We start from the raw sequence: 132,495 nt of genomic DNA on the forward strand, positions 1-132,495 counted from the left end.
CTTCAGTCTTATTTAGAAAAACCCTCCTGAGGTCATAAAGTCATTCTCCATCGGGGACTAATCTTCGTGCACTGTGGTAGTCATAATTGCTCTTGAACAAATAGGTCTCTGTCTTCCAGACCTGTCTTAGGAGTATGTGTCCTGATTTGCTTGTGGTAAGATTGTGGTATGATATTTGGTCTAGCCAAAGAGTCATTGGTGGAAGTGTAAAGTGTCACTTCTGAGACAGAGAATTTAATTGTGGACTGAGAGCCTTTGGGGCTCTCTTTTCATCTGTCATAATAACTAGCAATATTCCAAATAGTGGCTGCTCCATCAGCCTCAGTTCCCAAACATGGGCATCATGGAGCATTAGCTTCCAGTCAGCCCAAAATGGCTATGTAGTATGAGCAAGTATAAGCTTTTGTTGTTTCAAGACACTGAAATTTTGAAGTTTTTATTATTGAAGAATAACCCAACCCACCCTGACTAACTCAAAAAATAGTATTTGGGAAGGAAAAATGTTTGGCGTATTTGGTTGGGGGTTGAGTGATAGGAAAACTTTTGTCAAAGGCAAGAAGGATGAAAATTCATGCTGTGCAGTGATAAAACCATTATTATTCACGTCACTTGCAAAAACTTGGAAGGCAGATCATGTACTTAATGAATATATACCCTTAAGATAAGGAGATGGAAAACAAAACATGTAGCACAAGTTGGCTACTAGTAGCTGCATCTGGGTGAATTATTACAAGAAAAATAAATAAGCTCATAAAGACCTGGATGATTTATAGACAGGAAAAAAATTTCTCCAAAGAAAGAATCCAGAAATTTGAGGATTTGAAATGCTTGCAGGGGCTACTGGTTCCCAAACCAGTTGATAAAATATAAATTTTAAAAGATGTTTGAATGATAAAGGCCATTTCAAACTCGGTTCTTTGTAAGGATCAAATCTAGGGCACAGCCCTCACACTACCTATTAACACAGCTGAATGAAGTAAGCCATCTCAGAGCAAGACCAAAATAAGAACATGATGCTAAATATATTCTTTCAACTGGACAAGACGACTTGGGCAAGAGAGTAAAAACACGTGGTTGTCGTATCCAAGGTATGCTGTTACAGTTATCCGATGCTACATAGCAAACCATCCCAAATTTAGTGACATAAAGTAACACCTATTTCATTCTATTCGTGAATTTTGTAGGTAAGGAATTTGGACAAGGCGAGCAAGGATGACTTGACTCTATTCTGTGATGTGGGGCCTCATACGATATGACATGAACGGACTGGGGATAGAATCATGTAGAGACTAATCACTCACATATCTGGCATCTTGGTTGGGATGTCTGGAATTACCATCCAGAGCACCTACTATGTGAAGCTTCCTCATGTCGCAAGGACTTCCTCACAGTGTGGTAGCCTCTTACATGATGGCTTAGCACTCCAAGAGCGAATGTTCTAGAAAACAATGCAGAAGCTACATGGCTTTTTACAACCCAGACTCAGAAGTCACATAGCACTGATTTCTCTAGTTTTTTGTCAAAGTGGTCTCTAGTCTACCTGGATTCAAAGGGAAAAGAAGCCTCGACTCTCAATGAAATTAGTATCTGAGAACTTAGGGCCACATTTTAAGACCAACAGACCAACATATATGTCCACTGAAGTCTAAAGAAAGATAAAGAGCAGCATAGAAGTAAAAAGGTCAAGAAATGCAAGCCTCTTCCCCTTAAATATCAGTAATCCATTCTTGAAAATCAGAAATTGTGCAAATTGAGAACCTACTTCCTATTATGTAAATGAGGAAAATTATAATACATTAAAAGCCAGGACTCAATCCTCAACCCATTTCCTAAAAACGGAACTAAAATAAAGTAAAACATCTACATGTAAGTTTTCAACTACCACGTCAGGATATAAAATGCCTAAAACATCACTTCCCAATGATCGATTTAGAAGAATGTTGACAGTTTGTATGCACTTAGAAGCCACGTATCCTGTAGACTCTCAGCACTTTTTTAAAAACATCTGCATGTGCTTCTGCCATTTCACAACTGTGATCAGAGCATAATGCAAGACTTCACTTGCATCATTTTTTTTTAAAGTTCAATTGTATTTGAGGAATATAAATATAAATTTTTGCTTATGAACAGTGTCGAAAAATTGAAATTATATGTATATTTTAAGTGTGAATATTAAGAACCAAGATGTGTTTTATTAAAAAACAAGAGAGGACTTCAAAATTACTACAAACGAGTGCCTGCTGAAGGTCTCCATTCTTCCTTTTTGTAGTGATTATTCTGTTCCTCTTCTGTCACTGTGTACTGTCTATGTAGGATGGTTCCTAGCAAACTTTTATCAGAATCACCTAAGATTTAAGCATAGTTTTTCAGGCCCACCCGAAGCATTTCTGATTTATTAGATCTAGTATGGGGTGTGAGAATTTTCATTTCAAATATTTGACACTGTCATTCCATAATTTGAGTAATTCCACTATAGAGAATAGAAAACTTGCTTTTTTTAGTTCAGTGTTTTCCAGAAAAAGAGAAGCCATATTCCAAACCAATGTAGAAATTTCCATGCATGACCTCTGACGTCAAAACTCCCACACATCACAGAGTGGAGATCCTGGACGCCAAGCCAAATGCCATTATTAAATGGGACTTTCTGTTTTTCTGTCTTGGGAAGGGAATGATGTTATTTTGCATCAGGAGGCAAAATGGGCCAAATATTTTGTTCAACAAACATATCCAGCTCATCCCTCCAAGGCACATGGAAATATGTGCTCTGATCTTTTGTGGATGGGGCCCTGCTAGTTCTGCTAGGTTCTGATACTCAATTCCGATGTGTGCATGGGGCGGGGGTCGGGGGGGGGGGGGTTCCACCCGTACCACCAAGCAATGCTCAGGACACCAGCTGGGTGTCCTACAATTCAATTCAACACTATTATGGCAATACTTATTCAGAGATAGAATCAGATTCCACAGATATATGGCCCAGTCCCACAAGACTTCCTTCCAGTTCAGAGGTCAATCACAAACCCAGTTTGTTATCTGTGCTTGTGACCATCTGGCTAGCAGAGGTTCCTGCAAGCCCTTCCTTGTAATGTAGGGAGAAAGCAAGTGAATTAAAAATGTTAATCAAGCTACATTCAGAGACTGCAATATGCTGATCAGCTCTGCAGCCAGGCCAGGAGGACATCTGCAGAACAAAGGAAGATTTCTGCTGGGATTGCCAACAACCCACTTCCCTACATCTGTGAAAGGGGAAACAGGACAAAGGAGTTTTTAAGTGGCTCCCTACACAAATAAAATTGTTCATTCCCTATGACTAAAACCATGGGGGAACCTATGGATTAAAGGCTGGGAACTGCCAGCAGGCCTTTCACTCTATGCATTCTTACTTTTTCCTGCTACATACTCTTCTCCTTCCTCACTGTTTGTCCATATTGAAAGAAATGAGAACTAAAGATATATAAACTGAATTCCCTGAACACTCAGGGTTCTTCTCACTCTCTGCCTCTGAGGGGAGACCACACTCTGTCTGTGGAGTGCTACCCCTTTTCTAATTAACCTTCCTTTTGACTCTAACTTTGGCATTCTCTCTACACTCTCCACCAAAGGGCCCTTTTCTCTCAGTGCAAGGCTTGGTCTGCCCCCAGTCGGGGAAATTTGCCCTGTCCTGCAAATCAGGTTTGATTGATTGGCTAGAGCACTTGCAGAACTCAGGAAATTCATTTACTCACTAGATTATTGGTTTATTTCAAAAGATATTAAAGGATTCAAATATGCAGACAAATGAAGAGATCCACAGGGCTTGCCAAAAAAAGGAGCTTCTGTCCTAGCAGAGCGGGGAGCCTGGCATGGTGATACATGGAAACATTTTGGTTCCCCAACCTGAAAGCTCTCCAAACTCCCTCTTTTTTTGGATTTTTATAGAGACTTCATTAAGTAAGCATGATTGATTAAATCATTGAATGTTGGTGACTGTTTCAACTTCCAGCTCTTCTTCCCTTCCTGGAAATCAGGCAGGACTAAAAATTCCACCCCTTCTCCCATTCATGGTTGGCACCCCTGGTAACCAGCTCCCATCTGTGGTGCGATCAAATCTAAGACCCACGGAGTCAATTGAGATGAATCGTGAGCCTTTATTAGCCGGCTGGTGACTGACTGACTCCCTACCATGCAGGGTTAGAGGAGATCAGCCCCGAGCTTTTTACTTTTATTGCTTCAAGGCATTTTCAGAAACTGGGGACAAAAGACCAAATATTATAACAAAAGATGCTCCCATTGCTATTATTGCTCAGGAATTTCCAAAGAATTTGGGAGCTGTGAGCTAGGAACTGTGGACAAAGAACAAATACAGATGAGTAATATATATTTGGTCATCTGAATGACCAAATACATAGTTCTTATCAATCACAATAATACAAGGGCCATGTGACTAGTTCTGGCCAATGAAGAGTTAGTAGAAGTGATGACTGTGAATTTGGCATTGGAGTGTTTAATTGCCAATGCAAGATCCTGTTTCACTTCTTGGCACAGCAGCCAACTATGTCCTAACTGTAGTTGTTTTGTCAGCCTGGGTCATAGACTAAAGGTGAAGAGAGGAGAGAGTCCCAGCAGCACATGATGGGCACATATTGTGTTCATAAATTATAACTCTATTGTTCTAAGTTGCATACAGTATTCCAATCTTACTGATATATACATATATAGCCCAAAGTAAAAATTTATTTTTCAAATAACTGATGATCTCACCATCGGTTATTGAATAGCCTCTTTCAATAGCCATTCATTTAGTACTATTTTTAAGACAAAATATTTCATACTATGCATGTAAGTAATAGAACCTAAAACTTCTTTTCGATTAACAAAAGACTGGCTTTATAGTGGCTATATGTAACTTTATGCCAGAAATAAAAGTATTTCCAAAGGTGAGTGATAAAAAAAGATGGATAATAAATGCTAGAAAAATATGCTTTATGAAGTATACAGAAAGGTATACCAGGAACCTCCAGAGGGGAGTATTCTTTAAAAAAAAAATAGCCACACTTGGAACCCATGAACAAAAGTAAACTGACCAATAATGAAATGTCACTCTCTCTGATTTTAGAGATTAAGAATCAGAATTGAAATGACCTCAAACAGTGCAGTTTTGTTTAGACTCTAATCATTTACTAGGAGGAAAAGCTCTTGACGTTTAAAACAAGATGTAATTCTTCAGGTATATAAATTGACCCTATGCAGGAATGATAGCTCTATCTAAAAAGTGATGCTGAAAGGAAATTACTGCTCTTGGACGCACATCCTGGAATAGATTCTCATCCTACAAGCACCTTGTCTATCAGGTGAGACAGAGATTCATGTAGTGTTCCTACATGTGTTCAACTATTTGATACTCTTATAAATGTTATAGATGAGTATTAATACCATATTGCTTGTAAATCATTCCTGATTACTAACGGCTGAAAGTCACATATGCATGTACATGACAAATGAAAAACTGTTAGCATATTTGAAAACTGGAAAATTGTTGTGGCCAACACATTTTGGCAATTGCTAAAATAAGAGGATAACTTTGTGAGCAATGGGGACCACGCAAATTTATTAAAAGCAAATGAACTTGAGAAAAGTAACAGTTGGATGAATTTTCATCCCTCCTCTTTTATTTTGTTGATAGTGATAAAGTTGATAGAATTTTTTTAAAAGTTTTTTAAAAGATTATAAAGTGCTTTTTGATATTGATACTTCAATTCAATATAATATAGGCTTTATAAGCTATAATAATATAGTCTCTTTGTTTTTCGCTGTAAATATATTTGCTCAACAATATTATATTGATATGTATTATATACCATATACAATATTGTATATAATATGATGTTTTAATATTAAATATTATGATAAGCTCACTTATCAAAATTTATATGGATCTTAGGCTAAGGCAAAACTAGAAAACAGTAATTTCTTCATGGTGGTCACTTCTCTAGAAACATCAGGTCCAAGTGGGATGAGTGGGGATGGAAACAACAACAAGGCGCCCCCATTTTTTAGTAGTGCAAAACTAGAATGACTACCCTGATCTGTGTAGAGAATGCTTTGGCAATGTCCTCCACTGGTAATTCTAATATTAGTATATTAGAGAGTATTATTTTTAAAAGATAATATTCAATATAGGTATCACAGATCTTTTAAGTATTTGTTCCTTTCTTATTAAACGTTACATTGTCAAGTCATGGAAAACAGGAACGATGGTTAAATTTCATGTAGTACACTATGCTGCTCAACTGGTATGTGTTATATGTGTTTTAAAAACCCTATCTTTCACCTCTCATCTTCCACATGGCCCTCCCCTCTAAATACTCCTGCATGGAGCCTGACTAAGCTGGTGAGCCCACTCTGTGTCCTTCCCACCTTTTTTCTTCTTTAGGCTTGAGCTGCAGAAAGCTCCAACAGTCATCTTGGGACAATGAGGGGACACGAGGATGGAGACTAGAGATAAAGGTAGGAGGGCAGAAAGAAACAAGCCCGGGTCCCCAGGCCCATACAGCCATCATCCGACTCTACATCACCTGTTTCCCCTGCCTTCTTTTATATAACATAATGTGATCCTTTGTCTTATTTCAGGTCTTCACATTTGGGATGTCTTTTGCTAGCTTCCGAACACAGCTCCTCAATCATCCAGACCTCAGTTCATTGGAATGCCCAGGGAAAGAATGGTAATAAGGTAATAAGATATGTAACATATCATATATATATATATATATATGATATGTAGACATAATATTTTGTAAATATGCAAATATATGGAATTGAAGTTTATACAAGATTAACTGTGATTTATGGTTAATTGAAAAATAAATGTAACTTAATATAGTATCTCAGAACTAGACATTAGAAGTTACTGAAATGAGTCTCATTGAGCACAATCCCAGAAATACTCATTAAAATGTTGGTTCTTATTGCTTTGTTTTCTTTTCTACAAATTTATTGAGATGAGCATGAGTGCATGTATGTATATTTAGGTTCTGTGATTTTGACACTCAACATTAAAAGAAAATTATCAATTTGAAGAGTCTGTTTTAATTCTTATCAACTGAAACTTTCCCATGTAATCAAACACTATTGACAAGGGCAGGATAGAAACTATGAGAATGCTCACAGCGCTCAGCTGTCACTTCTGATGTCACGACAATAGAATGATAGATTCCTCTCCAGTTTCTTTACAAACTACTATTTTAAAGCCACGTGCCCCAAAACTGAAGGACCTCATTATTTCTTAGATAGGAAACACATAAAATATGTAATTAACCACTAAACCAGGTCACTTGGCTTTTTTAAAATCCCAGCTGAAGAAATGTTCTGTTCTGTATGAGTAGACACAAGACATTTACCGTGACCTTGTACCTCAGCGCCCCAGATGGACATTAACCTTTCACAGCTGAAGTAGGGTAGCTAATGTGATCCTGTCCTGGGTACTTGCCCTTTCTTTCTTAATGAACCCATCCAGCAGCTGTCAAGCTCAAAGAAAGACTCTCTGTCTATTGAATGAGACCTTTACTATCCTGGCTCTGTCCTCAGTAATAAATACAACAGAATGTTCCCAAGGTTCTGTAGGTTATTATAAATTTGCTTCTTAGCCATAGCCTCATTATAACCAGGAAAATAAAGGTTGCTTTTTACCTTCCATGTAGTGCCTGAGTGACGTCCACAGTCAGCTCACTACAGAAAATAAAAGCAGACAATTTTTTAGGTGTTCGGTTCTTCACATCTCTGTAAAGTCTTGGTGATGGGCAGCTCCTTGAGTAGAAAGACAAATCACGGTTTTTTCATGGCCGGCTTTTTTTCTAAGCTAGAATGTGAGATAATGTTATAATGGAACATTGTAGTTCTTTTGTTTCTAATACATGCTTTACTTACTATGGAATAACTCCTGAAAGTTAAAAACATGAGTGTTTAAGAATCTTTGTATTCCTTGCCTAAGAGAGGGAAAAATCACGCGCACACACACACACACACACACACAGATAGAAATATTCGAAAAGAATATGGTGAATTTGCAGCAGAATGACAAACTAAAAGAATCTATCTTAACATTCTCTACATCCTGTGGTTTTCAAAACTTGTCTCTTCTGAGCTCTGATGTTACTTTTAAAAACAGTGACAAATCTGTCTCTGATGTTTTCTCACAAGTCCTTAGCATACCTGTGTCTACTGTTTTCTCCTTTTAGTATCCACATTCATCTCTTCAGTTCAGTTAGGCAACACTGGGAACCAGGCCAACTCCATAATTCTCAGCCCTTTTATCTTAATAGGATTTTCCAGAAATCATGTGGATATGGATCATACAAATTATGCTGCCCATCAGCTCTCAGTAGCAGGAAAGTGTCTGCTAATGAGATTTTAGTATTGATAGACACCAACATTTTCCAGAAAGGAGATTGCATCATTTTCAATGTGCAGGAAACAATTTCTCAAAGGGTAACCAAGTTTAAAAAGTACAGGAAATCTACAATGATTGACTTAAAATTATGGTCATATGGGCATTTGTTTTAGGCCAATATTTCTCAGCAGAAATAAAAAAGTGTTTATTATTCTTCCAGTCTGGGGTTACTACCTACTGCTTCAAAAATCAACATTTGATAATATTAAATATTAAATAATTTCTGCCCATAGAGGACACGTAGGTTCTCAAAATGTTTACATACATATAAAATGAACAGTACTTGGCATTCAAGTTCAACATTTGCCTTCTTTTCATTTCCCGTGATTGGCACACATACAGAAAGGCAGCAGCTTCTAAAGTCACTTCCCAAAGTGGGTTCCATGGATCACTGATAGATATTCCTTTACAGAAATATATGCAGGAAAAATTACGTACTTCAGTGAAAACCTGTGACTGTTTAGTTGGCAACTTTCCAGGTTATTTGATTTTAGTCTCTCATCTTCTTTGATCCTGTTTACAACTCTATCAGTTGTGGACATCTAATGGAAATACAGAATAATCCTTGTCTATAGATAAGCAAAGTAAGTCCTCTCCCATAGTAGATCAATAGACTTCTCTTCCCCTCTTGTAGAAACACTAGCATTACTTCCATTTAAACATTTATCTAATGCTCCTGATCCAGAAATGTAACTGTTTTTTAACTTTTCCTATTTGTTTATGAGGTAAATAAAATCTTTAATATATATTCACTTTTTTATCTATGTGAGAGTCATTTTACCTCTTTATGAAAATTATCTTTTAACATGTGTATATGTATTTTTAAGGATGATACAAGTTTGGAAAAGGCTGATAAAGAGAACAGGGCATTGAGCTGAGCTTCTGAGTCCTGAGTTCTTTTCTAGACTACCATTAACAATAGGATGGGTATCTTCTAACTTTTTATTATGGAAAATTTTAAACAGAATCAAAAGTAGAGAGAACAGTATGATGACATTCCCTCCAATTAATCACTATCTAGCTTTCAGTTTCCAATGCATGGGAAGCTTATTTATTTCATTCTCCCCACACATCTTCCTGTGGAATCATTTTTAAGCAAATTCTAGACATTATATCATTTTGTGTGTCTGTTAAAGATAAAGGCTTTAAAAAAAATAACAAAGCCATGATGCCATTTCAATACCTAAAATTCCTTTAGGTCATCGAATATTCAGTTATTGTATGACTTGCAAGTCCCTGACAAGTCATTTTCTGGCTCTGAACAGAACTTCTTTGCTAAAGGAAGCGGAATATCTAAGACCCTACCCATCTCTGTTGTGCTGTTTGAAGATACATCTTCAGATATCTTGCTGCACTTCTGAAATACTGAGCTTGGTCTGAAATTTTGGAAATAAAATCCTTGTTCAAATGCACCACAGTGAATTATTACTTAAACAAGCAGTAAATAATTTTTAATGAGCATCTCACATTAATGTGTTTGTATGTCTCAATTTTGAGGTGTCAGCTTTCTGGAAATGAGCCACTCCTTCACTATTGATCTACTTCAAGTAGTCTCAGAATGACTATACTTCAAAAGCACAAGCAATACTAAAATGGGTTCTCAAATCTCTGCAAGGTCATGAACAGAGGCATTTATTTCATACCTTTGTATTTGCCTCTGACATATAAGCCAGTAGGAAGCACTCTGGAATCGAAAGATGGAATTATCTTCATTGTCAATGTTTGAGACTGTCTTAGTCCCCTTGTGTCACTATAACCAAATATCACAGGTCAGTCATGTAAACAACAGAAGTTTATTTTGTCAGAATTCTGGAGGTGGGTGGTTCCCTGGTTAAGGAGTCAGCTGCTTTGGTTTCTGGGTGGAGCTCACTTCCTGGCTTGGAAAGGCCACCTCTTCTCTGAGTCCACAAGTGGCAGAGAGACAGAGAGATGAGAGTAGCAGGGAGGGGCTAGCACTCTGGTGTCTCTTCTCTTCCTCTTTTTACAAGGGTGCCAGCCCTATCAGATGAGGGCCCCACCCTTATGACTTCATCTAACCTTTCACCTCCTTACAGGTTCTATTTCCAAATACAGTCACATTGGGGTTAAGGATTCGACATATCATTTTTGGGGGACACAAACGTTCAGTCCATAACAGTAGCTTAAACCAATAATTTCATCTTCATGCATCGTTAACCCAAGTGCTCAGGCCAAAAACCTAGGAAATATTACCAATTCTTCCCTTGCTTTCACCTTCCATATCCTATCCAGTAGCAAATTCTATTGGCCTAACAGCAAATTATACCCCAATTTCTATCACTAATCAACCCCTGTATTTCAACCATAGTGGTCTAAACCACCATCTGCTCTCACTTAAACTGAGGACCAGAAGTTGAACTTAAATCATGTTACTCCTCTACTTTCAACCCTTCAATCACTCATCATCACACTTGTAATAAACTCCATCGTTCTTACCAGGTGGCCTTCATGGTGTTACACAATCTGCAGCTCCTATCACAGACACACTTTGTTTATTTTTGCTTGAAGATATCAAACTTATTCTAGCTCCAGTGCCTTTAAAATTTCTCCTTCATCTCCAGAAAACACTTATCTCCTAGATTTTACTACAGGTGTCTCTTTCTCCTCATTCAAAAAACTGTTCGAATGGCATCTTTTCAGAGAGGCCTTCCTTGGCAGCCCTATTTAACTTTGCATCCTCCTTCCCCAACTCTGCCCCTTATCCTGCTTTATTGTCTTCAGAGCACTTATAAATATCTGAAATTAAATCTTTTACCATTTATGTTTATTTATTATTATTGGTACCCCCTACTAGAATGCAAACTCCTTGAAGTCACAGGTTCATCCCTTCTTTTTACAGAAAAATCTCCGGTGTCTGAAACTGAGCATTCCATATAAGATGCTATGGGATGCTGATAACTCACCCGATCATTACCCTTCAAGATGTTCACATTATCATCCTTGGAACCTCTTAATATTTTATCTTGAATGGCAAAAAGACTTTAAAGATGTGGTTAAATTAAAAATCTTAAAATGGGGAGCTGAGCCTGGATTGTGTGAGTGGGCCCCAAATATAATCATAAAAGTTTTTCTAAAAAAGAGGTAACAAGGCCAACAGGGGAGAAAGTAGTGATGTGATGGCAAAAGCGGAGAATGGAGTAACGTGGCCAGGCACCGGAGAATGCTGGCAGACCCTAGAAGCTGGCAGAGACAAGGAAATAGATTCTCTCCTGAGGCCTCCTGAAGCAAACAGCCCTGCTTACACTTTGATATTAGTCCCGTGAGATCCATTTGAATTCCTGACCTCTAGAGCTGTAAGAGAATAAATTTGTGTTATTTTAAGCTATTAAATTTGTGGTGATTTGTTACAGCAGCAATAGGAAAGTAATAGAGATGTACTTAATAGATATTTAATGAATCAATTGCTCATAGAGGCAATATAATAGATGCAGGACAGGGCAAATTTCCCTGAGGTGGTGGGGAGACCAATTCCTGCACCGAGAGAAGAACATTCTTTGGTGGAAAGTGTAGAAATTCAACACATGTGCCAGAGGAAGAGTCAAAAGGAAAGTTTATTAGAAAAGGGATAACATTCCACAGACAGAGTGTGGTCTCCTCTCAGAGGCAGAGAGTGAGAGGGGACGGTGAGAGGGGCAGTGAGTGGGATCCTGAGTGGGAAATTCAGTTTATATATATCATTCTTTAGTTCCTGTGAGTTATAGTTTAAAAGACTTTGTTGACCCATTTTTTTGATATGGACATACAGTGAGGAAGGATAAGAGTATGTCATGTGAAAAGGTAAGAATATGTTGCTTGAAAGGCCTGTTGGCAGTTCCCAGCCTTTAATCTATAGGTTCCCCATGGCTTTCGCCATAGGGAATGACTCTGTAGGTTCCTGTTTCCCCCTTACAGGTGTGGGCAATGGGCTGTTATCAAATCCAGCAGAAATCTTCCTTTGGTCTGCAGGTGTCCTCCTGGCCTGGCTGCAGGGCTGATCAGCATATTGCAGGCTCTGAGTGTAGCTAGATTAACATTTTAATTCTCTTGCCTCCTCCCTACATTACAATCATTATCAAAAGCATAAGCTGTTAAACTAAGACTTCTTGGGTTCAAATATAAACTCTTAGATTAATAAGGTAGTGTATATAAAGCACTGTATACAATCATTCAATAAATGCCAGTCGTATTATTATTATTATTATTATTGTGTTTCTAGTCCAAAAAAGTTTCTAGTCTTGTGCTCTGTAACCCTTGGCTGCACATTACAGTCACTTGAAGTTTAAAATGCTCATGATTTATCTCCCAAAGGCAGGACTAACGAAGTAATTTGTAGGGCCCCTTATTTATAAATTATTAAGAATTTCAAAACAGCAATGGCATTGCATTTATGCCAAGCCTCGAGCTCCTCTAAGCAGGGGACATTCCTGTGGAACCCACTTTGTACAAATGTTCTGAAACAATTTTTCTAGGTTAATATTCTGGTATCTGTGATATTTAAAATCCAAATAATTCTAGGATAAAGCTACAGTTAAGAACTACTGACGTAGCCCAATAATATCATTTAACAAATCAAAGACGCTGAGCCTCATGTCCAACACTTGCTCCCCGGAATATCACTAAAACAACCTGGTGAGAAGACAAAGTTGAGTTTATTGCTCACTATGGTAATACTGAGCACCACCTCTACAGATTCTTACTAACACCTCAGAGGGTTAAGGGAAAAATTGGGATATTGTTTGAAATTTGGAAGTCTATGTTAAGGCATTTCTTTTTCATGAATGAGGGCAGGCTTGGATAGGGACTGGGTAAAAATCAGAGTACAATAATTAGGAGCAGTGAACACAGTAAACCAAAGAGACTTGTAAATTACCATTTGATGCCTTCTATTGAAGAGTCTGATGGAAACTTTAAACACTTTCTGGAAATAACATTATGTTATTTGCAACTTTTAACTTCCTTTGCAAGTGTTTTTGGGAATATTAAAAGTAACTGATGAAGACAGTAGAATAATAAAGTCATGTTAATATAGGCTATAAGCTATGTTAGCAACCTGGATTCTCACCCAGAGGGGTTAAATGATCTGCACAGTGCTATGCCAGTTGAGTCAAGCTAGAACCTCTAGGTTCTAATTCTGAATAATGCTCACATAGGCTGCGTATACAGAACACAAGCAACGTACAACTATCTAATTAAAACCTCTCTAGTTACACAGAATTTTCACAAAACATTTTAAAGACAGTATCCACAATAGGATAATTGTGGATTAAATTCAATTTTCAGAAAAATTGTAAAATAGTAACTTCCAGTTGGGTTTTATAACAGAAAAGCTCAAAGTATTAATTTTTTTATCATTAAAAATATACTTTCAAATTTGTAGGTAAATTATGAAAACAATTTTGGGAATTTTTAAATCGTTATGCCACATATATAATATATCTGTAAATCTTAAAGTTAAGTTTGTATCAGGAAATACTGAATTGGTTCAGGAATTGAAGAGGAATTTCCCACTTAAATGGCTAACTTTGTAATGAGTTCCTTGCTCTGCTTCTGTAAACATGCTTGCTGCATAGGTCATAGATCTAGGGGTCAACTGAGAACTCACCCTCCCCTTTAGATGTATTGCCTTAGTACCTGTTTAAAAACAAAATTATTCTGCTCTGTAACTTCCTGTAGCCCATAGCAACTCCTGGGGTCTGTAAATCAGCCCACACCAACTGTAACAATGCAGGTATAAAAATGAAATTGCCCAGGGCCCAGATTTTCAGAGCACTAGCTCTTCTGGGACCGCCGGTGTGATAAACCCGAGTTCGCCAACCCTCCGAGTGCGGCTTGATTTCTCACTGATCTGAGTTTTGCAATTTTTCTGCAACAGAATGAATTTGAGAAAGTTTCACAAATTTTTGTTTCATGACTGCTATTTTAAATCGAACCCAGTTTTCCAGTTAAGTGTTTTCCTTTTCTCAAATGATGAGGCAATATGTTTTAGAAACTTTTACAAGAAATTCTCATTCTTCTTTGCTTACTGAGTTACATCAAGAAGAGAAGTCTTCGTTGAATTTTACCAAGAGAAGTTGTTTTGAAGAATCAGCCCATATTTTTACAAACTTTTACAATAAATTCTAATTTCCTATTGGCATTAGCAGTTTTTCTAAAAGAAAATCCAATTAATAATCTTTTCTTTAACAGAGAGACTGTTTCTTTGAGTTGAAAATGGTATAATGCTAAAAAGAATGCAGCCCTCTGGAGAAATTTTAACATATAAAATTAAATTGTATACAGAAAACAAACATCAGCTATTGCATACTCTTTGTTGGAACTTATGATGGTGACGTGGAGGGAAGAAGAGGGGCTGTAGCAGAAAAATGTGAGATTTCTTTTTTCTACATCCTCAAAATGAATTTACATCTGGACAAACAGAAAGAAATGAATGAAATAAATATCACTAACTAATATCTTTCACTCAAATGTGAAACTTCCTGGAATAAAAGAAGTAAAAACATTTCGTTCCAGTTTTAGATTGAAGACTTAAAGAGTCAAACTCAGAGAGAAGAAAGGGGGAAGCGGGGAAAGAGGTGGTAGGCTAAAATATGGTCCATTGAGGCAACCAATTATATCAGTTGTAATTAGTATTATTTCATTGTAATGTGACAGGGACAATGTATTGATTTATAAGTACTTGATGATTCTCCCCGCCCCCCACCCTACCCCCCAGCATAGCTGTATCTCATTTCTTCCTTTGTTCTTCTTCTTACTCCTGGAACTTATTATAGAAATTCAGAGCAGTCAGGTGGAAAGGGGGAAAAGAAAGTAAAAGATAAAAGTAGCAGAAAAAGTTAAATTTATTTGTGAAAGGAGAAAAACAATGAGGAGAGAGAAAAAGAGAAGGAGGAGAAAAAAAAAAAAACAAGAGCTTAAGCAGACAGTCCAGGAGAAAATTTGTAGGGAAGAGAAGAGAGAATGAGAAAGGGGTGGAAATTGAAGGGTAGCCCCATGCACCCATGGGGCTAAGGAATAGAAGAATAAAAGAAATTGGTGGGGCTTTTAAGAAATGTTAATCTAAGAATGAACTGGACATTCCTTATTATTTTTCCAGAGATAGAATTAATTATGTTTCTGTTTCCCCAGTTGTGTTGGCTGGAAAGTCTGAACCATGTAGAGCCACTGAATTTAGGTGGGTTACATTTTGGGAACGAATCTCCAGGCCTTTGGATTTGTGATGTGACATCCAGCTGCACCTTGAATTAAATTATCACCTGAGTCAATGGTATATTGTGATATGAAAGCCACACTCTTGGAACAATGAAAAAAAAAAAAGGGGGAATGAAGAGTATGTTCTTGAATTAACTCCAGAAAGTCAGAACAATGTGGTTGAGGCCTTGCTAAAATGAAAAGTGTAGTTGGGAGAGGGAAAAGGAAAAATAGTTCCAATTTGGAAATCAGACTTATGAAGTAAATATAATGTATTAAGTTGAGATTGTCTTTAAAAGAAAAAATGTCCTTGTGAAATTGCAAACTGGACATTAATTTTAAGACAGTTTCATTGGTCATCTAACCTCTTAAGAAGTTATATTTTAGTCTCAAGAGAAAAAGAAAGCTGCAGTTAATCCTGCTTGAAGCAGTCAAACGCTGCTGCCCTGCTCCACTGGTGGTGAACAGACTCATTCCAAAGAGATCTGGCTGCTGCAGCAGAAGTCAACTTCAAGTAGACTTCGGAACCACTAGAACAGGATAATAGGTCCCCAAAACTTGAGAAATTTGTGGGAAATACCATGCCAAGGAAAGGTCGAATCACAAAAACCTTAAGTTGTGATTTGAGGATTCCAACAAAGTGGTACAAAGATGCACATACCCCAAAATAAAGAAATACCAGCATCTAACATCCTATACCAGATGACTTATGAAGTCAAAGCTAGAAAAGCTGTCATTAATGTTATAGATGGTTTTGAGAGGATATGTCCATAAGTAGTAAGTAAGTGGCTGAGAGAATGAATTCCTAAAGATAACTCTGGTAGGGGTGGTGAGGTCTGGCATATCTACTGGTTGGAGCAAGTAGGTGAATGAGCCATGATATATTGAGTTTTAATCTGAAAGCAAGAGCTTTATAAAATCTCACTATTGGTGAACACAGATCTAGGCTGAAGACACTAAAGAATGGATTATAATGGCTTTTGAATCACCCAGCGGGGCTCACATCAGAGGCTTTGAGCTGATTTAGGGAACTGGTTACTGTATCTTATTGAATGAAGTCTTCTCAGGTGAACATAATTAGAATCCAAATCTCAATTAGGGACTCTCAGAGACAGCTTTTCTTGCATATTGGGACACCAATTTGCTTCCAGTACAAGTAGGTTTCCTGTGGTGAGAGATTTGAAAGAACCAGGCGTGGGGTGAGTACATGTAGAGATTTGCCTCATCCTGCCTGGTAAAATCTGGGAGACTGAATGTGGCCAGTGTTGGCTCTTATTGTGGAGAAGAGGAACGTCTAGTGGTAGTCTTCACTTTGAGGGTCTCTATCGGATGAATGACCTTTCATTATATGAGGAATGGGGACTGGAGGAGTGAAGTGGAGATTCTAGGAGTGGAGATTAAATGCTAAATCTGACATGTTGGCCATCAGGGAGTTTTTCCATTCTCTGCCTCCAATGTTTGTAGAAAGGACAATGATGAATTTTGGCAGAGGTAGATGAAACTGACAGGGATTTCGATCTGCCCAAAACAACCTAGAGAAGTTGGGGGCAGCAGATAGGCACAAAGGTACAACTTATTTTGACACATGGGTGTTTGACACATGTTGTACCTCTCACATCCCCTCCCAATGAAGAATTTTGGCAATGTCATTTTGATATTTACTACTTTTCTGGAGCTTTGTGGCTTAACTGTGCAGTGAGAAAACCTTATAAGCTGAGATGAGTTATCCGTATCACGGTCTTTCTCCATAAAGGGAAAAAATGGAGAGGTGGGAGGTAAAAGAAAAAATAAAGGGGGAAAAGAGTAATTAATGTTCTCACTTTGGGAACACCACAGAGAGTTTTTCGGAGATAGACTAAAGAATAAGGGGGATGTGAGGGTAGATTCTGGCTTGAAGAAGGGATTGCTTTGGGAAATAAAAAAACAAACAAACAAAAAACAGAAATAAAGGAATGTTTACTTTTGATTGTTAGATTATGGTCCTTGAATGCAATAATCCACAAACGCAGGGCTATAGGAACCCCAGGAATCCTACCTCATAGCAAAGTACAAAAAGCAAGAGAACCCACAACTCAAGAAGAACTCAATTATTACCAATTTACTTCCTCTTAGCCTTTACATTTGCTTCCAGAATTACATCATCTTGTTTTCAGATGAGTAGATCAAGGCTGAGCTGTGGGGGCCTGCTTACTTTTGGTTCATCCTTATTCCTAGTGTGAGTCTTTTCAGAGACCCAACTCCCAAAATGGGCATGTCACAGGCCCGCCCATCCTCAGCTAACCCTTGCCCCCTCGGCCAGGGAGAGCTCTCAAAAGCATCACTCAGGCTCTATAACATTGTCCACACCTGCTCCTAAAAACAGCAAATGCCACCAGGATCATATTCCTGACCTTTCAATTTCCTCTAGATCCTGGTAACCTGGTAATCTTTTGTTATGTTTTAAACTCTGATGACTTCAAGAACTTTATTAATAGATGTAGAAATCCCTTGCTACTCCTACTGCAAAGATGAGGCACAGGGAAGTTAAGTAACTTGATTAACACCACTGGCAAATGGTGGACCTGGGATTAAACCCCAGGAAGTGCTGCTGCAATATCTGTTTTCTCAAGCATCTGCTCCCTATAAGGGTGATACGTGTTGTTCTTTGGTGCAAGAACAAATCTTGGAAAGTCCTAAGGAATATATTTACAACTTTCTAGAATTTTTACTAAAGATTATTAGTAGTAATGTATTCCTCGGAAAGTCTCATAATCAGAAGAGCCAAAGGGCCAGCCAAGAAGTGGAAACACTCTACATGTCTGTCAATTCATTTTGTAGAGTGAATAAACAATGTGATATATATTCATGCGATGAAATACCACACACTAATAGAAGGGATTGAACTACTGATGCATGCTCATGGCTCAACCTGAAATGTTTTTCTGAGGAATATAGTACCTTATTCTATTGTATTTTATGTTCCTTCTTTCATGTTTTAATAAATTTTAAAAGTTTGAAGTTTTCATCTAACAATATTATTTCAAGGATTAGGGCAAGTCTTAATGCTGCTGCTTGATGAATAGTTTCCATATGTAGTTTGTAATTCTAAGTTGTGAATTCATCTTAAGTGGGGCTTTGCCTATAGAAATATTTATGCCGAGTTGAGTATTTTCAATGGCAGTTTGTTCTGTGTTTGCCTCTGTTGGTATACCTTCTCACCGGCATTTTTAAAATAATAATTGCATGCTTTGAAGACTAAGAAGCTAGTGTAAATTCACATTTCAATTTGTATAAGGTCAGGGCCATATGATTTCTCAAGGAAGTCTATTGTTTTTCAACACAAAGACATGGCCAAAACAGATGAGCTTTCTTATAGTCTCCATTTTCTAGTGAGCAGATTTTTTTGGTTTCATGAGAATGGAGCTGGGAATTTTATGCAGTTTCAGTTCCAACCTCTCACCTTGCTATAGTTAAGACCCTGCATCCTATACCTATGAGGCCAATGAAGCACACTCTCTGGTTACCTAGGGCAGCAGCTCTTTACCACTACCCCCACCACCACGGGGGTAGTCCCAATCCTAGGTCATGTTATGTCTCATGGCTTTTGGCCTCTCTGTGAATTTTTCTTTTGTGGCCAGCCCTGCCTTTAAAACGATGTCAGTTACATTTTAGCCAATATTTCTAGTTTTTATAATAGATGGGTATTCTATTTTACTGTTCTATAATATTTGTTGTCAACTAAGTTTTGGAAATGCTAAAGTCCTCCTTGTAGATTCAAATTATTGGCCTTCTAAAAGGCCAACAATTTAACCCTTTTGGGAACAATGTACACTAAGATGTCTTCTGACTTGGGTTTACCCTAAACCATCATTTTGTTTGTATATTGTTATATACAAATTATAAATTAGGCAGTTCTCCTTGCTCAAGGATAGTTATTTAAGTTTAACTGTTCCTTGAGGCCATTATTTTAATCTGTCACTAGGATTGTGTTGTACTCACAGGACAGGGGGCTTATCTTTCTGCTACAGCATGAGTCCAGATCTGCAGTTTTAAAACAAATGCCAATACAATTCATTTATGTTAAGAAGTACAGAAGAAAAAGAAATCACACAATTTTGTGCCATTTAAAAGAGTAATTTGGTCTTTTAGGAGTTGACTCTTACTTTTCCAGTCAGGAGAGTAAATACTCTGAAGAAAGATCAAATGACTTGATGCCATCGTATGATCACATGGCTTTGTGCACAGCTGGTTCCCATTTACGAAGCAGTTAATGATATGAAACGTCTTGGAATACTCTGTACAATATTGTTATTAGTCAAATCGTTAAAAGTCAGTGGTTGACCCAAAATCTGCTGGTTACTAACGATTGAGACTCATGCTTAGAATTAATTTCAGAGAGCTAGAGTTTGAAGGACAATTCCGTAGAATGACAACTCTTTATTTTGTGAGCCTAGCAGTTTGTCCCTTGGGCACAAATGTGCTCTGGATTTACCCTATGGTCTCTACTCCAGTAAGTAATAACAAATAATTTTAGGAATTATATACCTCACCAGTGACAACAAAACACAAAGAATTATCTTTCCAAAGGATAATTTTTAGATTAACTTGATTAATCAGATGTCTTAACTATAATCATACTTGGAGAGATTTACGGAGTCGATAAATTGCTAATTTCAATTTATACTCATTTTAGAGATATTAAAATGAGAGAGAAAACTCATGCAAAGATTAATAAGAAACAATGCCTCCATCAAAAGGAATGCAAGGCCCAGAATCTACCAATGGCTCTGCAAAGAACCTCCCATTGAGACAAATACTAGTCCTATTTTTCCACATGTGTAACTTAAATGTTGCTTGTGTGCATCTGAGGGATCCCAAGTCCATCTCTGCCTCAGCAAGTCCTCCCTTGCCCTCCTGGTTACATGTACCATCTAAACCATCAGCCTAGATCAGGTTCCTTTTTTATTCATATAGTCTCTCTTAAATTTTCCATTTGTAACTGTTATTCTACTTATTAATGTCCAAGAACATACCACTTACAATTTGAAAACTTTGGAATCTTGAGGACCAACCATGGTAAAGTCCAGAAGGAAGACAACCAGTGTTGGGTTCATGTGTTCTTTCCTCTTCTGCCATGTGTGCGTTTGTACTAACATTTCTCAGCAGCTTACTCTGTGAGGCACTCGAGTTACAAAGGTAGGGAAGATGAAGTCATTGTGCTAGATATTAGCTCTCAAATTCCCCTTTGTTCTTAAGCACATGGCAAGACAACATATCCCTGCCTCCCTTTTCATTAGGTGTGACACTGTGACTAAGTCCTCGTAGGAAATATGAACAGAAGTGATGCATGTGTGCCCTTGACAGCCTACTTTTACAATCTCCCAGGAATGCTCCTCCATATTCACTTTCCCTTTTTAACCAGTTGAGATGAAAATGACTACGGCCACCTTTGAAGCTGCACGTGAGATCAAAGCCTTCCTTGACCTGGGTCCCAGAAAAACCTGCATGAAGCAGAGCTACTACTGCCTGAGCTAAGTGAAACAATAAAATTTTTGTTCTTAATGTCCTAAGATTTGGGAGTCTGTTAACATGGTCTAGTCTAGCCTAATATAGTTATCAATCTCAAGAAGCTCACATTTCTAAGAGTTCCTGTTACTGTGGAATATATCACAAAGCGCGGTCAAGACTGGGACATAGCAGGGGGTTGCATTTTGCAATTCAACGTCATTGACTTTAAAAGCTACAGGTTTCCTCCCATCATGGATGAATGACCAAGTTCATGGAGGCTGAAACACTGCACACTGAATGTTTTTTGCATATAGACAAATAAGCATTCTGAGCCAGCTTCTTTGAGGAAGGAACTTGGTGGAAGTTTAGTCAATTTTTTCTTAGTACACATCCCCCTATTGCTTTTCAAAAGTGAAAAATTTAATCTCCATTATTCAATCTCCAAGTGTGTTAGAAAGTCACCACCGTCCCTTGTGCTTTTCCACTGCTATACAGGTGTAGACCAGTCTTCTGAATATCCTAGGGGACCAGGTCAGTCTAGTGTCTTGAAGGATTCGCAGTCTCACTTGCCACATGCAGCAGCCTTGGCCACCCCCAGACTTCAGGACAGAGGGAGACCTGAGAGTCAAGTGCATCGAGTTTCTACAGACAAGACAATGGGCCATCATAAGGAAAGGTCCTTTGATCTTTGGTTCCTCCTTGGTTTTGTGTACTTTCCAGAGCAGATAAGACACGTGGTTTGGGTTTCACCAAGTGAAGAAGAGGAGAAAGAGGGAAAAAAAACAGACTGGATGGATGATGGACACAGAGGAAAATGATCTTTTTAACAAAGTAATATTTTTTAACTGCCTAGGCAAATGACTTTTGTGAAAATACTTATATGAAAAGCAATACACTGTTTTGTTTTTACTTAGTTTTCACTATCATTAGGTTTTGAGGTAAATGGAAATTTACCATACAAAGAAAACATAGCAGATCAAGGATTATGTATAATTTTCTGATTAAAGTGCTTTGTAATTCAGGCAATGTACTGCTAGAAACTCATACCTTGCTTTTCCGTTCCAGTTGCTGCAGATGCTATTTGAGGGAGCAAAGAATACATGGATAAAGAGAAAAATAATTATCACTGGGCTAGTTAATGAAGACTATTACAAAGAATATAAATAATAAATTTATAATATATTGCAATACAAATAAGCATTATTTTTAGTATAAAAATTGCACTTGCACAAAGAAACTATTTAGTAACAAATATGATTAAACTATATTGAATAAACACATCAAAGTTGTGAGTTACATGTATACAATGTCACAGGTCACATGAATTTTACTGAGAATAAGCCATCTGAAGGCCATGTCCTGGTCTGAAGCTATCAAAGGCCTTTTGACTGAATCTCCAGGTTTAGGAAAGCTTTCAAAGCTTTCAAAGTCATCAGACTTGATGACTCGTTTGGTTTTTCAGGACAAGCTATAATCCTCAAGAGGATCAAAACGTAGGACTGAGGTAAACAGATAACAAAAAGGAATTTTTTTGTTAGCACAAAAGACTTACATGAATACAAAGTGTTGTTATATTTGACAGGATGGGTCAACCGCATTTATAATACTGGCAGAAATAACACTTCAATACTGAGATAAAGGATAGATAAATTTTGATATTCATTAGCAAAAGCACCAATTTCTCCTCTCACTCATACCAATTTAAGGTTGTACACTGAAGTCAGGTGTATTCCATCTTTTCTACATAGGCTTCACTCTTGAAGGACTTGGTAATAAAATGTCACATGCTAAGTACCTGCCTTACAACATTTTTATCACCTACCCCGAAAGGTTTTACAGGATGCAGGCTCTGCAGGCTTACATATACCCAAATCATGTAGCAACACCATAGCTATCAAAAGGATTTGGGCCCATAAAAAAGTCAAAATTTGGCTTTCTCTCGTGTTAAAAGCCAACCCAGCTAAAGCTTGTTTACTTTTTACTACAGTAGTTATTTTGAATTTCTTTATGTAAAGAGGCCTGTGGCTAACTGGGATCATACACGAGGTCAGGTTGTAAGTACATGCCCAAGTAGAGAACTGAATGACTCCTGACTTCACCCCATTCAATACTTATACTTCCAAAAGAAGGAAAGATGTAGGATTGCCTGTTTGTTGCCTCAATATGAGATCTCTAAGCAATTGGGATGGTGTAGCAGATCTAGCAAGAGATGAATAATACAAGAAACTAAGAAAAAGCTAGCTAGAAGTTTCAGCCTCCTTCTAATTGATGGAAAGATAACCTGCTCCAACTATTCACACGCCCCCATTCCAAAATCCCCAGTTACTTTAATTTAATTGACCTAATTTTGATTATATACAATATTACCATATAATTAAATAACTAATATTGCAATATAGGGAAGCATGATTCTTTTTTTATTTTTTAAATCACGTTTCCATGCGCTTGACTTTTGGAACGAATATATTATCTATAGAAAATGTTCATAAAATCCTATTGAAATGTTAATCTAATTTCAAATTATTTATGTTGACTTTTTTCCCTTTAGTTTTATATTCAGTAAGTATTGAAACAAACCTAAAAGTATTAAGTAAAAAGAAATGAGATTAGATCTATACTCATCAGACCATTTAGTAAAACTCCATTTTTTGGCAGGATGTTAAAAAAAAAAAAGAAAAAATAGGAAAAATGGTTCTCATGGTGAGATACTTAAAACTTTTAATTAATACCCTTCTCCAAGACGTTTTTCTCCCCTCACTCCATTTTTTAAAAGTATTGCTGAGAAAGAAAATACATTTTTTAAAAATTATATACTTAGGTACTTTTTTCAGGTACAACTGGAAATTGGCCTTACATTTATTTATAAAAAGCCAAAGTAGATTTCTTTATTCCCTCCCCTCCAGTTAAATACTTTACTTAAAAAAAAAAAAATTAAAAAAAATTTTATAATATGGGGGTTATACAGAAAAGCCAAACTAGGAAACATTTCTTATTCCATACATCTGACCTTGAACGTAATCATCTTTGAAAACTTGCTTTGGCTGATTAAGAGAAAGGAATTCGGTGACAGGAGGACAGGCCCAGCTCAGCAATGAGCCAGAAAACTTCCTAGTGTCAGGGAGGCAGAGCTGCCACCATCGGCATGATGGTGCTTTAGGTAAGGCTGTCTCAGAGATCTACGTGGTGAGAGGGAAAGGAAATGGGCAAAAGTCAAGGTTTTCCTAGTCCCACAGTTCTGTGATGGCCTCAAACTATTGAAAACAATAGTTTTCAAACTACAGAAAAACTATTTTTTTTTAATGAACCTTACCACACTGGGGGATGTGGCTGTCAGGTAACTGAGATGGAAAGATGAAAAATAACCATCTTCATAAATTGGATTCTGGCAGAATAAATACTCCCTTTGTATGAGGGTTGCAATAGGCTCATTCAAGCACAAGAAGAAAGCAAGTTTGAGAACCTCCCCCTCCTTCCAGTGATCCAGTGTTCAAAGTTAATACAAGGAAGGGGTTATCTAAACAGCCAGATAGTATACCGCATATTTCTTTTTTAAAATGACAGAAACTTTTTGAATTTCATAAACCTGTACTACTTATTAATCTGTCCAGACCCGAGGGGTGTAGAATCAACTTTACTCATCTTTCATAAGCCTGGCATCTAATTTTATGAATTTATTCTAAGACATAAATCAGGTAAGACAGAAGTAGATGGATGGAATTTTTTTTTTTTTTTTAAAGAAATTGGGCCCTCTGGGTACTTTTAGTAGATTGAATTTTCAGAGACTTACAGGGATAAAAGTCTTTACAAGATTAAGGAAGAAGGAAATGAAACCAAATCTTTCATTTCCAGATATTCACTTTCATTAATTCTTTCACCGAAAGCACATCACTGTAGAAAAACCAAAATGGTTTTTCAGTTATTATTAAAGTGGTTAAGATGAGGGAACAAAACAACACAGTGTTAAGTTCTCTTCATAAGACTACCTTGTACTGAGCAAGACTTAGGGGACTTCTGGGGCTTAAAAAGAATATTGCTAAAAGAACTTTTTGAAAAAAATTACTACATTTTGGCAAAAAATAACAAAACTCTCTCCTGTAAAATCCCTTCTTTCTTTGGAATCTCCAGAGGTTATAAAACTGCATTAGAGATGCTTGGCTGTCACAGGTTCATGGACTGTGGTTCTTGATTATCTAAACCCTTAAGTCAACTAAACATACCTAATGTCAACCTGGCCGCTGTCTGCTCACTAAGGAAGTACTGTGAAGAGAGTGGGGAGCCTGCAGACCCATGGTGGGAAAAGTTGGAAATGTTAATGAAACATAACAAAGGAGATTTAGAGTCAGGATGACTTCTAAGCTCTTTTCTTCAATAATATCCAGGCCCTCTCAATTTCTACCTCTAAAAACGTGTCCCTGTACTATGGTGACTGATGTTTCTTACAGTTTGACAAAAATAAATATTTAACACAAGAAGCAAGACTTCTGCTACACTTGAAGATGCTCAAGCTATTTGCTTTCATTTTATGGGGCTTGAGGCCTTGTCAACGAACAGTACTCATGAGAGCTGGGGGTTGCTTCCTCTGGTCAAAACTCTCTAGCCCCAAGTAGATGAGCTTGTGCCTATCCCAAGTCCCCAAATAGATCCTAACACCATATTTGTTTTTCTGTATTCTGATTGTCATGCCTGAAAGATTCTCATCAATATACATGAGGCTTAAAGCCCTAACACTACATGACTAGAGATCATTTTTTTTGAAGACGCTTGCTCACTCAGGAAAAAAATAATGATTTGGTTTAAATTGTAGACCAGAGGGAAACTGACTTCTGGTCTATATTCTTGGAAACACTGTCATTGAACCTATGGTCCCGGATTGGCATGCTGACTTTTGCGTTGCCTCAATGTGTCTTCTGCCAACTCCGTGTCAGTCGAGCGGGGTTGCTCAGGGATGTCTTCTTTAGTCTCGTCAGGTTCTACTTCTTCCTGGGCCTCCCTTGGGGATCCTTGGTCCTGGGTGTCACTCTGCTCCTCATCCACACCCGTAGTTGGGCTGTCTTCTTCTTCTTCTTCCTCTGCTTCATCTTCATCACCAAGATCTTCTTTCTCTTCCTCGTCATCTCCAAGGCTGTCCTTGTTTTCTTCTTCATTTGAATCATCTTTTTCCTCCTCTGCATCCTGTAACAGTTCAGCCCTATGAGCCTCCTCTGATCTCCGACTCTGCTCTGTGGAGGGAAGAGAGGAATATCCTCTAAATAAACCATGGTCATTCAGCAATCAAGTGCTTATGTTTAAGTGAAATGAGAAAAGGGGGCATGTGACAGTTCTCTCCATCTTAAAGCTATATTATTACATAGGACAGATGTCTGGTTGGTGTCCCAGCCCCATCCCTCTCTGGAGATTTCACTGACCATGTTGACTTTCGCAGAGCATGTGGACAGGGAGAGCAAAGGTTCCTTCATGCTTTTTATTTTGTACCTTGTAGAAGGCTCAGTGACCCACTCACCAGTGATGGTAACTTGTTCATCATGTGACTTAAGCTGAGCCAGTCAGAGTATTCCCCAGCAGTTTTGGGCCAGAGTCAGGAGGAAAAGCGTTCTGTCTTTCTATAGGGATTGCTACTGCTGCTGACAGCCATCGTAACACTCACATAGAAACAGAAATCTAACATCCCTTCAGTTGTGCTTTAAGCCAGAACATCCCTGGACTTTTCAGTTTAGTGAGCTAATAAATTCCCCACCCTCCTCCCCTACCCTCAGCCCCACTAATTTGCTTTAAATTGGGTTTCTGTTATTTTAAAAAATTTTAAGGAACATAATATGCTTTCTAACTACAGTCATACACCACATAACGGTGTTTCGATCAACAATGTACCACGTATACCACAGTGGCCCCATAAGATTATAACGGAGTTGAGAAGTTCCTATTGTAGCTATCATAACATAGCAATGCAATGCACTACTCACGTTTGTGGTGATGCTGGTGTCAAAAAACTTACTGTGCTGCCAGTTGTATGAAAGTATAACACAGACAATTACAGTGGTAGACCATACCATCTATGTTTATATAAGTGCACTCACACCTTGACGTATGCACAAAGACCAAATCGCACCTAACAACAAAATCGCCTAATGATGCATTTCTCAGAATGTATCCCTAAGTGGTGCACAACTGTATCTATGGAAGTCTTGAAGCCTTGAAAACTTCAAAAACTAAAAACTAAAAAGAAATATAAGGTTATTTAAAACTTCAACACAGAATTCAACAATTACAAAGTCTCATAAAAGGCTTCATGCAGCCTCAAAAATAGGAATAAAATGTGCAAATCTATGGCTATTTGGTTTCAGAAACAATGTGGAATAGTGAAAATTGGGGCAGTTTTATTTTAAAAGACTTAGAATAGTTACTGGTACACAGTAGAGACTTAATAAATGTGAGTTCCCCTGCCTCCTCCCTTTTCATTCTAGTATGAATGAAGAAAAAGGTGTCAATTGATTAATGAAAGGCATACACTTAGGTAAAAGCAAATTGCAAAATAAAATATTCCCTAATTTAAGAGAAGAAGAAAAGAAAACTTTTGTTCAAGTCTACCTGGAGAACATATTTCAAGGAATCTGGTAGTTGTGATGGTTTGCTAACCTAGCAAATGAGGGGGAAAATCCACTGCCTCTATGAGCACAAAAGGCCACACCATAGAATTCCAAAAATACTCTATACATGAATTTATTGTACTTACCAGAACTTTCAGATAAACGCCTTGGAAATGGCATATAGAAACATTCTGATATTAACACCAAGACCTAGAGGAGAAAAATAGTAATTTTTAAAGTGAGTAGATAGACATTTGTTACCAAAGAATTTCAAAATTAGATCTTGCTTCTATAACCAGAAATTCATAGATAAATAATTAGCAGTTGGTCAAAAGTTCTCAAGAAAGAAAAGGTTATATAATTTTAAAAATTTCTTATTTTTTAAGTGTGACACAATATGGGAAAATACTATTAATTGAGAACAGGGGTCACAAAGTCAAATGTCTACAGATAACCCAGTAAAAACAGATGAACCAAACAGGTATAAGAAACGTAGACACTACTGATCAAGTCTAAAATGGTCTTTTAAAAAACTCTCTCCTGGACAAACAAAACTCGTCTGTACATCAGTTGCACCTCACCAAAAAATATGAATAATGATTTATATATTAATGTTTTAAAGCTACTCTAAAATTTTAAAGAACTCAAAGTCATAGTCCTTTTGATTCAATTTTATAAACATCAAATGAATATCTTTGTGTTCAAGATTATTATCATCTATATTTTCATATATTACTTTACTTAACATTTGGTTCATTAGGTTCAAGGTATCATGTTAATATTGGGGGCAAGATTCAAAAAGAGAAAAAATGGCAGTTTAATTATGAAGCAATATGGAACATGAGTTTTATAAGAAAAATGAATAAAGCATTTTGATATATACTTAAGAGACACAGAGATTGCAACTAGCGATAGCATTAGGAAGAATCAAGGATAACAGTTTGAAGAAGGCACATAAAGGCCCTGTTTATAGTCAGAAGAATCTGGGTAGCACCAGAGGTCTGGTTCCTCTAAGCTACATCAAATTGGATCATAGGGCCTCTTGGATCCCGAGAGAGCTATGAAGGTCAGGCTGTGGAGACCCATGTGGTGGGGCAACAGGATGCACAAAGTTCTGGGGATTGGGGAGGAACAAGCTCCAAGCCACTGAATTGATCTGAACACCAAAGAGTAAAACATTTCCATATGAAAAGAATGAGGCTGAAAACTTACATTTTTAATATGATAGTCAAGTGCTTATTAGCTATTCACAGAAGGGGAAAGTTTTAGTTCTGACATATTGCAAAAGAAAGAAAGAAACACCTACCAGTGACAAGAAATACTGGCATTCGAAACAGATGGGGGGTGGAGCAGGAGTAAGTCCTACTTGTGATCCGCCTGGGTCATCTGGGTAAGGGAGCCCAGAAAAGACTTATGGGGCACTAGCCTCAACTTTGTCTCCAATTAGCTGTGTGACCCTGGACAAGTTCTCTCACTTGTATTCTCTCTTGAAAAGACAAGTATGGGTGAGCCTATCATTGAGGTCCATTTGATGTCTAATAGTATATAATTCCATTACATAGTTTTTCTTTCCAGAAACTAGGAGTAAAACCCTCTCATTCTCTCAGTTCAAGATCTATTTTGTGGTCCAGAAAACCAGTCCCTTGGAATGGGCTACTTTTTAATCCACTTATAAAGGCATTGTTTAATAACAGGGTCTAAAGGGAATGGTACCTTCCTCTTCACTTCCCTTCCAGGGTTATATTTTCAGGTTTCAGCTTTTACCCAAGCAGGTGCAGATAGCCATATAGTTAAATTAGGAAAGCAGAGAGATTTACTGTAATTCATGGAGCATGATATGCCTCTCAATACTGGGAAACCCTCCTCTGTGGCAGGCTCTGTGCTAGGCACTGGTCAGTAGCAAATAACCTAAGTACCAAAATTTAGATGGTGTCTATACCAACTGAAATGGAGACCAGATAATAGAGGTAAAAGTGCTGCCTGCGTTTTCCATTGCTTTTCTGCTCTTCTAGAGATGTGCTGTCTTCCATTCTTCAGAGCAGAATCGCTGATAGCAGGAAATGATGCTGCCAGAGTGATTTGATATAGAGACTATGCACTTAAGGATCTTTCCAATATTGGTTTAAAGTACAGAATATATACTTGGTTTCTAAAACTGAGTCCTTTGTTTACATGCGAAAAACAATTTAGTAAAATATTTCAACCATCCTAGGTTCAATCAAGAAAGTAAAGAAAAATCAAACCAGGAGCCTTGTTTTGACTTCCTATCTTTGAAAATTAGGAAAAATTAGGAAACATAATAGTCAGGCTTATAGGAAACAATGACTTCATCAGGAAATCACTTCCCTATGGAAAACATCCTGCCAATCCAGGCATAGGTAAATTCCATAAAAACTCGAAGTGGGAAGGAGGACCTACAAAGTCACCAGGACCAAGCCTGGGCTCTACTTTCAGCTTCCGGTTAATAGCAAAGGTGACACAGAGCACTGAACTGCACACCTGAAGACCTCACCGATGACACAAATTCTAGCTGTTTTGTGTTTAACACAATTTACAGTTGAAGAAAGGGCATTTTGAGCAGAAACATGTATGCTAGTTTATGAAAACGTATTTAAAATTTATGAGTCTGTTACTACTTTGAAATTATTATTTTATTAAAGTTCTCTTTTAACTTCTTATAGAAATATAATATTCTACAGCACTAATCATTTGAACAGTCTAAAATCAACTCTCTTTTTTCATCAAGCCACTTAATAACCTTCCTACACTGATTATTTGAACTTAGGGCATAGGCATAACTTACTTGATTTCCTGGACTTAAAGTCACCCTCAAAGATAACATTCTAAAACTCTTTATTCTGAGAAAAAAAGTTTTCAGTGGTCTTCCAGGCTCACACTCACACAGTAAGCCCACACTCACCCTACATTCTCCATAACTCCACCTCAGAATTTCCCAGGATCTCATATTATTTCTCCTAAAAGAGCCTCACACTTTTGTGGTCCCAGAATACAGAAAAATCTAGCACTAAGGAGTAGGTAAGAATAGTAGTAGTACATATATATCCAAAGTCAAATCCTTTTAGACCAGAGCATTAAGGACATGTTAAGTAGCAATAAGATTAATGCATTAGGATGGAATGTACCCAGCACCTAATGAAAGACATCTGTAAGTTCTATACCACTACCCTCCCACCCAGAGAAGTTAACACTAGCAGTCAAATCTCAAATATAAACCAAAATATGAAGTAAGTATGTTTCTGGCAAAAAAAAAAAAATGCACCTCCTTGGCTCCTGGGAATATGAACTGTTGCTAAGTTATACTTGCTATAAAGGCAACTGCTAATATTTTTAGTTTATTTTTAAAAAGACATTGCTAAAGAGCCAAAATTCACTATAAAGTGTAAGGACAGATTTTTAAGATAATCTTAACTAAAAGTTTGTATTTTTTATATAAATTTTTAGCAATTGTCAATTCCTATCATATAGCTTTTAGAAGCTATGTGATTAATATGTAGTATAATGGCTTTTATGAATTATCTTAATTAGTTTAAAGCTCAATCAAATTGATCGACTGCAGGTAAAGAGAGAAAAAAAGCTATATCAAAGAGTAAAACATGCCAAAACACTTATAGTTGGCTAGATAACAGTTAAGTAAATAAATTTATTATTCTAACTCCCACCTAAAACACCTAGAGGGAAAATGAACAGATATTTACTAGGTACCAATGGTCACATCCAAAGAAGACACAGTGTTGTGCTTTACATCTTTTCTTTTCCCCATAATACTGAATTATAAAATTCGTCTTGAGAAAACCAGAGTGTATGTACAAGCAGCTGGCCAGGATTAGAGGTTCAATTGGAGGATAAGAACGACAACAAAAAAAAATCATCATGCTCACTCAAGGAACAAATTCACAGCTATGGCCTTATCACCACAATGTTCTAATCAAATAGGCAATGTGTGAAACCACAGAGGACACTCAGTTGTATTGCAGACTATTAATTCAAATCGAGTCTCTGTTTCTTTCATCACTGCCTACATTTTGGGGAGCACATATCTTCAAAATATTTAAGGGATAGATTGGGAGATAATAATTTAATGAATTTTCCATGATATCTCAAATCACCACTGAAAGTTTTATCAAACAAGCAAATGCTCTTTAACTGCTTAGATTATATACAGAATGTTTATGTGCTTTTTCTTTTTTGGTGCTTTCTAGTTTTGCATGAAACACACCTGGCTTTAAAGACATGAAAAAAGATTGGTATTATCTCTTACCAGACCCATGAGAAGGCCAAAAATCAAGGTGGCTATGATGAAAATGGCATAAGAACACCAAGCAGGAATTCCAAGAGTTACTGTGAAATAGTTGTGAAGATGCTGTAATCAGAAGAAAAATAATTATTTATTATAAAGACCAAAAATGTTTGTGTCATTGCATTCTGAGTCACACACTTCTTAGCAAATTCAAAACATCCTCTTATTTTAATAAGCTCTACTTAAATATTCTTATATTGACTTACACTTTAAAGAGCTTCTTAGAGAAAGCCTGCTGTCTTGTAGTCTTTTAGGTCAGCAGCCCCCAACTTTTTTGGCACCAGGAGCTGGTGCTCCTACAAGAATCTAATGCATGATGACCTGAGGTAGAGCTGAGGCGGTGATGCTAGCGCTGGGGAGTGGCTGCAAATACAGATGAAGTTTCGCTTGCTAGGCTGCCACTCACTTCCTGCTGTGTAGCCTGGTTCCTAACAGACCACAGACCAGTACCAATCGTGGCCCAGGGGTTGGGGACTTCTATTTTAGGTGATTATTACTAAAGCCTCATTAATCAAGTTGTGTTTTCACAACTGCAGACATAAATCTTTATCTGTTTACTTTATCTGACTCCACAGCCGTTTTCCAGCACTTTAAGATGGTGAGGGTTAATGGTATTAGGTACTTGAAGTTTTGCTGTATATATGTTTCTAGGTAATCACTGATTAAAACTGATGTAATTCTGTGGCAAATTTCTGTGATTCTGTTTCCTTAATTGCTAGGCAATGACAGTTTTCATTTGTGAAAAATGCCAATCTCTGTTCAATATCATATGTACACATTACAAAAAAGCATCCTACTCTGTTTCCTTAAAATACACAAAAATGTTGCCTTGCCCGATAGGCCTAATACCTTATACTATATTACTATTATACTATGTAATAGATGACTGAGTTAGAGCCAATATTTGGCTACATACAGATTTGAGTAAGAAGACTCAATGAAGATACCATTACAGAAGAATATACGAGAACATTCCAAACAGTACTCAGATGAATTTAAAGAATGGGGCCAGGCCAAGACATTCACAGATCAGAGGTAGAGCTTTCCCTCCACAAGGAAGCCAGCACTGCCTCTAGGACCTGATCTACAGCAGGTCGGATTAGATGCTGACCAAGGGAACTCACACATCCAGCCCAGTGTTGCACAGTCTCACTCAGAGTTGGAGTGGCCAAGAAGGACAGAGAGCCTCTTGAATTTATACCTCACCTATGTCATAGTACATATTCTGATAAGTTTGGGGACAAGCCTTACATCCCTTTCATATACAGATCAGAATCCTCAAAGTATGTTTCCTATGTGGGAGAAGCTCAGAATGACTTCTCCAGTGATGGTCAAGGGTTTACTTCCCCTTCCACGTTTTAACACTTGCAACAAGATGCAACCATACGGCCTCTTGTAGGCACTAAGAGATATATCTTCTGGATATGTACCATCTCACTGCAATATTGTTCTAGATATTAGGAACAAGAAAAAAAAGAAACAGAAGGAGAAGAGATGCCACCATCTAAAATACAGGGAGATGCTTTGGGAGTTTTAAAATGCCCTCTTATTATTCTCCAGTCTAAATATTCATGGCTTTTAATTCTCATCATGTGATATTCATGAAGCATTAGATCTTCTCCATCATACAGATTATCCTCCCAAAGATGTACCACACCTTCTTGTAGCTAAAATTTGCCATATTGCCTGCATTCTTTCATAACAGTAACGTTGAGAAGCAGTAAGTTACATACTATATTAGCTCATTGAGCAGCACAAATTCATCAAATTGAGTAATATTTGAATATTCAAATGATAAACATAGTTAGCAAAAGTACAAATTGTATAACTGCCATAGAACCCTATTTTAATCCCATTATCAGATTTTGTTAAAAAGATAAATGAATAAGAACATAAAATTATTCCTTGTTGCCCAGTTAGAGGGGAAAAAGTAAAGCAATGATGACAATAATAACTAATAAATATAAGTAACAAAAAAACAGTTAGCAAGTATATACTAGGTGCCAGGTTCTATACTAAGCATTCAAAGAGTTATAGTAACAGTTTATGGCAGAAAGAAACAAATAGCTTCAGAGACATACACCTAAGGTAGAGCTAATGGCTTGTCTCTCTGGAAGAAAGCTAATGCCTCCTTGCATCGTTGTGAAGAGAGATGAAAAGACAGAAAGACTGGAAAGTCTCTCCATACACGTGCCACGGACAAAATCTCAACCTCAGGATTCCTAACCCTGATCTGTGGTACCACCCTTGACAGTGGTGTTTTCCAAGTTCAGTCTTTTGTACATGACTTTAACGGCATTACTCTCACCTTGTACTATCATTTATATTATTAATATTTTTCATTAAGTTGTGTCACTTGTTTTTTAAGTTGAATAAAATTGTTAAAAATTTTACATAGCTACTATAAATAGAAAATCAGTACCATCAATTCTTAGAAGATGTCCACTCTGAGAAACTCCTCTAGTATATCTTCCAGGCTGTGTTATCTTTTCCCCCACTTAATAATAGGCCATTTTCCTTACTGAAGTATTTACATCTAATCAACTACTTAGCCAGGGGATTCTGCTGGGGGGAAGACTGATTCCTGTTTATGTACCCATGAAATCTCAGTAGGATAAAAGGGACTGTGGGTGGGCACCAATAATCTTGCCTCACCGGCATTAGCTACTCTGTCTGTCCTTATTCTCTAACCATATTTTCTCTCTTGGTCCTTCTCTCTCCCACCGCATGCTGTGTGTGTGTGTGTGTGTGTTTTTGTTTTTGTTTTTCCAGTGGTTAATATGGTTGCACTACAGTTTTATATTGTCTACACATGAGTTAAAAATAGATTATGTCCCTCCATGATTGTACTGTTAGCACTGACGAAAGGATCTTGGGCAAAGAAGAAGAACAATTAAATAAGCTGAGCAGGTTAGGTGGTCAGCTAGTAAGGCTGTCTCAGTGAGAGGTTCTGTAAGAGCAACAAGGCAAAACTGTACCTAGAGGCTGATATGGAAGCCAGACACCTGACAGGTAGCCCAAGATTGGGTTCCACCAGGCCAAGATCATACTTTGTGTAAGCAGAGGCAAGGACTGAATTCTAGAAACACAGGTGGTTTCTAGCCCTTCCCAGAGATTTCACGACAGGCTAGCAACTTGTTTTCAAGAAATAAAGAAACCACAAAAGTTGTCAAGAGGCTTGGGGAAGCTAGATGCTGATACAGAAGATAATACCAGATTTCTATAACAGATTAATAAGGTAATGCATACATATGCATGAGGAGATCAAAATAATCTAAAATCAATCTACCATTTATGTTCTTTTAGTCAAACAAACCAAAAAAACCCCGGAAGTTGATATTCTATCTCAGAAATTAAAATATATCTGAAAAAAGTTTGTTTCTAAATTTCCGTCAACATATATCAATACGCATAAGCAAAAGAGTCTTCATGAGCTCCTTCAATATTAAGTTCCAAATATGATGCTATGACCTACAATCATAGCTTAGAAAAGACTTGAAATACTTTAAGGATATATATTTAATCCCACAGCAATTGTGTTAAATCTGGCAGGATTTAGCTCACTCTACACATAAAGAGGAGCAAAAGGTTTTGCGACAAAGTCAAGAACATATAATTATTCAACCTTTTAACTTACATAATAGTTCTAATTCACTGAAATGATACAATCACATATAACAGGGGTGTTCAAACTTTTCCTCAAAGGGCAGGAGAGTAAATATTTGAGGTCTGTGGGCCACATGTTCTCTGTCACAAGTGCTCAACTCTACCATTAGATAATGAAAGCAGTTATAGACAATAGATAATGAATGAACATGGCTGCGTTCCAATAAAAACTTTATTTATGAAATCAGGTGACCAGCCCCTAAAGCTTTAGTTTGCTAATCCTTGACATAAAGATTCACTTTCAGGCTTAGATCTTTGATCTATAAGGAGATTATAACAATGGAAAAATAAGATGAAATAAAAATGTAAGCCCGTTAAGCTTTGATAAAAGGATTTACCACTGATCTAAGAAAACATGACTTTGACACAGTAGTTACCTACAGGTCCTTATTCAATGTATGCCCTTCTACACAAAGACACATTTCCACTGGGAACCCCACATGAGGATAGTTGTGTTGCTTAAGAGGAAAAATGCAATTTTAAAAGTATTTATAAATGTTTGTTTTCCTATTGTTATAGAAGCTATGTTCTTACTATTAAAAAAAAAAAAAACCTTCTGCAAAGAATTGCAAAAGTTACGTTTAAGATTACTTACCCATATCTTGCCAGACATGCTAAAAAGACCAGCCATTCCAGACATCCTAAAAGAGAGAGAGATAGAGAGATAGAGAGATTGAGAGATTGAGAGAGAGAGAGAGAGAGAGAGAGAGAGAGAGAGAGAGAGAGAGAGAGAGAGAGAGAGAGAACGAACTACTGGTGGTGCATACTATGAAAAACAAAGACAAAAACAAACCTCAGGTCACAAGAATCTGCCCTTCTACATTTTGCAGTACACTGTCCTCTCTACTCCATGGCCATCATTACAGTCACTGCTGCAAATACATTCAAATCCCCTGGCCCTTTCTTCCTCTATTGTACATACCTGGCAAAACCCCAACCTTGGACAGCTGCATGTCTCTGGGGAAAAATCAGATGACCAGCTCACTGTTCTCCCTTCATAAACCTCAGGGAACACTCAATACTGCATTTTTTAAGCTCTGCTGTCCTTTTCCCTATCTTCATACCCTTACATGCCCTCCCTTCCCCATGCACTCTTAGCTAACAAACACTCTTCATATGTCACTACAAAATCAGAAGGCATTGTGTGATCTCTCTTATCTCCCCAGCACCAAATCTGAGCTGAGGTTCACCTGCATCCACCTTCTCCTGTTACGACAGAGAAAGTCTACCTGCCTGACCATAGTCTAATTCCTCCACTTGTGGCTTAGATCCCATCCCTTTAGCTTGTGAATGACTGAGTTCTTTCTGCCATCTCCTCCTCCCGCATTAGCATTTTCTCCCTTTCTGCCAGATCATTTTCATCAGCATGAAAACATATTCTACCCTCTTCTCATCTTTCAAAAAGAAGATCCTTGGACCTCGCATGGCCCTCCAGGTTCACAAACTTCTCCACACTTGCTGTTTCTCCTTCCTTACAGTAGTATATTTAACCCATCTAAACCTGCTCCTGTTATTACTATACTACTACTACTTGTCAAAGCCACAGTGACATTGCATTGCTTCATTCAACATCCATATCTCAGACTTGATCTTTCACCCCTTGTTAACATGGGACTAAAGTGACCACTCCTCCTTCTTGAGCACCTTAATTTACTTGACTTCTAGGAAATCACACATCCTTGCTTGTCTTTCTGCCTCACTAGCATTCTTATTTATTTTCCTTTTGTTGACTCCTCTACCCGACTTCTTAAGTTTAAAGTGTCTCATGGCTCAGTTCTAAGAACTTCTCTTTTTCCTTCTCTTTAAGTGATCTCCTCCCTCTTAAACCTTTAAATACCATCTATATGTTTTGTATTTGTGTTCCTGCATTCTTCACAGAGACCCATCTCCATGCATCCAACTTGACAGCTCTACGAAGAAGTCTGCATCTCAAACTTATTCTGTTTAACACTGAACCCATGGTTTGCTCAAATCAGTAACTGGTACCAACACCCACAAAATACTAAAACCAGAAACCCAGGAGACTTTTTGTGAATCTTCCCTTTCCTTCATCTTAGCCAGGTCTACCTTCAAAATATATTTTAAATTCACCCTATCTCTCCATCCTCACTGCTGTCACTACAACAGCCTTCTAACTGTCTGACCTCATCTATTCTTGCACTCTCGGGTCTCTTCTAAGAGTCACCTTGTCATTGCATGCACTGACAACACCCAAGTTCCTCGCCGTGGTTAAAGGCCCGTGCGATCTGGCTCCTCCTTGCCTCTCTTCCTCGGCTTATATATCACTCTACCTACCTTTCATTGTCTTAACCTCAACCACCTTTCCACTGCTCCTCAGCATATCAAGCTTTTTCCACAATGGAGCTTATACGCATGTTATACCCATTCCCAGGAATATAGCTCCCCCTATTCTTCACCTGGCTAGGCTGTCCTATCCTTCAGGGTTCCCTTGTAGTCCCCTCCCCTAAAAGTGACCTCCCCTAGCCTCTCATCTAATGGAGGTCCATGCCCTCATGGTAATACCATGTCTTAGTAAAGGTTTTCATTTTCTTGTTTGATTTTCAAACAGCCCTTATCCAGTCTATGATTCTTCACATCTCTAGTTTTTTCCTTAACTGTTTCTGACTTTAAGTTACCTGAGGAGAATAGAAGGACCATATCTGTCCTGTTCACTTTTGACTATCTAGCACTTAGAACAGTATCTGGCATAAAATCAGTACTTAAATATTTGTAGAACAAAAAGCTGCTTTTTGAGTAAGCTGCATGCTTCCTGGGTTATTGTATAAATGCTACTAGATGATTCTTTTCTGAAACAGAACATAATTTGATCCTTTTTCAGCAGGGACATTCCTTACAATTGTATATACTAACAAAATTAACTCCAAATATGACAATTCATTCAAAATTAAAACCAAATGTGGAAAAAGTTATTATGGTTTGGCCTCACCTACCTCACCATTATGGAGTTTGCCATTATGGCCATGAGTTACCACAATATTCCGCTAGGTGGCCAAAGACACCATAGGTTTTCTTTTCCATATAGATACAAAAGCAATTCCTTCACGTACTATATAATTCAAGAAAGATTTAGTCTCCTATATTACCAATAATTTAAAAGAAAGAAAGAATGGTATATGGTGTTCAATACCCATATTTTGTAAAGAGAAAACAGCTGTCATGACTTAGTGCAAAAACTAGGGGAGGGGCTTTCTGTAACCCACCTGAATCTGGATACTTAATCCCCAGTATACTAACAATCAGCTGAAACATATGTGGGTCATAAAACCAGAAAAACAGCATGGTCTAAGCATGACCATATGTAATCTGGGTAATCAGAGTGAATATGAAGAAAAATGTAATTTTCAAGGTCCATAGACTGTTCACTTGATACCTCTTTGTTTAAACAAACAAACAAACAAATAAACAAACAAAACTTACGCTAAAGAAGCTGGGGATTTCCAGCCAGTCAGAGGCTCAACTGATTGCCATTTCTTCTCTAAGATATAATTCTGCAGATCTTCGTAGATTCCTGGGCCGCGGTATCGGCGGAATATCCCATCCTTAGCACTGTAAATTATAAAAATAAATAGAAAATAAATTCATTAAAATAATAAATGTTACAGATAATAAAAATCAAAATAACTATTGGTTTTACATGTGAACTCCACTCTAAATTTTAACTTGGCTCAAATGAACAAAGAAATTAAAGTGAGGCATAAATCAGAAAGCATATATAAATATTAATCTTCTCAGTTCTTTACTCCCTGTCCGAACATTGGTCAGTTCCAAGTTCTATCCTTGACCTAGTCATCCTCTCACTGTATATGTTTTCTCTAGATATATTTCAACTGTTACCTACTTCAATGCTGGGGAATTCCTAATACATATCTCCAACATAGATCTTTCTTCTGAGCTTTAGATCCTGAAATCAAACTATTACCTAAACTTTTCTATTTGGAATTAGCATAGTCACTTAATACTATCTTCTCCATTTGGGCCTCTATTTTCTAAACTTCATTTTATTCTACTGGATCCTAATAACTTTTACTTGTTATACATAGCTTATTGGTAGTCATCATAGGCTCTCCACTCCTTAAGCTAATCAGTCACCAAGTCCCAATGATCCCACCTCCTAAGTATTTTCAGAACCTATCCAGACCTTTCTCTTTCCCCTCTCACTACCTAAGCCTCTCTAGCCTCATCACCCAGGATGATCCAACTGTACCCTTCGGGCCAGCCATACAGAACCAGTTACAGTTCTCAGAAGGTGGAAAGGCCTTTTCTACCTTATCTACTTAACCAATTTCTACTTGTCTATTAAGAATCATCCCCCCTTTTATGTTATCCAAAAAAAAAAAAAAAAAAAAAGGTTATGGAAAACAACTGAGAATTCCTCATACACATCTACTGATTTCAATATTTGCAAAAGCAGAAAACTACTTAAACTTACTGAAAAAATGCTGGGAGAGTGGTAACAAAGAAGCGGCCACTCAAACCTACAAGAAGATAAACAAAAAAAGTTATGAGTCAAACTCAGATGAACCCAAGTGTCTAAATTAAGTTGTAAGAACAAGTATGCTTGGAGCTTGCTTTTATAACCACAAATTAAATCATAGATACTATTAATTTTTTTGACTTAAAGAAATTTTATTTTTACCCATTTTTATTTACCTAGCACTCTCTGGTCACTGACATATAATATGCTTATCTTTGATGTGTTACACTGGAGTTTTCTGTCTTGTGTATGACTTGGAATTGTGTGGTGGCTAAAAGGATAGTCATGTGACCTAGATTAAACACTAAATTCTCCATTTACTAGCTTTATGACCTTATATAAATTACTGAACATTTCTTAGTCTCAGTTACCTCATCTATAAAATGGGTATATTAAAGCCTAATTGAATTGTTCTGAAGTTAGATTAGATCAGTATGTTAAGTGCTTAGGACATAGTAAAGTATTCAATAAATAATAGGTATATTAGTTATATGTTTAAAAAGAATTATGAAATAATAAGATCATGTATAATCTTTGCACATTTATAAAATCTGCAAGTACTGTCAAGAGACTTTGTATATTAAACAGACTTTCCAAATTATCTTCGCAAATCATTACTAAATACTAACCACATATCAAACATTATGCTTGGTACACTAAAGACAAAAACAAATAAAACCCTTAGTTACTCAGTAAATTTTCACTAAGCTCTTTCTCTGTTCCAGGGACTGTGACAAGACACACAGATAAGCAAAAACATGTACAGTCTTTGTTCTCAAAGAGCTTACAGTCTAGTAGCAGACAGAAAGAACTTAATACTCTCACTCATGACCCTAAACAGAGATAGATATCAAGAAAGGGGCATGTAACAAAAACCTGAATGAGATGAAGAGTAAAATACAGATGCCTGCTCTCTATATGTTTACAAATAAATAATACTCATGTGGGCACCAGGAGTGAGCAGGCCTAGTTCTGGTGAAGAGAAGGAAAGTTAAAGATCTTCCTGGCCAGCATGGAAAAATGACAGAGACATCATTTGCACATTCTTATATCTGCCTTTCCCAATGAAGAACAATCTGGACAAAATAAAATATGTAATCAAATAAAGTAGCTCAAATTTTACATCTCTGTGGTCACATGCAGTTTGAAATTCAGCGTAATAATTATTAATGATGAGTCTTCCTAAAGAAGGATCCTCTATTTTTTTTCTCACATCAAACCAAGTAGACTCTAAAATAGCCCTATGGCACTTAAAAGTAAACATGGTACTCTGAAGGCGGTAAAAGTCAATGTTATAAAAAGAAACATCTACAATATACATTTATCATTGTATATTAAACTAAAGGACAACAAAAAAACCCACATATGACCTGAGAAGCTACCTGAGGATTGTTGACAATCACTTCTGTCTACAGGTCAGTCTTATCTCTAACATGCTTAGAATTCCACCCTAGCAGGGGACAAGGGTATCTTTTAGTATATTTCCAACTCTAAATTGCTAAGGTGGAAAGTACTGGTAATCCTCAGGGCTTAAAAAGTATTATATGGTTTTGCTTAAAATAATTATTATAAACAATTTCATATCTCACTTCTTTTCTAGCTACAGATTCTTATGACCACCCAAAAATTTTATCTAAGGAAATGACAATGTTAGGGAATTATGCTTTATTTATATGATCTTTTTAAATGGAATGAACAAACAGCATCCCCACATTTCCTCAAGTTTCTATTTAGGTTTTATTTTTATCAGAATACAATGATAGGATTTGTATCCTAACAACTGAAGACAATATTTTTAACCTGTTCTCTAAAATTTTTCATACGTTCTTGGTCATCACTGTCCATGGCAATAAATTAAAAAATAAATAATATAAAAATTATTTCATAAAATACATTAAATTATGTAAATATGCAAAACAATATTTCCAGATTCAAGACCAGCTTGCCTGGGGTCAAACCCCACCTTCTGCCTCTTACTAGTTTTTATCTGGGACATTAAATTTAAATTCTCTGGGCTTCAGTTTCCTTATTATAAATGGGCCTTCATAATTTCTATTTCAATTTTACTATTAATTTTACATTTACAAAGTCCACAGAAAACATCTGACATATAATAAATACTAAATAAATGCTAGCTTATTTTCTACATTTAAAACTATGATTCAAAGGTAGAATAAAATGAGAGGATGTAACAAATTTAGTGTTAAACACGTTGGAAATTGTACATTATTTTGGAGAACATATCTTTACTAATAAATGTATCCAGAGATAATAAGAAAAAGCATAGTGACAGATGGTCTCTGAGATTATTCTGCATTTTTCTGGTTTGGGCTAGAAGGTATAACAGGATGCTTGTTCCTAAAATTGCTAGGTTAAAGGGTATATGAATTTTATGGTTCTTGATATGAATTGCTATGTTGTTTTCTGTAATGACTGCACCAATATACGAGACCATAAATTAAGGTTCATTTAAAATAATGACCATTATTAATAAATTGTTATGCCTCAAGATTGCTTTCATTTATATTTGTCAATATTTCTTCAAACAACACCCATGTGGAATATTAATAGTAAGGTTACAGTATCTTACTCAGATTTAAGTTCCATTTGTTGTCTGAAATAATACACTGTCACTGAGGACATATTCGGTAAAATCAACACGATCAAGAGCAACCAAAACAGTCTTTAGATTATGACCACTTCTAAGCCCTTGAAGATCCAACACTATAGAAAATTCACCTCAAATAAATGTCACTTCTGAGAAGTCAAAAGATGTCAGAAATCTCTGGGTCTTACGTCAGTGCTCCAAAAATGTCATCTAACCTTTAACACTGATACTATGAAGTGTCAAGGGAGATACTAATTACCTGAAAATTTAAAACATGATCAACTTGGAACAGAGAAGCATCATCTTAGGTTGCGGCTTCAGGGTTGAAAAGCAAGTGTGGATCTTAATGAAGCATTTTAATAAGGCAGGAGCTCATTTCAAGGTTTGCATAATGGTTCACTGCAACAAACTTCAGAAAGTGTGGAAGAAACAAGTACACTCTTAAACCTTTAAGTAAGAGAGATAAAGTTTAACTACACGTCTCCTGCAATTTCTACATGCCTTTTTTACTTTAAGGGTAACTTCCACTTTATTATTATTATGATTATTATTATTATTGTTATTATTATTTTTTTTAACGCCTACAGCACCTGGTATTCCTAGGTGGTCTCCCATCCAAGTACTAACCAGGCCTGACCCTGCTTAGTTCTCGAGATCAGAGGAGATCGGGCACATTCAGGGTGGCATGGTCGTAGACATAACTTCCACTTTAAATTAAAGACTGCATTGCAATATAAAACGGGCATTAATACAAAATGCATAAAAAATTACTTATTAGCAAGTTTATCTTAAACATACACAGCAAAAGGAAAAAAAAGAATTAAAAGATTGGAGAAATAAAAAATTATGACAGAACTATATTTTGATATGCAAAAACACAACAGAAATTATTTAAGTTCAATATTAAGAAAATGAGGATAGCTCCTAGTTTTTGTTCTACCATTCATTAGCTGTGTCACCTTGGGTATGTTACTTAACCTTTCTGCACCTCAGTTTTCTGAGTAACAAATACAGAAACAGTTTGTTCTTCTTAGTGTTGTTAGAAAGCTAAAATTCATGTACATGCTTAACATAATTAGAGGCTGAAGTAAGTGTTTAACTAAATGTTAGTTATTACCACCAAAGGGAGTAGCAGAATGAAAACAATGAAGAAAAAGGAGAACTAATCTTACCTTCGAGATTGAAATAAAGTTGTTAAAATAATAGAATACAAAAGACAAATTTTTATAATTCTAAAAATATTAACACTAGTAAGCTAAATTGGCTTCTGTAATAAATTAGCGGTTTTAACTACAAAGCTTATTCTTGGCCCTGGTAGAGGGTTTGGTTTACCTCTAATCTAGTGAAATAGCCAGCATATTACTCATGGGTGCTCTATAAGCAGCTACTGTTTTCCTGTCCTTGACAAATAAACTCATCTGCATGCTAATCTAAGGCCTGCCCTTTCCTTGACTTCTACATCTCAGCTATAAAAATGCAATGAGTTTATAATCCCCAGTCCTTAAAATTCTAAAACCCTTTTTTTGGTTAAAAATACCTAAAAAAAAAAATCTTTTATTAAATAGACCAGTGGAATAGTTAATGGCATAACTAAAGAATTATGCATGAACACTTCAAAAATTCTTGCTTTCTCTTCTTTTTAAATTTTACTTGCAGGGAAAAGAAATTAAATTATCCCTTACTACCACTCTGGTTGCAAGGTAGCCCTGAAGAAAGACTATAGTAATGGAGATCTGTAACCAAATATAAATCTGTATACAGAAATATCCAGTAAAGTGTTCAACTGTGAGGAAAAACTACCATTTCAATGGTTTCCCACTGCTTGATCAGGGTATTAGATTTTGTAAAAATGAACACGCGAATAGCTTCCTAAGAATAGAGACCAGCAACACCAGAGGCTTACCAGTGAATCAGCACCACATAAGACAGTCTCTTTTTATTTGGCTTCCATGAACCTTTACTTCTCCATCTCTCTTTTACCACACTAGCTTCTCCTTTTCTTCTGCTCAAACTTTTCTTCTAAATGTTGGAGTCTCGTGGTTCTCAATCCTCTACACATTTCTCTGACAATTTAAATTTTCCCCCCATTTCAAAGATCATCTACAGTGATGATCTTCAAATGCATACTTCTAGCTTATCTCTGTTTGGATTTCTATTAAACATTGTGAAACTTAAAATTCTGTTCCAAACTGACCAAAGGAATTCTTTTAAAACATAAATCATATCTTGTCCCTCCTCTGCTTAAAACCTGCCTGAAGTTTCCTTTCTATCTTCTTTATTTTGAAATCGAAATTTCTTTCCATGGCCAACAAGACCCTACATGGTTTGATTTCTTGTTATCTCTCCAGCCTCATTTACCTTGAGTACTCACTCCCTGGCTATCATACACCCCTAGCTACACATTCTACTTGCTCTGCTTGGAATGCTTCTCTCTGAAAGCTTGTTGTAATTTACTTCCTTACTCTGTCAAGATTTCTGGTCAAACAGTCCTTCCTGATCATGCTATGCAAAATAATAGCTTTCAATATTTTCCACATGTTTATCCTGATTTCTTTTTCTTCATAGACCTTATTACCATCAGATATTATTTTCCATTTTACTTTTGTTACTGTCTATCGAATGCAAGCTCAGTGAGGAATCAAGTCTTTGTCTTCTTTATCCACCTGTACCATTATTCACTTGTATCACTGTTATCCAGAACAGAGCCTGGAACATGGTAAGAACTCAAATATTGTGGAATAAACACATTAATTGAAAAACATTGGGACTGTAATTGAAACTTATAAAATAATATAATCTGAAGTGAAATATTCTCTAGGCCACTCAATCATGTGGGTAGAATTTTGTCCCCGAATTTTTATTTCAGTTATAGTTTTTAAGTTTTTATCATTTTAAATAACTCATGAGCCTCTACTTTAAAAAAATTCTTTTAATACATAAAACACTTTTCCTTTTTGGATTTTATTTCTTCACTATTCATACGGAATACCAGACCAAAGACTTTTTCTTTTCTTCTTTGATATTTTAAATATACATAGTTTATATTTACATAAATACTATGAGTCAACGATGAATTTTTTAAAATGTTTTAAAAATATTTCATCATAATCAACTTCTCCTCTACTTCATTATCAAAAAAGTGCTAATCCATTACCAATGCAAAAATAACTGTAAGTCTACAATTTAGATGGAAAGACTATATTCGATTAGATTTTAGATTTGTGAATCTATCACAAAGTTGTTTAATTCTTTTAATTCAAATCATGCTGTGAATTCACAGCAGGTATACCAAATGGCTAAAATGTGAATAGACCTGCTGCATTTCCAAGAAACTCATAAAACGTGTCTGGTGCTCACTAATTACCAAGGCTTACATCTGATTTCATTGGACTCAAACTACTAAAAGATGAAAACAAGTTTACAGCAAAAATGTAATTGCTATGACTTGACCTCCATACAGAATAACTAACTATAACAGCCCAAACCATGAACTAATAACTATAATTTTCTGTCTCTAAATAGCAGATAGGCAGAAGTGGCTTTGATTCAAATGTTTTAAAAGGTGGAGGCTTGAGGACTAATGGCTTTTAATAGAACTCTCTCTCCATGGGTTTGTCAACACATTGATCTTAACAGACACCATCAATTTTGTTGTCCAATTAATTAGTAATTCAGTACTTTGTCTTTTTTGAACTCAGTTATTACAGAAACATAATAGTTACATTTGCATAACTGTCTTCCTTGTAAAACAGGTAGAAATAGAATGTAGATAGGAAAAAATGCCTAATAAAGTTTGAAAACAGTCAAATTTGAGATTTGAGCCATAAAAGCCCAACTTTTCTTTTCAATTTATGCGGAATACAGTTATTTTTAAACTACAAATATAAATTGTGTATATCTTTTCAGAATATAAAAAATTCCTCTACTCTCCCCTTCTTTCTCTTGAAAAATTACATCATTAACAGCTAATAAATGTAGATGGAACAAGATAATTAGAAATTCATTCTGTAACCCACGATGAAATATCTGATTCAGGTAAGATCATTATTTATCTTAAAACCCCAAAGTATCACTCCACAGATTACCTGCTAATTTCAAAATGGGATCTTTTCTTTACAATGAAGATGTTTAGTTCCATCACCTTAAGCAAGTATTCAAGCTCAACATCACTAATAGTGACAGCTGTGTCTGCTGGTGGGCTAAAATATAAAGTCACAGCATCAAGAGCATGAAGTACTCTTGCCATAAAATATCTAACCTGAATCATGCCTCTAGGCTGAACTTCAAGTTTATAGAAAATGCAAAAAATATAAGTTAAATGTCACCATAAGGAAATATATAGGCAAATATCTAGCCTGTTCTCTACGGAATATAGATGTCATGAAAAAAATGGGGGACTATTCTAGATTGCGGGCGATTAAAAACATATAACAACCAAATGCAAAATGGTGAACCTTGATTAGGTCCTGGTTCAAAAACTATAAAAAGACATGTGGGAAATAATTAGGGAGATTTTAATATGCCAAAGTATGGAAGGGTAAAGTATCATGAGGCCTGCAACTTATTTTCAAATGACGTAGCAAAAGAAAAAAATAATAAAAACATAAACATATATACTCATATACATGTGTAAACACATACATACGTAGACCCAGATCTGCCAAAATGTTACCTGTTGATTCTAAGTGGTCAGTTCATAGGTACCAATATCCTGGTCTGCAACTTTTCTATATCTTTGAAAAAATTCAAAATGAAAAGTAACAAACTTTTGTATTTAATGTTCAATATGTACAGTACCTGGTTCTTGAATGACATCAACCTTCCCCACATTGATATGAAGTATTTCACCATTCTTTGCAAATGTCTCCCATTCTGAATCAGTCTGCTGGCAGGATGGACACCAAGGGGCATAACTATAAAAGAACAGTAGCTAATCAATATAGACATATGAAAACATCTGTAAAACAAAGTGAATAGGTTTAAATTAAAAATAAATCCGTAATTAAAGGGAAGCACAAAAGCAAGCTTCCCCAAAGTCATTTGATATAGAAAAACAGAAGTATATTTTCCCCCTAGAATTTAATACATGAATATTAATTCCCCAGGGGAAAAAAATAGCCAAGTTTAAGATCTTCACAAACTATTGTAATACATAAAATATGTTATTTCAAAGTTAATCTTACGATCAACCCAAATTTTGTCACTTTCTATACAGCTCTTTGATTTTTGAGGAAGAACACTGTTTTGACTGCTCCACTAAAGGAAGACAATTTTAAACTAGCCAAACTGGTTTCGGATCCATCAAAGTTACATATCTGATGAGCAGAGATAGGAAAATTGGTTGCTAGTGGGTCCCTAGGAATGTGAATCATTTCCAAAGATCTGTGGCAGTTCTGACCCAGTCCAAGAAAGGAGAAGCAAGTTGCGGGCTAAACCGGCTCCACCAAACACTTTCTTAAATAGGAGTTAGAAATAACTGGGCCTTCAGCCAGAACCCTGGTTTGTACATTTACTTTTTCATCTAATAAACATGAATTGAGCACCAAGCTGAGGCCACAACTGTGAACAAGACAGACACAGTACTTCCTCTCCTTGTGGATACAATCCAGAGATAAACATTGGTACGCACAGGGATAATGACAATCCAAATGGCAAATGCCATGACTGAGAGTTTGGAGTAGATGCTACGGAGACACTCTGGATCTGGGTGATCTCAGAAGTACCCACAGAGAAAAAAGGCACCTGTGCTGACAGCTACAGCAAGAATAACAGCCAGAGAGGGCCAAAGAATATTCTGCTCTAAGCAAAGAGAACAGTAGATGTGAAGGCTCAGAGTACTGAGAGAAGAGAGTGAATATTATCCACAGCCTTTTAAAAAGTTGTATAAAGAAGTTTGGGCTTTATTCCAAGTTCCAAAGTAAACCCTAAAGAAGTAAGACAATTATGATGACTTACATTTTCGAAAAATCACCTGATAGGTCTGTGAATAATGGATGAGGGAAGAAGATGGAGGCAGAGAAAAAAACTGGAAGACGGCCCTGGGCCGTCTTCCTAGCAATATGCTAGTGGCCTCATTCTGCCCTCACATAGTCCTGTGAAATACTACAAACACTCAGACCATAAAACTCTGAAATGGTCTAAGATTTTACCTGCAGATGTTAAAATGGAAATCCAGAGACAGTTGCTGTTTAGAACGTATAGTGGATCGAACAGTATTCTCTAAAAGGATATGTTCAAGTCCTAAGCCTCAACACCTGTGAATATGACCTTATTTGGAGTGAGGGTCCTTACACATATAATTAAAAGATCTTTGAGTGACATTATCCTGAATTCAGCTTAGACCATAAATCCAATGACTAGTGTTCTTATAAGAGAAAGAAGGATATTTGACACAGAGACACAGGGGGAAGCCATGTGAAGATGGAGGCGGAGATCGGTGTTAGGCAGCTAGCTACAAGCCAAGGAATGTTAAGGATTGCCAACAGCCACCAGAATCTAGAAGAGGTGGGGAAGGGATACCCTCTTAGAGCCTCCAGAGGGAACCATCTATGCCAACATGCTGATTTTAGATTTTTGGTTGCCAGAATTATGACAGAATAAATTTCTGTTGTTTTAAACTATTAAGTTTGTGGTAATGTGCAGTAGCCCAAGGAAACACAAAAAGGAAGATAATCTCTGAAATTAGAAGAAATTGAGATCAGATATTCCTTATGAAGACTTAAAGGGCTGGTAGGGCTATGCTCAATATAAATTACTGTGAACAAGCAAAACATTTGCTGGAAATCCATTTTAAAATACAAACACATGACACAATTAAAATGAAAATAAACATTACAGAATAATGTCACAAAATACATTAGTGCAGCTGGAGAGATGTTTTGTTTTGCTTAATAATACCCAGAACAAAAAGCAGTAAATAAAACAAATTAATAAATGTTCACAAAATAGAACAATAAACTCCAAGGGGGAAAAAAATCCTTGGGCACTTTAATAATATTTCAAGATGTTACCAACTAGATATTTTATTTTTAAAATCTGCTTAAATTATATTTAAAAAATCTTTAACACCAGTCAAATATTGAAGAAACAAATGCAATAGATATTTAAAGAATACTTGATGTCACTAAATTGTTTATCTACAATGGGTGAATGTTAGCATATTTAAATTATGCCAAGTAGTAGAGGGCAGGGTATATAGATGAACCAAGATTGGCAATATATTGATAACTATTGAACCTGGACAATGGATAATAGGGTTCATTATACAAATCCTTTTATTTTTAGTGGATGTTTGAAAATTTTCATAATAAATAGTTCTTTAAAGATTTATTTAAATGAGAAGATATACCAAGATCAGGATAGGCAGGCTCATCAGCACTGTAAAAATATCAATTTCCCCAATTTATTTTCCATTTTTTTCCATTCAGGAACTGTTTTTACAAAATGCAGTATCTATTATTTCTACATTAAGAAAGGGGAAGGAGAGTAGGAGAAATAGGAAAGAATGCCTGCCAAAGAAATACATACATGCAGACAGACAGACAGACAAAAACAATGCCTTAGAGAAAGGAAAAAAAGGAGGGGGAGTGCTAAACAATGGATCAAATGTGCTTTCAAGTCATCATTTACAAATATTTTATCATGAACTAAGCAGAAGTATGTACTATATAAGTACTATTCAAAACTCAATGCATTCATGCACACTAACCAACTTGGCTGAAGAACAACAAAAGAGTATAATCAGGCAAGATATTGATCTTTCACATTATAAAAAGGAGGGGGAGGGATGTATTTATTTCAGGAAAAGTACTGAGATTGGATACGGCCCAGAAGAGAAAGGGCTGCCCAAAGCAAGGCATGCATTTCTCTCTCCAGCCTGGCCCCAGGGGCAGCCAGACTTAGTAAACACTCCATCACTAGAAAAGACTAGTATAGTCAATTCTAAGATCATCCTAAAATGTTATTAACTTTCCCATTACAGCTCAATGTCCAATCCCTGAAGTCTCAGAGACATTGATCAGAGATTATGGTCTAAGAACAATCTACTGAAATCTTTGAACATGGACTTTTTAAACACCTTATCTCTACATTTCCAGGGCAAAGTATATTCCTGTTATACAGTACGTGTTCAATAAATGTTTGCTAAATAAACAAATGAACAAACTTTAAAAAGAATCATATTCTTCATCTGAGAAGTTACTTTCTATATATTTTCTACATATCCAAAATGTCAGGTGAGACTGGGAAAGCAGTTGGTAAACTTTAGGAAAAAAATAAACAAAACATTTTATTATTAGGTACTCATCAAAGGCATTTCAGTATATTGGATAAGAGTTCTACCAGAGAGTTCAGAAAGATCAACCATAAATTAAACATGTGGCTTTGAGCAGGCTAGTAATCGCTCCATGCCTCAGTTTCCACAACTGTAAAATGGGATAACAGTAGCTACCTTAGAAGGTTATTGGGAGGCATATGTCAAGAAAAATAATTAATACAAATTATGTTTGTAATATACACTACTTGGTTTCATCAAACACAAAATTCAACAGAGTAAATTTGAAGATCTAATTTGCTTCATGAAGCAATTCATGAATTGGGCAGCATCCCATTTACCAACTAAAAAGGTGCTCTGAGGGATTGTACAAAATCAAAGCGTTTTTTATAGGGGCAAATGAGCTATTAAGAAAAGAAAGTATTATTTTTGAGCCAGGACATTCTTTCTTTGAGGGAAGAGAACTGAAAGTGATACAGGACATCATCTGTAAAATTCTTATTCTTTTATCAGGAAATGATATGGGACATCTCTTGCAGAGTTCTTTAATTTTCTTTTTAGTAAACCTCGTTAAGTTTTCTTCCCCCCTTTCTTTGGGAAAAAGGCCTACTACCCCAAATCCAGAAAATAACCCTGAAACAGGTAACTCAGGTCCTCAGGCTTTTGATAAGGATCATAGGGACCATCATACAGGAATGGCCCTAGGCCAGGGAGGATCCTTAGAGTCTGAGAGGGGAGAGGACTTTAGGCCAAAGATTTTTTTATTCTTTAAGAACTATATTGAGTCATATGAGTTCTTTGTATGTTTTGTATATTAGGCCTTTGTCAGAGGCGTTGCTTGAAAATATATTTTCCCATTCAGATGGTTGTCTCTTTACTCTGTTGACGGTTTCTTTTGCTTGAACGAGGTATCACTTATATGTGGGATATAAACCTAAAAGCAACAAATGAACAGAACAAACAAACAGAGACTCATGGACATGGACAATGGACTAGTGGTTACCAGATGGCAGGGGGTGGGAGAGGAGTGGGAGGATAGATAAGGTAAAGGGGGTCAAATATATGGTAGCTGATGGAAACTGGACTTTGGGTGGTAAACACACAATAGATATATAAATGTCAAATTATAATGTATATGTGAAAATTACATAATTGTATTAACCAATGTTACCCCAATAAACTTAATAAAAAAAAAGGAAAGAAATATATTAACCAAGTCTGTTTTCCTTTACTCACTCAATAGGCAAATCAATAATAGAAATTAATAGATATATGATTTAAATAACAAGTTTGTATCTTCTTTTCCTTATCTGGGGGCTGAGGTGCCACTTCAGCAGGAAACCCAAGACCCCACCCTAAGGCAGAAAGGGAAAGAGCTCCATGAAACTCCAATAGGCAGGGACAAGGACCCTTCCCAGCAGGAAGCAGATACAGAAGAGATCTCCCCTCCCTCAACATCCATACTACTAATAATGGGGTTCATGGCTCTTAGAAAAGTTAAGCAGAAAAGTTGGATAGGGGGTTTCGGGTCTGCCTACAAAGACACTGAGGTCATCCTATTCTAGAAAGAGTCTGCCCCAGCTCGCTCACAATTAAGCAAGCCAGAAGGCATTTTTGGGATATAAGTAACTCATACCAGGAAACAAGTAGGCAGAAAAGTGGGTACCAGTTTTAGCCAATCACTCACACCTGCACAATGAAGACTCCCAATGACCTTCAACTCACCTGAGCCTCATTAAACCACCATTATAATATGATCCATGTGCATGGCAGTTCATTAATGTTATTAAAACAGACTGAATTCTGGGAACGAACAGGTGCAGAAAGCAAATGATGAATCACTGAGTCCTGTTAATCTTAATGGTCAATCGAGGAAGCCCACTCCTCTAAGAAAAGTGACCACCCACAGCAAATAGGGATAAAAACCTTGAAGGCTTTGTCACACCAGGCCTTTTGAGCCACCTTTCTCTTGCTCAGGCCCGCTTTCACTTCTGGAAGTGTACTTTCCCTTCTAATAAAGCTTCCTTCCCTAGTGTATTTCAGTGTCTTGCTCAATTCTTTGTTCAAGACATCAAGACCCTGGGCAGCGCGTTGGGAGATGATCCTTGCTCCCCGGTAACAAAAGGGTTCTTATCATGAGGGTTGTCTCTTCTTTGGAGGTGGGGGCGAGGGTATGCACGGGTTCCCAACCCCCTGGCTGTGAACCAGTACTGTGGCCTGTTAGGAACCATGCCCACAGCAGGAGATGAGTAGCAGGAGAGCAAGTGAAGCTTCATCTGTATTTGCAGCCACTCCCCAGCGCTAGCATCACTGCCTCAGCTCCACCTCAGATCATCAGGCTTTAGATTCTCATAGAAGTACCAGTCCCTGGTGCCAAAAAGGTTAAGGACTGCTAGGTGGATGGACAGATTAGCTTACTGGTGCTTGACCAGAAAATTCCAGACTGAATGATTTAGTTATGTTTCTGGGAGAGGTCGAAACTGCAATTAGAGCAGGTATTAAATCTAGGTTTGGTATCATTGATTTTTAGCATGAGTGACACCATTCTGGACTTGTGGTTTTCTCTTTAACATTTCCAAGGCACTTTTATAACACACTAATTCATCTGAACCTTACAAACTCATTGCCAAAAAAGGCATAATTAGAGAGACTTGTTTAAGGTCACCTAAAACCACATATAACAAGAACTCCTCTATTTGGAGGTATTTATGTGATTAAAAGTCTCCAAGGAAAATGAGACCTAACATCAAGAGAGGGAAAAAGAATGGAAAGGTGAGAGAGAGAAGGAGAGGTTAGAGGACAGAGAGAGGAGGAAGAAGGGGGAGAAAGAAAAGGAATAAAACATAAATTACCAAAAATAAGTTTTTAAGTATAATAACCTCTAGCCTCTTTGTTTCCCCAGGCCTCTGTTTTTGCCTATAACATGGAAAATTTGCTACCTCAGTAATTATTAAGTAATGCAAATTTCATCATTAAAAAAAAAAAAAAAAAACCAGTCCTAATCTTTACACAGGCTATTATATAAATTGGATTTCTTTGTAATATTGACCTTTAGATATACAAAGCCATTGAGGTAATTTTAGATATTCCATTTTCTACGTAGCTGTTACCCACTGGTCTGTAGTGCTGTTAAAGCTATTCTTTCTGAGATTTAATCAGAGCTTACAGAGCGGAAATGCAGGAAGATCATTCATTCACCTAGTGTTCTTTCAGAGATGGAGATAAGCCAGCTCCAAGTCTCCAGTGTGGGAATTGGCCCTTTGTTGTTACAGCTTTTTAATTAGTATTATTTTGTATTTAAAGGATAGTCATTTAAGCAGTAGTTTAGAAACTAAATAAAATGCCCCAAGGGGCCAAATAAATACAAAGGAAAGTAATGTGACTTTCAAGCTCTTCCTCTCTGTGTGTATGTATTCATCCATGTATATATAAAAGTAATTTATTTATGTACCTATGCATGAATAAAACTCACCAGAAAGGACTGAATACAATCTTCATTTATATTACTTAAAACTAATTCTTAGTGGAGGTCTTCTCCTAAGAACTGCCTAGTGCAGCTCTGACTTTCACATACAATCTTTCTTTGACTTAAGAGTGTTGAAGAGGAATTGATACCTTATGGTCATGGAAACTCTAAAACAGTATCTTCCTTATTCAAACTTTTTGCTGATGATACTGGTATACAAAATCAGTAAGCTTCACAATGACATTTGAAAAATATTCCAGACAGACAAAACACTGTTAAATTACGCTGACTAGGATATCACTCCACTGTTAACTATTTCTCAGAAACAAAATTCAACATGCTTTTTTAAATCTATGTTAGTATTCATGTAAAAATGATATTAAGTTCGGCTTTATGTAATATGGTTGAAGGCCCTTGAATCTTTAATTGCAAGAACTCAATTTGGTATAAGATTTCAATAACTGTACTAAAAAATTCAGAAAAGGAGTTAAATATATTTCCTAGAAATAAAACTTTATTAAAAGTACACTTTTCTTTTGTCCAGGCTCGAATTTCACCAGTATTTCCTAGTACATTCTTTTCTTATCCTTGCAAAAATGAGTTGGGCGATGACAGACAATTTTCACTTAGGACTTAGTTTGACCAAAATGCTCAGAAGAATCTGTGACAATGAAGATGAAAGAGGTGTACTAAGTTTATCCTCCTGTGACTTAAATAAAATTAAATCAAAATGTCAACAAGTGATGCCTTTACTACAACCAGTGCTATTCTTCTTTTTGGAAAATCTCTTAAGAACCCAAGAGCTGAAGTCTTATGCTCAAATATATTTCTTTAGAAGATCATTTCTAGGAAATTTTATTATAAAATATAGAGGAAATAATACAAATTGATGGCTCTATGAAAACCATAATAATACTTGCTAAGGAAAATGGAATTTACTGTTTTTACTAGAATGAACATTCCATGAAGGTGGTGATTGGTGCATTGCCTGTACCTAGAACATAGCCCAGCAGGTCTTAGGCCAAATTAAATATTTATTACACCAATGAACAAGTGGTGAATGAAAAGCAATTATCCTTAATATCTAAGAAAATACATACAGGTATTTCCTTCAGTGATATACTTAAGGAAGCTCTTAATAAAAGGAATAATTAAAATCTATTATTCATTCAATCACCTAGTCAAAAAGTATTTATTGAACACCTAGTACTTGATAGTTATTAAGGCTCTTGAGATAAACAGGAAGAAGAAAAACTTAGTTCCTCTTCTTAAAAGCTTATCTGTCTAGAGGAGTCAGACAAAAACCTAGTACAAAAGCATATAAATTAATTTATAATTACAAGTTGTGATATAGGCCATGCTAGATACAAACAAGGCACAGTGAAAAAGAATTTTCCTGGGGGATTGGGAAGGCAGAGCAACTGTTTGAGTGTGAGGACTGTCAAGAATGAGTATATAGTAATAATGCTCTTCATTAGCAAAAACTAGAGAAACAGAAAAACCATGGGTAGGCCTCTGAATTCCACAGGGAAAAGGCCTCCCCTTATTTGGGCCAGGGTGCTGGGTAGCTGTGAGCCTAAGCAGAAATGAGTCAGACTCTGTCTCCCTTCAGGCTTTCCCACTACCCAGCTACTCTCCCTGGCTTGCATCAGGAAGTGAAAAAGCTCAGGCCTGCATTCTAGTTCTTGCCTTCCCCACAATTTACTAATGATCCAGCCTGTGCCAAAGCTTTAATCTTTTCAAGTTTTCCTCTCCCCTAATTAATGAGAATGACGATGAGCATTCTGCATCTGACTGCTGGAATGATCAAATAAGGCAGCATTCAGAATGTATGATGTAAGCAATGTCACTGTTTACTATGACTAAGATGCTGCTGCTGCTGCTGCTGCTGATGATGATGATGATGATGATGGAGGTGATGTAAATGAATACCCTTTGTGGAAACAATCTGAAATTAAATATTTTTAGTTAGCTTATAAGCTCCTCTTTTGCACGTTTTTAAATAGCTATAGCAATACTTAAGGTAGTGATTTTCAATCAGAAGCATGTGCACAGGGGATGGAGGTTGTTAAAATTTTTTGATGTCATGTAATTACTAAAATGTAGCAATGGCCAGGGATGGCTCAGGTTCTGTGATGTGTGGGCCATTCTCCCTTACTAAAGAACTATCCAGCCCAAAATGCCAATAGTGCCCTGGTGGTGAGAAGACTCAACTGTTGAATACACACTGCTGAATACTCAACAAAGAAAAAGTATTCAGTAAATAGCTGCTAAATAAATGAAAGCGACATTTAATATTTCCTTCAGAGCACAGTAGACAGCCAGTCTCTTGAAATCAAGGAATGTAGCTCATTCATCTTCATTTTCCCAGATCTCCAACGCTGAACTTGACACATAACAAGGAGTTAATGACTATCTCAAACATTCACTCAACAGATCAAAATAATCTGTTAAACTGCAAGAAATTCTATTTGACATTGGTAAGTTAAGGCAATGATACTGACAATGGTCTCTTCAAGTATGAGAATAATATTGGAAAGACAGGACAAAAACCTAGTGGTCCTAGGGAAATAAATACCCTAGGGAAAAAAATTCTCCATCATCAGATGAGTAATTTCAATTTTGAAACATGATCATCCAAAGAATAAAGTCAGAAAGAGCAGTGCTTTATAAAGATTTATATACTTTACAGAGGTAACTTAACCCAAGGACATACTTTTCCTCTTGATATCAGCTTAAAGGCAGGCGGGTCAAAATTAAGCTACTTAGATAGCATCATATTTCTTTTGGGGAAAAAAAGCACCAGAACAGTGTACAGAATGTATTACATTGCATACTTTTCTGTTTCAAAAGAACAAAAGTACTATTCTCAGACTGATATAATGAGAGCCGAGCAAGTATTTAAAATAGCAAAAGGTTTCAAAGAAACTGAATGAAGATATGAAAATAGGGGAAAGAAAAAATTAGGAGGCATTTTAAGGATGAGGTAATCTTTCCTAACCCTGAGAAAGAGTGAACTTTTCATCAAAGGTTAAGGGAAAAAGCACGGCAAGCCAATTACAGAGACATGGCAGAAACAGAGATAAAAATGAAGTCCAAAGCATTAAAGAAAACATAAATATGTAATAATGGAAGAATTTTTCAGATCTTAAAAAGGTTCCAGAATTGCAAATATATTTTTAACTATTTCTCCTTAGCAGAGAAGTGCTTTTTTAAAACTGAAAATTCATTTGCAAGGATCCAAAAAGAAATGATTGTTGGAAAGACAAAAAAATATAACAATTTTTACAATAGAAACTTTTCATGTCTGAGCAGACAAATACTGCTAGATCCTTAAAAATAAATTATTGATACCAATATAACCAGAAATTGTGTTATAGTAGCTTTGTATAAAGTGGAATATAAAAGAAAAAAATTCCCAGAGGAGAGGTAGCACATAAGCAAATGAACAAGTAAAGAACCGTCATTCAAAGTAATGTCAAATTTTTAATACTGTCAGAAAGCCTAATTTGCTTCTTTAAAGAAGTTAAATATATCATCTAACAATGTGGACCTCTAATAATCTCCATTTATTATGACCAGTTTGCCTGAACAAAGTGTTAACATGGAAGCTAATATTAACACATTTTGTTCTTTGTTATATACATTAGAAAAAAAATCTTATAACTTATTGGCTGTTTGAATGAATTTTTAGAAATATATAGTAGGCTTATAGTGGTGTTGAGCATATAATGAATTTTCTATTTCTCAATGTGTTAGATTTTGTCAAAAGAAAGAGAGGGAGTATCACAACTAGAAAAGAGCCACAATATTCCTTCAGGATGAGCACCTAGGTTCTGGTACATAGTAAGTCGGATGCAATGGTTTAAATCCTCTCTCTTTTCCAGCCTTACTTAATATTCTTAAGTGTACTGGATGAAGAGAGCTCCTACTAAAGTTCACAAGTATATACACAGTTTATTTCCAGTTTACGAGTCTCAGCATGCATTACATATTCCATGCGAAGGACACAAGACAAGCCTAGAGCAATTGATTACATCTAGGCTTGTACACTTATGAAGAAATAAAATAAACTGTCAACATGGCCAAATATAGTTGTTGACTGTTGCTCATTTATAAGCTTAACTAGGCTTACTCTGACCTTGGCTTTAGTGTTCTTAGTTCTTTAACTTAAAAAATAAAATAGCTATTCGAAAATGAACTATAAAGGAGTTGAGGGCTTTCTGCTTTCTTTTATCATGTACATACACAAACTCAGTTTTAATAAAAAACAACAACCTGACATCTAGAACTCCATTTTGTAAGCACTTACTGAAAAATGAACTCTCTGTTGTACTAGCTGACAAAATACAGCCTCCCTTAAAACTCTTATAATTACTGTAAACATGACAGTCCAGAATAAAGCTCCACTTATTTTAAAAGTTTCTCTCTTAAATGGAAAATAACCTCACCTCCACCCAAAGTAGTTTATTTTTAATAACTGCTTCATGTCTACAGATTTCTTTAATAATTTCATTGATTTATTATGATATTAAAGGCATTTACTTTGAGATCTAAAATATCTTTTTTGTGACCAAAATGCATGTTTGAAGGGGTAACGTGCATTCAGTTCTTCAAACAATGTGATCTACTAAGTGACATAACTTGCCCCTGATACAGGTGCAGTGCTCCATAAGCATCTGCTCACAATCTAAACTGCAAGGTTCAAATTTAGACATATAAAAGAAAGATCCAATTCTGTGTCTGTGCTCTCACCAAAAATTAATTATCAAATAGTAGTGATCGAGTATATATACAGCTGAAACCACAAGCTAAGGAGTTTGGGTCTCAGTGATTATTTCTCCATTCATTTTCTCTGCAAGCCCACCACTATGGTTTCTCAAACATATGCAGATATCTGTTCACTGTCTACTTCAAATCTTTCAAATGATCACTTTCTATGACAAGTTAATTTTAATCTATGAAGAACAATCCCTTGCCTGCTCCTAACTCAAAACTATATTTTCATATCTCCTTCAAGCAAAAGCATTATCTACGAGTCACCTTCTATTGTTCAAAAGGGGCAATTTATTAATGTTCTTTTATTTATGACACTAGCACAATTAAGTTATATCGACCCAGAAAGTCCTACTTCTAAAAATTACAACAAATATCAGCATTTATTTAAAATTGTGTTTTAAAACTTGAAAGGCGCCCATATTTGTTTTTTCACAATGACATCTCGGGGTCTGCAAAATGAAGACTAACATATTTTATACGAACTGATCTGCCTTCATCGTGCTGCAATTATTCATTCAACAAATACCTTGCCTAGCTCACACTAGGTATTTACACAGCACATGTCATTGAATGACCGCCCCTTCTCCTCTACCTACACACCTATAAGAAAGGCACGCGATTTTCTTGCAGATTTTTTCCGTTCCTCCTCCCTCCCTTGGTAAATTATTCATCCACCCCACTCCTAAAACACTTTGCCTTAAAGCAGGGAGAGAGCAAGGCGAGGAAGTGTAAGAGGTGCGCTTCAGTTTCAGGTGTCACCGCGGAAGGCCTGGCGCGCATGCGCACCACGAATGGCCAGGCCAGGCGCCGTAAGTCGGTAGCAGAACCGGCCCCGGACCTCAGGTCAAGTCTAGCGGGTAGTGCAGCGTCCGGAGCAACCTGGGAGGCTCTGGGAAGGCGGCGCCCGCGAGAACAGGGTGGCATGTGGGGCGGGCGGGCACACTCACAATTTCAGCATCCACTCGCCCTCCATCACTAGCGTCCAGTTGGAAGCGGTCATGGGCAGCACCAGGCTCCGCTCCTCCGGCAGCGCGGCCTGCTCGGGGTCGGCCTCAGACGTCGCTGCAATGAGCCAGGCGGCAAGTAGCGCCGTCAGCAGCGGGCCGCGGCGCCCGCCCGCCATGTTGGGACGTGGAGCGAGGCTCCTCGGCAGCGCGTGTGGGGAAAGTGAGCAGCAGGCTCGCAGCCTCGTTCGCCTGTCTGAGCGGACCTTCCCAGGTAGTCGGAGGGGAAAGCAGGAAGCCTAGCCTCCGCCTGGCCGCACCAACAGGCCGCGTTCCCTAAGCGAGCAGCGGACACCTCTTATCGACCCGAGCCAGCCGAGGCCACGCCCCCTCTCGCTGCGGCCTTCCGTTGCCTGGGGTGTCGGTTGCCTAGGCAACAGCCGCCTTTTCTTCCAGACCACTATACTGAAAATAAACAGATGACCCGACGTTGCTTAAGTTAGAACATGCACGGCGTGTGCCCAGGCTACCCAGTAAGGCAAGTTGGCGCCTGTGTGTTTTTCGAAAGAGAAACATGGCCAGTAATTTAAAAATTCATACCGTCTTCAATAGTAGCAAAAATAGCAATGGACTGCAAAGTAAACCTGTTTAACGAAAAAAAAAAAAAATGGAGGAACGTAGTAAGCATCTCTTGCTGAAAGGGAGAGGAAAATTAAAGTACTCTCTGCGTGTGTATATTGAAATATCCTTGCCTAATCGGAGGTAATAGTGAAACTAGACTATGTAGTTCTATGTTTTCAAAAAATAATTTTAATTTCATAAAAACTTTTAAAACATGGGTACTAATAGATAAAATAAGTCAGTTAATAAGAATATTATCAGTTGCAATTAAATGCACCTTTCCTCTTGGCTACAGTTTTGTCAGATCTAAAATAAAAGTAGCCTTAAATGATTTACAGATTTCTTTCCAAGTGCATATTAAGTACATCCAGGCCACTGCACCCTTGGTATGTATGACCGAAATACAGTTAGAAGGTGGTGAGCTTTTCAAAGTGTACTTTATAAAAATTCATTTGGGTTTCAAAGCATAATGTGATCAATTATCATGAAAAAAATGTGATTTCTGTCGTAGGCTTAAAACAAAGACAGCTATACAACTAAAAGTATTGTAGATCACATGAAATCAATCTCCCATCAGTACAAATAGAAAAGAAAGATTAATTTTGCCCCCAGAGAAGGTCTACCTTGAATTAGGTGTTAATTAGTAGTAACTAAATTCTATGTGGAACCTGCCCTTATCATCAAAATGTGACTCAAATATACAAACTATTGTAAATTAGGAAAATGTTTGTGCAATAAATGTTTCTGAGAGTTACTGCTATTGAATACAGATTAATCCTATGAACTCATTGGAAAACTTCTTTCGTGTGTGCTTATAAGAAGAAAGTACTCATAATTGGGAATTCTATCTATTCAGTATATGATATACAATTGGTTTTAAAAAGTTCTTAAAAATAAGATCTGATATTAAAGAATTACGATTAATTTTTGGGGGTGTGATAATGGTGTTATGACTATAAATGTTTAAATTTTTTTTGGTTATATATAGTGAAATACTATGGTTAAAATAATATGATGTCTAGAATTCCCTTTGAAAAACTCCAGAAAATTTCTGGGGAGTAGAGGGGGTATGGATGAAACAAATGTGGTACAATGACCATTAATGTTGAAGTTTATTTTTGCTGTTCTATCTACTTTTTTGTATGTTGGAAAATTTGTAAAATTAAAAATGAAAAAGGAAAGGCATATCTGTGACACAAAAGAAATTAATTGCCGAAGCTTTTCCTATATTTAACACAAAATGTGTGTTCCAAAATTTCATTTCTTGGCCTTCAGACTAAGGTAAGTAGGAAACAATATAGCAAGGACGTGTGGGAATGAGTGCATGGTGGGGTGAGATAGACCAGGGACAGGGAGCGATTGCTCTCAAATCATAACTGACATCTCCGCCCAACACTTTCGTCCTATGTGACTTGGGGCTAAAACTAGTTGACACAAAGGTTCTGTTTACATGCAGGTAATAACAGAACATACTGCATATGATGGCTGTGACAATTCAATAAGAGAAATATGATGTCTAGCTCATGGTATTCCATAAAGGTTATGTATTATTATTTAGAAGCAATGACATGCTATAATGCTTTTAAGGCTCTCTATTTTTCAAAAGTTAAAGTCAATTTCACTTTTTTTTATCATGGGACATGAAGTCCTTCATGATCCAGCTCTCTAGACCAGTTTTGCCTACTTAACAGTCCACCATTCACACAATGTGCCGTGTGCCAGAACACAAAGCTGCACCTCATTCCTCAAACATGTGAGGAGCTGAGGCCTCAGTCCAACAGCTCTGAAGAACCGAATCCTGAAAACAACTACATGAGTGACCTAGAAGCAGATCTTTCTCCTACTCTTGAGATGACTGAGTCTAGAGAGTAACCCAGACTCAGAGAGAACAGCTTAACTGGGTCCTCTAATCAACGGAAACTGTGAAATAATAAATGTTGTTTTAAGCTATTAAGATTTGGGGTAATTTGTTATGTAGCAATAGGTCAGTGCTCAATCCTTATTTCTGAAGAATGGAATTATAGTTTAAAGAAGGTTGTCACCTGGTACTGGGAGAAAGAGCTTTTGTCCCTAAAGTAGTTTTCGATGGTGGCATTTAGGGGCAGCTATGGTTACACAGAAATACATGGCTCCTAGTAGAGAAAGGAATCCCTCGGACTCTGCTGAGGTGACACAATAGCAGGAGAGAGAGGATGAATATGGTAAATGCATATCCAGCTCTCTTTTCCTTCCCAGCCTGCGGAGGAGTTTGCTTCCACATTCTCTTGGAAGTTAAGCCTACCACTGTAAAAGTTCTGGCCAATGGTCTGCCAACAGAAGGATGCGTATGGTATGCAGGTTGCGAGACGCTCCAGTGTTCCTGTCTCCTGTTATGGAACTTTTAGAGAAAGGATCAGAGATGCCTGAATTGCTAAGATGGATCATGGAGAACAGTTTCCCTAAATTGTCCCCTGTATTCTTAATGGACTCTGCATGCACAGGTCTAACACTTGGGACAGGGTGGCCGAACAAGTGGGGGCTGATAAGATTTCTCTCTTATTCAAGCAGCCTCTTCATGTGGCTACTTGGGTTTTCTTCAGCGTGGCAATTTTGAGGGCTGTCATACTTACTTTCTCTAGAGCAAGAATTCCCAGAGGCCTGGGGAAAAGATGCAGTGCTTCTTAAAATCTTGCTTCAGAAATCTGAACATGTCACTTCTATCACATTCTGTTGGTCAAACAAATCACTAAGGGCCTCTCCAGATTAAGGAGGAGAAGAATCAGATTTTACCTCTTAACAAGAAGCAGCTAAATACATTGTGGCCATCTTTCATCTATCAGAAAACCACTCTAAAAAATTGTACTTGTCACTGAAGTATAATCTACCCTGTTCTGACTGTCTTACTTTAATGACTTGGTCAAGAGTAGCATGGAGTGGTTTTAGGAAGGATGATATTTCCAGAAAGTAGAGTGGGAACTACCTCTCCCTTTATCCTTTTGTGGGTAGGCCTGCCCTATTAGATGTCTCTTTGGGAAAAAGGTATTGGAAAGAATGGTTTTTAGCCTTCAGGCAGCCACATACTTTGACAACACGGTATTTAAGTACTCGTGGGATTTATTTCTAGTCACTAGCCTGTGATAATTCAGTGCATTTTTATCCTTTATAGTTTCTTCTACCATCTGTTCTAGGAAATGTCCTATTTAAATTCTCTCACCACCTATTGTTCCTGTAAGGCATTTAGCAAATCTGTGTAATTAAATTCCTTTACTATTATTATTTTATAGACTAATTTTACAGCATTTTGTAACTTATTTAATACTTCCATACCACTTTCGCCATCCTCAATAGGAAAATTGTTTATTATTTGAATACCCTATTATTACGGAGTTTACAATCTGAATACAATCTCATCTCTTATTGATTATCCTCTTAATATCAAGTTTCAAATTGCCAGTTTTATCAAGGTGATTTTTGTTACTATGTATTAAAAGTTTCTACCATTGGAAGAGGAAACGAAAATGGTGTAGGTGTTAGAGGCTCTGTTCATTCCTCTGGAGACAAAATCAAAGTTGGGACGGAAACAAGGAGCAGCAGCAAGGAAAAATTGCCTGGAATCTAAATGAACAAGCCAAACAACTAGAAAGAAATCCAAGAAAGTACCCTGCAACAACAGAAGGTAGGATGGGGCAAGGACGCAGGATTGCCCTGATTGGAGCAGCTAAGTGGGACGGAGTCTTCAGCAATGGCAGTGGCAGACACCTCTTAAAGGGGCCAAGTCTGAGAGCGAATTTTCATGGTGACGGATCTGCTTGCTCTGAGCACCAGTGCCCATTTAGCTGTGCGCAGGAGACACCAGGAACTTACAGGGAGACATTGTCGGAGCGAGGCGAGACTCGCTCTGTACAGAAGTGCCAGTGGTATCTATTGTTAATTGTTGAGCCCTTCCACCTCCCAGTGCGGGAACACAGAGCCGCCATAGTCATGACCATCATCAAACTGGATAACAAGGTTGCTTCACCCAGAGGATTCCCTGAAGCCCCACGTCCCCCAATTCACCTAAGTCACATCCAGATATATCCTTAGCAAGTCAGGTGCTCTTGCAGAGTAGCACCTAGACTCACACTGGAGGCAGCTGGCCTCGGTTTCTGGTGTGGCCTTTTGAGGCAACTATAAGCATAGCATCTGTGGGGTGCTTGCTGAATCTTAACAGGTGGCCCTGGAGGAGTAGAAGCTGGGGCTAAGTTTGGCCTGCAGCTGAACCCCTCCCAGGACTGGGCCACTGGACACCTACTTCACAAATCCATACCAATAAGACTGGGAAACTTAGGAGCTCTGCTTAGTACATAGAAACAGACACGGAAAGGCAGCCAAAATGGGAAGACAAAGGAGAAACCATATGACAGAAGAGAACAGACATCCAGATATAATGGAGTCAAGTAATCTAACAGATGCAGAGTTCAAAACACTGGTTATAAAGATGCTCAATGAACTTTTGGGAAGTGTAGATAAATTCAATGAGAACTTCAACAAAGAGATAAAAACATAAAATTGGAAATGGAAGTTATAAAAGGGAACCAGTCTGAAATGAAGAACACATTATCTGAAATGAGAAGTATGTTAAATGGAATAAACGAAGTGAATAAAGAAGAGGATCAAATGCCCTATCTAGAGGACGAGAAAGCCAAGGACATGCAATCAGAATGGCAAGAGATAAGATGCCAAGACTATAAAAATAATTTCAGGAGCATATGGGACACTATTAAGGGTCCAAATATCCATCTGATTAGCGTAACTGAAGAAAATCAAGATGTTGAACAGCCATTTGAAGAAATAATGATGAAAAACTTCCCTAACCTGGTGAAGGAAATGGACATAAAACTCCAGGAAGCTCAGAGAATTCCCAAAATCAGGGATCCAAAGAGGCCCACACCAAGACATATCATAATTAAAATGCCAAAGGTTAAATACAAAGAAATAATATTAAAAGCAGCAATAGAAAAACAGATACTTACTTACAAGGGAATGCCCATAAGACTGGCATCTGATTTCTCAAAAGAAACTATGCAGGACAGAAGGGTTTGGCAAAAGATATTTGACAAGATAAAGACCCAGGATCTACAACCAAGAATATTTTGTCCAGCAAAGCTATCATTTAGAGTTGAATGACAGATAAAGAGCTTCTCAGACAAAAATAAGCTAAAGAAATTGATCACCACCAAGCCAATATTACAGGAAATGTTGGAGGGGCTTCTTTAAGAACAAAAAAATATGTATCAAAAACAGGAATAAAGAATGGTAACAACTACATTCCTATCATTAAGTACCTCAAATGGAAAAGAATTAAGTGTTCTAACTAAAAGATAGAGTGGATGAATGAAGGGAAAACAAGACCCCTACATGTGCTGCCTATAAGAGACTCACTTCAGATTAAAAGGCACACACAGACTAAAAGGAAGGGGATGGAAAGAGATATTGCTTTGATGGACCTAGAAGGTATTTAAGTCAGACATAGAAAGGTAAACACTGTATGATTTCACTTATATGCAGAATCTAAGGAATAAAAAGAACAAATTAATCAAAAACAGACTCACAAATATAGTGGACAGTTTGGTGACAGAGGGGAAGGGGATTTGGGGGGCTGGGAGACTGGTGTGAAGGGTTAAAGAAGTACAAATTAGTAGCTGATGGATGGTCACGGGAATGGGGAGCATGGCATAGGGATTGCAGTTAGCATTAATACATTGGCTAGATGGAAGGTCAGGGGAGGGAGGGAGCAATTGGGGGGATCGTTTTATGAACTATATAAATATCTAACCAATGTACTGTATACTTGAAACTAATTAAAATAAATAAATTTTTAAAATTAGATATTGATAAGCATAAAATATTAGATAATGTGGGCCAAAAATTCAACATCTTGCATTTTATCTAATAAAATATTTTGGAATAATTGCTTGTCAGGAATTCTTATGTTTCTGATAGAAGCTGGAAATTCAAGGTATATTCTATAAGAGAAAACATAATTTAAATGTAACTAAAACAAGTCCATAGTTCACACAAATTAGTAGTACAATTTACTAATAAAACATAAACATAATACTTTAAAATTATTAATATTGTAGGATAGATTTTACGTAACACTATTTAGCTCAACCACGAGCTGCATGCTGGTATATGTTTAATAATCCACATCCCTGAGGCTGAAAAGCCTGATTTGTTGTGTTTGCCAATTTCTGTGCTCTACATACTCCACCATGGTTAATTTCAAACCACCAACTTGATGTCCACCAACTTGCGAAATTTCTGAAAATTCAATTGGCTCTTACAATCTGGTGCAACATGATTCTAGCACCCCTCTACAAACAGTGAAAGCCTGTACTACCACTTAATAAAATGCTTACCCTTTACTTATTCTAAGTGCTTAAAAATGAATTTGAAAACATTAAAATACTTTAAAAAATATGAATGTATGTATGTATATGTGTTTTGCAAATTTATGAAGTTATACTTGATTCAATTCTATGCTTTTAGGTATTTATTAAATTTCTTTTAAAGTGTTTTAAAACCGTAACCAAAGATCACATATTTTTAAGTGAAGTTTTACATATAAATGTAGCTACTGTTGAATTACTGCTTGTGTCTGTTAACGTGCTTGTACACCCATGCCCCTTTGAGTTTTTAAGTGACTCAATTTAGTACAGGTGGTTGAGCTATAGCAGTAATTCTCTTTCCAACGTAAGTAAATGATGCTTTTTCTATATTTCATGACAGATTTATGACACTGCCTAAATCCTAATGAATTACAGCATTAGTTTTACTTCTCAAAATGCACTTAAAATAAAAGACAACATGTACTTTAATATATCTATACTACAAAGCATACACTGTGTTCTTAAGTTTTCACCTCCTCCCTTTTTTAACCAATAAAAAGGAAGATAAATCTAAGTAACACTCAAAAATACTTGCTTTTCCCATTCTAAAAAGCCAGAAATATTAGCCTACTTTTAGTTTCCAATATTTAATTTGAAAATATAAGCACATTCTCCATTGATCTTATTCTATGCTGTACAAAATAGAATTTTCATCATACCATTGAAGATAATTAAAAAATTCTCTTCTAAAATGTACTGTGCCCCAAAACCCTCAGTTAGGATGAGCCACAAAAAATGTTTTTCCTTGTAAAGGTACACCATTTTTTACTTATGTTAAAAGGTAGTAGTAGGTTCAAGTAAAAATAGGTGTTGCCTATTGTAAAAAAGTCACAATCACTCTTCTAATAGTAAAGATTTTCATTAGAAAATTACTATATCAGTGGTTCTCAGTGGATAATGGGGATGAGGGGAGAGTAACTTTGTCCTCCAGCTGACATTTGGCAATGTCTAGAGACATTTTGGTTGTCACTGCTTGGAAGGATGTTACTTGCATCTAGTGAGTAGAGAGACCAGAAATGATTCTAAATCTCCTGCAGTGCACAGGAGAGCCTCCCACAGTAATGATCCAAAATATCAATAGAAACCTTTTGCTATACCTAAATATTTATACACATGTAAATGCACATCACCAGCACCTCTGAAGTCCCTAACATGCCCTTTCCCAATCACAACCTCCCAGTCCCCTCTGGTGATGACTTCTATTTCAACTTATGTGACAATTATTTTCTTGCCCACCTTTATTATTTTTCTATCTGTACATGCATCACCAAACATTAGAAATGAGTTCTGCCTGTTTTGAATTTTATATGAATGCAATTTTTATATGAAATTTGTACCTTGATTAGATATTCTTTTGTATTTTACTTCTCCCGTCCAACATTCTGTCTGAAGCTTATGCATTTTGTTGACTATACCTGCGTGGTCTCTTCTTTTAAATTGCCGCATTATACTATGAACAAAACAATTTAATTATACAATTTAATGTAAATTAATTATATAATTTAATTTTACAATGTTTCCATTGTTTCTAGTTTGAGACTACCCCAGGCAGTTCTGCTTTGACCGATCTTATACATGAACCCCAGGACACCTGTGTACCAGTTACTCTAAGCATAGGATAGGAATACCAAATCTCAGGGAGTGTATATTTTCAATTTTACTAGATAGTACTAAATTCTTTTTCAAAATGGTCGTATGAATTTTTGTTTCCTCCAGCAGTATATGAGAGTCCCTGTCAGATAACGTCTTCTCCAATATCCGCTATTGTCAGACCTTTTAATTCTATCAGTCTGGTGGGTATGTAATGATGTTTCTTTGAGATTCTACTTACCTGATCACTAACAAAATTGAGAACTTTCTCAAATGCTTATTGCCCAACTTTTCCTTTTAAATTAAGGGTTGATTTATCTCTTGTGTTCATTTTTTTCTACTTGTTTGTCTAATATTTTCTCATCGATTTGTAGTTCTTTCTCTATTTTGGAAATTAGTCATTAGCCAGTTGCATGTAGCTTGTTTTTCACTAATCTTATTGTGTCAGTTTGATAATTAAATTCTTTAAAGTTTAAAGGAGTTGTATTTACGTACATTTTCCTCTGTGTTAGTAAATTTCATGTCCTATTTAAATGATTTTTTCCCTAATGTAAGCCCACAAAGCTATTTTTTCTATATTATCCTCTAAATATTTTCCAGTTATGCCCTTAATTAAATTTTCTGATGTTAAAGCAACCTTTCATTCTGGGGGAGGGGTGGTTAGGGAAACAATTTAATCCTGGTGCTATATTTTTTTAATAAATTTTTGGATTCAGTTTGCTAATAGCTGATCTAGAATTTTTGCATCTATTTTAATGAACGAGAATGTACTTTTCTTTCTTTTTCTGTCTTTTTTTTTTTTTTTGACAACAAGACTATGTTAGTTCATGCAATGAGTTCTCTGACAGGGTGAAAGGGTTGTGTAAGATTGCAAGTTTTTTCCCCTTGATTGTACTTTAGAACTAAGTAGTAAAGTATCTATGACTGAAGGACTGCTGAAGAATTGAATATTGTATCTTCATGTTGTCAGAATAAATATGTTAAATGTGCTAACACTTAGAAACACTCAAATATGGCAAGCTAAACTTGTTTCCTTGATTGATTACTATTGCAGAAACATGTCTGCAGAAATTGAATAAGACTCTAAATCAGTATTCCCTGAACTTATTTGACCACTGAGTATTTCTTCAATCTTAATTTGTGAGAGTGTCTTTTGTTAATTTAAAACTTCTTTCAGTAAGTATCCAAAGGAAAAATTCATTTAGTATAGTGTTTCATATATACCAAATCCTGAATGATATGACAACTACATGCTGAATTTAAATATTGAAGTGGCATAGATTAGTTAATGCTATATATGTATCAAAGCTCAGATTTTGAATTCACGATGTACATAAAGGTATAAACCACATAGTTCAGTTATAGAGCAAGAGCACAATGCTACACGAAAAAGTAATGTTGAAATAACAGTGCTTGTATTTCACAAGTCTTATGAAAGGAACACTTAAGCCATGCAGTACTTCTTAAAAATAAATAAAATAAAATAAAAATAAGTAAAATAAAATAAATAATAAACTTTGATTTCTCCTTCCACCCAACTCTTCACATATCAAAGCTGCACTCAAATCTCTCTGGCACATGCAATGCCCTCTGAAAAACATAGCCTCCTTTTTTATGCCTCCCATTCTCATCCTTTAACACGAGTCCGAAAGCTACAGAATCACTCAAGAGTGGGAGAGAAAACAAGACTGAAAGAGAAAAGGCCCACTTTACTTCAAAGACAGAGAAAACTGGAAAGTCATTAATAAATTGTGGGTTCTGTAGAATTCCTGATACAAATTGACAGATGACAGGACTCATAAAGGCCAATTATGACTTGTTAACAAGAGCAATTAAATGTATATATTTGATAATTTTTACTTATATTTGCAAATATTGTCAAAGAAAAAATTTCTTACATTTGTTTTATTTTCTTCTAATAGAAACATCAATTTCTATGGAATACTAGGTTTCCAAGAAACACAATTTTCACAAAATGTACTGATTTTAAAGCATCATTTAGTATATAAATGTATTTCTTAATTATTTATTTCAAATTATCATCTTGAGAATGACTTACATCTGTCTTTGTTGAAAGTACACTAAATAATAAAATTGATAGTTGTAGAATATAGTATGTATGTCAACCATATAAAAGATACTCAGAAATTGTTTGTGGATTTAATTCATTGTAAGACTGTATCACTTTTAGGTTAATGAAGTTTTAACTTCACCTATTTCACATTGGAGACACTTATAAACTCAGATTTGTAAATGATCACCCAATGTTTTAGTAAGAAGGGTGATGTAAAGTAAGTTTTAGTTGATTTATTGTCAGAAATTAAAATCATAACTGCCCTATATTGCTAATGGAAAATGGTTTGCAGTCTTTAAAATACAAAATTTGTAATACATGTAGAACACTTTCATTAGTTAAGATGGGATTTTATTCTAAAGAAGACCGGCTGTGAATTAAGAAACACGTCAGGAGAGTATAGGCAGAGATTTCCAAGGGTATTTGGAAGTGGCTTTGTTCATTTTGTGATAACTCATTTAGCTATACCCTTGCAGTTTGTATGCTTTTCTATATTGTGCATTACTTTAACGAAAGCATTTGAAAGTTTCATATTCTTGAAGTTTATTTAACATAAGGTAACATTGATCGTATGGAAAATATAATAAAGTAGGTAATGAAATAGCACATGTAGTATGATAGCATATTAAAAAATACATAAGTATTTTCATGTACACACAAAAACCTTAAAGATATACACCAACAATTTCCTAGCAGCTAATAAGAGAGTTGTAGTGTGTAGCTGTGACTAATATAGTTAGTAGATAATGCTATATCAGTATTTAAAGAACTTCCTCAGTTTTGTCAACTTCCATATCTATGCACAATTTAATCAGTTTTATCTTGATGGCATTTAGGTTATTTCTAAACTTACGCTTCTAAACAGTGTTGCAGTGAATAATCTTGTATACACAATATACTGCATATGTGCAAGTACAACTGTAGACTAGTTTCCTAGAAGTAGAATTGCTAACTTAAAGGAGATAAGTATTTGTAACTTTTCTAGCCATGGCCCAATGGTCCTTCAAAGAGATTGTGTCAATTTATGTTCCCATAAACAATATATAAAAGTACCTGTTTCCACACATATGTCAATGCAGCTTGTATTTACTCTATTTTTCTGCCAAAACTTGCTTACTGTAGAAAATGTGAAAGCTATACAACAAATAAATATTTTGGTGGTATTAGAAATAATTCCCTCCTTTTTATTGGTTTTTTTCTGCTTTTTTTTTAGATTTTCAAATTAACAGGAAAAAGTCAAGTTACAAAACAGTATGTATAATATACTACCATTGGTGTAAAAAATGTTGTGAGAAGAATAGCAGTATATAGTTATTTGTAGGTATAGAAGTTCTTTAGAACTTGAGATAACACACAGACTTCCATGAATCAGAGAGATATTTCCCAGTATTGAACTTTATTAAGAATGACAAGTGCCTACACCATCAAAATGCTCAGATGTTGCAGAGAGGTTGTGAGGTTATGGGGCTCCTTCCCTCAGCTGTCACATAGAGACACATTCTCTACGTGAGATTCTCAGGACCACCACCCACATTTACTTATAAAGCTTTTCCATTTTATATTGGCATAGCCTACTCGACATTTCTCAGGAGACCTGCCTCAAAGGTTCTGGTCCTATTTACTACAGGCTGTCCTTAGCCAAGGACTATCTAAGGGCCTTTCAGAGATGATGCCTCTTCCTCCTAAACAAATATCAGTAGGTCTGTTTGCCTGGAGATCCAGATAAAGAAGTTAGAGCAAGTTCCTTGTCTTTCTCTGGGGGGCATGTCCCCTGTAAAGGAAGTGAGTAGATTTCAGGCAGCCACCATAACTTCTTCCCAGCAAGATACACACAACAGTGCCTTGGGAAAGTTGGATGGCGGGGAAAGGGGAAAGATGGAGATTTGAATAGAATATCCTTTTGGTTCATGTGAAAGTATTACCTAGTAAAATGATTATATAAATAAAATAGCAAAAGTAATAAATCAGAAAAATACACTTTCTAACCAAGAGAATGTGATATATCTGGATTCCTATTTTCTCCACATTCAGGGAAAATGTTTTTATGCTATAAACATTGCCAATTTAATTTTGGTAATGGAATATTTGGCACAGGGAAGATTGGGAGCAAGGAAGAGAATGTAGCAAGATTAAAATCCTTTGGCTAAGAACAGTACAGATCTTTGTGCCTGGTTTTGGAGCTCTGCCTAATAACAGCTTTTTTTCCTCCTAAAATATATTAGTGTATTTTATGTCTGTTCTGAATATATTAATGACGTTTCCATTTTTAAGTGTGACCATTGAATTTTATCATGCTTTCAGAAGTAAAAACTAGGCTTCAGGATGTTACCATATTAATTTGTCTTTGTCACTACTGTCTTAGCAAGACAACTGTTTTGCCTCAGGTACAGATATAGCATGTTACAAAGCTAAGATTTGGGTTGGATTTGGCCTGCCATCTGCTATTTATGTGACTTTAAAGTTACTCAACTTCTCTGAGTTTCACTAATATTATCCCCATCTCAAAAATGGGGTTATTAACGCTAACTGTTTTAGCCCAGGCTCGCGAGAAAACAGAGCCTGAGGTCAGGTTGAAATCATTGATAGTGAGCGAGCGAGTGAGTGAGTGAGTGAGTGAGTGAGTGAGTGAGTGAGTGAGGGAGTGAGCGTAAAAATATAAAGTAGCAAGAGTAAGGGAAAGAAGGGAAATGAGGCACGAGGAAGTACAGAGCCTTACTAATCAGGGGATGTATTCACCTGGCACATGCGTCAGAGGAAGGAAAACAAGGGACTATGTTGGCTAGGCTTCACATGTTTCCTCTTCTGCACTCATCAAAGCTTGCATCAGTGGAACTTAGACACCTCCCCCCTCCTTCCACCCCAGTGCCTAGTGGCTTCATTTGGCCCTTTTAGCTGCCTCTTGGGACATGGCCGTATTCCAAGCCCTGTGGTATGATATTTCATCATGTTTGGAGGACTCAGAACTCTTGATGGGCTTGCCTGGCTGCTTTATGATGGCTATGAGGAAGGTTTCAGCATTCATGGGACAAGTGACTGCCAGCTTCAGGCAGTGTAGATGAACTGGAGCAGAGTTGACATGGCATGAAAAGTGGCTGAGGTCCCTGGAGATGCCCAGAGAATGAGGACGTGCACAATAACATTTGCATCAAATAAACCTACTTTGCGTGTGTGTGTGTGTGTGTGTGTGTGTGTGTGTGTGTGTGTGTGATGGTTAAATAAAATAAACTGTTTCATGCCTGATGCATTGAGGTGTCCAACAAAGCTAGTTCCTTCAATTGGTTATAACATCTATTCTATTTACCTCCCTGTGTTATGATTAAAATTAAAAATATAGTAGGTGTAGGGGGGTTGGGAGGCTGGGAGAATGCGGTAAAGGGTTAAAGAAGTACAAATCAATAGTTGATAGATGGTCATGGCGATGGGGAGCACAGCATAGGGAATGCAATTATTATTAATATGTTGGTTAGGTGGCTAGAGCCAGGGGAAGGAGGGAGCAATTGGGTGGATCATTTTATGAACTATATCGATGTTGAACCAATGTACTGTATACTTGAAACTAATTAAAATAAATTAATTAATTTTAAAAATAGGAGTGTTTATCCTTTGAACTTTGAAAAATACCTTTTTTGAAAGTTGCTAAAAGTTATTATCACAAAGAAAAAACCCTTTCCCCCCTTTTTTTGTGCCTATATGAGATGATGGGTGCTGACTAAACTTATTATGGTAATCATTTCGCAACATAAATTAAATTGTTGAACTATACACCTTAAACTTACAAGGTGTTGTATGAGAATTATATCTTAATAAAACTGAAAAAATTTTTTTACTTCATCAATTAGCAATATTTTACCAATATGGCTTCATTAATACCTCCCTACATATTTTTTGCCATAAATTCTAAGGCATAATAGTATCGTACGTTATCTACAAAAGCATCAGAATTTATCACTAAAAAATGGAGGCTTTTTTTAGAAAATAAAACTATATTGTTATCATCATACTTAACAAAATAAACAAAATTGCTTCATATCATCTGATACACAGTCTGTTCAAATTTCCCCAATTTCTTGAATATGTCTTTTAACTATTGATATGATTAGGTTACAGGCAAGGTCAACACATTACATTTGATTGATATGTCCCTGAGTTTCTTTTAATCAATAACACTTTTTCCCTTCTTGTAACCCTAATGTTCTTTTATACCATTTGTTTTGCAGAAGCTTGGTATTTGTCCTGTAGAAGCTCCCCATTTGTAATAGGATGATGTAGTCAAGTCCACCCCCATCCTTAAGCCTAGGTGATTGCTGATCTGTTCTTGGCCCACATAGTTTTATATTTTCCAGAATGATGTTAAATGGAATCAGAGTATGAAGCTTTTTAAGTGTAGCTTCCTTCACATAATGGTGCATTTGAGATTTATTCACGTTACTGTATCAGTAGTCTATTTCTTTTTACTGCTGAGTATATTCCATTGTTTCTATAATCTATTCTGTAATTAAGGACCATTTGGGTTATTTCCAGTTTTGGACAATTATGAATACAACTACTATATACATTAACATACAGGTTTGGGTGAGAACTCAGGTTTTCATGTTACTTGAATGGAATTTCGGGGTCAAATAGTAAGAGTATGTTTAACTTTGTAGGAAGCTGTCAAACTTTTCCCTAATGATAGTACCATTTTGTGTTCTCATGATCAGTGTATGAGAATTTGAGTTGTTCTACGTCCTCACCACCACTTGGACAATTCCAGGTGGTATTGTTTGTTTTGTATTTTAGTCATTCTAAGGTATGTAGTGGCATCTCATTGTCATTCTAATTTTCATTTCTCTTTGACTGATGATGTTCAGCACCTTTAAATTTGCTTATTTGCTATCTATATATCTTCTTTGGTGAAGTATCTGTTTAAATTTTTTGCCCAATTTTGTTATTGGGCTATTTTGTTTTCTTGCTGTTGAGTTCTTTATATATTTTGTACACAGTCATTTACTAGGCATGTAATTAGCAAATATATATATATATATATATATATATATATATATATATATATAGTCAGTGGTTCATCTTTTCATTCTCTTAACAGTTTTTCACAAAGGAAAATTTTAAATTTTGATGAAGTCAAATTTATAATGTTTTATTTCTTGGTTATGCTTTTAGTATTGTATTTAAGAACATTTACCTAGCTCCTTGTTTTATTCTAAAAGTTCTATTGTTGAATTAATTTTTGTATAGGGTATGAAGTATATAAGTCGAGGTTCATTTTATTCTACATAGATATCAAATTATTCCAGCATCCATTTGTTGAAAAGACAAGAAATTATTTCTTTATTAAATTGCCATTGTACCCTTTTCAAAAATCAATTTGCCATATTTGTATTCATCCATTTTTGAGTTCTCTATTCTATTCTGTTGATCAATGTGTCTATCCTTTACCCAATACCTTATGGTCTTAAAAGACCTTGGCTCCTGCCCCTTTTCCTTGCCTGCAGTGAGCACCTGATGTCCAGGGAGACAGAACTATCCTGTACCCATATATATTAAAGTCATATCTTATGGATGGCAGCATGAAAAGACAATAGGAGCTGCCTGATATAACGCTAAGATCATGAAGACACTGCACCACTCATTTTTCTTTCATGAAAAATAGCACTTTATTTTGTTTAGTCACTGCAGTAGTGCTCTCTATTGAACTTAAATCCAATTCTCATTGATACTTTATTACTCTCATAGGTATCAAACTATATCGTTATTGTCAATTTCCTTGTTAAATCCTCAAAATACACGCAGAGCCTATTTCCCCAGCCTAATGTGTCAGCATTTACCATGGCTGGGCATATAGTGTGCTTGAGGAAAAGCCTAGAGTCATGGAGATAAATAAGTGAGGGGGAAGGTAGTAGGAGATAATGTCAGAAACCTGCTCTGATGACGACCTGACAGTGCACCTTTGAGGGCCATGATAAGGAGTTAGTTTTTACTCCCAGATAAATGGGCACATTGCAGGGTTTTGAGCAAGGAATGTCATTATCTTCTTACATTGTAGCAAGGTCACCCTGACTGTAATTTCTTAAAAGGCTCTAGCAGTGCATCTCAAAGTTTAATGTGCATCAAACTTATCCGAAAGGCTTGTTAAAACACACACACACACACACACACGCACATACAGGTTGCTGGCTTTTCTCTCCAGAGTTTCTGATTCACTGGGACTGGGATGTGGCCTGAGAATCTGCACACTTAATAAATTCCCAAGTGATACTGATGCTGCTGGTCTGGGTACCACACTTAGAGAACCTCTGGACTATAGGGAGCAAGTGTGGCAATTGGAGCTTTTCTTCCGGTCTAATAAATATGGCTACTTAAAAAAAAATCAAATAGAAAATAGTTTCCTACTTAATAGTAGTCCTAATTCTCTTCTCGCTTTGCTCAAAATGGAAAAATTAGAGGGAATTTGTTGTGCCAGCCACTTCATAGCCGCAACATAATTTGATTTTCAGTTACTGCCAAAAATTTAATTAGATACATAATCTAGGGTCATTAATAGTTTATCTATTTAGTCCAGGGGACAATGAGTTTTTGAAAGCTGGTTCTGAGAATCAGCTGATGTGCCCTTGTGCCCTCTGTGAGAGCATGCATTGTTGTTAAGAACATTCTACACATGCATTTGGATATTATCAAAAAGATTAATGGGCTCTTCCCTGGGATGACCACACTGTGATAGCCAGAGTCAAGGTTCAAGTGTGGTGGTACATGAGAAAGTCTTGATATACTGAAAGCTGCATATAAATGTCATTTATTGTTATTAGTGTTATGATAAAATAAGACCGAGTCAGTGTATCAGCTTGCATCTTTAGCACAAACATGTTAAAAGAGAAGTTAGCAGTAAGATGATGATGATGATGACGATGATGATGATGATGAGTGTGTGTGTGTGTGTGTGCGCGCGTGCATGTGATACCAGCTGGTTTTAGGACTAGAGAACTCTAATACGATTCCTTAACTAGTTTCTAAAAAACTGTACCATCAGTGTATTCAACGGTATTAACATTTTGGACCAGAAAATTCCTTTTGTAGGGGTTGTCCTATGCATTGTAGGAAGTTTAGCAGCATTCCTCAGCCTGACCCACTAGATGCTGGTACCGTATTCCCAGTTTTGACAGTCAGAAATATTTCCAAACATTGTCAAATGTTCCTTGGGGGGTGGATGTGGAGCAAATTGCCCCAGGTTGAGAACCACTGCTGTATAAGTAGGTATTTACATCTTGATTCATTTATAACAACAATAACAACAACAACAACAGAAACAGCATTCAACAACAGTGCTCTGTCACCTAATAGGACTATTGTTCTAGAGAGATGCTAAGTGAGAAATGTTTAACTACTGGAGAGTAAGGGAGTTATTCAAAGTGCAGTAGTACCTACCAGCGTAACTAACAACACAGGAGATATTTGCACAACCAGGTGGATCTACTAGATAGGATGATTAGGCAAAGATTTTCCAAACTCCCTGCAGGCCTCTATCCTCTCTGCATCTCCAGTTTCACTTTCTTAGTCCTATCCCTCTCCGAACATAGTCACCGATACGACAGCTCCACTCTCATAGAATAAATCACTCTGGGAAAAGGATGGCGTGTGCCCCACTTAGGGAGAGATGGGTAATATATTTTATTATTTTTAACATTAGTTTCTGAAAAACTAATTAAACACCAAGGCGGCTGTAAAAACTCTAAACTTTAAACTCCCTCTTAGTTCTCTGGTGTGGGCAAGAAAACATGCTACACATTTATAGATCATATGGATTTTGGAAGTTTTAGTGTTTTGTTGCTGTTGCTTTTAAAGTAATAATGTAGAGTTCAGACTAAGGTGCATGAAAAACTGAGGAGTCTTTATTAGTAAGTAAAAATAATAAGAGCTAATGAAGAGGAATTTTCCACTCAAATAACTAATCTTGTAATCAGCAATTTGTTCTGTTTCTGTAGACATGCTTGCCACATAGGCAGAAGGGCAGGGCGACCTCAAAATCAACTGAAGACTCACCCTCCCCTTCGCTTGTTCTGTCTAGATAACAGATGTATCCCCTTTGCTTGTTCTGTAGCTCTGTAACCACCTGAGGACAAATTAACCAATTGGCTCATGCCAATTGTAACTGTGTGGATAAGCCCTATAAAAAAGAAAGTTACCCTGAGCTCAGGGCCCAGATATTCAGAGTGCTAGCTCTTCTGGGACTGCCAGGATAATAAACCTAAGTTCCCCAAATCTCTGAGTGGTGCTTGGTTTCTTGCCAGTCTGATTTTTCTGCAACACTAACATCGGCGTATAATATAACTCCGAGAAAAAGAAACTAATATTTAATACACACACACACACACACACACACAAATATATAACTTTATATTGAAATAATTTTAGACCTACAGAAAAACTATAAAAATAATATAGCTAGTTTCCATTCACCTCTCAACCAGGTTCCCCTAACATTAATATCTTACAATTATTGAAACCAGGATATGAACATTGGTACATTATTAACTATGCTGCCTTATTTGAGGTTCACTGGTTTTTCCCCTAATGTCCATTTTTCTGTTTCAGTATCTAATTCAAGATTCTATTGCATTTGGCTGTCATGTTTGCTTGGCCTTCTTCACTCTGTAACAGTTCTTCAGTCCTTCCTTGTTTTTCATGACTTTGGCAGGTAGAATATTCTTAGATTTGGGCTGAGGTGGTTTTTCTCTTGATTAGATTAAGGTTCTGCATTTTTGGCAAGAAAACACCACACGAGTGGTGCTGTGCCCTTCTCAGAGCATCCTGTCATGGTGTTTGAGATGAAAATGTGCCATATTATCAATGACTTTTATCCTTGTTCACTTTGTTAAGGTGGTGTCTGCCAGGTTTCTTCCCTGTAAAATGACTGTGTTTCCTTTTATAATTAATTAATATTTTGGGGAAGACGCTTTGAGACTATGCAAAAATCCTACCTCTCAAACTTTTACCTACTAATTTTAGCATTTAGCAGTGGATCTTGCCTGCATTAATTATTTCTCTGCTGTTTGTCTTGTCTTGATCTTCTGTTCTTTTTCCATTCTCTCCTACTTACTTATTTATTTAACTATATGGTCTATATGAATGAATTCATGAATATTTCTTTTATTTTATGGATTATAATCCAGTACTGTCATTATTTGTTTAGTTGCTGAAATTGACCTCGTTTTGGCTCTTGGGGGTCTTTTCAAGTTGGTGGCTGTGTCCTTTTCACTTGCCTGTGTGCTTTTCTGAGCATTTCCTTACTTTTTGGCATACAACAGTCTATGCTCATTTTATATTTTAAAATCGATTCTCTTTTTCCTTCTCCTTTTAAAACATAGGTTGAAAATGATCTTTCATGCAGTTAATAAAATAGAACTATATATTTAAAAAACCAAATAAGTATCCTGAAAGGAAAAAAGATTTAATCTCTAAAGCAGGGGGAGATGGTAGATTTTGAGAGAAAATTTGTAAGAAATGTACAGAAGAGCAATGCAAATGACACATAAAGAAACAGTTGAGTTTGAGAAGAGAAACAAAGTAAGTGGGAGCAGATAGAAATATATTTTTAAAAAATTTAAATAACTGAAGCAGTAAATAGAAGAACAAAAAGTAATTGAAAAGAAGTGCAATGAAAATTTTAAACAAAGGCTAATTTACATTTAAGTTTATATAACATTTGGGTACTTTATAATATTAAAATTAAATACTTAATTTGCATTATTATGACATATATGAAAATTGAGAAAATATAAAACATTTTCAATCTTTTATTTCTCAGGTTCTTTTAGTTATAGAATTTGAGAAATTTGTGGATGGCTTCCTTCCCTCAGATAAGACATCATTTGATTCTTTTTTATTTTTATACATGTAGAGGAAACAAAATGGCCACTGGCTTTCACAAGCCATTTATTTATTATCAATTGCAATGCAAAGCATTGGTTAGCCACTACCTATTCTACTTTCGCTCCTCTCCCTGAAGGTAGTAATATTAAGTTCTAGTTCTGGGTTCTAAAGCTGGTGTCAATGCCCCAGTCAAATATTACTTGTAGTACCAAGAATAAGAGGCAATCTGGTTCTCTATCATTAGAAAAAAAATGGAAACAGAAGTCATGGATAGTGTGTAGTAGACACCAGGGGCTAGAAGTAGAAACAATAAAGGGAGGATCCCAAAAAAGTTTAGGTGACAAAATAAGTAGGAAACGGATTGAGATCTAGAGCAAAATACTGGCAGTAGAGAGTGATAAAGTAAAATAAAATGAGAGAGGCTTTGTATGAAATGATGATAGTGTCCCAAGAATTAGGTGCAAACAATTTGTATTCTATTGATGTGATTTCCTTCTACTCCCTTCTTTTAGAGCCCAAATAAGGAAGGCTATCACTAATATGTTAACACCCCACACCCTTCACTCTACTGTATACTGACCAAGAGGAAGGAGAGAAAATTGCATTCTATGGCATTTGGTTTCTGAGAAAGAACGAAGCTGAGCGCTTCCAGAGGGGTGTCCTCCTAAAATTATTCTGCTGATTGGTTCTAGCTGGTTTTTAAGATTTGAGTCACTAGATGGCGATAGAGTTTATAACTCTACAGACAATTTGTGTGGGCAGTGGGATCTTTTCCGTGCTCTAGTATTTATCAATTTGAGTTATTTGTTTTAAATTATTATATAAATATAATAATTACTCATATAACTTCAAAGTATTATTAATTTTTAGAGCCTTGTCTCTATTTTTTGTGTAATCTTTAATACCTCGCATTAGTATATATATTTTAAATGGTATACATTTAATGCATGTTATATATTACATATAAATATAAAATGTAACGTAAAAGCGTTAAACAGCAGTATATGCACTTTGTTTATTGTCTTATAAAATAAAGTTTAATCTTAAGACTTACTGACCTTCATACTTGAAGAAGTGATTTTTCATTTACCAATTTAGCAGTCTGACAAACAGCAAGAATTTAATAAATATATGTCAAATGAGTAAATGTAGTTACTTGGCTCTTCTCCATTCTACTTAGACTAACAATAATCATTTCAAAAATATGCTATTTCTTTATAAATACAATTGAATAACTATTGATTTTGATCATTGTAACAGGGTATCAAACTCAATTATTACACTGAATTTAATCTTTGTTGCATCTCTTCAAAGAATCATATTTTCCTACACTTGTTTTAATAGTTTTCTTGTTATAGTAATCGAACATAGAGAGAATAAAAAACTACCTCAAAAGTCTAAAATCAGATGAAGCTTAAATGGATCATGTGGTTATAAATGAGAAATAAAGTGAATTCCACATCTGCTTGGCTCTTGTGACTTCTCGTGGAACTTGGAAAAGTCACTCAACATTGCTTAATAACCATATAACAAAGGAACCCCACTTAATTACATAAGGGATACATAGAATATGTTTAGTCAATGGCTATATTTTTCTTGTATTGTCCTCTCCTCCCTAGAGAGCAGGCCATTTCTGATCCAGTCATGAATTTTGGAGTGAACATTAATATGTGCCCACGTTTTTCTCACTCCGCTCACCTCTCCTCTGAGCCCAGACACACCAGGAACAGCTGCCATGTTCCTCCTCAGGTCTGGCTGCCAGCCCTCTATGGCCGCTGACCCAAGCCCAACGCTCAGTACTCCCTCTGCAAAGGTCTGAGCCTCAGCTCCACAGAGTTCCTTCTCTAAATTTCTCATTTTAAGTAGTCCAGCACTTTCTCTTTGTGCTCTTAGCCCTTGGGGTGCTAGTTGTTTTCTGTAGTCGCTAATTCAGTGATATTTCTTTTTTTAATTGTATTTTATTTCCTCAGTGCTGGGTTAACAATTTTTTATAATGAATTATTACTGTCAACTAAACTGGCATGGTTTCTGTCCCCTGAGCAGACACTGACAAATCCTTCCGTTTGCCTGAAGTGCTCTTTGAATCTTCTGTGTTGAACTCTTGGTAAACTTCTCATCCAAGATAATAAGTGAATACATAGTTAGCATTCATCTTTCTTCTGAAATTAAAATACAAGAGACTCAATGAAGGGTAGAAAAACACAATGGGAGACTGAGAAAATATGTCAATTATTTTGCCAAAGTATATACCTTGAGTTGACAGTGAAGATGTGTTGTTCGTTACAAATATCATTACTTAAACTGACTGGCAAAATACAGTTAAACGACTTCAGAAATGGAAAGACATTTTGCCTCGGAAACTGGAAGCATCTGTATCTCATAAAATAGTGAAAAAAGCTGGATATGTTTAAGGAGTTCTATTACATTGTCCATAAAGTTAGCAACAACACTTTGTGTTTTATGTAACTTCTTGTTTCTAGGAGACAAAGATGTAACTTCTTGCATCTCAGAGACAAAGGAAACCATTTGGACGTTTCACTCTCATTCAACAGCATGCCTTTTCCAAAGAGTAGCCCTGGTTTGATTAAGGAGTTCTGCAGAGGAAAATTAAATTACCTGGGATTAAAATTCAAGTATTATGATTTCTTATCTATTTTGATAGCTTTTATTTGTCTGTAACATTTCCCAGATAATGGACTAGAGTAAAATGGCTCAGTTTTATTTTGTTTTGTTTTGTTTAATGTAATGTCCTAGCTTGCTTTTCTTATTATGGCATATGTTACCATGGCTACTATATTTTTGGAGATTCAGTTTTTTTTCTCGTAATGAACATAGCTTTTATGAGCTTTTTTTTTGTTTGAATTACATAAATAATACTTGCTTTTAAAAGAATTCAGAAGATACATCAAATTATACAGAAAATCACCTAAAGTCTCACCACTCTACCTTATTATGCATTCACTTTAATTTACATATTTTATGTAAAACCTATGATAGAAACTTTTTGACACGACTTTAAAAATATTGAGCATTATTTTGCAAAGCTAATTAAAAACGTAGCCTGCAACCCAGCAATTCCAGCCCTAGATATATACACCAGAGAAACTCTTGCTTGTGTGCCTCAGGAGACATATGCAGGGATGTTCATCATTGCCCCCAAAGATGGCAGGAGTGGAGGTAATAAAAACTGTGGTATAATTATAACTAGAAGATAACATATCCATGAAAATGAATAAACTGCTTTACTCATTAGCATGCAATCTTAGAACACATATAATTCTATTTTTATGAAGATGATAAACAAATGGAACCCAATTTTATTTAGGGATATGTGGTTAGTCTATAAACAAAAGCAAAGACAAAGATAAAGCACCATAATCTTTCCCCTTTTTGTCATCTCTGCTTCCCCTTCTACCCTTCCAGTCTCACATTTTCATTCCCTACCAAAATCTTGGCATATGTGCCGCCATGGAAATGCACTGTTTAGGTCTCCATTTGAAAAAGGACTCGCCATTCAGCTATTAAGGAATGCAGCTGCCTCCAGTGATTAGGGCCTTCATGCTCCACCTCAGCTCTTGACTTGATGTACAGCTAATGACTGGTCATTTGTACCCAATGTGGGACCCCTCTAGAGCAGTCTTTGCTCTAGAACTTCCCACTGGGTTGGCCAAGATTTTGACACATCTAATTTATAATCTATGTCTCTCTCTATCCTCTCCTGCCTCCTCCCACTTTTGTCTTTCACAGGTGCTAGCTCACCCCAAAGTTCTTGTATTCTTAAGCTCATTTCATTCTTATTAGTGACTATTTTTTACTTTTCTACTTATCCACTAATCATATTTATCTATTTTAGATCTACAATTTGTTTATATATTATGCTACATTTAAATTTTTTTTTCTATTTTTAAAATTTCTCTTTATGTCTTTATTAATCTCCTTTTTATTTTCATTTCTTCTGTGTTCTTCCAATCTCTTAAGATGAGTTTTAACATACTGATTAAACCAGACTTCCCTGGCTTTGAGTATTGGTGCCAACCCTTGAGAGCTCATCAAGCTGTTTAAACTTTCTTTGCCTCAGTTTCCTTATCTAAATAATAAAGATAGTAATATCTACCTTATAAATTTCTGTGAGAATTAAATAATTGATATATAAAGAATAGTACGTTATTTAGCACATACTAAGCATTCTGAAGTGCTGGATTTTTTTCTTTACTTTTCTTTGATAATAAAGACATTTTAGACTATGTTTTCCTCTGATTATGCTTTAGCTATATTTTAACTGATATAAGTGTTTTTTAATAGCCTTTTATACGTAGATTTTCATTTTACTTTGCTCTTCTAATTAACTCAAAGGTCATTTGTTATTATGTTTAATAACTTTAATTGTTCAATTTTTAGACCTTTTTATTATGCTTAGAGATTATAATAAGAAGATGTGGTTTATAAATTTGATTTTTTCAGTTTGAGGTGGTCAATTATATGATTAATTTTTTTAAATGACTCACGTATATGAAAAAATTACATCTCTACATATAAATATTTGCTATATCATGAAATAAATTTTTGATTGTGTTACTTATTTCCTGCTCAAGAGCTTACTGATTCTTATATTTATACTATCTCACTATAGTTCTATTTTTATTAAGGTCTCCTTGCACTTCTAATTGTTTGTGTTTTGCATATTTAGCCACCATATTCATTGGTTTATAATCTTTATATCTTCTTCAATAATTGTGGCTTTTTATCTTACATAATGTTTCTTTATCTTGTTAGTGCATTCGGTCTTAAATTCTCCTTCTGTACATGGATATTGTAAAATTCATGTTCTTTTTATTTTTATTTTTGTATGCTTTGGAGCTATAGTGCCAGTAGGAATATTTCTCCCTTCTCTAAAGGAATATTTTCTTCTTCTTAAGTCTGGAATAAATTTCTATGTATTCCTGAAGTTTGAGAATTTTACTAGGATATGCCAAGTTTCATTTCAGCAGCCCTATTGAGAAACTCATTCAGTATTTCAACTATGAAGAATTTATCTTTTCTCCTCTCAGAGTAAATTTCTTCCATTATTTAATACCTCTCTTTCATCAGTTCTTTTATTCCTATTTGGAGCTCTTACTAACTATATATTAGAATGCCTGGAGTTATACTACAAATGACTTTTGATTTACCTTATGATTTCCGAATATTTGTTTTTTGTTGTTTGTGTTTAGAGATATTAATTACCCAGGGTTTTCCTGCCTGTATATCTAGTCTCAGCTGTGTCTGTTCTCCCTTTGAATATCTCTCCTAATTATAAAATTTGAAAATCATTTGTTTTTGTTTCTAAAAGATCTTTGTTTTATAACTTAATCTCTTTATATCCATTTAGTCGGTTAGTTAGTTAGTTATTTAGTTAGTTATTTTGTTCATTCATTAGTTAAAATTGCCATCTGTTCCCTTCAATAATTTTTTTTTTGATAGAAACCACCTATTCAGGCGATCAGACCCATCATCCTCTCTCTGACTTCTGGGTTTATCTCACTTTATTGTTATTTTCCCAATTACTTGTGGTTGACTTACCATTAAGACTCAGCCTGAAGTGGCTATTTAGTATCTGTGAGAAATTTCCAGCAAAAGTCATAATCACTGGTGAGATATAAGTAGAATTTCTATCAAAGTCTTAAATCGGCCAAGGGTAGTTGCTATCATGGTCACTGTGCTGTTGATCACAGCCAACATAATAACAAGAAAGAAATTAAATACTTGATTAGAAAGAAAATGATAGAAGTGGCAGTACACCCAGAAAATCTGAGTATAAACCAAAATATTATTAGAATAACAGAATTTATCAAAATGATAAGATATAATTTGATCTACAAATATCAGACACCATTCATACATAATAATATATATTCCAAAATATCTAGAAATAAACCTTTCAAGAGATAAGTCTAAGATATGTAAGAAGAAAACTGTAAGAGGGAAAAATGCATGAGTATATAGAGAAGTGTAAAAATCTTAGATAAGAAAATTCAACAGTGTAAAGATTTCACTTTTCCATACATTATTCCCTGAATTCAATGCAATAATAAATAAAATCCACATTGAAATTTTTATATAAATTTTTATATGAATTTGAGAAAATGTATTTAAATTTAATCTGGAAGAGGAAAAAACAAATATATCTATAAAAGAATAACCAGTAGACTTTTCATAAAAATAATGAATAACTTGCCTGACCTGATAACAGATCTTCTTCTAAAGTATAACAAAATTTTTAGAAAATAAAATTAGAAGAGTCAGACAAAATAGACCAATAACAGACTTATCGTCAATGGGAAATTCCATATGTAATAAAAGTAATATTTTAAATCAAAAGGATTAATTGTTGAGTAATTGGTACTGAGACTGTGAGTTCTGCATTTGGAAGAGAAATACATTCAGTTAACTACTTCAGATTTGTTGCAGACGAATTTGAGTTCCCCAAGAAACAGTTCTTGAGACAGAATTTTTTGGCAGGAAATTTACTAGGGATTTGCTTTTTGGATCAATATCAGAGAGGGATGCGAGGGAAGCAGCAGTAGGCAGAGGAGAAGTTGAGCGACAATTTAGTGTCAGCGGCCTCATAAGAGGAGGTCTGAGGCTGGGGTCTATTATATTTAGTTGTCAACCCTGGGGTCAGGAGGCCTGCATGTTATTGTCCCATGTGGATCAGTCATTGGATGTGGGCTGACCCTGGGAAGCAGGTGTGACCTATAGCAAGGCAGCTCTCCCCAGCTGAAGATGATTTTCTGGAAAGGGTTGACACTATAACAATATCCGCAAAATGAATTCCAGATGTATTTAAAAACTAATTGTAGAAAACTAAAATATGGGGTGTGCATTTTTTTTTTTTTTCCTGCAGCTCTCAAAACTTTTCTTAAAGAATAAAATCTTGGCAGAGCTCATGAACACGTGAGTGACAGGTGGGCAAGGCAGTGTGGGAGATGGCACAGGGCCTTGGCCCGGCGCCGTGTCCAGGAACACCGTAAGGGGCCTGGCTGTGGCCACAGTGGCAAAAGGAGATAAATAACACTGTGGAGCAGGGGTGGGACAGCAAGAAAGGGGAGTCGATGGCCTCCTCGGAGAGACACACCCAGGGCCGCAGAGATATACAGGAAAACAGGGACCGTGAGATACAGATGTGGAGGGAGTCACAGGATAGGGAGCACAAGGACATAAAAGGGGGTAACAGGTGCTAGAATACAAAGGCAGAGGCACCTAGATAAACGGGAACGGGCAGGCCTCCTCTGGGGACCGCCCAGGGTGGCTTCCTCCTCCCTCAGCGAAGGCCCTGGACTAGAGAGCAGGATGTACTGGAAAAGACTGAGCAGCTGGTCACTTCCCCCCAAGAGAAAGGCAGTGGGGCCCTGGGACAGGGGCCCATGACCGCCAAGAGGAGGCCGTGGACCAAGGGTTGGACTTTGCCTTCAGCGTTCCTCTCGTAGATGTAGCTGCCCGCAGCTCCAGTGTCTGGGTCTGAAGGGTATTCTGCAGCAGGGCTGGTGGCGGTAGGTTTGGCCGTCGTGCCCCTCCGGTGTTAGTGTCTTCCTGCAACGCTCACAGGCGCAGGCCTGGCTGGTGCCAGTCCTTGCCGAGAGACATCGCTTTCTCAGCAAAGCAGACCCTCTTGTTGCTGCGAGGAAAAATGTGGGGTTCCTCGGTGAACGTGGTGATGCTAGAGGCTTTGCTGGGCCTCTTTGGGGGGCTTCTCGCCTTGCGCTCCTCGGATCAGGCCACGGGGACCTCGACGGGCCAGTGACCTGTGGTCCCACCTCAGAGGTCTTCTCGTAGACGTAGGAGCCAGCACCTCAGATGTTCGCCCCTTTGGGTCCAAACAGTGTGGCACAGCAGGGCTGTGGCAAAACGGCTTCCGGTTGTGCTCGGCATGGCCCTCGGGCATCAGCGTTGTGTCGCAGCGCTCACACTTAAGGAGAAATGTGTGCCAGTCCTTGCCCAGTAGCGCACCTTCTCCGCGAAGTACTGGGTCTTGTCGCACTTGGGGCGCCTGGAGGCCATGGTCGGTGCACTGGGTCTGCTCGCGCCCTCCACCCACGCCCATCCCGGTGTCCCCCCCGCCCCCCAACCCGCGGCTGCCCTCGGGGTGTGAATTTTAAAAAATTAGAATATATTTATAATCTTAGGATAAGAAGGCCCTTCCAATGATAGATGAATTTGATGACTTAGAGTTGAGAATGTCTATAAATATGTTATAATATAAAGAAAGCCAAAGAACAGACTGGGAACAAATATCTGCAATGTGCTTTAACCAATGCACGGTGTACGGGATGTAATAAAATATAACTTTACTTCCATCTCCCAATGGGTGACTTAAAAATTATTTAAGTAGGAGAAGCTTCAATAGGCCCCATAGCTTTTCTGTATTATATTCATGTTAAGTTAAAAACATATTCTCATTTCAGTCCAAGATATTAATCAACACTTCAAACTTCATTCTAAGATAAGATTTCTTCTCCTTATCAGCAATGTGCTGCATTTTGTGGAGACCCTAGCATTTGGGGAAGAGGAAATGGTTGGCTTCCGTTCGTTTTTTATCTCACCTTATACCCTCTGCCTAGCTGTGGCTTACTCTGCCATGTGGTAAAGGTTAAGGAGAAGAGAGGAGAGATAAAAGGATAGAGCAGGAAACTTTCTGCTTAGCTGAAGACCGCCTCTGCCACAGCTACTTCTCATGCTCTGGGCCTGGATAATGGTTAAAGGGGACTCTCACAGGAGATTTGGTGGGAATTTTAGAGACTTGGATGATCCCCTCAACTCCTCTTTGTCTGATGCCTTCTGTAGTTGATGAACCACTCCTCAGTCTCTTTCCCAGGTGATTTTGGGCACAGTTGGGAAAGACGGCCACATTCCTGGATCCACTGTGAGTAGAAAGGTAATTTCCCAAATGCAGCCTTTTACACACTCTCTCACTGGTCTTTCTGTCACCTTCCAACATCCTGAGCAAGAGACAAATACGAGTTCGCTTTTTCCCAACAGCAACCCCATGGAGGATGCTGCTCACTGAGGGTGAGGAGAAGAGCTCATTTATGTGGGACAAGGGCTAGGGCAGGGATGGAACTCGCACTGGGCAGAGGCTCTCTTAAGAAATGCCTTACCAATCCCTGACCATCTCCTCAACCCTGTGGAGAAGGTTGTTTGTTTGTTTTAGGTTCAAATGTATTATTTTGAAAATATACCATCACAATATATAACAGAAAAGTAATTAATATCCAGAACACATGAAGAGCTTCTATAAATCAACACAGTCCATTCATAGGAGATAAATACAAAAGGATAATTAAAGAAAAGAATCTACAACTTATTGATAATCACCAAAATAGAATTTAACTCAGCTGGACTTGATCATCAAAAACAGAGATTCAGAGCATCTAGTTTGGCAAAGATATGGGGAAGTGGATATTTTCATTTACTCCAGTTGTGAATTGGGGATTTGATAAGGACTATTAAAATGGTGGAGGCTAACTTGGCTGTATAATTAAAATTTTAAACCCTCACATTCTTTAATCTGGCAATTCCATCAGAAGTGATTATAGTAAGTTTTCCAATGATGAGTAAATATGAGTCATAAGAGATCAGAAGAATATGCACAGTTACAAAATTAAGATTTATTTTTTACACATCTGATTTGTGGCTATCGAAGTTATATCTGCAGCCTATGTCTTACTGGACATTTTTAATAAGAATATGTTCCAATAATGCTTGTGCCTTTAAAATATTTTTAAGAGATTATTCCAGTTTATTATGTTTTGTAATAAGTTTGTTCTACAAATACATTTTTAATAAGGCAAAAAATGACGTCACCATTATACCCTCTTTTGCCCTGTTCCAGACTACTAGCTTCAAAGAAGGTAAGCAACACTTTTTGATTAACCATTTTATTGCAGGAGAGTGATTTAAAAATGATAGAATTAGATGGGTGAGACATTCCTTTAAGCCCTGGTTTCCCAGTTTCACTAGACTATTGCCTACATTCTCAAGATTATGAACACCAGATACGACTCTAATTTTTACAATTAAAATTGTTTCCATGACTTAAAAAATAAAAAATAATTTTATCTCCACTGCCAATCTATGTTAAAATTATCTTTTAATTAGAAAGGTGTCTGTAGAACCCATTTTCCCTTTTTTAGAACTGTTTTCCAAGAGCTCTTGGGCTATCAACAATGGTATTTTTAGTACAGGACCCTGTTCAACTTGTTTCTACAGTTGATTGGATCAGAGTGTTTGCAGGATCCAAGATCTTATACCCATAATATCTCTCCCTGGTATTTAGGAATGAGACTGAGAGACACTAAGAAGTCTGAACTGGTTGCTTAAATAGAGGACACAAACTCAGCAATGTTAAATATGTGCTTTCGGAAGGAAGGCAACCCATTCCACAAAGAGAGGGGAAAGATTAAAGCAGACACAGAGAGAAGCTGAGAGGGACACAGGGAGTAGTTGACTGGGTTCATACAGTTTTCCTTGTGTTGGAAATAATTATTAGTTGTGATAACACTTATTGAGCATTTACTGTATTCTGAGAACTATTCCAACCACTTACATATGATATACTATCTCTTTCGATCCCTGTAACAGTCAGATGATTAAATACTCTCAGCAACTCTATAATTGGAGGGAAAGTTTATCTATCTACAGCCTCAGAGTTCATTCATAATGAGAAGAGCAACAGTTCGAACCCAGGCTGAATAATTCCAGAGCCTAAGTATGCTCTCTCCTTCTCTTTCTCTTTTAACTTTTATTGTAACTTTTCTTCTTTTTTCCTCAACAAGTTTTTATTTTGAAAAGTTTCTTTTGACCCTAATATTTTCTGTTGAGTTGTCTTTACTCCCAAGGCTGCAATCAAGATCATGCATTGCATTTAATTGTCAGGTTCCTTTAGTCCACTTTAATCTAAAAGAGTCCCCGGTGTTTTGTTTTGTTTTGTTTTGCTTTGTATTCGTTTTGTTGTTGTTGTTGCCATGCCTGTTCACAGTTATCTACAAACTGCTATGTGGCTTAGTGCCATTAAACAACCACCATTTTATTATGGTCACAGATATTGTAGGTTTAAAAAAAAAAAACAGGCACAGTAAAAATGGCTTGTCTTTGTTCCACGATGCCTGATGCCTCAACACTGATGCGGCTGAGACTGGAATCATCTGAAGAAGTATGTTCACCATGTAGCTGCTGCCTGAGCTGTGATGGCGCTAAGGCTGGATTCAGCTGTGATTGTCAAGTGAAAGACCTGCACATGGCCATTCCAAGTAGCTTAGGCTTGTTCACAACATGGCAGCCTCAGGGTAGTTGGGCTTACATGACCAAGTGTTCCAGTACCACATTGTAAAAGCTGTGAAACAATTAGTGACTTTTGCCTCAGAGGTCGTACAGTATCGCTTATGCTCTTGTACCTATCGAAGCAGTCACAGAGGAGCAGACACAGACATCCCACCTTTTAATAGGAAGCGTCAAAGAATTTACACCATATTTTAAACCACCAGAATATTGTTGATCTCTGAATAATCCAAGTCAGTTAGATAGTTTTCTTTCTATCATGTTATGTTATTGCTTTTACAAATTATCCTATTAGCTTTTCAATTTATCTTCTCTAATTCTGGTTCGAAACAGATTTAGTAGTTAAAACTAAAAGTGTTCTGAACAATAATGACCATATTGCAAAAACTTTAATTAGATTGAACTCTGAGTAAGTTGTTAGTAATAAGCAAACAGGTCTTCAACAAAACTTTTCTTTATTGCTGCAGAAAAAGGCCATGACCTTCACTTCCTCTTATATCACCAAATCAAAACAACATGTAATACCTGTAACTCAGAAGGAAGGTTGAGCCATAGCACTTCACGGCATGCATTGCAGCATATGGCAGGAAGAAAAACAAAAGTAGTGTTATTTTAACCAAAATTTAAATGGAATGTTGATTTCAACCAAGTACAACTTTTAAAATAAGGTCTATTGATATATAATTTATATACAGTAAAATTCACCAGTTTTGGTATGCCATTCTATAAGTTTTACCAAAATATAATATAGTCATAATCATTTAACCACCATCACAATTAAGATATAGACTAATTTCATTACTTCAAACAATTCCCTACCATGCCTTTATAGTCAATTCTCTTCATCCATTCCCAGTCTTAGGTGACTACTGATCTTGTTTTTTCTCTTTAGTTAGAATTTTTCAGAAAATCACATACATGAAATTATAAAATGTGCAGCTCTTTTCCCTTGACATAATGCATTTGAGATTTATCCATGTGGTTTCATTTATCAGTAGCTCATTTTCTTTAATTCCTGAGTAGTATTCCATTGTAAGAATAGGCCACTTTTTTTTTTTAATGATTTACCCAATGAGGGAAATTTGGGTTGATTTCAAGACACATTTTAAAATAGCAGAAAAAGTACATACGAATCTTGTCGTAGAGCTTTTAATTCCTTAACTATCTTCATATTTTGAGTCCTTTTGAGTTTATTACTAGACAAATTAGAAATCATTAATCTGATGGGAATCATATGAGTTCTGAGGGGAACAATGGTCTCTTTCCAATCAATCATTTTCCCACTGAATTCCTTCTGGTTTGATGCAATTGCTCCTGTTTCTCAACAAGTATGTTTACGGAGAGTGTTGAAAGAGGATTATGTTTCAATGGCTAACAGCTGGCCTTGTAAGCAATTGGATGACAAAAGGATTATCCAAGTGTATAACTAGCAAAAATTGGGCCAGGCCCTGGGTTAGAGGATAGAACACCCTCTTTGGCTGACTTAAGATTCAACTCCTCAATTATTTTTTCCATTAGGCAATTAGGGGCCTTCTACAGGATAAAGAGTGAATGGGCAAGGGCAGTGGCAGGCCCCATAAAAAACATGGATTTCTCTTTTTCCCTTTATCCAGTTACCTCTCAGCAATACCTCAGTGCTAGTCATTTCACATGCCATGTAAGATTTCAGTAGGTTGGAAACTAATTTTAAATCCATTAAAAATGAGCCCGTATCAGCATTGTCTCCATGACCCTTTGCTTTTAAAATAATTGAGAACAATGCTGCCTCGCTGCTTTTCTCATGCTATTGTATTGTATCATTTGCATAAAGCAGGTGTGCCACAGACGTTTCACTGCCAACTCAACATAATGTGCCCGCACAATTCTCTAATTTCACTGTCAATGCAGTAATCTTTCTCCTTTGTTAAAAGGCTCTCAAAATCACTGTAAGGAATGCCAATGCATGCTAAATTTAAGTCAAATAGTACATTTGCCTTTCCCGCTAACTTTGAATCTTGAAAAAGCAAGATCTGAAAAATTAGAGATACATCCTAGAGTGAGTCACTCAAAACTAAATTTTTCTGGTTTTGTGACAGCCAGTATTTCTAAAAAGAAGAAAAACAATAGGAAAAGAAAAGTTCTTCATAACTCTTGAAGCCTCAAGTTATATGTTTTATTTTCTACTTTTTTATTGCCAGTCCTTTTCATTTTACAATAGTCCTTTCCTTTAAGGAGATTCCGTAGGAAAATGCAATGAGTATCAACTTAGATTTATATGTTGAATATCTGTTTTCTTTTTTCTTCTTCCAACTGGCTCCCCAGTAATGCTGCTTTCTTAATAACTCTCATGAGCAGTGTTCTGTTTATACAAGACTAGACACTTAGAGAGTTATTCACAGGTACTTCAGCCAAGATCACAAAATATACACTTGTTTGTCTACACTGTTCATTTGTGCACAATATTGGGAATGAAAACAGATTCCATTATTTTCATCACCCATTAGTGTATAAATAAATGAATAAATAAATATACAAAAATAATTACATAAAATATATGTATGAAATATACATATCTAATAAAACACACAGACATATATACATGTGTATGTATATAATGCATATATAATTTTAAAAATGAAATCAGCCTCATGAAATTCCCATGATTGAACCGCCAGTGTCTTCCTGCCCATGGTTGTACCTGCCCCAGCTTCCATACTCCTCTGATTACATATTTTCCCTTCTTTCCCTTGCTTACTTCACTCTGACCCTACGGGCCTCATAGTTTCTTCAACACACTGAAGTTGTTCTTACTTCCTGGGATTTGTCTTGGATGTTCTCTTCGCCTCTCTTCGCCTGATGTGAGCAGGACCAGGTCTCTCTCATCTTGCACATCACAGCTTAACATCATGAACTTAGAATGATATTTATCAGCCAATTTGACATAGTTGCCCAATCATCCCAATACTTTTATGTTTCTCTTGGCCTTTCCTTTGTTCCTCACTGGATTTCTTCTGTCCTTCTGCAGCAAAGAGTGGATGCCTCTCTAATCTATCCCTCCTCTCCACAATACCCTCTCAATCCTGTGGTTCCCACTCTAAGCACCTGATCCTCTTTGTCTGCAGGCTTCCTCTGTACACAGGAGTACACTCAGCCTGCACGAGGGGGCAAGCTAATTGCATCCCAGAAGCAGCCATAAACCGATGATGGCTGAAAGTTATGGACACTTGGGTGGGGCATTTCTGAGTTGTATTTTGTGAAATATCTTAGAAATCCATGGTAGCATTGAGCCTTAATTACCCATAACAATTGCAATTAACACACTTTTATAATCTTCTTTTTCTTCTCTATTAACCTTTCCCTCTACTATACCCCTGTTATATCCCAGGTAAACCATTTATACCCATATATTTGGGTCTTCTTCTGGGAAAATCCAACCTGAGGCACTTTCTCAACAGAAAGTGAGCTCCACTGAAAGCACAAAACATCTGACCTACTGATCACTATATACCCTTCACCCTAGTGCTAGACACATGTTAAGCACCCTGTAGATATCTATTAAATAAATAAGTGATCACATATTTGCACATATATATGTGGTAGGATATAATTTGAATATTTTAAGAGGTCCTGCTTCTGAACCTAAGACCTACCTGTCTCCCAATATAGGGAAAGCTCTTTATTGCCTTGGGGCCCAAGTATCAAAGAGAAAGCACAAAAGCATAGGGAGGAGGTGAAAAGATAATTAGGAAATTTTGGAATTCTAAATTGAGTTTTAAAACTGTGTCTGAAAGTCGAGGACGTGATTTTTGAGAGCAGAGTATTTGGAGAAAGGAGAGGCTGTCGGATCATTAATGCTATGAGAGAAGTCCCAAATTAAATTGGAGTGAATGAGGACGGTGGGTCTGCAAACCTAAGAACTTCCCATCCTGCAACTGTCCAGCAGTGTTTCCACACTTACTTTTCTCTGCTTCAACCTAACAGGAAAAGGGACAATTGGATTTCCTGGACATTGTCAGTGACTTTAGTAAGTTACATTTTAATATCATTTAATCAAGAATAGTTACCATAGACCTATCATATATTTCTAGGAACTGCTTTAGGCATTGATATTATCACCATGAACAAAACAGCACACAATTCCTGCCCTTACAGAGCTTGTGTTTGAGTGGATGGAAGCAGTTCAATGAGCAAACTTTTAAAATGGCATAGATAATATCAGTGAAAGCAAGTTAAAGGGATGGAGAGAAATGTTGCTGTTTTATATGTGGAAGTGACATTTGAGGAGAGGCAAAAAGGAAATGAGGAGGCAAGCTCTGCAGATATCTCTGAAGGGGGAGTGTTTGAAGCAGATAAAATAGCTCAGGACAGAAGCTATGAGGCAGAAGTATGCTAGGTACATTTGAGCAGTTGCAGGAGACTCTAAGGCTAGCAGGGTTGGGGAGAGGAAGATGGTGGAGGCTGGGACCAGAGATTTACCAAGAACCCTCTGGCGTGGAGTTTAATCTCTACACTATTTCCAGATCATCTTTACTTGATTTGGAAATCAAGTCAATTAATTTGATAATTGTGCATTAATGGAAGAGCTTCTCTGCAATGAAGCTGCTTCATGGTCACAAGATGGCTGCTGTTCTCCAGCCTCAGGTCACAAAATAAAGAAAAACAGCAAATTCTTCCTTCTATATGTAAAATTTGATTGAAGAGTAACATGCATATTGATAAGTGCAAAAATCATGAATGTGCAGTGTGACAAATTTTTCACAAACTGAACATCCAGGTCAATATCCAGGTCAAGAAATAAAATATTATTTAATCTCTCAAGGGTAATCATTATTCTAACTTTTACTATGATATATTGTTTGCCTCTTTTTGAACTCTGTGTAAATAGAATCACATAGTATGTATTCTTTAGCATCTGACGTCTTTTGCTCAACATTACGTTTATGAGATACATCTGTGTTGTTATGTGCAATTATATTTTCTTCATTCTCTTTGCTTTGTGTGAATTATTTTAGGTGAATATGCTACAATTTATTTCTTCATTGTGATATCGGTGGGCATTACTATTTTTCAGTTTGGGTTATTACAAATTGCGCTGCTACCAATATCCTTCTTCATATCATTTGGTGCACATTTTTGTGGATATTTAACTAGGGGTTGAATTGCTAAAAAATATGCATCTTTCTAGCTTTAGTGGATTCTCCAGTTTTCCAGAGTGACTGACCAATTTTTTCTACCTTGGGCAGTGTATTGGAATTTCGGTTGGTCCATACCAGATGACTGGTACTGTCTGTCCTTTTCATTTTAGACATTCAATGTAGAAGTATTGGATTGTGGTTTTAATTTTATATTTTCTTGATGATTAATAACATTTAGCAGTTCATATTTTTGCTGGCAATTAAATGTTTACATTTTAGAAGCAGCTTACACATCAGTCCAAAGTAATTATGGGGATTATAAATGAAAATAATAATAGCACCCACATGACAGGGTGGGAGATAATTGCATCAAAGAATCCACGTACAAACACTCAGTATAACACCTGGAGGAGAGTAAGAGCACAATTAATATTATGTATTATTATCATTATTTTACGTGATAGACAAAGAATACTCTAAAAAAATGATGAACTTTGCTACTAAATATTCATATTGAAGATGAAATCCAGAGGCACTGCTGAGTGAAAACAAAGAAAAGATGAATCATTTTCACACAGCCAATAGAAACAAAAGGGCATTGGAACAAAAATAAACTAATCTAAATAACACCACAGGCTTCACTAGATTCATTTAGATAATAAATATAGTCTTAAATGTAAAAGTAAAGGTCAAAATGACATTAAAGTCTTCATCTTTAACAGCTGATAGGTACTTTAGGTTTGATTATTGACATCCATTGGGCTAGGTATTTTCATCTTTGGCATGTGAATTAATGTTCTTTGAAGATTTATAAAATGCATTTGATTATATTCAGCATAATTATCTTCACAACTGTTACTATTAAGTACCATTTAAGTCATAAAGTGGAGTCTGAGCTGAATTAGAGCTAACATAATGCATAGAGGAAACAGAAATCAACATGGTGGAATATTAATACTGAACTAGCATCTGACCAATCTCGGCCTTAAATTATAAGGCTATATCAGCCATTAAAATAACAGCAACAAAAAACTGACAAAATATTGTACATGTAATGTTTAGAGGATTATGAGGTCTGGAAACATAGATATGCAGTAGATATGTAGGCTGCAAAGTTTATGATAGACTTCAACTATCATGCTGAATTTGGTTCTTTAGCCTTTAGAGACTTGTGAAATGATTCTGAATCGAGAAATAACATGCCTATATTCTGAAAAGGTAACCTTAAAAAGGACGGATAAAGTGACATTAGGTTTGGGAACAATAAGACCCTAAAGACTTTTGCAAGAGAATAATTGGTAGATGAGAGCCTGACCATAGGTGATAACAGAGAAAGGCAAAAGAGGTGATTAATTTGGAATATATTTTGAAACAAATTTGATTAAACTTGATGACCTGTTGTATGAAGAGAATTGAAGAATGACATTGAGGAGTCTAAGTTAGTTCTAGTACTTTCTAATTCTAGAAAGTATTAATAGGATTGGATAGAGACCAAATTTGGGAAGAAGGTAATGAATTTAATTTGGGAATTTTTGGTGTTGATAATTAAATTCCTTTGCATCTGTTAAAATAATGGAAATATTAACTAAAACTAATAGAACATCAAAAGTGGGAGCATTTGTGGGGTAAAAGATAAATTAGAGGGAAGAGTAGTAAGATAAACAGTAACAACTATGTGGTAAATTTATGAGACAAACAAGTTTGGAAAATGAAACAAATTAAGACTGTATGGATGACCTAATTTATGATAAATGTCTAAAACATAACATGATTTTTCTATAAATATACATACATAGACTATCCTTCTTAGTATCTCTTTCCAACCTAATCCAAATGGGGAGTAATCAGCACCATAATAAGACAGTAATTAGGAGAAATCATAATAATTAACTTGCATATGTTTTGGTATTCTTAAAATTGAAAAAGAGCTCTTCCCGGTGGATTGTCTTTTTCAGTTATTCTTTTATCGATGCTTTGTATTACTAGAATTCATTCATTCAAACTATGTTTTTAAATTGTCTTACTGTGTTTCATACACTATCTTAAGCACTGAGATATAGCAGTGCATGCGATCAACCCCAAATCTCAGTCTTCCTCAAGAATCTTTTAATGGTTATTCAGAAAGAAATTCCTCCCCACCTCCAACCCTGCAAAAATTCACAGTAACTTTTTCTCTATTTACTTACTTTCTTCTTCCCCTCATCAAAGGCAACTACAGCAAACCATATCCATGATTGTAAAATATAACATGCATTAGATTTGTCAATTGCAGTGGTTTAAGTGACATCTGCCTAATAGAGATAAGTGGGTATTGTAATTTCAGTAAAACTATGCTAACTGTAAAATGCTAAATAAACATTTAACATGTCTCCTGTAATTCAGTAATTGTAGCCAGTATTTTATGATATTAATCCACATTCATGACCATTCTAATTTTTCACATCGTGAGAGCTTTTGACATTGCAGTTTATTTTCCCAGAAAGGACAGCAAGTCCTTAAAATAATTATTTAACTAAGCTCTGAGTGAACTAGCTCTGCTGTCACTGCAAAAATTTGGGTTTACTCATTGTATTAAAAAGGTTTTGGCTCATTCTACTTCTTTACTTTCACCTTTGAAGAATGGTTCTTGTTCTCAGTGGTATACGCTGAAAAAAAGTAAAAGCCATATTTTAAATAAACTCTACTGTTGCTTTTTACCATATTTCCCCTTAGAATTTGATTCTGGAATCCCACATGGTTAAATCATAAAATAGAAGGCACTGAGAACATACATCATTGTGAGAAGTTCCTTATATAATGTTGGCTCACACTATTAAAACTAGCTGATAGTTTATCTTTGTCCCTGAAAAGTTCCCAGGATTCGAAAGTAAATATGTACTGTTCCTCGACCGTCATTAAAAATAAAATATTTTACTACTAATATGTAGGCAAATACTTATTTTAAAATCATGTTCAGATATGTTTTAATCCTATTTGAACTATAGCCTCTGTGTATTATAAATCTTGCTTTGAAAATTCATTGTTATCATTGCTTATTTTTTGCTGCATTGATTAATGCAGTTCAATATTAAAATTTCACTGACATAAAGCAAAACATTTCAAAATAGTAATCTGGATGAAATTCAGATTTTAGGAAAGTATTCTCGCTTTGAGTGAGCATCATTTTTGTGCAGTAAAGTTCTGTTCCATTGTGTTTGTAGCTTTTACAGATTTTTATATTCCTTAAAATATATGTATTTTCTCTGAGAGAGTATAAAGAAAGTTATATATCCACAGGAATTCCTAAGAAAGTATGTTTTAAATAAAACTATCTATGCAAAGGGGGAAAAAAGAATGAATAAATTTTTATATTTCTCAATACTAACTAGTTTCTCTTGAAAAATTTCCAGTAGGGAAGTCATAAAATAAAATTATAAATAAGGTAGCTTGCTAAAGTATGCATAAAAAACTTCCTCTATAGTGTGTTCCAAGATGAAAAAAAATTATATTCATATTTCAATGTTAGTCATACATTCATTACATAATCTGTTCCACTTCATTATGTATTCCACAATCTTCAGATTCGATCTTGAATCTTTTTACATTATACCTCCAGGATTTTATTTGGAGTATTAGCTTAATTTTCAAAACATATGATTAAGATGGTTTATGTGCATTTTTATTTTTGACTCTACACTGTATATTATATATCTTTATAGGCTTACCATGTCTATATGTTATAATTACATAAAAAATATTGCAAAGTCTTGATTCTTTAATGACAGAAAATTTCTCTTTCACTCTACTGGAGGTCAAAGTAGATTTCTCACTCTACTGAAGTTCAAAGTTAATTTCTCACTTTGCTGAACTTCTGAATTTATTTCTCACTTTACTGGAGACTGAACGACATAAACAAATCCTTTAAAAAATAAACCACCCAGAGCACAGTGAAGATAAGCAGCACTGTGGTATTTCTTTGAGTGAAATCATGTGACCAGAGCTTCCACACTCTTTAAAACCAAGTTGATTGCGTATGTTATTTAAAATATTTGCAAAAATATTGAGTCAGTTAACTTTTGACCATGTCTTTGATTTTAAGACTGAGTTAAACCATTCTAGTCGTGTATAAACAGGCACATTGGTTGACCGAAGCTGCTGGGAAGGTGTTTCATAGTTTATGGCTCCTGCAGGGTCACTATATTTTGAGGCTGCAACACCTAGGTCAGTAGCAATCTAGTTTCTTGTTTCCACAGCTCTCACAGCGGGAGAAAGTCACCAGCTTTTAGCTGGGTGTGAAAGGAATGGTGGTGGTGGAGGGGGGAGTCTTGTGAGTCTTGTGTCACTTTTCTTCTGAGGCCTATAATGTTGCACTTTCAGCTGCAATGGACAGAAACCTTCAGACTTGCCTTTTACCAGAGTATAGAAACCAAAGCAAGAAAATCATAAAATGATATTGTAACTAAATAGAATGACTTTGGAATGAAGGATTTTCTTCCACTGAGATGTAAAATTTTAGAGGAAATAATCAGATTTAAGTATAAAGACAACACTTTCAGTTTTTAACTGGCTACATAAATTATAGCAAGTGATTACAGATACATTACTTTGGAAGTTTTATATAAATAATGCACAGCCTGAAAACATTTGGGCATTATTAATTTTTGGAAACTCTTATTTTTCATAGAAAAGTTTACAATGTTACTACTCATTGTTCATTCTATATAGACTTTCTCTTATTTTCTAAGGGCCCTAATTCTTTTCATAAAACTTACGGGTAAGTAAATTAGTAATATTTACATGTTAAACTATAGGAACCAACTAGTTCCTTTATTCCCAGTGGGATAAACAAAATACTTTTGGATGTCCACTAAGTAGTAGATACTTGAATGTAGATAATAACTCAAAATGTGAGAAAATGGGTGCATAAATGTATAAATGATATTACAAAGTGAAACGTGGTTATTGTAAATACCTGATACAGAAATGAGTACTGTGTGAATTTAAAAGAGACAGATTTATTGAGGTTATATAGTAAGTGAAAGTTTTATAAGAAGGTAGAGAAGGAAAGAACTGAAGAGAAAACAAATAATTAAAATGTCGTGATAATTTTATGTGATAGAGGTGCATATAAGAATTTTAGCATCACTAGTAAGAGAGGTCTTGCAGGATTAAAGTTTTAGTGAATAATGTAACTTCTCAGTTGTACTTATTCTAGGACATCATGAACACAACTGTTTAGATTGCAGAGTAGATGCCATTAGTACCCTGTCTACAGCCCTCGGGTTTTATCACTTCTGTGCCTACTGGTTTACTTCTAACTGAAAGTATTTGCATCACTGTGCTAGAGAGCTTTCTTCAAAGCTGCCAATGTCCTTTCTGTTCACTGCCCGTGAACATGTCAGGCTGGAAATGATAAAACATTAACACCCTTTGGGAGCAGCCCTCACTTAATAACTGAAGGAACTGGTATATATTACAATAACTCTTCAGTGTATGTTCTACACTATGTCCTAGAGTTTCCCAGCAAGACTGAGTTCCAAGAAACTCACAGCAATGACATACTATCTCGCTAACACACCCCTTATTGGCTTCTTTCTCTTCCTTGTCTCACTTCCCCACTCTGCTACTGATACTTCCCAGATCATCTACAAAATAAATTTCTTGCACTCAAATCTTTGTTTTAGAGTTTGCTATAGGAAGCAAATTAAGATAGATGGGATGTTTAATTAATTTAGTGTTAGCCAGTGGAGTCATGTTGGCGTAGGACTGAAAACTATGCAAGTGTATACATAAGTGATAAGTGATAAGGGATGACTAGAGAATAGCCTACTAAAATGCAAAAGCCCTACCGACTCACACTTTTATTATTTTTTCTCTCCTAAGATGCTTAGGAGTCTGCTTTAATTTTACCAATAAATTTAGAATAGCATCATGTTTTATGATCAATGATATTCCATTTTAGCTCATTCTCATAAAATCAAAGCCTACTAAAATAAATTTTACAATGTAGGAGTATGTATTCTGAAAAAAGAAGAAACATAATTTACTTTGTATTGCTTTTGTTGTCCAGGCATTGCCAAACTTAAGGTGGGATATGATGACTAAAGGATAGGTAATCAATAATTGGTGATGAGGGAGAGCCATTAGCATGAATGAAAGGCCATTTTCCATGCATTTGACTCATTTTGTATTTTTTCTCTTTTAGCCAATGGATTTCCAGAGAAGTACAAATTTGCTTTTACAAAAGTGATCTCAGATTACACGTAGTGACCCTATAATTTTTATATTTTTGGGGAAATGATAATAATCCCTTTATCTCATGTTAAAAAATAGGAGAAAGGAAATAGAATTAAAAGACGGAAGCTATTACAGAGACAGATATGAGTAAGTATATTGACTGATCATAGTTAATTATAACCTGTGGATTCTACATTACATATCTGGTAGAAAATAGACTTTTTGTCCAAGAATTAGTCCCATCAATTACAGTCCCTAATTATACTTGCTTATTGAATAAAGCCCCATTCATTTCAAGTCACTTTATTACCAGCACTTTACAGTTTCCTTAACACAAGAGTAATGTGTAATGAACAGACCTACTACGTGCTGGAAAACAGACCACTCATTAAAATGACCAAAATGAATACAAAATATAACTCCTGCCCTCAAAGGAAGGATTGAAGATGATCCATAAAAAGTGCAATGACCTCCTTCTTATGCCTAGAACATCAAGAGTACTCAGTCAAAAGTTGGATTGGTGTCCTCTTTAGCTGTAAAATGTAATGTTTATATCAAATCAAATTGTGAAGAAACTATTTGCAAGTATTAATAATTCTTAGTAATTATATAGCATAACCTGATTTAAAAAATTACCTTTAGAAGTGAACAGTGTCTGTCAGAGGTCCAATTTTTAAAGCTGGTAAGTCTGGATCTAGAAATTGCATTTTACTATTATGCATAGCTAAAGAAAAACAAGACCTAGAACAAATGTGACATAGATCTGTTAATTTGAAAAGTGGAGATTGGGAACATGAAATACTGGACTCATTGGCTGTTGCAACTCTTTTGAACAAAGAAACCAGTCTTAATTTTATTAGATTATTCATAATATATTACTATACTCAAATTTATGAAAAAATAAAATTCAAAAGAAGCATTGTCATTAGCCTTTGAAACTATAAGAAATATTTTTATATCATTTGTTGTGTCTCTGTTCTGTGGCCAATTTTATGTATTTAGTAGGAAACACAACAAACAAGTGAGATAAATCTTATTCTAACTCTCTGCTCAGTTATTTTTCAAGCTTTCATTTCTTTTAAGGTCAATCTTGAAAGCAAAGTATCGTATGATCATATGAGAGTTTCCACTTTAATAAATTGACTGTGATAATATCTAAGCAGTCATTAAAAGGAACAGTAGCTCATACTTTTATTTAGTTCCATTATTTTTTGCTTCCATTGTTTACTTGGTTATATCTTTGAAAGATAAATAACTGAGAGAAACATAAGCCATGAATTCATTATAAATTGTTTAGTGATATTATTTAGTTCCTATAAAGAACAACAGACTGTAGTCAAGTTGTGCCAAATCTACTAATTAAGCTGTATCAAAATTTTAATAAATTCAGGTAACTGTGTCTAGCAGTAGCTATATACTCATCAAAAAAATGAAAAATGTTAAAGTTATTAAAGTCATAAAGTCACAAATATAAAGTCATAATTTCATAGGCCTTCTCTCCTGCTACTTTTTCTCCCCCAGTGACAGGAAGTCTAGTCATAAAGTCCTTGTATCTCTGCCCTGATCATGAGTGCATCTCAGATTAAACCACAGTATCAAGAAATGACAGATCAAAAATACTGGGCACTGGGACTGATTCTTATTAGTTAACGACACTTGACATATTATATGATATTCAGACTGTCTTCTCTAGAGCTAACCCTAAGAACAGGGTACCTATGAAATGATTTAGTAAGTGAGTGTTCCCAGGAAAATCAGTAAGAAAGAAACAGAACGGGGAAAGAAAACTAAGCAAAAATATGATTTTAAGTTTCATACTGGCCTGATCCCATGGAAGCTCTGTAGCATAAGCCACATAGTAGAGTTGGTCCCTGCTCAAGACAAAGGGTGTGACTTTTATACTCCTGTGCCACTCAATCATTGGCTGCAGATTGTCTCTAGGGAAACATGAAAACCTAATTACTTCTGACTCTTCAAGAATCTGATGAAATAGCCTAATGGGTATGAGTTATTAGGAACAAAACATATAAAATGAAAGGTATGGCACACAGAATGAGTGCAGGGGATAGGAGGCGTTGGAGGTGGGGACAGTAACATCTTCTACCACATGTACCAGTTAGTAGTTCTAGCACGTTGGACATAAAAGTACTTGCCACTGCATCCATTTACATTTGGGGTTAGTTATGCTTACATTAGTCAGCTATCTAGGTTAAATAAGAAACCCAATTTGGTTATCTTCTTACAGGAAGGGGTGGGTTTTTGTCCATGCTCAAGGCTATAGTTGGCTGATCCTTGATCAAAGTTAACGGTGTAAAATAAATTTTCTGCACAATTGCACTGTCGTTAATACTGAACATCAAGGCTTTCTGCCTAAGTTGAAAAAAGGCAAATCCCCTATTTTGCCCCCATTGCTGGTGTGTTGCCTATTGCACCAAAAACAGAAATTGAGTCTATAAAGGTCAAACGAATCTTTTATCTATTTAAAAAATTTTCTATTCCTGTTAACTCTGTATTTACCTGCACTTTCAACAGGACACTTTGCAGGGGAAAGAAACAGTTTTGGTGTCAAACTGGATAGGGAAGCAATTTAATACATGTGTTTCTGCTGTAGAACTTTTAGCACTACTAATGTTTATTATAAATTCCTAAGAAGGGTGATATTAAATACAACATTGTCATACTAAATTGACTGTAATCCCTATTGTGTGGGATATCTTTTAAATCTAATGTCTATGGACATACTTTGGTGAATTCTGTTATGAATGATTAGTGTAGAAAATATACAGATCCATTATATTTATAGATGCAAATATCCTAAATAAAATGTGTGTAAATTGAATCAGTGTATAAAAAATGATAAAGTGCCATAACCAAGATGAATTTAAGCTATAATAATATGTAGATATATTTTATCACATTAAGGAAAAAAATATGTAATCATTTTAATTGCTGTAAAAAAAAGCACTTGCAAAATATATACCCATTCATGACTTTTTAAAAAACAACTCCTTAAAGAAGTAGAAGTAAATTTTAAGTTCTACTTAATTTTTTAAAAGACAAAACTAGATCAAACATCATTATAAATTCAGAAACATTTAAAATATCCTCTTTAAAATCAATTGTAAAGATCTCTACTACCATTACTTTTACCAATTGTATTAGAGGTCTTGGATAGTATAGTAAGAGAAAATAAAAAGAAACGAGGCACAATGATTTAAAAGTAAGAATTGCATCTCTCATTATTTGCATGGGATGTTTGTTGACAGAGAAAACAAAAGAATTCAAACACAATAGATGTAATAGAGTTTTTAAGGTGGTTAGTTATATGATTAAATAATCAAAAGTCATTTGCATATTTATACAACAGTGAACCATCTAGAAAACATAATTAAAGAAAAAGATGCCATATACAATAATATCAGAGACCTAATCCAAAGTCATCCCCATTGTGGTCCTGAGGTTCTGCATATAAATCTCAGTTCATACTACATTCACTAAAAATACACATGAGACATAACAATACATATACATATATACATGTGAATAATAGCCATCCAGCACTAGTGCATTTATGAACAGCCCTTTGCTCATTACATACCTTGTGCAAGGCACAGTGCCAAGTACTGGGACAGAAAGACAAACATGACATGGTGTTATTCTTGAGCTCCTGTACAATTTTTTGGCAGGACAAGCTGTAGAAAAAAGTGAGAATTATGCCATGAGTGTATTGTTTCTAATTTTGTATGAATATAAATACGCATTGTTTTTTGTCAGAGCTCAGAGTAAGGAGATAATTTGTGTGCCATTCACAATGCTAACACACTTTGTAGGCCTGCAGGATTTTTTAAAATAAAAGCTTCAGAATTTATCAGAAGCAGGCCTATTGCATACTTGGAAGAGATTACCAAGGTTAGTCAACTCCTGGCTTTTTCTTTTGATATAACTCAGATGACTGTGATTTTGCCAAAGTTATAAATAGCCTTTGAAACACATTCTCTTTATCATAAAGTTTAAGTTTTATATCTTCCACTTCAGTAAATTTTATAAATGTCAACTAGAAACAGCCATTTTGGAAAAAAAATCATGGACCTAAGTTTAGCAGAGATTTCTCTTTGGGTCCTCATTGAATATGCCTTTCTTAAGTTACATTTCTGGAAATTATCCACACGCATAATTATTAATGATAGAGTGTCCTTTCAGCTGATGTCTATATTCAGAGCTAAAATGTTTATCATTAAATCTCTCCCCCTTTTTTACCCATTAATTATTTTACTTTGAGTCAGGCTTGACAACTGTAGAGAAAATTAGACATTAGCACATCATTTCACTTTCAATAATTTGAAACATAGGGTGATACCAATTTCTGTGACTCATAGTCAGTCCTAAAGTAAAAGAGACAGAGGCAGAGAGGGACAGAGAGAGACAGAGAGACAGAGACAGAGAGAGACAGAGAAGGAGGGAGAAATAAATTCTTTATCTAGATATCAAAGGTGGAAATGGGTTTAATTCTTTTATGATATTAGAAATACATAATTTTTCTCCATTCGCTAGAGTGTCCCTTGTTATATGAAAAGAATCCACTGTCACTATTTTAAAGGCTGGAAGCACAAAAATATATTTAAAAGCATATACTTAACACTGTTTTAAAGCACAAGACATTATAAAAGTGCAAATAGTAAAGCAGAATCATTATTCATTATTTAAGAACTGATTTTCAACCTTTAAGGAACTGAGAACTAGTATAAATCAATCCTCAATAACTGATAATGCATTTGTCAAAAATAACTTTAAAGAAGCAAAATCAAAAACAAAAGGCCAAGGTCAGCCAACCACCAGCAACTTTATATAGTAAGGAAGAGCAGTACCCAGCAGGACACCTAATAGTAGATCTGACCTGCATTTTTAGAGGAGCTTTGAATACACAGTTTTACATTTTATGTAAAAGTCTTTAAAAATAAATATAGTAATTTTTCAAGATGAAAAATAAAGATCATCATTGACTCTTTTACATGTTTATTCTAGCAAGTAATAGGAATATTGGGAATTAAGCTGTTAGTTGATTTTTGTTAATGAATTTTTGTTTTTGAAAAGACATTCCTTGATTATAGAAAGATTTTAAAAATAGATGTTCAATTGAAAGGATGGTATTCTAAGTCTATTTCTGAAAATGGTTAATTTTCTAGTTAGTTACTGGGCAGGATGTGTTCAGCTGGAGGACACTGGTCATGAACTCCTGTTAACTCTCAGAGAAACCAAGCAGCTGCATTCCTGTGTCTGTCTAGCTCCAGGAAATTACTGACTGAAGTCAGAATCATGGACAGACATTCGTCACAAACCTTAAACACTGGGGAAGAAAAAATATGATGTTATGAACACCCATATCTTTCTTGCTTTTTGGAAATGCCTGTCTGATCTTCCATGGGCATGTACAAGAGGAAAATGAGCAACTAGGGATTTAAAAATTTGTTTAGTAGAAGTAATGTTTTAAATTAATTATTTATTTATATTCCCCTGGATGGCTTTTAAATTAATTTTATTTGTTTTTATTATATGGGTTAATACATGGATTCTATTGCCAAATTTTGTGTTTAAAAAATATCAAAATAAAATGAACATCCTTTGAAGAGCCACAAATTTCAGCCACTTCACAATGTACCTTTTTACCCCTTTTCCTAATGTATATATGGGTGTGTGGATGTGTGTGTATGCATTAATACACGTATAAAAATATAGGTAATAAGTGCAATTTAACATATTTTCCATATAGTTATTGGCCATTTATATTTCCTTCTCTATGATTTTTTTAAACTAGAAAATTCAAATAAATTACTTATAGAAATATAAATATATAAGTAGTTTTGATATCTGAATGATTTCATATGCTCGTTTCAATGTACAAGTCACTTAGAAATGTTTCAGATCTTTCCTTGATAGAACAGAACTACTCATTTCGTTTTAACTGCTAGTTTTTCCATAGATGAGATTTCAACAGTTTTATTTAACCACTACCTTGTATGTGCCTCTCTGCACATGTGTCAGGTTTTTCCAGCATAGCCAGAAGCAGAATGGTTCAGTCAAAGGGGATACATATTTTAATTTTTAAGAAATTCTGCCAAATCATCTTCACAATGGCTGTGCCAAATTATTCTCACCAGTCATGTGTAAAAGTTAACTGATCTCTCACCTTTGCCCACACAAGGTTAATGTTCTAATTTTTGTCAAGCTAATAAAAATCATTGGATGAAATTTGCTTGAATTTTCAGTTCCCTGAGTAGCAAGTGCAATTGAACATATTTTCCGTACAGTTATTAGTTGTATTTCCTCCCTCTGAATCTTCTATTTATGACATTTAAGGAAGACATGCATCAATTTGTTGAAGTTTATTATATTAAGTTTATTTTTAGCTGTATTTTGTGAAAATATTTTCTTGTTGAATTTAAAAGTTATTTACAAATCCTGGATAGTTATTTAATTTGTGTTATAAATGCTTCCTCTGTTTTATGACTTGTTTTTTAACATTAATAATAAGAATATATTTTATAATTATTTTAATAATTAACTTTGGAATTACATGATTAAAATTTATTGAACTTTTGTTATACCATTTTCAGGACTTCCCCAAAATCATAAATGTATTTTCTCATTTTTGTTAAGGTTTTGTTTGTATATTTAAAATTTAATCCATCTTGAATTAATTTTTATGAGTAGCTGGTGAGAGGGTTTGAATTCTATTTGTTCCAGATGGAAGGTCTGTTATCCCAATATCGTTTAGTGAATATTTCATTTTCTTACTGATAGAAGATGCTACCTCATTTGCTTATGAAATTCTCATGGATGTGCATGGGTTTTTGATTCTCTAGTTTGTCATATCTAAAGTTTTAAAATTATAGAATTTACAAATACCAGGAAGTTTACTATTACTGGCAACAATTAATTATGATCTTCAGGCATTTAACAATGTTTATTGAGTGCTTATTATGTGCCAGTCACACTATTCTAAGCCCTGGGCTTTCACAATAACTGAACAGGCCAAGTCTCTGCATTCATGTCTGTTATATTCTTTTACAATGTCTTGTGCTTTCAAACAGTGTCAAGTTGTGCTTCCAGCTTTTAAAATGGCAGCAATGGATTTTTTCCATATATCAAGGTGGTGGGGAGAGCTAGAGAATATCACACACCCAAAGGAAACAATACAGCTGATCTGTAAGATGTCAAGCTTGAAAATTTTTGATCTCATGTAGTGTTAAAGAATATAGATTCATTTAAGCTACACCAGAGTCTATATAATGCAGGTTTGTTTTAACTGACCGGTTTCTAAACCTTGCATCATAGACAATCAATATGCAAAACTCTGAAAGTACGGAAAAAACATATGGCAAATTCTTTTCCCTCAAGAAATTTAAAATCTCTCTGGAGAAATGAGACATAATAATCAAAGATATGATGTAAATAGACAAATGCAATAATAAATGAGAGGCTTCAAGATAGCAGAGCACTGATTTTCAAGTTAATAGTATAAACCATAACAACCATGCCAGTCTGAGGGACCAGATTATCATGATATGGAAAGACTGAACTAGACTCTGTAGCTGTGAAAATGAAAAAAAAAAGAAAAAAAAAAGAAAAAAAAAAGGGCACAAAGTGTATGGCATTCTTGATCAGGGAAATTCCTCAATTCCTTATGTCAGTTTTACTGAAATGGAAAAGAGGAGCATGTGTCAATCAGGAAATAGGCTAAAAAAGCCATATGGAGAGAGCTTTTGAGAAAGCTTTAAATAACTATGAAGTTTTGATTGTATGTTATTTCCATCAAGGGAAATCAGAAGAAAACTTTTAAGCAGAAGAAGGACATGGTTAACATGTGATTTCAAAGAATTGACACTCCTGGAAACTGAAAGCAGGACTGCCCTAGACAAAATCTGTTCTTTGATTTTTTTTTTTTTTTTTACTTCAAGTTTTCTTTTAGAGTCTGCCCTTTTTCTCCAAGTGCTCAGTGTCATTGGGCTGACCTTTTCTCCTGTGATAGTGACCTTGCATATTTCAGACCTTCCGGAAATACTAACTGTTCTCTGATTTTCAGCCCCCAAAGTAAAATTTAAAAAGTCTCTGCACATGTATAATGACTCTAAAGGTGATCTATACTACTAGATTACCGTGGCTGTTAAATACACTTGCATTTAACATAATTTGTTGAAGGGGATCAGGAGGTGGAAAATTCTTCACTAGGAAGAATAAAAATTTCAGGTTCTGGGGCAGCCTGGAAGGAAAGATGTTTTTGTTTCAGGGAAGTTTCAAATTTTGTAGTACCTTGAAGATGGCTCCCAGTGATCTCTCACTCTAGGTTTTCATACCCTTATAAAATCCTCCTCTTTTTTTTTCGAGTGTGTACAGGACTTAATGACTTGTTTCCAGCAACCAAATATGACAAAAGTGATGGGATATCATTTCTGAGATTAAGTTACAAAAGATTGGCTTTTATCTTGCTTGTTCTCCATGATGTGCATGCGCTCTCTCTCTCTCTCCTCTCTCTCTCTCTCTCTCTCTCTGTTTTTGCACTTTAGTGCAAGTCAATGCTATGCTGTAAACTTCCTAAGAGAGGGGCCCATGTGACAGAGAACTCAAGGAGGACTCAGTCCAACAGCAGGTGAGAAACTGAATCCTGTCAACTGCGACACAGACAAATTCTCCATGAGTGGAGCCCTGACTAATATGGTCATTGCAGCCTTTGAGAAACCTTGAGACAGAAGACTCAGTTCAGCCACATCCAGATTCCTGACCCACAGAATATATGAGTTAATAAACGTTTGTTGTCTTAAGCCACTACATTTTGTGTAATTTAGTATGCAGCACAGATAACTAATACAGGCCACCTCAAAACAGAACATTCTGTGGGTATTGTAAGGAATCATAGAATTTGGGGATAGGAAGAGAATTTAAAATTAACTAGCTTCATGATTGAGACTCATAATATTCCTGCTAATGATGGTCAAGTCACATTTGAACACCTCCCATGTTCTGAACATTTTAATATAATTTTCAATTGGGTTTAGAAATGTTCTTTGTAATAGTCACTAGGTAATATTAAACCTTCATGTCGCTGTGATCAATTATTATTAATGTTGGTTTCTCATTTGGAATAAAGGAAATTATATTATTGGTTAAAACTAATAGGAAAGAAAAAGCATGCTAGTTAGGAGAAGGTCATGCATGTTTGGTCTAATGAGTCTTTCTGTAGTCAAGTTTCCTGTGTAAAACGTCATTTCAGAAAATTGAAATGGAAAATGGCAATTTAATAGTGCTCTGAAACCATAATAGAGAGAGAAAAATGAATTATCACCAAACTTGTAATAAAACTCACAACAATTATTTTAAAGGTAAAACAAATGTGACAAATTTTCCTAGGCACATCAATGACTTGTCTTCTTTAGGAAGAAAACCTATACAAAGATAATTCACCTAATAAAATTACTCTCTGAACTTCCCCTCATTAATAACAAGCATGGGACAGCTGCAGTGCATCTTGGAATCCCACAGCATTTTCCGACTACATTGCTAACAAATTGAAGTCAGACACCCAAATGTGGTGAAGCAATTCATTCAATAACAGCTGTGAAAGATTGGTCAGTTTAAACAGACTCTAAAGATAATTTAACTGGCAAGGACAATTGAAAAAAGGATGCATTCCTGTTTGATTTATGTAGCAAAGGCTATTGAGAGCCTGCTCTTATCCCCTTGAGATTCACCCCTACACTATGAAGGCTGCTTATTGCAAACACCTGCTGCTCTCTGCCCGTGAGCTTTTATTCTGGCCTGTGCTCACGGCAAAAACGGAAATGCCAATGGAAGGACAGTGTTCCGGGTGTAAAATCCGACCGGTATTGGAGTGGAGGTTAGAAGACAGATACACAATCTCCCTTGCTGCTTTGTTGGCATAACTCTAATGCATCTTTTTACATTGTCTCCCAGAGTTCCCCATTTCTTTTGAGCTTAGTTGCCCACAGTCGTAACTTGCTTGATAACGTAACCTTAGTTGCCTGATTTTAATTCCCTATGTTAGTTCTCTACCCCACTATCAGTGTTTCCTGAAATCACTTCTAATAACTATCAGTGTCTGGAGTTGCCCAAATAAAGTATTTGGATTCAAATCTATGTCTTAATTTCATTTACTAGTTGGATCCAAATCATGTCTCAGGAATCCAACCTAAGACAATTTACTTGACAGTTGCACTTTTAAATCTGGTGTAACACTCTGAAAGAATTTGGGAGAGTTTTATATCCACTGAAATGCTTAACAGTAGAGAACACGAAATGCAGTAAGTTGTTTTGAACTAGGAGCCAAAACCAGACTTGGGACCTCATTTTAATGTAATTTTATGAATTGTTTTTACATTTTCTATTTTCTATCTTTAATTTTATTACAACAAATTCTCCACTCAGGGAGAATTTGCTCGTGTTGCTTTTATTCCAACAGCAATTTCCAAAAAGTCTCCAAGCTTTCATGAAATAGAGGGTAAAATAAAGTATTCCTCAACCTAAGAAGACTGGATTCATATGGAAAGGTTCACTACATAACAACTGTAACTTACTGAATGAATACTTACTGTGCATCAGGAAATGCACTAAGTGCTTTATACGTATTTCCCATTTTTGTTTAAACTAAACTTTAGATACTGTCCTTATTGTACTTTTTTTGTCTTTTTGTAGCAAATTTATTGTTGACATAAAAACTGCACATATACACAGTGCACAATTTTATGTCTAAACATATCTATACACCTGTGAAACCATTATCACAATTGAGACAGTTATGAACATATCCACAATCCCCCATAAAGTTTCTTTATGATTTTTCATAATTCTTCTCCTTTCTTTACCTCTTCTCCCCTCTTCCTCAGGCAATTGTCAATATAGATTTGTTTGCATTTCCTAGTATCTTACATAAAGGAAATAATGCAGAATATATTTTTTATTGTCTGGCTTCTTTCACTCATAATTATTTTGAGATGCATCCATATTGTCCGTCTCTATAATTCATTCTTTTTTACTGTTGAGTTTATTCATCATATGGGCATCCTACAATTTATCTATTTACCTATTGAAAGACATTGGGTTCTTTTTTTAGTCTTTAAAAAATTTTTTTTAATTAAAATATAGATAACATACAATATTATACTTGTTTTAACATTTATATACCTAAAGAAGTGATCACCATGATAAGTCCAGCAATCTGACACTGTATGATGGTATCATAATATTATGGACTATATTTCCTGTGCTATACATTACATTCCCCCTGGATATTTGAACCTCTTGTTCCCCTTCACCTTTTCCCACATTTTTTAATTTTTCAATTTCAGTTGACATTCAACATTATTTTATATGAGTTTTAGGTGTAGAACATAGTGGTTAAACATTTATGTAATTTATGAAGTGATCTCCCTGATTAGTCTAGTATCTACCTGGAATTAAACATAGTTATTACTATATTATTGACTATATTCCCTATACTTTGCTTTATATCCTCATAACTGTTTTGTAACTATCAATTTGTACTTCTTAATACACTTAGGTTATTTCTAGCTTTTGACTATTCCAAATGAGGACATTTATGTATGATATCTTATGTGGACATACACTTTCACTTCTCTTGCGTAACTACTTGGGAGCAGAATTGGATTGTACAGGAAGTATATGTATCACATCTTAAGAAATGGCCATTGTATCATTTTGTATTTCACCAGGAATGTATAAGAATTTCAGTTTGTTTCACATCCTCGCCAGCATTTGGTATGGTTAGACTTTTTTATTTTTAGCAATTCTTACAGGTGTGTGGTGCCATCTCACTGTAGTTTTAATTTACATTTCCTTAACGATTAATGGTGTTGAGCATCTTTTCATGTGCTTGTTTGCTCTCCACATATCTTCTTTGGTGAAATATTGATTCGAATAATCTGTTCATTTTTGTTTGGTTGAGTGTTTCCTTATTATTATTTGGGTTTGAGAGTTATTTACTTATTCTAGATACAAATCCTTTATCAAATATATGGTTGGCAAATATTTTCTCAGAGTACATTATTTCTTTTCATTCTCTTAACATTGTCTTTTTTTCTCTCCCCACTCCGTCTCATTGTCTTTTGAAGAGAAAAAATTTTATTTTGATGAAATTCAACTTATCAGTGTTTTCTTTTATGGATTATGATTTAGGCATCTTATCTAAGAATTCATTACCTAAACCTAACATCACAAAGATTTTCTGTATTTTTTCTTAGAAGTTTTAAAGTTTTTAAGTTTACCATTTGAGGTCTATGTGTTAATTTTTGTGTTAATTTTTATACACAGTAAGAGATATGGATCAAAGTCTATTTTTTGTTTGAATATCCAATGGAACAAGCACCATTGGTTAAAAAGCCTATCCTTTCTTCACTGATTTATTTTTGCACTTGTTCCTTAAATCAGTTGTCAATATATGTGTGGGTCTATTCTGATCCATTGATCTATTTCTCTGTCTTAAAATAAACATAAGACACTGTCTTTATTATAGCTTACTAAAATACAGTGGTGTTAGTCCTTCAAGTTTTCTCTTTTTTTTTCAAAGTTATTTTAGCTATTTTAGGCCCTTTGCATTCCATATGAATTCTAAAATTATTTTGTCAATTTTTACCAAAAAGCCTGCTAGAGATTTTGATTGGGACTGTATCAAATCTGTTCATCAAATTGGAAAGAATTACCATCGTAGCAATATTGAATCTTCTGATGCATGAATGAATAATCACTAACATATAGAAATATAAGTAATTTTGGTATATTAATCCTATATCCTGAAACCTTGTTAAACTTAGTTCGAAAGCTTTTTTGTAGATCCCTTTAGATTTTTCAATATAGATTATCTGGTGTTCTTTGAATAAAGGAAATTTTACTACTCCCTGTCCATTTGGATGAATACACACACACACACACACACACACACACACACACATGATGAATATATATGATGAATATATATTGCTTATTCAGTGGATTAAATCTCCAGTAAATTGATGAATGGAAGTGATGAGAGTGCACAACCTTGCCTTGATCCTGATCTAAGGGTGAAAGCATTCAGTCTTTCACTATTAACTATGACGTTAGCTATAGATTTATAAAAATGTCCTTCACTAGGTTAAGGAATTTCCCTGTTATTCCTAGTTTGCAGAGAATTTATATTAGGAATGAATGTTAGATTTTATTGATGCTTTTCTGTTTCTGTAGAGAAGACTATAGGGTTCTTCTTTTTCAGTCTATTAATATGATAAATTATATTGATTGCTTCTTAAATGTTAACTGCTACATTTATTGAAGAAGCTCTAATTGATCATGATGTATTATCTTTTTTATTTATCAAATTATTTGATTTACTAAAATTTTTTAATAAAATGTTTGCATGTATGTTTCTGAGGTATGGTCGTTTGTGCCCAGGATGCCCCACTGCATTCTTGGTTTTTGCACTCAACACCTTACTCTTTGCACTAAGTAATTCTTTTCAATTTCTGTAACCAAGCAAAGCTCCTGACATGGTTTAGTTATTGAGAAATGTTAGGGTATTTTAGATGATAACCCAGTGACATTTGTCTTTTAATTAGAGTATCTGAATCATTTGCATTTAATGTAATTGCTATCATCTGTTTGCTATTTGTCTCTCCTTTGTTTTCTTTTTTCTTTGTTTGGATCAATTGAATATTTTAAAAATTTTATTTAATTTTCTCTGTTGGCTTATTATAACTTTTTGTTTTGTTTACTTAGTAGTCGCTTTTGGGTTTATAGCATAAATCTTTAATTTATCACATTCAACTCTCAATTATTATTATACCATTTAACATAGAGTTTAAGAATCTTACAATAATACGCTTCCATTTCTCTTCCATATTTTATGATTGATGCCATACATGTTTGTTCATACCCATGTTAGAAAGCCTATATTACATTGTAATTATTTTTGTTTAAGCAGTAAACTATCTTTCAAGAAATTTAAATAAGAAAAAAGATCCCCATATATTTCCACATGTAGTTTCCACTTCCAGTGCTCTTTTTGTAGATTAAAAATGTCTTTGTCATTTTTCATTTTTACAAAAGAATTCCATTAAGATTCCTTATGGTGTGGATCTGTTGAAGGTGAACTCTTTCGGTGTTTGTATATCTGGAAAAATATAACTATTTTATCTTCATCTTAGATACTTTACCTGTATATAGAACTCCAGCTCAATAGGGTCTTTATTGAGGGGTCGGGGGAAGGTTTCAGTATTTTCGAGATGTTTCATTTTCTTCCTTCTTGAATTTTTTCTGACAAGAAATCTGCTGTCATGTTATTTTTCGTTCCTCTACACAAAAATCTATTTTTTAAATCCTCTTTCTGCTTGTAAGTTTGTCTCTTAATTACTGACTTTGAGCAGTTTGATTATGCTGTACAAACTATACTTTTTTTTCATGTTTCTTAGACTTGGTGTTCACTGAGCTTCTTGGGTCTTTTCCTTTTTAGTATTTATAAAATTGAGAAAAATGTCAACTTTTGTTTCTTAAGTAAACCCTCCCCTTTTGGATTCTCTATTTACATGTTAAGTAGAACACTTGATATTTCATAGCTCATTGATGCTATTTTCAGGTTTTTTTCTCTTGGTATTTCATTGTGGGTATTATCTCATCTTTGCTGAAAGCAGAAAAAGAAATAACTGCTCAAGTAGTAAAGTCAGAATTCAAAGAAGGGTTTTCAGATTCCAGAGCATTAACTTTTGACTGTTATTCTCTAATTTATGTAAATAATATTCTATTCCTTGCTACATAGTTAGTACTCAACAAATATTACTTGTTTTAATATAATAACAAGAAAGCTATTAAAAATTGAAATGGAGCCAGAAACATTTTTTTAAGGATCACATTACATACACATAGGCAAGGGACTCTGTTTCTTATAGACTAATTACATGAAATTCATGACCAAAGTAATTCAAGACATTACAGACATTATAGACATTAAAGATTTGTTTTCAGATAGCTAAAGTTTACCGCTAAGAAATGAGTCTAAATCCTAACACAGTGGATTCAGATTAAACTTAAAGAAATTCTTATTTCTAAACACTAAAACTCTTGACTTGAGTTACCCAAAGTTGTGAATCAAATATGCATGCATGCAACAGTAAGGGTTTTCTCCAATGAGCACTCCCCAGAAAGCCACTGACTTAAATCTTATCAGGCCTGATTCATGAAAAACAGGCTAAAAAGTAATAGGATGTTTATATTCACTGTATAAAACTGATAAAATAAGTAAATATTGCATTAGATATTTGTGATATTTTATATACTCGATTTCTATTTCAATGATGTTAAACAGGCAAGATAATTTTTTAAATTTGAAGAATTAATAAGTGAATTAGAATAAAACCACTAGAGTAAGCATGGAATTACCAGATATGGGGAAGGATTATGGTGGGGGGAGGGATTTGTCATTAAATCCTGATTTATCATTTACCCTAAAATCTCTGCCTTTAAAATATAATCTTCCTCTCCTTCATCCCTCTCCCCACAATCCTACTTAAAACTGAAGAGTTTTGTATTTTTTTTTCTTGATTTAGTCACCTCAAAATTCCCTTGAAAATAAAGGTTCCAAGAGTCAAATGAGATGATGGTTAACCATGCTTACTAAGCTCTTCATTCCTTCTGAAGTCTTAAGATAAGTTTTTAATTTGACCTTGATTTGAAAGAAAAATTGATTACTTATGTTCTTTCTTGTTTGATCTATAACTTATACATATTTTTCTATTTCTGGGTGGATGCAAAATTATTCTTAAGGCTGCGTCACACTGTCCTTCCCATTCTATCTTCTCCTTTCTCTCAGATTCCACATTATTCTCTCCTCCAATAATTTTTTTTTTTATCCCCGAAGACTTTTTTTTTTTTCCATAGAAATATAGGGTGTCAGTTATTAGGCACCTACTCTGTACTAGGCATTATGCCAATTTCTCTAGCTGTATGGAGGCAGATAGGGAGGAAGAAAGGAAACTATTTCAGTATTTTTTTTCTCACTTCAAGGTTTGCAATAAACATTACTTTCTCGGCTGCCACATGTAGAGTATTACCTGTCAGCTACTGCAATCCATGAGAAATGGTTAGAATTAATTAGATAGAATTATAGGGCTGGAAGAGATTGTAAGATGCCACTTCTAGGTTTGTCAGCCTTTCGTGAATGGGGAGGGGGAATATATATATATATATATTCTAATTTACATATTAATTCTTCAAATTTAAAAACTTATTTTGCCTGTTTAACATCATTGAAACAGAAATCAAGTATATAAAATACTACAAATACTTAATGCAATATTTACTTACTTTATCAGTTTTATACAGTGAATATAAACATCCTACTACTTTTTTCTTTTAAAAAAACTACCTTCAAATATCTCACATCACCACCTCTTATGGAATTTTTCAGCTGGGATTTGCTCTTTTCTTTTATAATTTATTAGTAGTTTTATTTACGAGCCGTCTGTACTGAGTCAGTTTTCACTCACATCTGTAGTCCTCTCATGTTTTTTCCTCACCTTTTCAGACAATAGAAATATGAATATTATAAGCAATGAGCTGTTATCTGCAACTCCCAGAAGACACAGTCCCTTAGAGATTCTAAGTATTTCATTATATAGCAATGTAGATTTAGGAATGAACTGGAAAAACTTGCTCAAGATACTCCTGTGGTTGCAGAAATTATTCTGAAGAAGTTACCTTTTTCATCCTTCTTCTTCTTATCATTTTATAATGTGCTTTGAAGTCAGTACATTTTCAGGGGAAAAGTGCTCTCTGTCCAATGGGGTTACAGCTAAGAGAAGACCCCCACTGACCCTCTTCATCAAACCCACATTAACCCTTTTTCTAGGCCAAGTTTGTTGTCATGTATGTATTTAGATCTGAATTGGAAAATAATGGTATCTAGGGTTGAGCGACTTAGCAAACAAATGGTGCATGGAAATTGTACAGCCATCTTTTCTCTTGAATTATGTTATAAGATCGGTTTAATGAGATGGAGACAATGAACTTTTTCCAATGATCATTTTTCTAATTCAACATTCAGTTACTGAGTGTCAAAGAAAGCTCCACAAATCATTCAGGGGTCAACAATTTAATGCTGTGACCAGAGTTTTAATGATTTCACTTTCTCTTTTTAAAATAAATTTTAAAATAGTCCTTTAATGTGCCTTCCTCCGATTCAAAATGTTAGGCCTGTTGGCAGTGTATCTCCTTTGCTCCAAAACACAGAGGAAAGATATCTTTTGAAATCTCAGGGCGTCAAAGAACTTCTTTATGTAGATGGGGAGAACCACAGTTAAGAATGTGGCATTTGGGATCAAGAGAAACTGGATCTGAATCTCAGCTCTTCCCTTCTTAGTTGTGGGATATTAAGCAAACTGCATGGTTCCTTTCCTGGAAAATGAAGGTAATGTTAATTATTTTTACACAGCTGTAATGAGGGTTAAACTAATTAGCATATATAAAGTGCTTGATGATAAATACCAATTCCTTCTGTTATTTTGGTAAAACACAATACTGTAAGTTCAAATCTTGTTAACGGCCAAAGGTAGAAGAATTAGGGAAGTATCACCATGTACCTGCCAGGATTCTTGGTGTGCACTATGTGTGGGGCCATTTAATGTTATAAGGAATCTTGTCCTCTCTCAGCGTGTTTTTTCCCAAGGAATGTGCATAATTCATCTTAGTATTTCTCAATCCATCACAGTCGCTAGGGCGACTAACTGCTGTGGGACATATAGAAAAACTGAAGGAAAATCTGATGAGCTTAGCTGATTCTTTGACTCTGCTTGTCTACCCTAAAGATTTGCTCTAATTCAACTCTACTTTTAGTATTTGTATGCCATACCTTATTGTCTAACTCTGTTATATTCAACATTTTGATCCCCAAGTGCTCATCAGCAAAATTAATTCGTGCATACTATATTTAATGCACATTACTTATAAATGATATGTATGTACTTTTATACTAATGCAGTTCATACATTTTAAGACATAGGTGAAAACAAATAGAACTTGAAGTTCAAATATTTTTCTCACCAAGCTCTAATAGGTCATCTTGCACATTCTTTGGTGTGCTTTCCCTTTGAGACCGAATGTTTTTCCTGTTGAAACTTGTGTGATGGTGAGGAACAAATACTGCGGAGCAGTTGATGTTAGAGACTAGCATTATTTTATGTTGGCCATATTTGCAGATTCTCCCAGTCTCATTTTACAGGTAGCTGAGTCAGATCCCTTTATTTTGCCGACAAGGACTAGAGGAAACTGGACTCTTGGCTAAATGCCAGACAACTCTTTGTTAGCTTTATGCATTTATAAGCAAACTTCACATTGTGTCCTTTGAGATTTACAAAATTGGCATTTATCCCTGCCCTCTGTCCTATGCAAATTATCTTGCCTTCTTTAAGATTTCTACAAGTACCAGGGAGGTTTGTATCCCAATGTTTATGTCTCCCTCCACTTTCTTATTCTTGTAAAATTCTCTGTCTTGTTGACTCTTGGCACCCTGCAGGGGTTCTCTCCTCCAGCCTTGTGCTGCACAGGGGAGGAATACTGGGCACTAGTATGGGAGATAATTATAACAGCTGAGGGGAAAGTGTTATATCACAGCAGAGAACAGATATTTACAATTAAATATCACTGTCTCATAATCTTTATTCTTAGATTCTCCCAGTCTTTATCTGTCTTTGTGCTAACTTTGCTCTTAAATGTCTCTGTCTTCCACTATGGTGATATGGTAATCTCTCTCAAGATTATTCATTCATCATTCACTATCTCAGGAAAATTCTTTCAGGGATGAGTTCCAGGACAGGGACTTGGGGAGTAACGCCAGACCTATGTGATAGTGCTTCATATAACAATTGTGGACCCTTGTACATTGATGTGACACAATCAGTTATGAAGTGTGATGCAAGTAATTTATTACTGTCATACTGTGAATAATCTTTATTAGTAAATGAGAGTGGATTCAAGGTTGATCCCTTAATAATGTCATTCTTATTCCTTAGAGTTGTAATATAAATTCTAGAGTAGGAGAGAAAGGGGTAGAGTTGCAATAAGCATGCTGGGAAATGTGGATAAAATGCGTACATCAATGAGAGTGTGTCCTATATGTGAACATCTACCATCATTAAGACTTTAGCAAGCAAATGTTGTGTCTCATTTATTTAGACCAATGGATCTCCAATGTGGGGTCCATACCCAAAGGAATGAGCAAGATGATTCAGTGAGGCAAAAAGAAAGTACTGTAACTTACAGTGATGATTATTTTGATCTCATGCTTTTAAATTTATATTTTGTAGAAGGTTTAAAACATAGCCATAAGTTTATTGACACTTATCTCATGAAAAGTAGGTCCTTGTCTCCTCTTCTTGAATTTGAAGTTACTTGTATCAATAGAGTATGGCAGAAGAAAGACTATGTGACTTCCTAGGCTAATCATAAAAATCCATACAGCCTAGATTTTGTTGGCTGAAGCACTTGCTCTTGCAGCCCTGAGCCATCATGTAAGAAGTTCAAATACCCTGAGACCACCATGCTGTGAGGAAGCCCAAGCTATAAAACATCCTGATCCTTCAAAAGTACTGATTGAGCCCAGCCTAGCCACCAGACGTATGAGTAAATAAGCTTTCAGGTGACTCAAGACTTGAGCATTTTTGAGACACAGCTATTTGAGACTTCCCAACTGAAGCTCCAGGAATTGTAAAGCGAAGACAAACCATTCCCTGTCCAAATTTCTGACCCACAGAGTACGTAAGAAAATGTCTGTTGTTTTGTGTTATTAGGTTTTGTGGTGGTTTTTAATGCAACAATAGATAATCTGACAACATGATATATTAGTACATATCAATAATTTATAAACAGATCTATATTCATTATGATGATATATGAAAAAAATAATATGAACTGATGAAGTGCAAGGTCAAGAAATTTGTAGACTACAGAGCTACACATTAGATAGTGATCACAGGGCATATAGAAACTAAAGGCAAAGATAAGAAGTTTGCATAACCAGATAGGCTAGTCTCATTCAAGCTTAGAGCTGAAGAGGAGAGAGAAAACACAATCTACTGGCCAAGCAGAAGGTCAGAAATCAAACTGGACAAATTCAAGGAGCAAAGACTTTGTAGAAATTTAGAAAAACAAATTCAACTGCATAGGTGAAGTAGGCAAAAGACCTCAGATATTTTAAGGTGACCTAGAAAACTAGAGCAAAATTTCCGGCCTATCAAGAACTTTCACACACTTTCTTTTATGGCAGCGGTCCCCAACCTTTTTGGTGTGCTCACCAACATGGGATTGGTGCTCCTATAAGAATTTAATGCCTGATGATCTGAGGTGGAGCTGAGGCAGTGATGCTAGCGCTGGGGAGCGACTGCAAACACAGACGAAACCTCGCTTGCTTGCCTGCTGTTCACCTCTTGCTGTGCAGACTGGTTCCTAACAATTCATGAACCAGTACCGATCTGTGGTCCAGGTGTTGAGGACCCCCATATTAGTGTACAAATAAACTTCATGCCAGTTAGGCAGTGAAAATTGGCAAGCAAATTCACCAAACCAGAAATGGGGACAAAGGGAACTCCACTGAGGAGAATCTTGGCAAGCTAGGATTTTCTTGACCAGGAGAGACCTATTACTTTCTCGAAGGACTGCACATTGCCTTCAAAGTTTTGAGATATAATTCACATACTATAGAATTTACCCATTAGTAGTGTACAATTCAATGATTTTCAGTATATTGCTAAAGTTGTACAACTATCACCACTATCTAATTTCGGAAAATTTTTATCATACCGAAAAAACAACAACAACAACAACAACAAAAAACACCTATGAAAAAGAATAAAGTGGGAAGAATTGGTCTATTGGTCTGTTTGATTGCAAGAATTTTTATGAAGATACACTAGTGGTATTAATAGAAGAATACACAGATAGATAACTGAATAGAATAGAAAACCAAGAGATAGATCCACACAAGTATGCCCAACTGATCTTTGACAAATCTGCAAAAGCAATTTAATGGAAGAAAAATAGCCTTTTCAACAAATGGTCTGAAGCAATAAGCAAAACATCTGTAGACAAAAATAAAATAAAATAAAAATATAGTCTAACATAAACTTGATTTCATCATTTTAAATTATTTTTGTTTTATAAAAAATCTTGTTAAGAGGATGAAAACTAGCCCACAATGGAATGGGAGAAAATATTTGCAGCAGGAGAACAGATTAGTGGTTTCCAGGTTTAAGGATGGGGTGAAATCAGTGGGTAAGTGGCTGCAAAAGGACAACCTGAGAGATTCTTGTGCTAATGTTACTGTTTTGTATCTTCACTGTATCGATGTCAATATCTTGGTTGTGATATTACATTATTGTTTTTCAAGAAGTCACCTTTAGGAGAAATTGGATAAAGCGTACACAGGATCTTTCTATGTTATTCCTTAAAACTGATTGTGATTCTATAATTATCTCAAAATAAAAAAGTTAATATTTAAAAATATAGATAGCAATAGAACTGACATCTGCAGTTGTTGAAGCATTGTGGGACTCTTAGCCTGGATTAAAACATGATGGCATCAGGATGACCTGATGGCGTTGATATATTACTACAGAACAATCCATTAAGCAAAAGAAAAAGAACTAAGCTTTTAATAGGTAGGTATGTAGTTGTTAAACAGTAGCCTCACAGGTGCAAAACTTTTCTGTGAACAAAATGGGCTTTTCCTTTGAAGGTATAGCCCACTGAGGTGCATGGCTTGGCAAGGGGAGAATGGAGTAGATTCTAGCCTCCAGTAGCTAAATGTACGAAGAAAACAAAAGTCTTTCTGATCCTGAGCTTTAGGGATTTTAAGTAGAAAAAAAAAGAGGGGTCATTTTCAGTCAAAGAGAATGGCTAGTCAGAAGAGTGCTGCAAAGGAAACATGGAATTTCAGGGAGATTTTTTAGTATACTGTTAGTAGAAGACAATTGACAAGGGCAACTAAACTAGCCCACTAGCTACTGGGAATTTGTTTACCTTTAATGAATCTTTGATATTAGGTTGAAATTCAGTGGGGAAAATTAGGAAGTGTTTTTAAGGTATTCACACTGCAAATGCTCATGTGGTGTCCATATCTTGTTTTTACTATTTTAGTGGATTTATTTCTTAGCATAGTTTTCCTAACCTGTAAAATACCTACTACAGAAAGCTTTTGAAAAAGTGGAAGATATGCACTATCACAGTGACTGATGCATGGCAAGTGAGAACTTTCAAGAGATTGTCATTCCCGATCTTATCATACATATTCAGTAGTGTTCTGAGTTATTCTCTGTGAAATTATTTTCTGCAATTAGCTAGGACAAGTATAATATGTGATGGGGTGTTATGTGTATCTTTTAAACCTATGTTGTTTTAGCTGCAACCTAATTACAGAATTTAAAATTTGTTATTTGATCAAATAACTAGTTGTGTCTGTTCTATTTGCCTGTTGAATTCCAGGCAGCAACTTAACTTTGGGGAAAAGACATGTTTTTTCAGTAGATAGCCTTTCCAATAACTGAAATGTTTCCATTTCATTATGACATATGATGTTTCTGGTGTTCACCAGTGGCTATTGTCGTGCATTAGATATGATATATCATTCATGAATTTTTTTTGGGGGGGAGTGGGGATTTCTTTGTAAGGTAGTCTACCTTTTTAAGTATCAAAGAAAATGAGAAACAGGCAAAGAAAATTTTAAAATTGTTGTAAATTTCTTATAAAGGTAATATATACATATTGAAAAAAATTCAAATAAAATGAATCGGTACAAATAAAAAGTGACTATTTCCTTTCTTCTGATTCCCCAGTCTCAATTCTCAGAGATAACATTTTTTAACTCTTCTGTTAGTTACTTCTCTTATTTTCAGTAATTATGCTAATTTTTCTATTTCCCTTTGCAAACTTTAAACTTTCTATTGGCATTAATTAGGAAAAGTAATTGACCACGTTTCAACCTCTTCGATATTTACTTTCTTCTCTTTTCAACTTTTTTTAGTTTTGTTTTAATTTTTAGTTATTTCTTTGGTTATAATCATGATTTTAAATAATATACTTATTCCGTGTTCTTATTATTTCTTTGCTTTCAATCTCCTCGAAGTTCTTGAATTTTTTTCTGTATTTGGCTGAGGTATGGTCTCAAGTAGAATTTTCATAAAATCTATTTGAATCTTTTCATGTCAGAAAACATCCTTTATTTTTCCCTTACATTACTTACTTGACAGTTGCATTCAGTTGGAATTCTTAGTTCAAAATAATTTTCTCTCCAAACTTGGAAGGCATTATTATATTATCTATTGTTACTGATGAGAAGTCTGATGTCATTCTTATTTTAATTTCTTAGGAAATCACATTATTGGTGTTTTTCTTCTTTACAAGCTTCTGGGCTCTTTTATTTTTCTTTAGTTGATTTAGATATGTATCTTTTTCATCTATTCAAATCTCAATGAGCACTTTAGGCAAAAGACTTATATTTTAATTTGGCCATGGAAAATTTATTACTATGATTTCTGTGATTATTTCCACCAGTCCCCAAACCTACACACCTAATTTCTATTTGCTCTTTCTGGAACTTCTATTGTGTGGATATTATATCTCCTAAACTGACCCATATGATTTTAACTATTCTTTAAAATATTTTTTCGCTTTTTTCTTTATATTTGTGTTTTTAGTTTTGGCATTTCATAATCTCTTTCCAACACAATAAATAATTAGTGTGAGCCAGGTTTAATGTAAACCAGATTATGACATTCTGACTCAGAGAAATGCAGTGGCTCCCCATTTCTCTGAGAGCAAAACAAAATCCTTGCAATAGCCAATTCAATCCTCCATGATCTGCCTCTGGTATGCCTTTGGCTTCATCTTCCACTCCTCTCACCCTTAGTCATTCCAATCCAGCTACACAGCTGCGTGGCTCTGCATCTACCTTCCCAGCCACACTTCTGCCTTAGAGACTTGGCGTAAGATGTTCCCTGTCGTTGATACTCCCTTTTCCTTCAGATAGTCTCTTGAACTACTCCCTCATTTCTCCCAAGTCTTTGCTTATATCTTAATTTTAGATTGGGGATGGCCCTCATGGCCCTTTTTGAATTCTAAAACCTGCTCTCTCCCACTGTATTCTCAATGTCTGTTTCCATGCTTTCTTATTTTTTTTCTAATACTCCAATGTTCACCTGTTTATTATGTTTGTATTTATTGTCTGTCCCCAGCAGCTAGAAGGTCAGCTTTGAAGGATAGGAGTCTGTGTCTGTTTCCAGGCACAAAGTAGATATTAACTAATATTCATTGACTGAACGAATAACTTCACATCCTGAAAAATTAAATAATTTTTTCCAGCTCCTGAATTAGACATTTTATTCAGTAATTATACTTTGAGTTTATAAGAATCCTTTCTTTTTCTCAAATTTTTCTTTGATCATAGCTTCCTATTTTTATTTTACAGTTGCAAAATCATCTTATATTGCTCTGAAAATAGTAATTAGAATATTTCTAAGTTATTTTTTCCTCAAATTTTCTTAGGAGAAAAGAAGAATCCTAATTTTCAGTTCGTTTAGTCATTTTCTTTTATGTGGCAATATGCATTAACCAAGACTTGATCGTAAGTTCCGGATAATTAAATTAAATAAGCTTAAGTAAAGAAAAGATTTGATAAGAAAGGAATGGATAAGAAAATAAGACCCATACATGTGTTGCCTACAAGAAATTCACTTCAAATTGAAAGACACACAAAGACTGAAACTAAAGAGATGGAAAAATATATTTCATGCATATGGAAATGAAAAAAGAGCTGGGGTACCAATACTTGAATTAGGCAAAATAGACTAAAACAAAGGCTATAACAAGAGACAAAAAAGAACATTACATAATGGTAAAGGGATCAAACCAACAACAGGACATAATCCTTGTAAACATTTATGCACCCAACATAAGAATACCTAAATATATAAAGCAAATATTGATGAACATAAAGGGAGAGATCAACCATAGTACAATCATAGTAGGGAACTTTAACAGCCCATTGACATCAATGGAAAGATCATCCAGACAAAAAGATCAATGAGGAAACAGTAGTCTTAACTGACACATTAGACTAGATGAATTTAATTGATACTTTTAGAACAATTCACCCCAAAACATCAGAATATACATTTTTTTCAACCACACATAGAGTATTTTCTAGGACAGACCACATCTTAGGCTATAATACAAATTTTAAAAACTTAGGAAGATTGATATTATACCAAGCATCTTCTCCAATCAGAATGGTATAAAATTAGATACAAGAAGAAAACTGAAAAACACACAAACACATGAAGACTATATAACATGCTACTAAATAATGAATGGGTTAACAATGAGATAAAGGAAGAAATCAAAAGATATGTTGAGACAAATGAAAATCAAAACACAATGACCAAAAATCTATGGGATATAGTCAAAGCAGTTCTAAGAGAGAAATTCCTAGCAATCTAGGCCTATCTCAAATAGACAGTTTAACCTTACACTTAAAGGAACTAGAAAAAGAACAATAAACAAAGCCTAAAGTGAGTAAAAGGAGGGAATAATAAAAATCACAGCAGAAGTAAATAAAATAGAGACTAAAAAACAATACGAAAGATCAGTGAAACCAAGAGGTGGTTCTTTGAAACATAAATAAAATTGATAAGCTTTAACCAGACTCATCAAAGAAAAAAGAGAGAGGAGTTGAATAAATAAAATCAGAAATGAAAGAGAAGTGACTACTGACTCCACAGAAATATAAAGGATCATAAGAAAAATACAATAAATAATATGCCAAAGAAATTGGACAACCTGGAAGAAATAGATAAATTTCTAGAAATGTACGATCTCCCAAAACTGATCTCCCAAAATCTGAACTGACCAATTCTTACTAAAGACATTGAATCAATATCAAAAACTCCCAACGAATAAAAGTTCTGGACTGGATGGCTTCACAGGTGAATTTTATCAAACATTCAATGATGAATTAACACCTATTCTTCTCAAACTATTCCAAAAAATTCAAGAAGAGGGAAGGCTCCCAAACTCATTTTCCAAGGCCACCATTACTCTGATTCGCAAACCAAATAAAGACAGTATGAAAAAAAGAAAATTATAAGCAATATTCCTGATGACTATAGATGCAAAAATCCTCAACAAAATACTAGCAAATCGAATTTGGCAAAACATTAAAAAGATTATATATGATGATTGAGTTGGGTTTATTCCTGGCATGCAAGGTTTTTTCAATATCTGCAAATTAATTAATATGATAAATCACATTAACAAATTGAAAGATAAAAATTATATGATCATATCAGAAATGCAGAAAAAGTGTTTGACCAAACCCAGCATATATTTATAATTAAAACTCTCAGCAAAGTGGGGATATAGGGAACATACCTCAACATATTAAAGGCCATATATGATAAACCCACAGCTAACATCATACTCAAAAGTGAAAAGCTAAAATTGTTTTATTGGAGATCAGGAACAAGACCAGAAAGTACACTTTTACCACTTTCATTCAATATAATATTGGAAGTCCTAGACACAATGATCAGACAGGAAAAAAAAGTAAAATGCATCCAAATTAAAAAAGAAGATTTAAAACAATCATTATTTGCAGACCGCCTAATATTATATATACAGAACCCTAAAGATTCCACCATAGAAACTATTGAAACTGATAAATAAATTTAGTAAAGCAGCAGGATACAAAATTAATATTTAAAAATTGGTTGCATTTTTATACACCTACAATAAAGTATCAAAAAGAGAAATTAAAATTAAAAAACAACTTCATTTACAAAAAATTGCATACCTAAAAATAAATTTAATCAAGGAAGTTAAAGTCTTGTATTCAGAAAATCATAAGAGGTTAAAGAAAAAATTGAAAAAGATACAAATAAATGCAAGCATATACTATGCTTATGGATAGAAAAAATTAACATAGTTAAAATGTCCAAACTGCCTAAAGCAATCTGTAGATTCAATGCAATTCCTAGCAAAATACCAATGGCATTGTTTAGAACTAGAACAAATTATCCTAAAATTTATATAAAACCACAAAAAACTTCAAATAGACACAGCAATCTTTCAAAAGAAGAATTAAGTTGGAGGTATCATGCTATGTAATATCAAACTATACTACAAGGTATTGTAATCAAAATGGCATGGTACTGTCATAAAAATAGACATATAGATTAATAAAACAGAATAGAGGGTCCAGAAATAAACTCATACCTATGTGGTCAATTCATCTATGACAAAGGAAGCAAGAATATACAATGGAGTAGACAGTTTCTTCAGTAGATAGTGTTGAGAAAACTGGACTATAGATACATGCAAAAAGTGAAACTAGACTACTTTCTTACACCATGTACAAAAACACCCTTCAAAATGGATCAAGAACTTAGTAAATATAGGAAGGACCTGAAACTGTAAAACTCCTAGAAAATGTAGGCAGTAAACTCTTCCACATCATTGTTAATATATATATATATATATATATATATATATATTTTGGATATATCTCCTTGGGCAAGGGCTTCAAAAGCAAAAATAAACAAATGGGACTACATAAAATTAAGGTTTTTTACACAACAAAGGAAAACATCAATGAAATGAAAATACAACCTACTAAAAGGGAGAAGATATTCACCAATGATATATTGAATAGGGAATAAATATCCAAGATACATAAGGAGTGCATAAAACTTAACACCAAAAAGACAAACAATTCAGTTAAAAGAGTAAGCAGAGGACCTAAATTGACATTTCTCCAAAGAGGACATACAGATAGATGGCCAATAGACATATGAAAAGATGCTCAAGGTCACTAATCATCAGAGAAATGCAAATTAAAACCACAATGAGATATTACCTCCGACCTGTCAGAATGGCTATCATCAATAAATGAACAAACAACAAATGTTGCTGACAATGTGAAGAAAAGGGAACCCTCATGCATGGTTGGTAGGACTGTAAATTGGTACAGACACTATGGAAAACAGTCTGGAAGCTTTTCAAATTTAAAAATAGAACTACCAGATGACCCTAGCAATCTCACTTCTGTTTTTTTCCAAAAAAATCTAAAACACTAATTTGGAAAGATATATGCATCTTTACATTTATTGCATCGTTGTTTACAATAAGGAAGATATGGAAGCAACTAGGTATCCATTGATGGGTGACTAGATAATGAGCTGTTACATATATACAATGGAATATTACCCGACCATAAAAAAAAGAATGAAATCTTATCATTTATGACAACATAGATGAACCCAGAGGGTATTATGCCGTGTGAAATAAGACAGAGAAAGGCAAATACCATGTAACTTCACTTATATATGGAATCTAAAGAACAAAACAAATGAACAAGTAAACTTATAGATACAGAGAGCAAACTGACTGTTGCCAGATGGGAGGGGTGTTGTGGGCTGGGTGAAAAGGCGATAGGATGAAGAAGTACAAATTGTCCGTTACAAAATAGTCACAGGGAAGTAAATTACAGCATAGGACATATAGTCAATAACATTGTAATAACTATGTATGGTGTCAGGTGGGTACTAGACTTAAACGGATCATTTCATAACTTATATAAATGTGTAACCAGTATGCTGTACATCTGGAAATAATATAATATTGAATGTCAACTGTAATAGAAAAAGAAAAGAAATTTAAATTAGCTTAAGCAAAGAAAAGATTTATTTCTTTTTCTACTGATATTAGTGAAAAGCCCATGAGTATATCTGTCTTAATACATGGCTGAATCATCTATCTCACTCATCATCTTTTGGATGGGCTCTCACCTCATGGTGGGCAAGATGTCTATTCTCTCAGATTACCAATCCCAGTTATATATGGGAGTCTTTCCAAGTAGTTACAGCAGAATAGTTTTAGTGACAATTCTGATTGGCCTGCCGTGGGTCACATAACTAATCTTAAACCAAACCTTGTGGCCAGGTGTTTACGAGTCTCTGATTTTTCAGATCTGTG

At 35.6% G+C, this 132,495-nt stretch overlaps 1 protein-coding gene and 2 pseudogenes across 1 annotated transcript; all 3 read right to left on the bottom strand.

The window, feature by feature from the left end:
* Positions 1–23,649: 23,649 nt before the first annotated feature.
* Positions 23,650–60,611, bottom strand: TMX4 (thioredoxin related transmembrane protein 4). The gene is made up of 8 exons (XM_016139483.2): positions 60,230–60,611; positions 47,563–47,678; positions 40,113–40,158; positions 39,101–39,229; positions 36,258–36,303; positions 31,958–32,059; positions 27,825–27,888; positions 23,650–26,313 (listed from the first exon to the last, which is right to left on the bottom strand). The coding sequence occupies exons 1-8, from the start codon at positions 60,403–60,405 to the stop codon at positions 25,952–25,954; spliced, it is 1,041 nt and encodes a 346-aa protein (XP_015994969.2). The 5' UTR covers positions 60,406–60,611; the 3' UTR covers positions 23,650–25,951.
* LOC118610123 lies at positions 43,344–43,462 on the bottom strand (annotated as a pseudogene).
* A 27,471-nt stretch (positions 60,612–88,082) lies between the features above and the next one.
* LOC107514153 lies at positions 88,083–88,819 on the bottom strand (annotated as a pseudogene).
* Between the last annotated feature and the right edge of the window lie 43,676 nt (positions 88,820–132,495).

Source organism: Rousettus aegyptiacus, unplaced genomic scaffold (genome assembly GCF_014176215.1).
Source record: "Rousettus aegyptiacus isolate mRouAeg1 unplaced genomic scaffold, mRouAeg1.p scaffold_m13_p_12, whole genome shotgun sequence".
Classification (NCBI taxonomy): Eukaryota; Metazoa; Chordata; class Mammalia; order Chiroptera; family Pteropodidae; genus Rousettus; species Rousettus aegyptiacus.

Coding starts and splice junctions, on each gene's coding strand:
- TMX4 (XM_016139483.2), bottom strand. CDS start 60,405: ATGGCGGGCGGGCGCCGCGGCCCGCTGCTGACGGCGCTACTTGCCGCC. Junction 40,159..47,562: donor TGATGTCATTCAAGAACCAG/GTACTGTACATA, acceptor ATCTTCTTGTAG/GTTTGAGTGGCCGCTTCTTT. Junction 27,889..31,957: donor TTGGCCTTCTCATGGGTCTG/GTAAGAGATAAT, acceptor TTTCTCCTCTAG/GTCTTGGTGTTAATATCAGA.